At 32.5% G+C, this 120,949-nt stretch overlaps 10 protein-coding genes across 21 annotated transcripts; 4 read left to right on the top strand and 6 right to left on the bottom strand.

Annotated features, from left to right (window-relative positions):
* The first annotated feature begins 5,780 nt into the window (after positions 1-5,780).
* LOC8276061 lies at positions 5,781-10,433 on the top strand. 3 transcript variants are annotated; one of them, XM_048373931.1, is made up of 3 exons: positions 5,781-7,384; positions 8,611-8,869; positions 9,237-9,650. In XM_048373931.1, exons 1-3 carry the CDS (start codon positions 6,207-6,209, stop codon positions 9,291-9,293), a joined length of 1,494 nt encoding a protein of 497 aa, XP_048229888.1. In that variant the 5' UTR covers positions 5,781-6,206; the 3' UTR covers positions 9,294-9,650. The 3 variants fall into 3 exon arrangements, with proteins under 3 accessions (XP_048229888.1, XP_015573668.1, XP_015573667.1); XM_015718182.3 differs by having other exon boundaries at positions 5,787-7,384; positions 9,272-9,650; XM_015718181.3 differs by lacking the exon at positions 9,237-9,650 and adding an exon at positions 9,807-10,433 and having other exon boundaries at positions 5,815-7,384.
* Positions 10,434-10,643: 210 nt separating this feature from the next.
* On the bottom strand, positions 10,644-12,582 carry LOC8276062 (60S ribosomal protein L37a). The gene is made up of 5 exons (XM_015718184.2): positions 12,451-12,582; positions 11,741-11,780; positions 11,188-11,276; positions 11,016-11,098; positions 10,644-10,894 (listed from the first exon to the last, which is right to left on the bottom strand). The coding sequence occupies exons 1-5, from the start codon at positions 12,451-12,453 to the stop codon at positions 10,831-10,833; spliced, it is 279 nt and encodes a 92-aa protein (XP_015573670.1). The 5' UTR covers positions 12,454-12,582; the 3' UTR covers positions 10,644-10,830.
* Positions 12,583-13,388: 806 nt separating this feature from the next.
* LOC8276063 (SNF2 domain-containing protein CLASSY 3) lies at positions 13,389-18,437 on the bottom strand. Of its 3 annotated transcripts, XM_048373929.1 has the most exons (4): positions 18,188-18,437; positions 16,656-18,069; positions 15,982-16,143; positions 13,389-15,663 (listed from the first exon to the last, which is right to left on the bottom strand). In XM_048373929.1, exons 2-4 carry the CDS (start codon positions 17,979-17,981, stop codon positions 13,732-13,734), a joined length of 3,420 nt encoding a protein of 1,139 aa, XP_048229886.1. In that variant the 5' UTR covers positions 17,982-18,069; positions 18,188-18,437; the 3' UTR covers positions 13,389-13,731. The 3 variants fall into 3 exon arrangements, with proteins under 3 accessions (XP_048229886.1, XP_025012786.2, XP_048229887.1); XM_025157018.2 differs by having other exon boundaries at positions 15,982-16,140; positions 16,656-18,437; XM_048373930.1 differs by lacking the exon at positions 15,982-16,143 and having other exon boundaries at positions 16,656-18,437.
* A 2,611-nt stretch (positions 18,438-21,048) lies between these two features.
* Positions 21,049-29,091, top strand: LOC8276064 (novel plant SNARE 11). The gene is made up of 10 exons (XM_002517463.4): positions 21,049-21,672; positions 21,932-22,024; positions 22,942-23,035; positions 23,159-23,196; positions 24,192-24,283; positions 26,084-26,163; positions 26,405-26,461; positions 26,594-26,686; positions 26,781-26,855; positions 28,568-29,091. Exons 1-10 carry the CDS (start codon positions 21,596-21,598, stop codon positions 28,685-28,687), a joined length of 819 nt encoding a protein of 272 aa, XP_002517509.1. The 5' UTR covers positions 21,049-21,595; the 3' UTR covers positions 28,688-29,091.
* Positions 29,092-32,974: 3,883 nt separating this feature from the next.
* Positions 32,975-34,240, bottom strand: LOC8276065. Its single transcript, XM_048373621.1, has 2 exons — positions 33,764-34,240; positions 32,975-33,010 (listed from the first exon to the last, which is right to left on the bottom strand). The coding sequence occupies exons 1-2, from the start codon at positions 34,238-34,240 to the stop codon at positions 32,975-32,977; spliced, it is 513 nt and encodes a 170-aa protein (XP_048229578.1).
* A 3,470-nt stretch (positions 34,241-37,710) lies between these two features.
* On the top strand, positions 37,711-41,641 carry LOC8276066 (probable serine/threonine-protein kinase PBL19). The gene is made up of 5 exons (XM_048374981.1): positions 37,711-38,745; positions 39,692-39,952; positions 40,277-40,399; positions 40,792-41,211; positions 41,309-41,641. The coding sequence occupies exons 1-5, from the start codon at positions 38,398-38,400 to the stop codon at positions 41,312-41,314; spliced, it is 1,158 nt and encodes a 385-aa protein (XP_048230938.1). The 5' UTR covers positions 37,711-38,397; the 3' UTR covers positions 41,315-41,641.
* Positions 41,642-42,912: 1,271 nt separating this feature from the next.
* Positions 42,913-54,131, top strand: LOC8276067. 5 transcript variants are annotated; one of them, XM_025157032.2, is made up of 3 exons: positions 42,913-43,213; positions 43,293-43,406; positions 51,688-54,131. In XM_025157032.2, the coding sequence occupies exons 1-2, from the start codon at positions 43,146-43,148 to the stop codon at positions 43,399-43,401; spliced, it is 177 nt and encodes a 58-aa protein (XP_025012800.1). In that variant the 5' UTR covers positions 42,913-43,145; the 3' UTR covers positions 43,402-43,406; positions 51,688-54,131. The 5 variants fall into 5 exon arrangements, with proteins under 5 accessions (XP_025012800.1, XP_015573640.1, XP_048229872.1 ...); XM_015718154.3 differs by lacking the exon at positions 51,688-54,131 and adding an exon at positions 44,302-45,932; XM_048373915.1 differs by lacking the exon at positions 51,688-54,131 and adding an exon at positions 43,763-44,033.
* Positions 46,060-49,943, bottom strand: LOC8276068 (beta-amylase 3, chloroplastic). The gene is made up of 4 exons (XM_002517467.4): positions 49,298-49,943; positions 48,813-49,023; positions 47,245-47,355; positions 46,060-47,024 (listed from the first exon to the last, which is right to left on the bottom strand). The coding sequence occupies exons 1-4, from the start codon at positions 49,900-49,902 to the stop codon at positions 46,233-46,235; spliced, it is 1,719 nt and encodes a 572-aa protein (XP_002517513.3). The 5' UTR covers positions 49,903-49,943; the 3' UTR covers positions 46,060-46,232.
* Positions 54,132-54,503: 372 nt separating the features above from the next.
* LOC8271322 (uridylate-specific endoribonuclease B) lies at positions 54,504-58,862 on the bottom strand. Of its 2 annotated transcripts, none has more exons than XM_048373913.1 (8): positions 58,635-58,862; positions 58,473-58,547; positions 58,318-58,371; positions 57,499-57,573; positions 57,328-57,408; positions 56,494-57,102; positions 55,894-55,965; positions 54,504-54,971 (listed from the first exon to the last, which is right to left on the bottom strand). In XM_048373913.1, exons 1-8 carry the CDS (start codon positions 58,749-58,751, stop codon positions 54,738-54,740), a joined length of 1,317 nt encoding a protein of 438 aa, XP_048229870.1. In that variant the 5' UTR covers positions 58,752-58,862; the 3' UTR covers positions 54,504-54,737. The 2 variants fall into 2 exon arrangements, with proteins under 2 accessions (XP_048229870.1, XP_002517514.2); XM_002517468.4 differs by having other exon boundaries at positions 57,328-57,396; positions 58,635-58,859.
* Positions 58,863-61,521: 2,659 nt separating this feature from the next.
* LOC8271323 lies at positions 61,522-108,083 on the bottom strand. 3 transcript variants are annotated; one of them, XM_048373825.1, is made up of 65 exons: positions 107,926-108,082; positions 107,656-107,825; positions 107,080-107,183; positions 106,374-106,508; positions 106,235-106,285; positions 104,187-104,281; positions 103,996-104,113; positions 103,486-103,587; positions 103,196-103,384; positions 102,946-103,106; positions 101,382-101,552; positions 100,673-100,765; positions 99,304-99,628; positions 99,090-99,194; positions 98,918-99,013; positions 98,287-98,354; positions 97,592-97,712; positions 97,310-97,516; positions 96,946-97,149; positions 96,720-96,829; positions 95,777-95,873; positions 95,571-95,669; positions 94,606-94,770; positions 94,441-94,515; positions 93,913-94,359; positions 93,480-93,827; positions 93,241-93,372; positions 92,805-92,918; positions 92,543-92,727; positions 92,354-92,462; positions 91,937-92,080; positions 91,529-91,819; positions 89,746-90,393; positions 89,466-89,657; positions 87,643-87,746; positions 85,830-86,119; positions 85,645-85,729; positions 85,221-85,553; positions 84,450-84,809; positions 83,873-84,362; positions 82,605-82,768; positions 81,647-81,809; positions 81,271-81,540; positions 80,913-81,107; positions 79,676-79,718; positions 79,237-79,361; positions 78,663-79,136; positions 77,028-77,798; positions 76,835-76,908; positions 76,382-76,733; positions 76,164-76,262; positions 75,938-76,090; positions 72,946-73,127; positions 72,353-72,868; positions 71,329-71,506; positions 71,103-71,239; positions 65,256-65,382; positions 64,367-64,588; positions 63,931-64,290; positions 63,358-63,516; positions 62,971-63,255; positions 62,632-62,847; positions 62,478-62,530; positions 62,214-62,322; positions 61,522-62,096 (listed from the first exon to the last, which is right to left on the bottom strand). In XM_048373825.1, the coding sequence occupies exons 2-65, from the start codon at positions 107,750-107,752 to the stop codon at positions 61,749-61,751; spliced, it is 13,035 nt and encodes a 4,344-aa protein (XP_048229782.1). In that variant the 5' UTR covers positions 107,753-107,825; positions 107,926-108,082; the 3' UTR covers positions 61,522-61,748. The 3 variants fall into 3 exon arrangements, with proteins under 3 accessions (XP_048229782.1, XP_048229781.1, XP_048229783.1); XM_048373824.1 differs by having other exon boundaries at positions 107,656-108,083; XM_048373826.1 differs by lacking the exons at positions 102,946-103,106; positions 103,196-103,384; positions 103,486-103,587; ... (5 more) ...; positions 107,656-107,825; positions 107,926-108,082 and having other exon boundaries at positions 101,364-101,499.
* Positions 108,084-120,949: the final 12,866 nt, after the last annotated feature.

Here is a 120,949-nt window from a genome sequence, read left to right as displayed (position 1 = left end):
TTAAGGGCTCTCTATCCATTGGTGTTACTCATCAGGAAATTCTTCAAAATTTCATTGCATCACCAGTTACCTCTTTCTCTCTCTCTCTCTTTTAACATGTACACCAATATTTTCTCATTACTGTTGGTTTAGCAGCTAATAGCATCATGTAGAATAGAACCTCCAAATGATTAAGCGAGGATTGGAAACCATTATTGTTTTATCAGAAGTGAACTTAGCCAAGGGATGAGATAGAAGGGCCGCAATCAAACAAAGGATTCTTGATTGATCATGCATTTCTTGAATTCTTTGTCTGCTACCCTTATTATTTGGGCTAACATCCCGCATTACTGCTAATCCATATTTGCTGAGGTTTAGGCAGAAGCATTTGATTCAGAGTTCAGGGACCTCTTCATATCTTGTGAAATCTACTTATTGACGCAAGTTTATAGTTTGAAACAGATATATCAAATTGGGTTTGGTTTGTAATCTGGATTGTGTTTTACCTTGTTCAATTTAGTTTGCCCTGAAAAGATCATAACAAACCCTATTTAATTTCATTTTGATGATATATTTTGGATGAGCATGGCAAACATTTTGCATACCCACAGAACTACTTTTAAGCTTCAATGTGACTATATTGAATCAGTCGGGCGTGAGAAAACAGAGGACACTTCTAGGATTTCTTCTTCATAAGTAAAGTTTATTTGAAAAGCGAAGCACGACAATAAGAAAATTTTAGTTAATTTTTACATTTGAAAAACTCATAATTATCAAAATTATAATTTCAATTTCTTCGAAATAACATAAAAAAAAGACTCAACTCATCCAAAAAAAAAAAATGACTGATCATTCGAGTTGTTCCAATTCATTGATTTAAGCTTCTGTAAATTTTTAAAAAAAATATATAACATAATTTTACAATTATTTTATGAGTTCCACTATTAAAATTCCAAAAGTATTTTTCTTTTCTTACATACATATTGGTGAAATAGGAAAAATATTAATTATTGAAAATTCAAATTCAAATAAATCTCCTGCATTTCACAAAATTACTTAAACTCAACTCACTAATAAGCAGTTAAAGTTTTAGTTCTTGAAATTTATATGTCAAGATATATTTTTTTGTAAACTACAAAATTAACAATTTAGATTAGTCCGTAAAAAAGAAGATAAGTTCCTTTATACTTTCTGTAGTAAGAGCAACCAAAACTTTTCTATATATCAAATTTCTATAAATAGTAGGGACCTGCAAAATTTTCATTATATTTTCATGTTATGATATTTTATCACTTTAATCCTTCAACTTTTATGTTGTAGACCAATTTAACCTCTCAAAAGTTGAGATTGTATATTTTTTTATTGAGATAATAAGCATTTAAACTTCATTTTTACAATTTCTTAAATACTTTTAATTTTCGTAACCTAACAAGCACTTGAATTTTGTTAAATAATAAAATTAGAACGCCTACGTATATTGCACGTGAACATATTAAATGAAACCGCATATGAAAAAGTATTTTAATATTGTAAGAAATATAATTTGAAATGTCTATTAAGTTATATCAAAAGTTAAGATGTTAAAGTGACTAAATAGTCAAAATTTAAGTATTCATATATGCATTTGACTTAAAATAGCAAGGTCTAAAATGTATCTTATAACAATTCTCATAGGCATTAATATTTAACTCAAATATTCTTACAAAATTATGTTTCTTCATAAAATATTATTTGATAATTCTTACAATACATAATATATATCCTTTATTTAAATTTAAAGATAATAATTTAGCAGAGACATATTTATTAGGGAAAATAATTATTGAAAGGTTTGTTTGCATGTGGTGTTCACTGTATGGTTTCTGTTGGTACGTCTTTGATTTTGATCTTAGAACATTGATGTGCCCACACCAGCCAAACCAAGTAGGGCTTAAAGTGAAAAGGACTTGAGACCTTTAGAATAAAAAACATGTTTTAAACTCAATTTTTTCTTGGATAAACATTTGTTCCATAAAATTTAATATATTTGCTTTTCTCTTTTAATAAATATTTCCCATTACTTCCTATCCAATACCATAAAACCTGATAAGTACAAATTAGAAGGTTGCTTATTATTATTATCTTACTAATAATGTTAAACAATAATAAGGTTGCAAAATGAACATTATAACAATAAATGAGCAATAAAGGTAGCATCCCTTTTAGAATTCAACTAATAATTGGACATGAATCATGATATGTTGCCCCCATATGGGTCATACTTGATGTTGATAACTTGATATTGCACAAAAAGAAAAGCCTCCAATGAAAGCTTTATGGCTAGATAAAGGGATTGTAACTAAAATTCTAACAATTAATTTTTATTCTTATTGATCAGTAATATATTATCAATTTTCACTACATTCATCCTGATAGCAACTTTTATTTATTTATTTAGAACATTGTAATTTTAATTCACCTTATCATAATTTTTAGTTTTTTTTATTTATATTTTAAGTTTAATAGTTAAAAAATTAAATTTATAAGTTTCTGACTGTTTTTATTTATTTATATTACAGTGGTATGAAGTATAAAACATTAAAAATTGAAATATAATATATGAAATAGCAGAACATAAATAACTTATATCATCATTAAATTTATCCAATCTTGACTAAAATTATAAAATTAATTCGACTTTTACCAAAATCAAAAGAATTGATAACAATTGTCAAAATCAAATAAATTTAAATTTTCTTACCATTAAGCTTTGATTCTAACTTTTTAAAATGTATTTACTTTAGGACTAAGAAATGAAAGTTCCATTTTCGTCTTAAACGAACTCTGATTCTGTCTATTGAGATTATTCAAAATAATATATCCTTATTAACTATTAAATTGAAAGTGATTATGATAGAACACCTTTTGTTTTATATAAGTCCTCTTATCTTTTGAAATTCTTAATTAAAAAGTCACAATCTTGTTGAAAATGAAATTATCAAGAGAAGGTTGTATTAATTCATAGTATCAAGCAATAAAATCCCAAATTCTAAAAAAGAAAAAAGAAAAAAACAATAAATGCCAATTCCATCCCTTTCTCATGTTTCCAATTTCTACTTCTCCAATCTCATTATCAACACCCGTGTACACATGAGGAAAAGACCATGACACCTAGAGAAAGAGAAACTGTTCACTTTTTTATTTTTATTTTTTAATTTTGTTTGAACCCAAAGCAATAAGACATTGCAACTTGGACAGACACATGATGTAAGTAAGTGTCCTATTAAAAGATTGGGGGACACTGGGAAAAGAGTTGTATCATTTAAGACCATCAAAAGAAAGAGGCAAAGTTGGATAACTACAAACTAAAACTAAAGCCACCAAATTGCAAAATCATAAAAAATATTTATATGGTTTCTCATTGTCCTTTTCCCAGATGGATACTAACTACCACACATGACACATTAGCACTCAGCTCATCTCTCTATGCTAAATAGACTGTTTTCTTAGAAAAACTTAATCCATATCTTAGCCTTGAGTTTAAATTCTATCCACTGAGTGTCTATTTCTTCTTCTTCTCTTTTCCCCCCCTTTTCTTCTCTTCTTTAAGCAATGTCTTAGGTTTGTTCTTTGACCTTGAGAAATTAGAATGTGTTTATCATCAGTTTATTATCCAAATGTGCTTTGAATTGTTTGTATTAAGGTTGAAAATTAGAACAATTCTTTTAATTTCTTTTCAAGAATTCTATCAACCAGTCTTACTTCTCAAATTACAAACACTACCACCATCTCTTGGATTAATTAGAAAATTTAATCTCATAGCAGTGTATAAAAAGAGCCAAATTAGGGTTTGATAATACGAATTTGATTCATTAATTAATTAGTTGTCATTTAACATTTAAAGTTAATTGCAATCCTATTGCCTATTATTATTTTTTGAATAAATAATGTGATAGATTAACAAAAAAAAAAAATGTATGATTTTGAGTTTGGCTCATTGATTTTAATAAATGACAGTTGTTTGTTGACTAAAGTTCTTGCAATTTAGAATGAGAATTTGCGTACATATAATAGTAATAGGAACAAATCTTGATCCTTGCAAGGTATTAAGACTATTTAAATGAGTCTCAAGCTAATGAAAGACAAGTTTTATTCATTTTTCTAAGAATAAATAAAATATAAATTCAAACCTTTTGTTTCGCTATTAATATAAAATAAAAAAGACTCTAGCAAGCTAATCCACTAAATATGTTGTTAACTAAGGCTTAGAATCTTAAACAATTAGCAGACTATTAAGTGGCTTTTCTAAGAAATTAAGAATCATTTACACATGCTATCTATGTTTCTTGTTAATTTCTTGTAAATAATAAATGGATTATAATCCTTCTTAGTTATTATAATAATAATTAATTTAGTTCTTGTAGTGCATCTCTTGGAGACAATAGAAGAATTTGAAATATGAAATAGTTTCCAAGTTATTTTACTTATGTCAACATCCACCCACTCCAAAAAGAAAAAGAAAAAGAAAATGTCAAATTGGAAACACAATATTATTAGATTAGATTAGTGAATAACAAATTCTAACCAAGGTTTTAGGTATTATGCAATGGCTCATTGGGTGGTTTGAACTTTTCCATCTTAAATTATTAGATACCACATTCTAATAAAGGGTTGTTTGTTACTAATTTTTTAAATGTTTGAGATGGAAATTATATTTAATTTGAATTCTATATTGGTGGAGGTCCATATATATATATATATGAATTTTAAAAATTAATTATTTTTTATAGATTAAATTTTTTTATTAAACTTACATGTAAAAGTTTAAGGCAGGCATGGCTGAACTTAATTGAGCTTATGATTTAAATAGGTTGCTTGCGACTTAAATAGGTTTATGCTGAATTAAAATTGTAAGCTGAATTAATGATATAAGTTTCTTGATTTGAATCATTTATAAGAAAAAGAATCAGGTGACAATTACAATTAACAAATAACTCTTTAAATAATAGTATCCAAATTATAATATGCCTTTGGATTATTTAAATTCAAAATTTAATATTAGCTTATTCTTATTGATGGATCCCAGCACCCAACCAAATAAGTTTGGATTATTGCAATGTTCAACTTTTTAGATGATTGCCAATTTTACTTTTAACTGTAAAAGGCTTTATAGCTAAATTGCCCCCTTGAACTTATTTTTAATAGGCAATCAGCCCAAAACTTTAACTTGCCTAAATTAATTAATTAATTGTGGCTAATTTACACGTGTAATAAAATTAATAGTGTGAAATTCAAGCATATACTAAAATTATAAATATATTATTATTTTTAATTTGTCTCCTTTGATCAAGTATTATAGAATTAAAAAAAAAAAAGAATTTTCCCAAAATTGATTAAATTTGCAATTAGTGAACAAGGAATTTTTAATACTTGCCAGCTCCCTCTACTATTACTGTATGTATGTGTGTAATATGATATCATTTTCTGTTAAAATTTGGACCTAATCAGACACATCTGGCAACTTTCTTTCTTTCTTTTGTTGTTGTTGTTTCTTGGAAAGAGCTAGGAAGTGATTGCAGTGAAAGTGAGTTCAGGCGGCAATTTGCATTTTAAGCCACTTGTAAAATGGAGCTTTTTTCCTTAAAATTTGTTTTGTCTTTCTACTTTTTAAATTGAGCAAATATGATTTTATTTTATTTTTTTAAAAAACAGATATAATAAGATTAAATTGGAAAAGTTAATCAATAGAGTGGCTTATCTGTAATTACAATTAATTAGGGTTATTTTGGTAAGGAATTCACTGAATTACATAAAAGTCATCTCATTACATAAAATGTTTTCAGTACAAAGTAAATAATAAAACTTATATACTTCTCTCTTGTAAGGATAAATAATTTTTCATATAAATGTAAATTATATTATATAAAATAAAATGTCTAAAAAATCAGAAAAATATATTTTATATATAAAAAAAGAAAAGAAAAAAAGAAAAGAAAATTGCATATCACAAGAAGAGGTTTTCAATGATCAGGTCTACGTCCGAATAGTTAGTTTGATTGGCATCTTCATATTCCATTCCATTCGCTTCCAAAAACACACAGCAAAGAAACCAGACATCAAAACCATCAACACCAACTTGAACACTGTTTTCATTTAAACTACACCAACACAACTTCAATTCCATCCATTAAATCCATTGTTCCTTGACACAATAAGTTTACAAACCCAAACAAAAATAATAAAGGTTTATGCTTTCTTGTGCATTTATGAATGTAAATTCTTCCAAGAAATCATCAGTGCTAGAAACCCAGATCACGAACCAAATTGGAGGCAGCAGAAATAGAGGCAAAAACACACCCATCTCTCCAGTCCTTGATGACCATCATCTACAACAGCAGCATATTCATACCCAAACTCAATCATACTCTTACCCACAGAAAAACCAATTTCAAAACCTGACCCATCTCCCAATCCCATTCCCACCGCCACAACCAACCCACCAACCACCTCGCTTTCACTATCACCATGACCATGAACATGAACAACCTATTTCCAATCATCAATCAACAACTTCACAAAAACCATTTTTCTCAACACCCCACAAAAGAACTTCTTCAATTATGACTACTGCTCTTTCTCATTCTCCTTCGCTATCTTCTTTCCCTATTCACCGATCCGATTTTACTACAAAACCCAAGTGTTTCCACACTCCATTTTCAATAAGAGCTCTTGCTTATAAATTCATTTTCCATTTTAGCCATGCCCGTTTGCTTTGTGTGCATTTAAAAGTTTTAGTCTTTATTTCCTTGCCTTCTCTTTATTTCTTTTTATCCAATCCTCGCTCTTTTTTTATCTTAAATTTGCTCTCAATTCTTGCTTTTTTAACTACCCTTTTGATTTCTCTTAATCTTGCAATCCCTCGCTTGCCTTCTATTCGCTTACTTGTATCTCGTTGTTTGCCTAATAAGCTTAATTCAACTGGATTACCTTCAAAAGTATCAACACCTGTAATATGGTCAATTGGATCTAATCGAGAAACAGAAAAGATACCAAATTCAGGGTCTTGGGTTCAAATTTATAGCAATGGCGATGTCTATGAGGGTGAAATTCATAAAGGAAGGTGTTCAGGTAGTGGGGTTTATTACTATTATATGAGTGGGAGATATGAGGGTGATTGGATTGATGACAAGTATGATGGTTATGGGGTTGAAACTTGGGCTAAAGGGAGCCGATATAGAGGCCAATATAGGCAGGGCCTACGGCATGGAATTGGAGTTTATAGATTTTATGCTGGTGATGTTTATGCTGGGGAATGGTCTAATGGACAGTGTCATGGAAGTGGGATTCATACTTGTGAGGATGGGAGTCGGTATGTTGGGGAATTCAAATGGGGTGTCAAGCATGGGTTTGGTCATTACCATTTCAGGTAAAGTTCTGACCTTTTTTTTTTTTTCTTTTTTTGCATTCTATTTATTTTCTTTTCTTAATTTTAATTAATTGTTGGATTTTTTTTCTTATTTCTTTTCTGTTTAGGATGATGTCCTGCTTTAAGTTGCATTTTTCTTAATCATGCTTGACAATGCCTTATCTGTATTTGGATGGCCACATTAAGTTTCCGTATGTGATGGGATCTTATAAATCCATGAAGGAGTTTATATTTATCATTGTAATGTTTAGAGAGTCCTTTTCTTATTCCCAACAACAGTTGGCCTTCACTTAGCAAAGCCGAAATACTTCTTAGGATTTGAGGGTTTCTGATATTAGTCAATGATGAATATTCAGCCAGTAAGAATTTAGTTCGGATTTTCTTTGGATATCTTTATTCATCTTTGTAAGACCAAGTACTCTAATTGTTTTTTTATTGACTTATAATTCACACTTGGAAATGTCAGCAAGGATGTAATGGGTTCCTGTTGATTTACAAGTGAAGATGATTCTTCTTTGTTTGTTTACTCTGTCTCTCCTTCTAAGCCGTGCTTGTAGTCCTGCCAGAGAATAAATTGTCTCTTATCTGAATTGCTTTGGATATTCTCTCTGAGCTGTCCCCCCTCCCCCTGTCCTTTTGGGTTGAAGTTCATTATTTAGAGCCTAAAATAATGGGGTTTGGTTTTGGACGTTACAAGTGGCCATCAGCATCCATTCATGCAGTTTGAGAAGTGATCTTCTCAAAGTTCTGTAGTTGGATGCCACACATTATACCTAAAAGTTATGGCATTTGAGAATAGCATGTGGTTTTAAATACAACTAAATGTCAAGTATATATCTTTAACATAAACATCCTAAACTAACACTGAAACATCACATCAAGATATTTGACCCTAGATTTTCCATACTAAATTGACCCTATATTTTCCGTTTTAAATTGATTGATTTAATTATATCATACAATTCTGTAGAATCTAGGTTACATGGGTGCATGTATTCTATGTTAGAATTACTTTTCCCTAAACGGTTTTTAAATGGAGAATGAAGCATAACATAGTGACTAAGTTATACCTTTATGTGGAAATCGATTGTAAGTTTATAATGGAAGATAAGAGTTTCCAAACAGTTGTAGGGATGACTTAAAGTCCAGTAGCAATCTTCAAGTGATTCTATTTGTAATTTGCATTTGAAATTAGTGATCTGAATAATTTGTTGTCTGGTTTGCAGAAACGGGGACACATATGCTGGGGAATATTTTGCAGATAAGATGCATGGTTTTGGAGTTTATCAGTTTGGAAATGGGCATCAATATGAAGGAGCATGGCATGAGGGAAGGAGGCAAGGACTTGGTATGTACACTTTCAGAAATGGGGAAGCACAATCTGGTCACTGGCAAAATGGTGTTCTTGATGTCCCTGTCTTACAGGATAGCCTTTCCAAATCTCTGTATGCTGTTAGCCATTCCAAAGTTCTTAATGCTGTCCAGGTAACTGCATGTTCAGACTTGTAAATCCATGTTATCTTTAAAAAAAATTTAATTGAATGAAAAGTGGATTATATGAAAAATATAACTTTGAAAATGCTGCAGAAGCATCCACTTAGATTACAATTTTGTTCACTTTTCCTATTTCCGTTGGTTGAGGACTTTATGAGTTTAGGTTTCTTTTCCATCTTTATATAGAATTCTTCTTTAATTAGATGAATATTTAACTGGTAGGATCAGTTTCCAGTCCTGGATTAGGACTTATACTAGTATAGATAGGATTCCAGTGGAGAGTTTTAGGTTGTATTTTCTGATTTCAATTTAAATTTGAATTCAGAGGTTAAACCCTGATTATTTTTAATATTCCAAGGTTAATCATCCCATTCTAATCTTCCACTGCGTCAGGAAACATAGCAATATCACTTGAGCTTATTGTATACAAACAAGGTGTTGGATAAATCAAGCTCAGCTCGACTTCAAAAATTCTGCTCAAGATATGATAGGAATATATGAAAGGGTTGTTAAACTCTGTTTCTAGTGTAGACAAGGACCAGCCAAAATGCTGTATTATTTGTTGTGGGAAATCAAGGATTCCTCAAAGAGAAGTTTATGTATTTCAATTAAATTGTCAGCTGAGCTTCTGGCTTTCCTTTGTAACTGTCTTTAGAATGTACTGCACAGCTGTTATATGTTTGTGCGGTTAAGGACAATGGCTTTGCACAGCTGCTTGTTCAATGAGTTATAGCCAGATGCACATTAAGTTATAGGTGCCTTTCTTTTTTAATCTTATTCTACCTGATGCTCTGTTTATATTTATTGGAACTTTTCCAACTGAGTCTACTGATAGAATTGATTAGTCAAATGATGGAAGAGCATAAATGACATAAATTATGATGAAATATGAACTAATCCGATTAATTAATTACTGTGCTATGAGCAGGAAGCACGGCGTGCTGCTGAGAAAGCATATGGTGTTGCAAAGGTAGATGATAGGATAAACAAAACTGTGGCAGCAGCTAACAAAGCAGCTAATGCTTCCAGAGTTGCAGCAGTAAAGGCTGTCCAAGTACAAATGTATCATAACAGCAATGATGGTGCACCAACTCCCTTTGTTTAGTCTTGCATTCAGCAAGGAAAGCTATTGCAGACTTTGCAGTCATGTCTTATAAATTGACCAAGGTCCAAGGTGTTTAAACCTCTTTTCAGTGCTGTATTACTGTTTCTATATTGTTGCAAGGAATCACAAGTTACCCGCTTGGAACCACATTCAGCCACAGAGATGGCTGATTGAGGAGCAAGAAGGGTCCGAACCTTCTTTTTGCCAATTAATATGTACATAACATGAGTAAGAAGTTTTTAGAGTGAGGGTCGAGTGATGTGCAAATGTTTCTATTCGAGTGACAACATGGTGCACAAATTTAGATAAGGGTTTGCCAATCCAGTAGCCTCTTGTAAATGTACTTGGTTATTTGTATTCCCTCCACGAAATGATGCAGCAATTGTTGCTAGTATTCTAGGCTTTATGCAATGCAAGAGAAGACAGAAAGCATCCAATTCTGCCACTCCATTCCCTGTGTCAATTATGCATCTGGGCTTTATTTGAATTCTATCAATAACTCCATTGCCAATTCCTAAGAATATGATTAAACCACATCTAGATATCGTTTTTCCACTTAAATTAATTAACTTCCCTCGTAAATTACAGAAGAACATTCTAAAAACTCTATTCATTGTTGGCAAAAGCTAAGATTGCAACCTCCAATTGCTAAAATTGATATTTTGCACAGCAAATATGTCATTTTTTAAGAGGAAAAAAACATCACATAAACAACTAAATAGCAAATCATCAAAAGTTAAAACTGTATACTACTTGAAAAAAAAGTAGATGTAACATCCTCAAACATTTTGAAGTAGTCTAGCTAAAGCGACAGCACAGACAAGTAAAATGACCCCAATAATAATGCTCAGCTCTCGGTTTGTTCCCTCAGCCTTCTGATTGTGCTCCTCACAGTCACAGCACTGGCAGTGCTGTCAGAACAAAAACACCAGTAGTTAGTCTTAGCGTTAGACAGATTAAGATAACAAAGGCCAGCCATTGTCAAACAGAATTACTTAAAAAAAGAAAAGATAAACAGGAGAATGAAATTACTTCAAAGTGTAGGCACCGCCTGCTTTGACTTTCCCGCAGTCCTTGCAGCCCCAAATTCCAACAGCCTTCCTCTTCACAGCATACTGCAAGATCATAACAGCGTGTGGCACATTTAAAAGAGAGAAATGATATTAACCCAAATGATATTAATTAATATTTACATATGGCTTACCTTCCCACAAAATTCACAGAAAAATTTGCTGTGCTGACTAACCTCCATCTTCTTAATTTGCTTCCTCAAACTGGCACCATAACGGGTACCTAAATAGAATTATCCGAAAAATTTTCAATTCAAGAACCATGACAGGTAACTCCATTAACCATCAAATCAAAATATCAGAGAAGTTTTCCAGTCCAGGAATGATGAACTCCAAAGCAAACATCATATATGGAATTTTTATATGTTGCCAAATTTAATCATTCTACTGAATTAACTCAAAGTGAAGAATAGTTTAATGTTCAAGACATCAAAAGTCAACTAGCCTCCTATTGCAATTAAAGGCATATTATCACAGCACTAGTCAAGCTTTTGAAAGCACCCAATTAAAACCATTACCCAAATTTTATGCTATATCAGCTATACATGTCTACAGAAGATACGAATTCAGATTATTTAGTGCGCATGCAGTTGCTCATTTAGACAAGAATCTAAATGAATAATGAACCATTCATAAACATTCTGCAAAGTTGCAAGAAAAGACCTATTTAACAAGAAAGATACCTACCATATTTTCCAACAATACCAGCCTTCTTTGTACGCTTGGTCTGCATATGACAGCAAAAGAAATGAACATCAATATAAGAAGATCCACAAGTAGAATCAAAACCATAGAAATCACAATAGCACCACATATAAGATCCTAAAATTCACAAATTCTTAGATACAAAATAAAAAGAATGCAAATCTCCTAATTACAAGAGCAAGGAAGGACAATAAGAATTGACTGTTAAGGTCATTAAAGAACCTCGTATTTAAGTGAAAAATATACAAATCCAGTAAGAGGCAATAATGTGACGAAGGAAAATGAAAACCAAGTCTTATAATATTGTTGGTCATACAAATCCCAGGCTCGAATCGGATAATCCCATTATTTATACCCAATCATTCCTAGGACTCGTGGGTTTTCTTGAAACGAGACTCCAGCAAGACCTCATTTTTTGTTACTTTACCTTTTTCATACATTTTAGATAACCTGAACCGAATTCAATTTGTTCATTTAGACTCGCCTAATTTAAATTAGATAAGCATGCACAATCAAGAAAAATTAAAGTGACAAAATCTATCGAGCATCTCCATAAATATCAAAAATAATATGTTCCTTGAAGAATTAACATATAATCACAGAAAATAAAGAAAACCAATTACTATGTAAGAAACAAACTTTGATTAACAAAACCAAAAACCAAAACAACAAATTTAACAAATAAAGGTTACCATTGTTATTAGCTTGACGGATCTCTGGCAGTGGAGCGAGAAACAGCTGCAAACTGAAGGATTGAGCTAATGAGAAACCCTAGGGTTTCTTTAACCTGGCTTTTATAGGTAAATGGACTCAGAAAAAGGGTTAATGAAGCAAGGCCCGGATTCAAATGGGCCCTGGTCTATTCATCTACTTGAATATCTCTATTCATGGCCCAGGATTAGATCAATTCTTTTCCTTTTCTTTTTTTTTTTTTTTTTGTGTGTGTTTTGTAGTTTTATTATTTGATTCTTTTATGTGATGCCTATATTCATCAATTGGTAATATAAGTAATATAAATTTTTTAATTAAAGAAGAGATTCTTTCTAATTACTAGTATCGGAAAATAAGTGAAGATATATATTAATATGGCTGAATATGATTTGGATGTATAATCTTTCTTTACTAAGGTGCCTAAGATTTATGAACGTCATGCATCAGGCTAAATTCATGAAATTAAAAGGTAGACATTTTAAATTCTTTACTCATTTTGACATGCAAGATTTTTTCAGATGTATTTGTAATTTGAGCATATGAGATCGCACGTTCTATTTTTTTGATATATATCTTATTTAACAAGTAAAATATGAATTATTTGGTCAAATTGAAAATTACATGATTAGTAGCAATCTGTATATAGAGAAATTCTTATTTAGACTAGTGGCACGTTTATGTCTATATTTAGGGTTGTTTACGTTCGCAGTTCTAAACTGCTTCATTGTTCTACGTTGTAGCATTGTAGGGTTCCAAACTTTGCCAGCGTGAATTTTGCTAATAATAGGCATAATATCACTTTAATTCATTCACATCCAAATTGAGACTTATTTGAAATTGGAAAGGGTAGAAAAGGGAAAAGAAAAAGAAAGAATAGAAGTTGCAAGTTCAAGTATTTTTTAACACCAAGCAGCAGCAGTAACAAAAAAGAAAAAATATGTTATAAGGTAAAAAAGAAGTCGTCAATAACTGGTTCCACCAGATAGATGTATCTACATCTGCATGAGTTAATTGATATATTCCATTGATCAACAAAAAGAATGATATATTCCAAACTGTCGCCTAAGCCAAGAACTGGGATATCTCAGAAAATAAGAACAATGAAGCCTACCTTCTCGCACTATATCTGTAATGTACTGATTTACGTAATTTTGAGTATTGGCCAACACTTCCAATAGTCACTAGACTTTTGGACCAAAACAGATCAGTGTTTCAGCTTCAAAAGGATGAAAAATTACCAGCAGCAGCTCCCAGCATGTTACTTACAGATTGAGGAAGCCAAAGTCTTCCGCAATTACATCTTTGGGTTGGTAAACTATCTTCTTCAGAATGTCTCTCAAATTCTTGCGCTGAACTATCTCTTCCAAGATTCTATCCTCCTCACCATCTGATACCTTGGGTGATATTTTCTGTGGACTAGAGGCCCTGTCTGAAGAGTCGAACACCAACTCTGACAACCGCTCTTTTTCAGCTTGCCGACAGTATTTATCCTCTTCCAATGTTTCTGATGCGATGAGATGATAAATGTATACAACTTTCTCCTGCCCAAGCCTATATGCCCGGCTTATAGCTTGCCTTACGACTGATGGATTCCACACAACATCAAGTAGAACGACCCTTGAAGCACCAACAAGATTTATCCCTTCAGAACAAGCCTTTGTTGATGCAAGCATCACTTTTGCTTCACTCTTCCTGTCATTGAAATCCTTAATCAGTGATTGGCGCTCGCCCATGTCAAGTTTTCCATGCATATGTAATATTTCCTTCCCTTGGATCCAATGGAACCTAGATTCAAGCTGCATGGCTATCAATTTCAATGGATCAAGATACTGGCTGAAGACCAATACCCTTTCCTTCATGGCCTCACTAAGCAGGATAATTTCCATAAGAAATTTTGTCTTAGCTCCCATTTCTGGATTCAATTTATGCTTTTCTAGCACACTACGTTCAGCAAATTTTTCCAAATTAGAAATTTTTTTAAGCAGCAACAGAGAAGAAGGATGCAGAGAAACCAGAGATACCAAATATTCCGAATGGAAATTGCCTGTTCCTTGAACTTTATCAAGGAGACTCTTCTGCAATTGGACTGGTTGCAGAATAACCATAGCATCTCTCAAGCCAGGAAGTCTCTGCTGTAGTATATTGCCCCTATATACATGCACAAAGGGCTTGATCATTGCTCTTACCTCCTCCAACTTCTCAGCTTTAAATCTGTCATTGCCATCTTTGGCAATGGAACCTGTCAGAGATGCCCAAGTTCCTCTTGCTCCATTTGTCTTCCGCCCACGTCTTTTCTTGCCAAAAGATTCATTGCAGTTGTACAATAACGAATCTGCAAATTTTGGCCTCACCAACAAAAGCGTATTGAAAAGCTCAGTGAAGTTATTTTGGAAAGGGGTTCCCGAGAGAATAATGCGCTTATCTGTTCGAATTCTAGATAATGCCTTAAAGACAAGACTATTGTCATTGCGTGGGGTGTGTCCTTCATCAAGCACTAAAAGACCAGGAAGTTGAAGAAGGGCATTGCGCATGTCATCTTCCGACTTCTGCTGTGTCTTGCTTCTCTTCTTGTCTTCTCTGACAAGCTCTTCAAAAAGTTTATAGCTAATGCCAAGGACACTCTTATCCTTTTTCCAGGAATATAACTTCACCATACGGACAGAATTTATACTGTGCTGTCCAGATTTAATAAGCCTCAAAGCAGCTGCATTTTCCCTGCCACAGAACTTTTGTGTGTTCAAGTTGTGAAATGGAATGTCAAACTTCCACTTCTTGAATTCTGCTTCCCAGGAAAGCAGCAGTGTGCTGGGGGTAATAATCAATGGTCTACACTCTGGATACAATTTCATGTAGGACTGAAGAAAGACTATAGCCAGACGGGTTTTCCCTGTCCCAGGGGCATGTGATATTATGCATCCACTCCCACCATCAAAACGGGTCCGCTCTTTCAACTTATCCAGATAAATCCCTCCAGCTATGTTTTTCCATAGAAATTCAAAACCCTCACGTTGATGTTCATGGAGATCCCTTCCAATACCAGGAATGATGCCCCACACTGTGCCTTGCGCATGAGTGCAAGAATCATACCCATGCTTTGAGTCATCATCAGAATCTTGAATGTGAAGCTCCTCAAAGATGTCAAGTTTTTCTCCATTACCATCTCTCCTTTCTGAATTTCCCCATGGCTGTTTACCCTGCAACAGATAATACCAAGTCTTAGTCTTGAATTTCACACAAGACAATATAATTAAAATTCAGTTACTAAACTAGCTTATACTATACAATTGAATCTCAGGTAAGACAATTAGGTTACTAGAAGGCTGCCAATGGGATTTCTTCTTTTCTTTTTCCAGGTGACATGGCTCACCTTTGTTTGATTGAGAAATTCCATTACTATTGCAGACAATATTAATGCAATAAACAGCAAATAAAAACACTTGAATAAACAATTATGACAGGGTGAACTAATAAACATGAACTAAAGATGAGTAGTTTAAGATATTGAAGCTGACAAAGGGTGCAGTATAATATTTGATCTCCAGATCTACAAAAGAGCAAAATCTGCATTTGATTCCAATCTCTTCATCAAGAATAAATTGGTGATTCCCTCGGTGACAAAGGGCAGCAGTATCAAGTTCAACTTCAGGACAAACATCAGCTTCGCTTTTGCCCTGCTGATCAACATTGAAAAAACAATGCTTTCAATTTAATAGAGGTGCCAATTTGTAAAACGTAAAATACAAAATGACAGAAGAACTGGACTCTATAACACATATGTAAAGCTAACAGATAAAAAAATAGAACAAACCCCAGATGCAAATGAGTAAAGTGAGAACTAAAAGCACCCAAAAAGATGAATGGAACCTAGTTTCATAGATACAATTGCCTTTTATATTTCACACTAATTTCAAAATTTTATGCCAGAGTCTTATTAACAGGAATATTTCATTTATTGTAGAAGTTTAGTCGGTTGTGCAATCATCATGGTTGGAAATTACTTCAATTCTGACCATAAATATAAATACTTTTTCGAACTTAACGCAATCAAGCATGTATCCTTCAGAAATCATACTAAAATATGAAAACTATAGGGGTCTCAATGATTTTATCTTGTTTCTTCCACTAGAATTCTCTATATAGGCGTAATATCTATTATAAACAACCAAATAAGAAAACAAACGAGGACCTCTGTGACATCATTTGCACAAAGGGCAAGGGCCATTTCAGCCCAAAGATTGTCCAATTCCTTTTCTTCTTCTGATTTCTCTATTGGAGTTGATTCTTCAGTTCCAAATGTGTATTTCAATGGAAGACTCGGCTTGACCTGCTCATTAATCACTTCCAAAAGCACAGTTTCCTTGTCAAATATGGAATTTCCAAGAATCTTGACAACTTCATCATCATCATAGGCACGAATTCTCTTTTTAGTGTGCTGCCCCCCACAGATTTCCTGCACATGCTTATCACCTTTCTTTTTCTTAGATTTGAGTTTCCCTTTTCTTGACTTAGCTTTCTGATCAGGGCCGGACGTTTCATCATCACCACCATTATCACCACTGCCTTCAAAATCATTAAGATCATCCTCCTCAACACTCAAAGGACAGCTACTGGATCCAAAGTCAATTCTCTTATCATTAGATTTTGAAGGATATCGTGATCTTGTCCGTTTTGAAACGGAACAGAAATATTTATCATCATCAATAACATCAAATTTGCTATCATCAGAACCATTTAAATCCATTCCGGACCTCTTTTTCCTTTTCAATCCAAGCTCAACCTTTTCTCCTTTCCCCCTATAATCCGAAACCCCCTCGTTTTCTTCCTCCTCATCCCCACTACTCGACTCCTGAAAATCAAAAGAACAGTCAGAAGATGTTGCCTCTTCATCATACTCACCATCTGAATCATTATTATCCTCTTCACTCTCTTCGCTCTCAACAACCAGAATTTCCTCACTTTCACTATCTGAAATCTCCACAATCTCATCATCATCATTATCCTTCTCCCCATTAGATGATGATTTGCGCCCACTACAGCTTTCTTCCACCTCCATGCTCCCACTTTTCTTACAACCTTTCTTCTCAACATCCTCGCTCCCCAAACTTTCTACACCATCAGATTCAAAATTAGAACCACCCAAATCAATCTCGTCATTACTATCATCGTCCCAACCTAAATTCCCTCTCCCATTACCCTTTGAACAAGCAGTAGTAGCCGTCTTCTTCCTCTCCACTATCTTTTCCCCTTCTACTTTTCTATACCCACCAAAGCTAGCTGACACGGAAACCTCCTTCCCTTCACTATAATCACAGCCATACCCATCTCGATTATCTTTTCGACAAGATTCACTGGAACTCTTACCCTCATTAACTTGTCTAAACCCGCTAAAACTTGTCGAATAAGTGGCATTACTGCTAACTTCTTTTCCATTCCTTTCCTTTTTCCATCTCTCACGCCATTGTGCTGCTGTACAGCTACGAGTTCTTTTCGCTACTGGCAATGTATATTCCATCCTTCTCTTATCACTTCAACCAAAAAAAAAAAGCTCCAATCTTTTTCCTAACAAGACACAAGAGAACCCGCGAAAGAAAAGCTCCAACCTTTCCTTGCAAGAAACAAGAAAAACCAAGAATTGAGTAGTCGGCGAGGAATATAATCCATGCATTAATGGTGGACAGGTGATACTGATAAAAGAAACAGAGAAAAAGAGATGGGTACCTGTCCAGATAGGGCAGGTAAAAGGGCGCCAAGGAAGAGGAGGAAGTCTTGTCCTTTGGTATTTTTTTGACTTCTGAAGACTAAAGAGTTTCAGTTTACTTTAAACTGTACCACTGTACCCGGAGTACTGTACTAGTTTTTGTGCTTTTTTTTAATTTAGTTTATAAATAAAATAATAATATCAGAGTGTCCCTAGATGTACTTTTTCAATACCCAATTTGACCTGGCCTTCTTTAGAATTATTACTCTCGGGCACAATTATTTATTTCTTTTCCAACAGTTCCAAAAAAATTTATAAAAATATTTTCACTAATTAACAAAAGTATCTTTATTCATTGTTAAATTGCTATTCTATTAATTTTAATATTATAATTTTTATTAAATTTAAATAAAAATAAAAACATCATTAAATTAAAAAGATCTATTTTTTTTACATTAATCTTTACATAAATAAAACAAGCTACTCCATTAATGAATTAAAAGATGAAGATGCATTTTTGAAGAAATAGAAAATTTAGTTTTATTTTTCTATAATTTGAATATTTTAAGTTTTTGTTATAATTTTAAAATGGATCTTTTAAATGGATAAATATTGGAAAATAAATATTGTTTATAATTTTAAAATATATTAATCAGTTAGAGATGGAAAAGGGTTTTTATTTAAAAATATAATTCTATTTTAATTATTTTCTCAGTTTTATACCAGTTCTTGAGTTTTTCCGCTTTATTAATTAAAAAACATTGGAAAAGAAAAAAGAAAGGATCTTTTAAATGCTAGTAATAAATTGTGTCAAAAGAATTCAATGGCTAGCACGTTATTAACCAAGTGCTGCAGGGTATTTATTATTGGGATAAGGTCCAAATATGCCCTTAAAATTTCCCCCATTTGTTACGTCGAACCTTTATATTTATTTTAGCCACGTATAATCTAATTTTGTAAGATCTATATCACTTAAGTCCTTTGATTAACAACAACTATTAGAGATAATAACCGGGTGGATATTTTTCAGTACCCGATCCAATCTAATTCTAATAGGACGAATTCGAGTAATAATAGCAGGTTTGGAATTTAATTTTACTATCCGTACTGAGTTCGGATTTAATTTTACAGACATTATTTTATTTTTATTATTCATGACATTATTTTAAATTTTACTAAATTTATGTTTAAATTATATTAGTATATTTAATATTTAATGTTAATATATAAATTTAATTAATTTTTATAATTTCTTTTGCATTGATTTAATACATTTCAAATTTTAATTACTGGAAACGGTTTGATAAACAGATACTCGTTTAACTATTTAGATATTTATATAAATGGATAAATACCCACTACTCATTTAAATATTTATAAATATATTTAATAATTATTTAATTTAAACGAATTTTAATCGTGTTAGAATGGTATACAGGTATTTTTATTCGGGTTTGGAACGGATTCGGGTAACAAAGATAATCTTTTAAACGGGGTTAGGACGGATTTAGATATATGTATTTTAATCAAGTTCGGGTTTGGATATCCTTAAATGGGTGGGTACCCTACTTGTTGCCATTCTTAATATATATAACATAACTTAAAATCATTAAAATTAAAATTAATAGTATCATACTTGAAAATTTTAGTGAAAATACTGAAAAAATTAATTGACTATATAACTAACTAACTAATTATATATTTATATATATTATATTGAGTCATTTATTGAATATGTAAACATGATATATCTTTTTAAAATTTTTAAGCACTTATTAGTTTTGATGACGATAAATTATTTATAAATAAAAATTTATTTTCTTTTTTTATATGATTTAATAATCTTCTATAGTTTGAACTCTTAAATTTTTTTATATTCATAGCATTTATATAAAATTAAATAAATAAGAATATCTCATAAAATTAAATAAACTAAATATTTTAATAATATAAATCGAATCAAATTAAATTATTGTGTTATAACTTGATTCAATATTAGATTAATTCATTTATTTTTTAAATTTTTTGTTGATTTAGTATTTTATATATTTTAAGTATATAATTCAGTAACAACTTTTTACTTTATATATAAAAGTAAAAATATTTTATGCTATAGTTTAATTTACTAAATTATAGAAAATTTAACCTAAAAATTAATTTTCAATTAACTAAATTTTTTACTTGAAATGAAATCATATCAAAATAATTTTGTTGAAATATATTTAAGATGAAAGGTATAAATAAATATAAATATTATAATTAAAAAATAATTCTTTAATTGATAAGACAATCTATCTTTTTTCACATATTGTAATACAATATAAAACACCTTAATTATAAATTTTAAGTATTTAATAGTTCTATTTTTCTCTCCAAATTATTCTTTATAATCTTAATTTCTTATTAGATTTTTTAATATTTCTATTCTCATAATATTGGTTTCATAGGAATATAAAATAACTAAAAATTATAGTTAAAATGTTAAAAATTGTAACATAATACTCTTTAAAATAGTAGAAAAATATGTTAAAATATATTAATCGTTTGAACAAGCTTGCCTTCAAAAGTTTTTATTAGGAAATAGCTATATTTACCATCTGGAATAACATTATATATTCATAAATAAATAAATTGTCTAAATGTATTTCTTATTATATTCTACGGAAGCAATTGCAATGCTGATGAGACAAATTAGATTACACTATTTACTATTAACGAATTCAAATAGACATTATCCATTTTTCTTCTATTAAATGATATTAGTGGTGCCAGCTAATATCAATACGGGCAGAAGAGCAAAAATATTATAACAAAGTGAGCGGGTGGGTGGGCTCCACCGTCCCTAATTAGCGGTTTAAACGGCCAAAGAAATCGCTGCTCCTTTTTTAAACCTTCCAATTTCAGAGCCAAACCAAAACCCCCTTCCAAAAAAACTCCACAATGAAGAAACTTCTTTTTTTTTTTTCTTTCTTTCCTTAACTAAAAAGAAAAAATCGAACATTGTCTGTTTATCACGATGAACCATTGCTGTTGGTATTTAATATAAACATTTTTTTTTTTGTTTTTCTATATAAAAAATTCTTAAATAGATCGGGAGACATTGTAAATCCTTCGATTCTGGTCTCCTCGATCAGCAATATTTCAATCACCTCAGAACCTGCATTGCACGGATCTAATTAAGCATTTTTAATCCGTATCCATTGTATATAAAAAAATTTGGGATTTAATTCAAATCCCTCGCATTTTGGGGTAAAAATGCAAATCGATGTAACATTCGGTGTATGAATTCTCTACCTGTCCGGATTCAGATCGTGGAATCTGCATTTTATGTTCTTCTAGATCGCGTTGTTTTGACCTACATTTATCGTTGAATAGAATTGGTTCGTGCTCGGTTATATTTTTAGATATTTAGCGATTAAATTATAAAGATGGATCCCATATCAGCAGTAAGCGAAGAACTAGGTCAGATCGATGGCCAGATAGCTGACATTTTCCGAGCTTTATCGTAAGATTATGTTTTACTTTTACTCTTCTTTTCCTTTTTTGGTAATTTTGATGTTTGACGCGTTGCTTCATTTGTTCATAGTTTTATAGGTTTAGCTTATTGATGAATGTGTCTTTAAAGAACCATAATACTATTCCGAATTATGACTTGTTAAAATTTTAGATTCATTTAGGGTTTAAAAATTAAAATTTGACAGCTAATGTATTAGTAATTTTTTGGTAACTATGGTGAAATGTAATGTGTGGTTATATCTTTGCAGAAATGGGTTTCAGAAGTTGGAGAAGATTAAGGATGTTAATAGGCAGAGTCGGCAATTGGAAGAGCTTACTGGGAAGATGAAGGATTGTAAGAGGTATGTTATTTGGCGTTACTTTTCTTTTATCTTTATCTTTTAGTTGCACTTATTGTTCTTCTCCACACTTGAACATTACCTTGAGCTATATGGCTTAACCATACATGTATTCAATCATTCGGAACATGTCATCGTTTTGTGCTGGCTTATAGGAATCCTTGGCAAAGCATTTTAGACAGAATCAAAATAAGTAACAGAAATGAGGTTCTTACGTACATGTCTAGATTGAAAGACTAAGTTTCTAGTGGAAAAATAATTTTGGAGTCTCAATCTAAGAAGAGTGCTTACCCCTGTCTATGGTAGAACTGGAAAAGTTTCCGTGAAGTCTAAGGCAGCTGACCTTTACTTCAACTGTTTCTACCGTGTATTTCACACTCTAACCCATAAGGAAAAAAATTTAATGCGTGATACTTGTCATGTGACTTCTAGTGAGTTACTTAGAATTAGGTGCTGTGCTTTGATGGATCAGAGGCTGCTACTGAAGACATAAGCTATTTGTTAGCATTCCCTTATTATGGGTTCCTGTTTGTCAACTTTATAGTTAATTCATATGCATACAACTGTAAGTTCTTTAATAATCTTCCATATTTCGTACTAGGATTTTGGTTATGAATTAATGAGGCCGTATCAAACCCTAAGAACTCAGTTAATGTTTGCTAGATCAAGGGACTGTGGCATTGCACTTTTGCATCACATTCAAATGTTCTACCAAAATATGCTCTTAGTTTCTATTTTTAATATAAAGGTTTAGTTCTTAATTATTTGGTTTACTATATTTCAATATTGTTCTGCTACTCTAGTGTATATTCCATAAAAAAATTTCCATGCTGAATTGTTATATATCTTTTATCTATTCTATTTTCATCCCTTAATTATTAGTAATGCCTTTTGTCATCCCTTGCTGTCTTGTTCTCCAGGCTTATCAAAGATTTTGACAGAGAAGTGAAGGATTTGGAGAATAGAAATGACCCAAACACAAACAGAATGCTGAATGAAAAAAAGCAATCAATGGTGGGCACTGGGCTTTGATTTTCTTTTAGTTTTTATTTAGAGATAATTTTCTTGTTGCATAATTTGTTTTGTTGTTCCTTTATATGTTATAGTTTTCTGAAAGTTGTTCACTTCTTGATGCAGATTAAAGAGCTGAATTCATATGTTGCTCTTAAAAAGCAGTAAGTTTTTCTCTTCTCAGAAATTAGTACTTCTATTTCAGTATGGTACCAATAGATAGACTTATGCAGATAGAAGAATCTGATTGTTTATATTCAGTATTTGTTTTCCTCTTACTTTCTATTTTCTTGCTGGTTTTTTACTTGTAGTCTTAACTTTTTCTCGTTTTCTTTTCCTTGTGATGAACCAGGCAAAGGCAAGAACTTCTTGTTCTAAAATTTTATTTAGGATAGTTTTTCAGGCCTTTTTGACTACCTTGGTTCATATTTTCGATTCAATTGGATTCTAGAATCATTTTTTGAAACATTTACAAAAGAAAATTGTTTCCTCTTCTCTCACTTTATTTCTCATAGTGAAATCTTTGTGGAGGCATCACTTATGGCATTGCTTGCTTTCAATGAATTTTAAATAGCTTTGGGGCCTTTCTACCAAATTACTAATAGAATTTTCTTGTTTAATGCCGTTGTTGAAATGTTGGTCTGCCCTCAAGTCTATAAAAAATCTAATCCATTGTCACCTACAAAAGTTTGAATTGCCATTGATTAGCAATGAAAAATCGAGAGACAGAAACAGAGACTGGAAGAATCAAAAAGCCTGTACTGGAAGCTTAGGTTGGTTGCATTTATCCCAACATAAAATAACAATCAAGGAGAATGGTATAAAATTGTACTCAGTACCCAAATAGAACATGATTATCTGATTCTCAATTGATGATATTGATGTAAATGTTAGGCTCCTCTTAGTTTCCACTTAGACTGATTGATGAATATTGAAATTTATTTAAGTTATATTTCCTTCCTGAATTATTTTGATTTCCAGGTAAAGAAGCTTATTTCTTTAAGCTGAAGTTGTTATTATATTGCACTCAGTTGATATCCTGAGTAACATTTGACTTTTTCGAGCTAAATATAAGAGATTCTTTAATCACATATATAGCTTAATAATATTATATGTTGCTTATAAAATTGACTTTAGCATTATTATGATGCTGATACAGATATGCAGCCAATTTAGAAAACAACAAGAGAGTTGATCTTTTTGATGGGCCTGGTGAAGAGTTAAATGAAGAAAATGTGTTGCTAGCTTCATGTAAGTTATGGCCTTTTCCTAGACTTTTGTGCCTATGTCATTTGGGAGCAAACATGAGAATTGAGTTGACTGAGAGTACTAGTAGAGTTTTCATCATACTCCTCTTTTCTGTCCTATTTGCTTTCTCTAGTATTCTTCAGTTTCATTTTCCTTTTCTTTTTGGTCTCCTTTACGTGTTTCCCTTGTCCGCATCCTCTTTTCTATCTCTTTGCTTTACATCATCTTGTTTGTTGTGTGTCATCACCATGCAGTATCCTCTAATTGTTTAAATAATTTTAGAGCTAGAAGTATTTGTCAGTTTGATGTGCTTATGGGTTACAGTATATGCATATGAATGCACATTAGTAGCAAGTTGTGAACTAGAGTCAGGCAGGCAAATTCTTTCTCAGGAGTTCCTGAATTACTGATAGAACTGAGATGTCGTTTTCAAATTTTGAAATATTTTTGGCAAGCTAGTATTTTATTAGAATTCTTTCATTTCTTGATTTTGTCTGTTTGAAAAGAGTAATTATTTTGCTATGCCCATAGCCATCTGCTGTGGGAATTTAAGGCAGGATGCTGTTGTTTTCCTGCTTCACTAAGCAATGTGGATCCTTTATTTAATATGATATCTATTTGGAGTCGTATCATTATAAATGAAGGAGTTGTGACATGTTAGAGAGATTTTTTGTGCTGTCATGGTGCTCAAGGCATTTCTTCTACTAGATCAAACTAACTTGTACTAATGATTGCTGTGCTCCTACTTTGAAGGAACAAAGAAATTTTTATTTATCATTATAAAGAAGCACAAATTGATGAATCTGCTTTACTTCTGTTTCATTAAAGAAATAATATCTAGTTCTGAGTTCTTATGAAATGGGAGACCAAGGAAAAAACTTTATATGCATGACTAAATATTCACTAATATTAGCAGAAGCAATAGATTTCAAGGTACATGTAGACCTATTTCCTGAAACTACTCCTTTTTACAGCATGTTCGGATGCAAGTGCACAAGTGATTCATCATATTTGAAACAATTCTACTGTAGTTTTCAATTGCAAATCATTTCTTTTGTTTGATTTATTATATATGACTGCATTTAGAATTTCAATAGAATTGAGCTCACACTTTGTTGGAATAAGTGGGAGTTAGGGAGGTAACAGTTTCATTATTGATTTAAATGGAAAACAATTTCTTATTTTTGGTAAATGCCTAGAATTTCTACTGAATTGAGCTCAAGATAGGTTGAAATATAAGAGAGACAGCAGGGTTAACATGGATTTAGAGAGAGAAAAAGACAGAGAGACAAAACTAAGTAATTCAGTATTTGCTCGCATCAATTTTGTAAACTAAGTGGTGCAGAATTTATAATAAACATAAATTTTACCAGTTATGATATGATCCTAGTAATTCAATAAGTTAAAGCATTGTACTTTCTATTACACTTAGAATTCCTTTTGCTGTCAACCTTAATACTTAGGATTTATGAATAAATTTCTTCGAATTTTGATTTTCAAATGTGACAGTACTGAGGATAGAAATGGTGGCCTGAAAATCAGTATCATCCTGGCATGATGGAACCTGCGTCGTTTCTATAACTGTTATAAATTTGCTTCATATGCTCAACGCATTGTGTGATATGAGGCATTTCTTGCTTCTTTCAATGTTCTGATTACTTAATTCATTCTGTGGTTGGTTGCATAGTTCAGAATCTCACCCTGTATTTAATGAAATAAGCATTGGTATGATGGGAGTGAATAGGTACTAGGTGTCTTGATCTTCATTTGGAGTATTTCTAAGACAAGATAAATCTCTTGCAGCTATGACAAACCAGCAGTTAATGGATAATGGAAATCAGATGATGGACGAGACAGATCAAGCAATTGAGAGGGGTAAAAAGGTTTGTATTTGAAGAAGGCCAAAAAACTTTCATACTACCTAGATTTGGGACTTTTGTAGATACAAAGAGAAACCATTTAACTCATTCACTCTCAACTTAAATGCACAGAAAAAGGAAAAGAAAGAAAAGACAATGGTAAAGAAAATAAAAAAGAGCGAAGAAGAAGAAATCATAGAGCAACCTTTCCTGTTGCTAAATTTGGTTGTTAACTTTAGTAAATTTAACTTGCTGTTTATGCTAGATTGTTCAAGAGACCATCAACGTAGGAACAGACACTGCAGCAGCTCTTAAGGCTCAGGTACTTAAGCATCATACAAATTTGACATAGTGGCATATATAGTGTGAGAATTTGGAAGTCCTTCCATGGAAAGAAAGAGTAAAATTTTTGTTTATGGAATGGCCTGGAAGCTAAGAGCATTTTCATGTGCAGACTGAACAAATGAGTAGAATTGTTAATGAGCTTGACTCTATCCATTTTTCAATCAAGAAAGCTTCTCAACTGGTCAAGGAAATTGGTAGGCAGGTCAATTTCTAAAATATCCACTTCTTTTTCTCTCTCATATTCAACGTAGTTGTAGTTCTTACTTCTTGTTGCTTACTTGAATAATTGCCTTCAGGTTGCAACTGACAAATGCATCATGGCGATGCTGTTCCTTATTGTCGCAGGGGTCATAGCTATCATTATTGTGAAGGTATGACTGCATTTGCCTCTCTCTATAAATTATCGTGGTGCAACTAGCACTTTGAGACTATGTTTTAGTATTTTGAAAGCAATGCCTTTTGTGATGCTTAATAGAAATAGTAAAATAGGTAATTGTAATGTTTTTTATTTCGTGATTTATAATGGATGATTACATTCTTTTTAAACTATGGTGTACCTATGCTGTCCAAGGACAGCAGAGGCTTGTTTGAACATGCCAAGTCTAAGCAACCCTAACCTTCATTTTCCTGAACTCATGATTGTGATTCAGTTTGCATGAATTGCATTCTTGGACTTCTTTTATCGAGACAGATTAGAACTGCTGCTTCAAGTTAGTTTCCATGTCTGTCAATTTAAGAAACCATAAGGATTATAGAAACTGGGAATCCTTAGCATCAATGTAGGAGCACAAAGCACTGTATAACTCTTACTGCCATGTTATATCCGTGAAACCTACCATCTAGCCTTTACTGTAAAGCATACATCTGCAGATCTGGTTCTTATCTGTTAATTGAAATAGCAGCTTCTGATTCTGGTTTTCTTCGAATCCGCGGATTATGTTCCATGTTCTGTTGTATCACCTTATCAAATCAAATTCCAGAGCAGGAAACACCTATATCTTAGCTACCAGTGGTTAAATGTAGAAGTTGGTCCCAAGAACCCACATTTCAATGCGTGAGCTATAATCAATGGAGCATCACCTTATGAAATCAAATTTTGGTGGACGAAACACCTATTTCTTGGCTTCCAAAGTGTTGAAACGTGTAGAGATTGCTCCCCAGAAGCCCAAACTTCAAATCCATAGTGCTCTCGTACAAAGGGACAGCGAGAGCAAGGAAGATTTAAATCATAACACTAAAACATGAGTGAAGTGAAGATATGCCAGCAGCAGCTGTAAACTTCTAGCCAAGTTGAAGAGAGTTCCATAACGCTGCATTTTGGCAGCAATTATATATGTCATTGTGCTCTGGATGGTAAAGAAACATGTTTGCTATGACAGAGATAAGGATTGTTAAGATGGACCGGTGGAAATTGCAGGTATTGACAGTATACAACACAAGTGCATTTAATGTGGAAGAATTACCCCTAAAATAGGTTGAGAGAAGGGTGATTGAGATGGTTCAAACTTGTTTGCCACAGACTAGCTAGCAAGTTGGGGTGCCAGGGTGAACCACTGAAGAGTGATTGAGATGGTTCAAACTTGTTTGCCACAGACTAGATAGTAAGTTGGGGTGTCAGGTTGAACCACTGAAGAGTGATTTAGCAGCACCAGAACTTGGAATTTAGTTGAGGGTAATGATCCATATGAGCTGATTAGGTAGATTGATTTGGGGAATTATATTCTTTCAGACTGGTGCTCTGTTAAATCTTGTCTTTCATCTGCAAATCAAATGATCTGGATTAGCCCAAATGGTTCCGTCCTTTATAAATTGGTTCTTATCAAATTCTTTAATCTAGTAGTTGACAGGAGATAATCATCAAAAAGCCTTTGTCAAGCTCACCAATTCTAATGGATATCTTCATGCTCTAGAAAAATTATGTGTTCATGTTCAAGTAGGCATGTTGAGTTTTTTTATATCTTTAGTTCAAGCGCCATTTTGCCCAACACCTGATGAGAAGCTGGCTATGGCATACAAACAATTGCTGTTTGTATTATAGCTGGAAACACCTATTACTAATATTTGTTTTATATTAATTTTTCAGCTTGTGAACCCAAACAACAAAGACATTCGGGATATTCCAGGATTAGCCCCTCCAGCTCAGAATCGCAGATTACTTTGGCATCCTAATAAAGAAAGTAGCTATAACGGGGCTGCCTTGTGAGCACGTCAGGGTAATTTACAATCCAAGAAAACTTGACAGTGTGATGCTAGTTGCAGGATCTAGCATTTCAGTACCAGTTTGGTGCTTTTCTGAAAAGCTTCCTCAAATACTTGTCTCGAGATTTATTGTTGTAGTTCATTGAATAGCTTAATTTGGAAGAAGACTTCACGGCTATCCCAAAACGAAAGTGCTTAGGAATTACCTAATTTATCTATTGGTTCATAGCATGCATAATTACCCTTGTATGTTTTTCTTTTCTTTTCTTTTCCTTCAGCTTCATAACATGTTTGATATTTTTTATTTTTTTTATTTTTTGTTTGAGATTCATTCATTCAGCTTACTTACATTTGGATGTGCGTTTGTGGAGCTAAATTTTAATGAACTAAGTACAGGAGTTTTGCTTCTTTTTTCTTTTTCTTTTTTGTCTTTTCTTTTTCAAATAATTGTGATGAAGGGAAATTCTATACCGACGTCGTTTATAAATTAAAATTTTTATTAGTACTAATCAATCATTAATCACGAGGTCATAAAGGTTGGAAGGTAGAGACATGTGGGAGGCATATCTTAAATATCTTTCAGAAATAATAATAATAATAAACAGACTTTTGGTGTCCGCTCTTCTTCCTGAAACTCGTGGCAAAAAAAACTAATATCCCGAAAACTCATGGAAAACAAGAGGAATAATAGGGAAACATATGTGTCAAATCGGTGCCTTCCAATTCCATTCAGGGTCAATTTGGCCCCTGAATTTATATCCAAGACTAAATAATTTAATTTCTTTTAGCAAATAGTTTTTATATTTAAGAATTAAATGCATTCAATTTAAACTTTTCAAATTTAAAAGTTAAATACATCCAATTAAAATTTTTTAACAAATTAAACTTATGTGCAACGATCAATTATATCAATTTAAAAGTAATATTTATTTCATTAATTTATTGATATCTAATGACACGCTATTGAAAAGATTTAAAATTTAAATTTAATTGGTCCAAAAATAAAAAATGATAGGATTATTTGTTAAATAAAATAAATTTTAATTTATTTAATACTTGTAATTTTTGATTAATTAGATCTAAATTTTAAAATTTTCCAAATACACTCTTGTATACAGTGCGTCATTGATGTTATATAAGTAAATTAATGAATATTATTTTTAGTTTTTATAATTCATTAAAACCTTAAAGTCTAATATTATTTCACTTTTTTAATAGTTTAAATTGGATATATTTAATATTTAGACATAAAATTTAAAGATTATTTGTTGAAAAAATTTAAATTGAATATATTTGATCATTGAATATAAACTTAATTGACTATTTATTGAAAAAATTTAAATTTGATGTATTTGATCTTCGAACATAAATTTATTAGACTATTTGCTGAAAAATTTTAAATTTGATGTATTTAATAATTTAGCATAAGTTTAAAGAGACAAATTGACCCATTGTACATTCTTTGTCCATCTCTTTTCCGACTAAAGATTCAGAGTACAGGCAATTGTAGATTTTACACAGACTCAATCAGCTAAAGCATTCAACAACTAAAACAATCATATTGATGCTGTGTTGTTCTTCCCCATTGACAATCCGAGAGCTCTCTCTCTTCACAAATTACACATAAAGAATTTAAGGTGGAAGAAAAGTGAGTGCTATTTTGATTACTGACTTCTCATTCCAATGTGGTTTCTTTCTTATAAATAGAGTTTTGACTAATAAATATTATTATTATTATTATTTATAAATTTAAACCAATATAAAGTATCTAAAGTTACAATAAATTTTATGAATTTCAGTGTTTAAAGGGTTGAAGAAGAAGTGAAAAAGAAAAAAAAAAAAGGGTAGGTTTCTAAAGTACAAACATGACAATGTTTTGTATTTATAAGCCAAGGCAAAAAAGTCATAATTCAAATCTTTTTTATTTTATTATTAGAGCCCTTATCAAAAATCTCATCAATATTAAAAATCAAATAAATTAGAAATCATTATTGATAATTAATCATTTTTTGACTAGTTATCAATTAACTAAGTCTATATAAAGCTTGAATCGAAGGACATATATAGTACTGTTATGTTCCATATTTATTAAGAGTTAATATGATTTCAGCATTATAATATTTTAAAATTATAAAATTAAAAAGGGACAATACTTTAAGAGTAGGAGATGATCCATCCCTAATTGACATTGAATAGGAAAATAAGGTTCACAAAAATCAACTTGGTATAGGAAAGATGATGAAGAAAGAAAATAGAAAAAGCAGAGGTAAAAAAATAAAAAAGAAAATGGGTTAGTTGACTAGGATTTACTTGGGAAGATGGTGTTTCCTTTCAACAAGGCACATAAAAAAGTTGAATGTTGATTACTAGGCTTTAACAATAATTTTGAATGCTTAATTAATTATAATTAATTACAAAGTTGGGGTTTGGTAAACGGTAACAAACTTTTTCAGTAGGATGCTTATCAACAATTTGACTTCCATGGGCCACTATAAACTGGACTCACTTCCAGGCAACAGCTGTGAAAATCCCTCCTCCTACCAAAAGTCTTCCTACCTATACCATTTTCTATAACTCAAACATTTCAATTCATTAAAACAATGGGTGAAACTATTCCGGAACGCAAATCTTTAAATGCCTCTATTGATGTTTGTAAGTTACTATTTGTAATTACACAAGCCGTTTTTATAGTAAAAAAACTAAATTCACCACTTATTGTATAGATTAATTATCAGCACAAAATAATAAAAATAAATTTAAATATCCTAAACCCGAACTTTTGAGAGAATAGTATTCATAAAGTAAATTAAATAAATTATAAAGTAAATATGTAATGATATGATGTATGAAAACTATATGCTAAATATAGTATTTAGCGTAGTCATTTATTTAGTAATTTTCTTATTTTATTTTAAGTTTAGATCTAATGAATAAGATGGTAATATGCATTTTCCTTTAATTACTCAAACTAACTATGCAACTAAAGTTTCTTTCACCAACATAGATTGAAGCAAATATAGTGTTTCTAATACATTCAATTTAAATATTTTTATAATAATAATAATTATTAAATTAATATGATAATCAACTAATAATAATAACTGAAACTAATAAAAATATGAAGGTAAAGAAATCATTTATCAAATCAATAAATAACAAGGTTCATATAAGAGTAAAAATTAAATTAAAGACTTACGAAAACTAGTCTAACCCAATGATTATAATGTTAAATAGAAAGACATAAAATAATAAAGTAAAAGTTCCCTCTAGATTCATAATTTTTTCAAATAGAAAGATGATTGGTCCTTACCCTCCACTTATTAAAAAGCTCCTTAGAACTTAAAAAAAGTAACGAATACTAAACTAAAATGTTTATAGAATAACTGTAAAGAAAATAATGGTAAACAAATACAGAGAGTAGATAGGAGATACCTTTCCTCCTCCCTTTAGAAGAAATTTATATAAATATATGTAGAGTAGAGTCCTCCTCTAAATAAACTTTTTAAAAATAAGTATACCCAATATTAGTTTATCTAGTAGATAAAACTATAAGTATCTATCTCCACCAAATACTATCACATAAATACTCTTAATATAAATAATAATAATAATAATACAAAATGATTAAAATGTCTCTTAGATAAATAGTAAAATTAGCCTAACACAATAAATAGCAGTTTATGTGTCTTAATCTTGAGCATTGATATTAACATGTCCAATTAAACTCAGTTTCTAGTATTTTTTTTAACTAATATTACTTGAAAATAGACAATTAAATTTAAATGAGATAAAAATATATATTAAAATAATAAAACACCTCAATGCATCACTTTGATTTGCAGAATGATATAAATCAAAGCGATTTTATTATTTTGTAATTAAATATATTTTAAAAATATCAATCACCTTTTCAATATTTATTATTTTTTCAAAATTATTATTTCTCACCTAAAAGAGTTAAAAAATTTAAAATCTAACATTTTAAAAAAATAATAAATTATTTTAATATTTTTCATATCAATATTACGCTTAAAAAGTTTACATTAATTCAGAATTATCCATAACCTTAAATAAAAAAAAATATTATATTTTATATTTTAATCTAAACAGTGAGAATTCTAAAATTCATAACATTAAAATTTTAAAATCCCTGGATATATAATATAACTAAAAATCATATCATAACAACATTTTTCTTGTCTTCTTCAAAACAAAATTGATGTCGGGTGAATATGAATGAGAAATTAAAGCTTCAATTGGGTAATGTCTCTTCAATGGTTGAAAAAGGCAGTCATGTCAATCCTCCTGCCTTCTCCTCAAAGTCCACCTTCAACATCAAAACATTTTACCATTTCATGTTTTTGTCTCTTATGTAACGAAATGTTTTGTGTTTGAGATTAAATTAGGAAAGGAAAAGACGTGAAACAAGTCGTGTTACTCATTGCCTACTCGGATTCAATTGATAGATCATCCATTCTTTTATTTGATTTGAATTTAAATATTTATATATTTTACAGTTGTTATTATTATTTTAATTATAAAATATAATTTAATAAAAAATTAATATTTAATATTGATTTATAATGTTTAAAAATAATAATAATTTTTTTTAATATTTTTAATTCTTTTAAAAATTTATTGGTGCAAAAATATAAAAATAATTTTGAAACTGTTTATTAATTAACTTTATTATTAGATAAATTTAGAATTATCAATATAATTGATATTATTATTTTTTAAATTAATAGAAATTAATATTATTAATATAATATCTTAAATATAATATCAATATATTATTTTTAAAATTAAAATTATTACTTAATTAAAAATATCAAAATATAATTAATATGCTATTTCTTATAAACAATTAATATCTTATTTGATTAAAAATTATTTATTAGTTAATATAATTAATATACTATTTTTAAGATTATAGTAAATATTTAATTAGAAATATAATTTATTAACTAATAAATTAGTAAAAATATCTGAATTTTTATGTGTAAAAAATAAATCCAATGATTTCTATTTTCTTCTCTTTTCTCTCTTCGTCTTTTTCTTTATTAGATTTACAATCTACTCTAATATCCTCTGATTCTTCTCCTGCAGCATCATTTTGGCTTTGAGCATAAGATTGTCCCGTTCTAATCGGTTCAATTTCGCTGTTTTCTTTAGCCAAATTATTCTCTTCTTTTGGACCTTCTTGGATTGAATCTTGAGGCAATTCACTGCATTCAGTCTCAATTACTTCATCAACGTTAACTGGTTTTGATTCTCCACATAATTGATCCACCTTCCGGGAAACATCTTGAACGAATTCCACTTTCTTTTCACTTTCAAACCCCTTAACTTCCAATCTTTCACGATCACGATACGACAAGTCCTCCATGATAGTTTCATTTGTATTTTCCTGATCAGTATTTTGACTCTTTAATAACTGAGAATTCTGATTAGAATCAGCATCACCTGCACCACCTAAAGAAACAAGTTTAGCTGTAAGAAAAGAAAACAAAACAGCAACAATAACTGTGACGAAGAGTTCCTGAAGCAACTCCATTCCTTTTCTTTTCTTTGTTTCAAGAATCAAGAAACAAAAGAAAAGAAAATGAAGCTGTTTATAAATGAGCAAGTAGATATAGAGATGTAAAGAAAAAAAGTTGCAATATTTTAATCATTTAAATATTTAAAAAATTTAAATTTTAAAAATTAATTATATATATATATATATATATAGCGAGAGAGAATAATTGATTGAAGTAATTTAAAGTTTTAATTTTATTTAAATTTGTATATAATTTTAGTTAATCTACGTATTAAAATAGTATTGAGTATAAATATCATTTACCATCAAAAAATTTTTTTTTGAAAAAAATGCATCATGATAGAATATGTATTACATGTGCCTATTATTTTCTAGAATAATTATTTCCTAAGGAAGAATAGCATTAGGACCAACAAATTTGAATTGATATCCTGATACTATCATAAAATTATTTGAAATGTGAGTGTTAGAATTTTGAGTTTATCAAAAATTTTGGTCAGACATTTACTTTGGTGCTATTGAACAAGGTTTCACCAATTTTTTACTCCACACGAATCAAATTAATATTTAATTATATTAAGTATCATTAAAAACGAAATAATTTAATCTAATGCTGAAAAATGTCTAAATATTTTTAATCCTTTTTAGGAAAATTATGATTACCATTTAACATTATAATATTGTATTATTTTTAATGATATACTACATTTATATTGGTGAATTTTTAATAATAATTTTTTATTTATTTGTGGGAGGTCTAATGGTCCTAGACACGTAATAGAAGCGGTAATTCTTTTATATCTGTTATAAAGATAAAAATTCACCTAATATATAGGTAAGAGTTTAAACTCAATATTTTTATATTTTAAGAGTAAATATTTTTACCACTTTAATTAAATTTCAAATGAAATATATTGCTTTAGTATTGGTAATGTTCACACCAAATTTTATTAATAATATTTTTAGATATTAATTAATGTGAAGCAACATATTATAATAAAATTTGCTACATATATTACTTGTAGTAGAAAGTAAATAATTCTATACGGTAAATTAGATTTTATCCAAAACCATTTCATTTTTTTATAATCAATAATAAATTAAAAATTAATGCAAGTATTAGTTTTCAAAGCGTAGCTCTCAAATAAAAATGTATTACAACTTAGCCCATTTAACTAATATCTTGGGTCAACTAAGCCCTTATTCCGGGGGTTTTCTGGACAAAGTGAACAGTAGCAGAAGTTTACTTCTGTTAGCAATTATGGGATTCTGTTAATTTTTTAACCCAATTAAAATGAGAAATTCTTAAGCTATTAATGAAGTCACTGCCTCAACATTAGTCTATATAGGCATGGGTAATTGTTCATGGAATTCTAAATAAACAGTCATAGTTGATTATTTTTTTTTTAAAATACAATCGCATGACAATATTATGAAATTAATTTATCTGAGAGTTAGATTGTAAAGATCTGAAATTGTAAGTATGAAAATCGATTTTTCAGATTGTTTTATTAGTATTAGAGAATAATACTCAGGTGATCCTACAAAAATAATCCAACAATAGAAGAAAGATTGAAAAATATAGAACACAAAATAGAGAGTCAAACTGTGGAGTCCTGTCCACTGAAAATGTTACAAAATGACCAAATTTATGCCTACCTAAAATACTTTTCCTCAATATATATATATATATATATATATATATATATATATATATATATATATATATATATATATATATATATATATATATTTATATAAACACATTTAATTTAAAGAAGAAAACATATATAAATCAAGTTGGCCTTTATCCAACTTTAAAAATTAAAATATCTTAGTTGGCTAGTTCTGGTTTTCCATGTTCCCTACTCTTGACATTTACAGGACTCAATTATTTTATATTTCTTCAGTTCCTTCTACAAATGTGAAAAGTAAAGCAAGTTTGCTTCACCATAATATAGGAAAAGAATTACATTTTTCTTTTTATTAAGAAGAAAAACAACCTTTGACAATAAGAAACTTCATTTTAGTTACTTATTTTCCATATACAACCAAATTTAAAATCTTCACAGATGGGCCATTTCTTAAATTTAGTTTATTTAATTTTTAATTCGTGGGTTAATAACCAAATGATGAAAAGTGTGCATAGTCTTTTAAAATTGTTTCAAATACTTTAGATTGTTGATATGAATATTTGAGAACATTTTAGGTCTTCAAATTATGAAATTTCACATCAACATTTCTCATTTAGTTTAGTACTTTTCTTTTTAATAATAATGGGGAATTCTTTCAAACAAAGAGATTACACACAGCTTACAATGATTCAAAAAAAAACCCTAAAGTATTGAAGTGAACAAAAAGCAATAAAAATGAGGGTCTAGAAGGGGATGTTTGTGTGGAAGTATGAACAATTGACTGAAGAGTCATCAAGATTGAATAAAGAATGTGTGTAGTTGGCAGTTTGGGCATTGCCCCAAAAACCTTATCTGTCATAAACTTTGGCATTGGAAACCTCATCCTCTCCTCAATTTCAGTCTTTCTCTTGTCAATAAACCTTCTAGACAAAAGAAAGTATCATTTCTTTTGGAATTAATAACTACAAGTTTGACATATTATTTAAAGGAGTTTCTCTTTTGTCATTATAACTCACTACTACTACTATTTTTCTTATTCTTTTATTATGAATATAAAACCTATTTATTATAATAAATAGACAAGTAATATATATTCCAAACTTTATATTAAATAATTTGAGATATATCACTTTTTTTTTAATATTAATAATTATACGTTCTTCATTCATTTATTTGAGCAAACAATCCTTTACCTCAATGGTAAGAATTATGCCTAAGATCTTTAAAAGTAAGTGTGTTTCTATTGTGACATTAATCGTATTGTATTCTACTAATTTTAACAGTTCATAGTAATCTTTTATAAATAAATCTTTATATTTAGAGTGTAAATGATTCCTTTACTTATTCAATAATTGAGTACAATACTTTAGAAACCGTCAGAAATTCAAAAAAGCTATTAAAGTTAGTCCATTATTAACTAATAAATCTCATAAGTTTCTAATTATTCCCAACTTTTTCTCAAAGTTATATTTGAATGTGATTAAAGATAAAGTACTCTCGGAGAACTTCTCATTATTATGATGCATGAATACATTCTTTACCGACCAAAAATCACCTTCTAACCCTACCCTCTCGTAAAAATGTTATTAGTTCTTTTGTTTGAACCTTTTTCTTTCTTAATAGCTTTTGTTTGAGCTTAAGAAATGGGACATTACTCGGTCAGCCCAGAAAGTGAAAATTACATAAATGGATAAATTAGACTTTTAGAAAGTCAAGAACTCAGAAAAAGAATTTTTTTTTGAAAAGGAATAAACTGATTTACTCATTTACATTAGATTGCCTAAGACCCGAAAAGAATTGAAAAAAAAGGCAGTTTTTCTCATCATATCCTCATGAAATAAGGCTACTACATTTGAGTAGTATTATCATCAAAAATCTATTGTCTATTACAAAACCCATTATCAATAGATTATAGTTCATACAAATATATAACGAATCTTATGGTCTAAGCAAAAAAAAATACAACATTCAATACTGGAGAAATACCAAGAAATAGTCTTCTTCCTGGTCTTTGCTGATTTGATCATGTAGACCCTTCTCAAAAAAATAAAATAAAATCTAGTCATACTTCTGTCCCTGTCACTTCTTACATAGTTTGTTTTTCTTTAACGTTTCACATACGCCTTCTTTCTTTATTTTCTCTTCTTTTTGGTTTCTCTGTGTGATTGGTGGGCTGTGTTCAATGTTCTCTTTCCACATACCGGGCATTTTTTTTTTCTTTCTTTTCTCATTTTGGGTTTTTGCTATTTATACTTGTTCATTTATAGTTCTCTTCCTTTTCTTTCTCGTTCGTACTCACTTTTTCTTTTACCTCACGGCTTCTCCATTACTTTTTTCTTCCTTAGAATCATTTTTCTTTTGGGTCTCATTGTTTCCACACTATCTGATTCATTTCTCATCTGGGTTGTGCCCTTTTTCCTTTATCGCTATATAAAGCTTGCTTCTTTTTCATAAGTTTTGTTCTGGGTTTTCATTGCCAAGTGTCTGGATAGTGGAAGTTTTTGAATTTTTGATATTGAGAGCTAGAAAGCGAGAAATATGAAGTGCTTTTATATTTTCAAGGATAAGTCCAAGAAAAAGAAAGGAGATTCAAGATCAGCACCAGAATTAAGAAACAGAAGCGGACCAGATACTTCACCTTTGAACCGTACATCGAGATCTTTACCTTCTCCAAGAAGCATAACTGAATTGTACAAAGAAAAAGAACATAATTTAAGAGCTTTCTCTTTTGAAGAACTTAGAGAGGCAACACATGGTTTTAGTAGATTGCTCAAGATTGGAGAAGGTGGTTTTGGAAGTGTATATAAGGGAACTATTAGGCCTGTTGATGGTCAAGGTGAATCTTTACTTGTTGCTATTAAGAAGCTCAACAAGTATGGCTTGCAGGTATGACTTATAAGCTCTATTAGCTTCTTTCTTGTAGCCAATTTATGTTCTTTACATTAATCCTGAACGGGAATTTTGCGTGAAGTGTGAAGCAGGTGGGTTCTTTTCTTTCTGTGATTCAAGCAGTGTTGTAGTGTAGTGTCCATTCTTGTATTTTAATGATCATAAAATGCTAGGTCTAGGATTACTCAAAAACTGGTTTAGAACTTAATTTACAGAACCTATGAAATGTTAGGCAAATTAGTGTTGAAATCCAATTTTAACATGATAAAATAACCTCCTGCTGTGACTACATTATATGTGTTAATGATCTCATAATGTTAATAAATTTTTTTTCTCAGTGACGAGATAATTCCATTTGTGTGGGCTTCATTCTTGAGTTCCACTGGTAACAAAGTGTGAAACAGAGCGAAGAAATTTAGATTTTGGAGTTCATTGTGTATAAATTTTTCTAGATTGTATTGGTTAGTGTTAGCAGGGAAAAGAGGCAAGGAATTCGAGTACGAGATACATGGAGATTTAACTATTGACCTGAGTTTGAGTTCAGAAACCATGTGAGATAGTTATGATATCTGTCAATTTGCTGCAGTTCTTTTACTCTCCACCTTTCTTTAACCAGGTTTACTGTGTTAATTGTATTAGTTACCATAGTCTGTGACGGCTATTCCTGTATTGAATGTGAAGTTTGCTGAGAACTTGCTTCCACTATAAGGCAAAGGGAATGCCTTTTTATTTTCCTTCATTTTCTGCGCTTTGACTCCTTAATATCTTCTACTTTATCTTGAAGTACTTTTGATGATACATGCGTTACTTCATGGAACTTAAAATGAACTTTGGCCTTTTCTAGCTCTTAGTTGCTTTAAGTTCTATTTTGTATATGTTTGTTCTTCACTCGGATGAACAGTTTTCCTTTTTAGCTAATATCTGTTGCTTGCGGTGTCATCAGGGTCATAAACAATGGCTAGCTGAAGTTCAATTTCTTGGAGTTGTTAATCACCCAAACCTAGTAAAACTTCTAGGTTACTGCTCTGTCGACAATGAGAGAGGAATCCAACGGTTATTGGTGTATGAATATATGCCTAATAAGAGCTTAGAAGATCATCTTTTTAGTAGGGCTTTACCTACTTTGCCTTGGAAGACGAGATTGGAGATTATGCTTGGTGCAGCTGAAGGATTAGCTTACTTACATGGTGGACTGGAAGTTCAGGTATTGTTTTAGCTGGATTGAGTTGATGGCATCATAACCTTCACCTATGAATTTTTTAAGTTAAAAATATGTGGCGATATTTGAATCTAGAACTTCCTTATGAACTTGCTAATTGGAATGAGTAAGTAGAACTTTCGGTATTAAGTAATAGTCATGAGAAACATATTTCTCTAAACATCCATTGTGTAGTTCAAATTGCCACTCCTTTTGCCACTTCCTCCACCTCTGTCTTCCTCGTCAATTATGAAAGTTGACATTTAAGCTTTAAATTCCTTATTTTGATAGGCAGTTGCATCATTCCGTTTCTACATTCTGATTTTGCAGGTGATATACCGAGACTTCAAATCCTCGAATGTGCTATTGGATCAGAACTTTAAGCCGAAGCTTTCAGATTTTGGGCTTGCTAGAGAAGGACCAACAGGTGATCGTTCTCATGTATCCACTGGGGTAAGTACCATCAAATCTTTTTGCTTTTCTTTGTGTACACATTATATTGCGCATATGAAATTATATCCCATTGCATTTCCCCTTACACCAGCAAATGGGGTTATTTCGCAGATGCATCATCCTTGAGTCACCATAGTAGAGCTAAGTTCTAAGGCCATCAAATGTTTCTGTTTGAGACCTTCTTGCCTTTATTTATTCTTTTGGTTCTTATTGGATTAGGTTAGATGTAATTTTTTCAACCTTAGTCATGTCCTGCCTTGTATCCTAATTTTAGTGCAATCTACAAAAGGCATCATTGAATGTTTTCAACTATACTAATCCAATGCTTATGAGACAGAGAGATGTTTCATTACAATGCTTATGTTGACTTACAGATTATTTTTTGGTATCAGGTGGTTGGTACGTATGGATATGCTGCCCCAGAATATGTTGAGACAGGTCATCTTACAAGTCACAGTGATATATGGAGCTTCGGAGTGGTGCTCTATGAAATACTCACTGGCAGGCGAACACTGGAAAGAAATCGGCCAACGTCGGAGCAGAAACTTCTCGATTGGGTAAAACAGTTCCCAGCTGACAGTAAAAAGTTCAGCATGATAATGGATCCACGACTCAGAAATGATTACTCTATAGCAGCAGCAAAGAGAGTTGCTAAGTTGGCAGATAACTGTCTAAACAAGAATTCCAAAGAACGGCCATTTATGACTGAAGTGGTCGGGACCTTGAAGCTAGCAATACAAGATTCAGAAGGCACAAGCACATCTTCCAGTATACCATCTCAATCTAGATTGGCTGAGAGGAAAGCGAACAGGGTAAGTATGTGTGGCAATATAGTTGTATATCATTTTTCAGAGCCAAAACGTTAATGGTGATATTTTTTTTGATTCATTGATCTTTTGAGTTTGACAGGTATAAAGGCTTGGAATGAGTAGAAACATTTTACTGGTTTGCATCTCAAAAATCATTAGACAAAACATGGGAGTTAGCTTGTTGCGTAGGCTTCAAGAGGCTCGACTCAACTCGATTAAAAAGAGTGTTGATTTCAGATATTAGTAAACTATTCTTTTCTTCTTGTAAAAAAAAAAAAAATTATGAATAGAAATAGGCAATGCTGCAAAAAGGCATATGAACAAATGGGTGGATTCTGAACTTTGTTCCGATGAGATCTTGGGAATATTCTGATGAGCTTATACAGTACGGTTATCATCCTCCATGAGTTCAATGTTCAATGTTCGATTTTCATTCTTCTTCTTCTTCTTCTTTTAATTTTGATGATATCCATCTTTTGTAAGGTGATGCATATTATAACACTTGAATAACTTGTTGGTATTATTTCAATAAAATTTTTTGGCACTCTTGAAATTTGTAAAGAGAAAGAAAGGCGGTTGAATTTACTGTAATACGAGGAAACAATCCACTATTGAATTATATTATTACCCCCAGCATCGAACAATATTATTTTCATTAAGTAAGAGGATATATTTCAGGGTTTTCAAAGACATTAGGATGTGAAAATGAGGGATGCTATTTCCTGCGAAACCCTAAACCTTTATTATTGATAATTAAACATATTTATTGGTTTCAAAATTTGTCCGGCCTCTTCACACTCGTTCAAGTCTGAACCTCAAAAAAATTCAATTATTTTTTGGACGGATTTGAGAATATTATTTTTTCATAAAAAATATGATATTTTTTTATAAAAAATATGATATTTTTTTTTCATTTTTACCGTATTAAAATATCAAATATATAATTTTTTAATTTCTTTCTAAAAATACAGTTTTAGTTATTTTTTGATTTTTCTTTAAATGTTTTTGGTAAAACAACGAAATATCAACAAAAGAAAAACAACCACACATTATTTTTAAACAAAATCTACACAAAAAAAATGATTGTTGATTTTAGAATATTTTTAAAAAGTTGTTTTCTCTTAAAGCCGACCAATAAATTTGGCCTGACCCAAAAATTATAAAATAAAAATTTATATATTTTTAGTGATGGATCAGACTTTCCATATAGCCAGAACGTGCTGAACTCGAATATAAAATTAACTCCGACCAAGTTCAATTTGCCCCAAATTTGAACATATCTATTGATAGTTAAAAATATATATTAATTAGTTATAAAAAATTTTGAAATATTAAAAATTTCATTAACAAATAATTCAAAATATCGCAAGTGATTATACAATTATTATGCCGTGTATATATACATTAATTTTTTATTAGTTAAGTTCTATATTATTTAAATATAGAATATTTTGAATATATACATTATTTAAATATTTTGAATTAAAGAATCAAATGACTAATAGAAAAATTAACTTCTGAAATAAATAATTTTTCTATCAATAATATTTTTCCAACTCGTTATGGCTCATTTGAAAGTTATTTATTTAAATATTAACTAAAAGATTATCAATCTTAAACATCTTTTAGAGAAAAAAAACCATAAAATGAATGCTTAATCCAATAAACTTGAAAAGTAGAAATACGTAGCAAATGGCAACTCAAAAGAAAGAAGAAATGTGGAGCAATATCATGGAACAATTAAACTTTGAGTATGAAAAATATGAAATATAGAATTTCTTTTTATTTCTTTAATTTTTTTTAAATGAGAAAAGTTGTAAAGAAACAATAATAATGAGTAATACGAGGATTGAGACTTGGCGAAAGTTGAAATCCCTAAATCAAACGGTTACTTCAACTTTTATTTTGAGAAAGATCAAAAAATATAGTTAAAGAAAATGCAAAAGACGTTCAGTCTGCTACAAACAGTAGCTACAGCGGGAGTGTTCTCTGCTGTTTCCTTCTGGTAATTTCTGAATTCTTCTTTCTTTTTCTTTCACTATCTTGTAAATTTCATTTCCTTAATTGGAAAAATTGATTTACAGGTATGGTTTTATGTTTGGAAGAGAATCAGCTCGCAAAGAATTAGGTGACTTAATTGAAGATCTTCGCCGTGGAAATTCCTCTTCAAATCCTCCTCCTTCACATTCTTAATTTTGGTACTCTTTTTTTTTTTTTTTTTTCTTGTGATTACTTAATTACATTAGAGTGTATGATTCACTTCAGCTCTTTATTTCTATGCAATCAACTAGTTCAACAGAAGATATCTATCTTATGACTGTAACTTCTCACTTCCTTGTACTAATTTTTTTGCTTAAATTGAATGAATTGAAATCCAACAGTTGAATTGGATTCAATCCCTGCACTTCTATTATATTATGTTTGACTTATCTTCATTATTTTAGGTTCATGTTGAGTGCTTTTACTTGTTGAATAAGTTTTAAAGTCTTTTCATCTAAAAGACGTTATGGTTTTTCTTAGAACCCTGACGTTATTAATTATCATCTGGATAAAGTGCGCACTCAGGTGCTTTTGCGAGGTTGAGTAACAAAGAAAATGAGGTTGATCCCTATGACTTGGAACTGATACAGCAAAGGAACTTGCTTTTGCTTAAAAGGTGCTTGTATAAGCCACCTTTATCATTATGATTTTTATTTTTATTATTTTCCTACGTTATCCTAGTCTGCAAAATGTATGCTGCTGCAATGACAATCACTGAAGAGCTCCCAGATGCTCACTTTTATTTAATGGATAATTAGACACTAATCTTCCTTCTGCTCGTGTAATTTCTGAAGTTGTTTTGTTCACATGATTCAAGAAATTCTTAAAGATGTATGTCTGTCTTTACTCCTTCTCATTATTTCTTGAAATAGTTATGGTTTTGATTGTAGAGGCCAAAGATAAAAACATTGTTACTTAATCTTACTTTTTGAGTTTATGTTCTTCTGTCTTTTCAGCCTGATTATTGAATGAATAGTTAAATGTTTACTGGTTTCTGTTTACTATAAATGCAAGGCAAGCTATTGTGGTTGATACAATCAACTATTTATGCAGTCTCTAAACCTTCTAAGTCCTAGTAGGTGAGGCCCAAGTACTAATTATGACTCCAGCCATTTTGGACAGGGACCAGCTAGCAAGGCAGATTCTTTCTTTTGCTATCATAGTTTAGCCATTCAGGAAATTGATATGAGTAATATGTAATAAAGTTTTAATCATTGGCATGGTATCACTGTTCTGTAGTAGTTGTATCTTGTTATTAGAAGCTAGGTTTCCATTGTCACCTGCTCTTTTGTTAATGATCTTGCTTGTGATGATATTGATCCTTATTTTACGTCTTTGGCGCTAATCCAATTGTGTATATGCATTGAATTACTATTCATAACCAAGCTTTTGTAGAAGTATATATGTCTAGAAAACAATAAGAAAATGAAGCACGAAACCAATATTTACTTTGTCTGATGATTATGAATTCCACAACCTCATGAAGTTGGGTTGCTTTTTGTTCATAGTTGTTGGCATTGATTGTGGTAAAATAGCTGCATACATTCTGCCAACTTGATGATGTGATTGTTTTTCATGGGGACATTCTATTATACGATTGTTACAATAAGGCCCTCTGCTATTCTCCTACTGCCATGCAGTCAATTGTGTCCCATACTTTTGTTGTTGCAGTGATGGCCAAGCCACTTCAGTTCTCTGTCTCTATCTCTCGCTCCCTCTCTCTTCCTTTATTTTGTTTTTATAAACCATAGTAATTTGGCTATTGCGGAAGGATATGTCAACCAAGAGATCAAGTTATTGAAATGAGGTTGTTAAATTTATTAGTATGTTTAATTTCTAGATTATGTGTTAGTTTTACATGTAATTAAATGAACTTAGGTGGTCTGGTTAAGATTTCGTATTGAAAATTATAGCCTAAACTTTGAAAGTAGCCAATTGTAACGTCTACTATTCATTACTTTGTAGCCAAACCACCTATATTCTTTTAGTTACACATAAAATTAACACCTAAAAAACAAATTATATTAATAGGTTATTGTTTCATTTTTTTTTTCCTGTCTCTTCAACGCTCAACTCTTTTTGGCCCCTCCTTAGAGCCATAATATAGGTGCTTTTCATGATTGCTTTGGAATTATTTTTTTTTTCACATTTTAAGATTTGATTCCTTACCTATGAATTATAATGTAGTTTTAATGGTAAATGGTTTTAAACTTCTACTGACTCCAACAAGAAAGTTACATTTGTATTTTCATAATCTTTCCTAAGTTTGGTAATTGTTGGGGGCGTTAATACATTACATAGTTAAATTCTTGTAAAATATAAATGTAAATCATTTTCTTAGGTTGTTTTTCAGAAAATTTCAGTGGTACTGGCTGTTTTGGATCATTATGGGCCAGTTCGATCCAAATCTGTGGCACTGCACTGTGACCATACTACTTTTTAAAACCCTGGTCACATGCTTTTTGTCATATTGAATGCCTTAGCAGCTGTTCTGTGGGAGCTCTTTTTGACTATCTGATCTTGAAACTTGGAAGTTTTGTGATTGTTGTTTCTGATAAGCATATGAATTTTAGATATGAGACCGAGTGCATGAATTCCAATGCTAATTGTAATTGCTGAATAATATGGAAATTAGAATGTATTTATGAGTTTAAATTCTTTCTTTCATACAATTGTTGAGAGAAACACATAGGCTGACTGGATAGTGTCAACTTTGAAACAATGAAATTAATCTCTCAGCTTTCTTGAACAGGCCCTGAAAATATGACCAATCAAAAAATTTCATTAATTTGGACTACTGAACATTCAATATAATTATAAGCGCATACATTTATTCTTATTTTCAAGTCTCAATGATGCAGAGTATGGCATATCATGCCAAACTTATGGTGTATATGTATGACAATTTTTTCTCTAGTTATACTCCATCCTTGCCTATGATACACTGAGGTGTGCATCAATATGCATTAACATGTATTAGATTGTTACAAAAGGGCAACTTCCTTAGTCCTTATGGCATTCTTGTCTTTGATAAAGCCAATATAAAGGTTGGTTCCTTCTGAGTCACACTCCGGTAGTCTTTTGTTTTGACCATGTTCTGACATGCTTTTTACAAACTCCACAAGGTGCTGCCAATGATCCCCTTCAAACAACTTCTTGTTCATTCTTAAATATGTAAATGCTGTCAATCCATTGCCAGATTCTGATCTGCTTGTTGCCAAAACTTGTGCATATCCAGCTGCATCATACCTCTCCAGTGCATTCTCTCCAGCCAGTTCAACTCCCGCAGATCTTGTGGCCATCTTGACTTGCCGTACTAATCCTTCAGGTGAGCTATTTGCATGTCCCGGTTGTTCCCCATCTCGCATTTCCATGCAGGTGAAATTGAATACAACTCCATGTTTGCTGAACATTTGTGCCACTGTTAGGTAGCCATCATGGTGTCTAGTATTGTAGTATCCTGCTGTGAGTTCAGGTGCATGTGATCTTGTTCTGTAATGCCAATGAATTCCGGCTACTTTTCCAGATAGCTTTGCTCCAGTTCCTTGAAATATTCCTTTTGCAGCTGCTAGGATTCTGTCACCATGGTCAAGTAGCTTGCCTGAGTACCATTCTAAGAAGAACTGTCCATATTCAGTTTTCCATGTTCCATCTCTTCGGAAAAATCCAGTTTCTTCAGGAAATTGCTTATAGTGGCCAGCATCATGTGGTCCACCTCGTCCCCAGTCTTTGTTTCCAATCGCTTCGGCTGATGCTTCCAATGAAGCTTTCATATACTGTTTGACAAGAAATTCGCTCAGGAATTACTCTCTCCAGAACTAAGTAAATTACATTAAATATTGATTTTATTTGTTAACATGGTTCCACCTGGCCACTTTTGTAAGATACCTCAATCATGATAATTAAATGATGGGACACTCAATTTGTGGTCCATCCAGATTGGTGGATCACCACACTAGGAAGTACTGCATTTTGGGTGAAAAATTCAAAATTTACCTTGTCATAACATTGGAATTCTCCAATTCCAGGAAACTTCCATGTCCCATTGCTTTCTGGATAAGCTGGGTATCTCAGCTCTCCACAAGGACCCATGCCCACTTGAATTTCCTGCAAAATAAATGGGATCAACTTGCTAAGCTTCAAGATAACTTCCCCTCTAGGATAGATGAGAGTTTGTCGTATTATTATTCTTATCTAGTCTACTTCTGTCTTGCTTATTGCTCTGTTGGTATAGAATAGAATATGTTATCCTTCACATTCTAATACCTCCGCTTTCTTGATAGAAAGAAGAGGCAATTTCCTATAAGCAGTACACAGTGCTGAGATATGTATCCATTTATTTCTTTCTCTTTCTTCTTTACATTTTTATAGTTCACCCTGGTTTCTATAATCTTTATCTTTTGTCTTCTTGAACTTTTATTTATTTATTATTCTTTCCTTGGTTAAACACTGCGGAAACTTGGGAAAGGGCGGATAGATAAGACAAAGGCATTTCATCCACTTTAGAAGGAAATTGCTGACTGTTAAGGCATTAAAACAGAAAATTATATATTCTTAAAAGGGAATAATATTTGTCAATATTGACAAGTATAATCTGCACCCTTATCGTAGTTGAAGGATGGGGTCAGTTATGGATAGCTTGTGATTGGTAGAGTCATGGGTAGGAATAGATTTCAGGTTAAAAAGGAAAAATAAATCAAATGTAGCCCTAGAAAACTGTGTCTTTTTTTGGTGAAATTATAATGATACTGTACAGACGATGAACTCAAGTCTCAATGAAAACTATCGAATTTGGGATCCTAAATGTCTCTGTTTGTTGTTTCTCCTTAGTAGCATGCTGGATTTGTCGTCTTTAAGAGAGGAGTACATAGCTTCTTTTTTTTTTTCCTGCTTTGCTGAATTAGAAGATATGTTTCTCTGATGACTGAAAAATTATTATTCTTTTATTTTTTCCTATTTATCCTATCTTCTTCTTTACTTTCTCTTATCCCTATATACTTCAATCTCTCTGCATGCTGTCAAGTATTTCTCTAGTTTGATCTATGACTTTTGACCAGCATATGCCGTCAAGTATTTTAATTTGGAACTTGATACTTTTCCATTTTCTCCTATTAAATTGAATTTATTTGTGTGATTGACATCGGTGCTTGATGATGTATGAAAAACCCCTCTATTCATTGTTGTTTTTTTTATTTCCTCCTCTTGTCTCCTGCTTTTAAGTGTGTCTGTTTGAAGGCTTTCTTACCTTTTCCTCAGAGCTTGCAAAGTATGATTGGAGATTTTGTATGTTCAATATGATATATACTTTTTATCTCTCTGTTGATGCACTTTTAGCCGTCATTATGTTGCCAACGAATTTTCACATGTAAAAATAGCAGAATATTTTATGATGCTTTTGTATGAAACAGGTAGGCGATTAAGATTTTTTTTTAACCTATGTTAAAGACACTGATTTCAGCCAATTTTTGGTTTCTTTTTGTCACGCAATTTATTGTGCCTACTTTTCATGAATCATATCCTCACTCCTGAAATAACTTAAAAAGGCTTGAAACATAGAAGCTTACCACAACAACTTCTCCTAGATAATCTCTGAATCTGTTGCAGAAGCTCCTCATATAATCAGTGTAAACCTGTATGGGTGTTCTTCCTCTTAGCACTGGTAATGAGTCACATCCCAATGAGATGTATTCAGGATTCCTCCGACCTGATCTATCTGTGTAGACGAGATCAGGATTTTTGCTGATTTCTTCAAGCACCCATGGAGGAAGGGGGATGCTAAAATTTCAAACTCAAATTGATTAGTTAATGCTCAACCATTTTCTTAGAACACAATTCTGACAGAGAATACAAAAGAAACCAAGGATAGACAAGCAACTGACTGAAAAAGTAAATTACCTTGAGAAACTAAATCTGAAGAGCAAATTATTCCTAGGGAAACAATTGTTTTCATAATTTTGAAAGAAAAAAGACTCGAGCTAAAAGCTTTTGTATGTCCCAACTCTGAGTTAAAATCCTCTGTTAAACAGTAAAACATCAGATCCTAAATTACCTGCATGAGTCTCCAACATTTCCTCCGCATTGATGGAAGGACATAACAACTTGAAGTTTCAGACCATGCTTTTGCACCATGTGCACAAGATCAGCATAACCTTCCCAGTTATACTTTCGAGGTCCATCTTTCTCCACCAATCCCCACCAAGCATCAACCATCACTCCTTCCACTCCTGCACTCTTCAAGGCCATCAAGCTAGCGTTCATTGCTCGTGGCTTATTTAAATTTCCCCCTAGGGTTACTGTGTCAAGCGGCAGCATCACAAACACTGGAACCTTGGAGTCGTTGCTACTTTGAGAATTAGACATTGCATGTAGTTTCTCCCTATTGTCACTTCTCCTGCCTTCCATTGTAAAGATGTTATCTTGTGAGAGCTGTGCTTCTTGCATTGAATTCTTTGCTCCAAGACGGCATGATGGCTTGATTTGTGCAAAGCAAATTGTGCCTGAGAAGTCATCTGGTGTTTTGACGCTTTTGGTGTCCTTTATATTGATGAAAGAAGTTGAAGAATGTAATGTTAAACTCATATTTCTTTTTGATGTTTTAAGAAATGAAGAGAGAGAGAAGAGATGTAGGAACGAATGAAGGTTAGATGTGTTCATTTATAAAAGAAAATTCTGGTTCAGGGTTTGAAGGAGACAGTGTTGGTGGGCGCTAGCTTAAAAGAGAAAAAGTGCAAAAAATCAAAATTTGTCAGCTCACCTTTCCAAAGTCTTCTTTACCATACGCGTCAATACCTTCTCCATATTTAATAAAGTTGAAAAATTAAATGTTTCAATATTTATTGGTCATCCATTTAGTTGATAATTTTTCCTTTTCTTTTTTCCCTTTATTGTGGGATGTTGACATAAGGATATATTTGAGATCTTGCAGCTCTGAACTTATTTGTTGTGTAATTTTCCCCACACTCAGGTTGTGAGGTAAAGACCAATCTTTTCTGTGGCATGCTTTCCCAAATAGAATTTCAAAAATATCTATCACACTTTGATATTTTGAAACTGTTGCTGTGTCTGCAGTTCTAGTTGATGGTTTCAATTGGTTCCTTTGATCACCGTGAGTCATGAGGCTGTTTTAAATGGCTGTAACTTGCAGAAGGTTAACTATAATAATAAATCTATTTCTTGCAATGTTAATTAATTATTTGCTTCTCCCACTCTTTCTTCTTCTCCAAATTTTAGTTGGTGGATATTGTAGCAAGTTTGCTAGTGTCAAATCTGTTTAGAACATTAGACTTCATATCAAGGTTGAATCTTTATGACTGCAATATTATTATTACTACTGTTGTTATTGTCGATTGTCTCATCACATTTGGCAAAGGGAAAACCCTTAAAGAATTAGATTCTCTTTGGTTTTCTTGTCTACTATTTATATGGCTAGTAAATTCTTGGGAAATTTCAAATGTTCTTGGTTCTGCTTGGCTTTGGATAAGAAGTCGGGGGGTTGCTTTTTGATTGGGAAAGCCTGTGGCTGCAATTAAGTCCCTACTTTAATCATTCTTGGAATTTTGCTTTCGTATGCTCTCAACTAAGTTGAGCTGATCCACTGATTTACTATATGGTATTTGCTGACATTTGCTTAGTGGGCTCCATTAGAATTGTGAATTTGATCAATTCGATTCATTATTTGTCGATAAGATCAAAAGTAGTATAGTCTTGCATGTCGCTGCTTCATATTTTTCATTGTTGTGTTAAAAACAATGAGCTGCTTTCCGAAGCCATGCTTATGCAGTACACACATTAGGGCTTAACCGTGAATGAGCCTCTGTGTGATGCAAGCCTATTGCCTTGTTAAACAAAGATTCCAGCATTAGTGGCTTGTTATAGCAAGTTCTAAGCATGAGACAGATGCAGAGTATCTGAAATATAAACTCTCATTTTGATGTGTATTATTATTGGTACAACTTTGCCTGTGATATTTTATAGAGCTTCATTAGTTATTTGGTTTTTGGTGGAAAGTTAGTGGTGGCTTTAACAGGATCCTAGATAATGATTGTACCACTTGGTTATATGCACAGTAATAGCAATTATAGATCTAAATTTGTTTAATAAGTATACCTTATATGTTTTTTATTTCAAAACATGGCGGAGGTTGTGCCTGTTCTAAGAATGATCTTTTATGACAATCTATTGTCTAGCAATCAGAATGATTTTCATTCCATGTTTGTCAAATTTATATTAGAAAGATTGTACTATTTGCCTAAAGTTTTGTCATGTGAGAGTTAGCTACATTTTTAATTCTCTTGTGTCTTGAACATTGGATGATGGGATTACACATGCACAGTAGATCTTGCGTTCATGTCGCTTTGATACACTTCTAATAGTGAATTGGTATATATGAAGGGTTATTAGTAATTGCCATACATTTTCTGTTTTTGTTCCCCGTATCAGCTCTAATTAAAGAAATGAGGGTACTCAAGCTCAATTGTTGGTTAGTTATCTTTCTGGGTACAGAGGAAGTATACACTTTTGATTTAGCAAGTGGCTCCTTATTGATCAAAAGATTATTACGAATCTTCTGCCTGTTGATATTGATAGTTTGTTATTTTTTGAAATGAAGTCTGTTGAACTTAAATTTTCAGCTGCCAGAGTTTTCCTGCCTATTATTGCAAATTCTTGTGGATGTGAGACCTTATCTCTTCTATTTTACATCTTCTGCACACCCTCGCGCACACATGCGAACACGTTTAAATGCACATGAAATTTGCATCAAATTGACAAGAAGACTTGAAGAGTAGGAAGGGAAACTCCTATAGATTGAGATTGAGAAGGAGCTTAACCATGGGGTGAAACTGTATATAAATTGTGGTTTTCTTTGAGCTCATGATAATTTTCACTATAGCAGTTCAATCTCAGGCTAAATTAATGGGTCACATGTGTCGTGGCTATCAGAATACACCAAAAAAATCTGATGTGGATCACCTAGGGCTACATAACTCTGCTACCAGGAGAAAGCATCCTGCCATGCCCACCTGATATTGTCAGGACTTAGAATTACAGCATTTTTATTTTCCTTCTTTGTTTTGGTGGTATATTGGTATTTTTCTGAAAAGTAAGGCGTGCAGCGGTGATTTACATTATAAATCACCCGCGGAGAAGGTCCCACTTAATGTGTTTGCATGTGAAAATGTAGGATCAGACTTTCTTTGGTTGATATTAGTCTCTCTCCCCCTTCATCAGACACAGACATTTGAATTTGAAAGGTAAAAGGGGGAGGAACTTTTAGTGGTAGATATCAATATCCTCTTTTCTCTATCGTTTATGGAGAGTCTAGTTTCAAGATCAGGCTTTGGATTAACACGATTTCTTATGGGAAAGAAAGAACCCATTTGCTAACTGGTTTATACTGGGCATATTTTAGCAGCTATTGTCTTCTTGCATGTCAATTGGGGCAAAGGGTCGGTCACTCCCCTCCAAAAAAGAAAAAAGAATGAAACTTTCATGTTCACATGCCTTTTTGTCTTGATTTGTGGTTCTCCATTACTTGGACGTGTCCTCTCAATTTAACACGGAAAACCATTTTGCAGCCCCTCTTTCAATTTCAAATGGCAATTCTTGAGATATTTATATTTCTAATTTGTTGCTTATTTTGCTTTTACTATGATATTCATAATGTCTTTTCCTTGTATGTCAATATGATTACCGGTGAGCAAATAAAAATGGAAAACTAAGAAAATCAGAAGATTAATTTCGAAATTAAGAGGTTATTGGTACCTGTTAATTCAGTTTTGATTTTTTTTTTTCAAAACCATTTTCAATAATATGATTTGGTTGCAATTTTCCGTTTTTGTAAAGCTACAGTTAACCGATTCGACCGAAGAATATGTGAAAAGAAAACACATTGGTTCGATTCAGAAATATTGGTACAAGATTCGGCTGACTGAACATCCTCACGACTAATTGCGATGGTTAGACTACAATTTGTTTGTCTTGCTCACCGACTCGAGCCTAACACTGGAATCTAATTTTTTTTTTTTTTTTTTGTGAATCACAATGATAAGGGAAGCAATTTTTTCTTTAACAGTTCTCACTGTAAGTGTGTGGAGGTGACATCTTTCAAGCATGAACACCTTGTGAAAGACTTCATATACTATGAGGAACAAAAATATTATGCAACAAAAATTTGAAATAACTGAACTAGTTAAATCTCTAATACTTAAAAGAAAATGTCATTAAATCATTCTTGTTCTTTGAGTTTACTATTATTTAATGTATTTTGATTTTTATATAATGGAAAAAGAGTAAAGTAATTTAAATTCTTAAAGGACAAGAAGAATAATAAGGTAAGCAAATTATTATTTTAGTGGAGCAATCAAAACTATTCACAATGATTCTATATATTCTTAATTAAAAATTTTAAGATGGGCAATTGTCCTCCTGCTTCTACAAGTGCTGTCGACTAGGTGCGTGGGTTCCATAATTATTGGATGAGCATCTTTTAAATAGAATCAAGTACTGTGAGATTGTGCGAAAACACACGTGACCTCTTACAGTGTCCTGCAATACAAAAATGGTAAAACCACCACAAGGTACAAAAGAAAAAAAGGAAAAGAAAAGAAAAATATCTCCTGAATCCATATAAGATACTTGTATGAAATATGATAATGGAAACCACTTCTCATTCCGGGACCTTTTGAACTCTGATATTTTGGTGATACATAATCATCTGTCATTTTCACAGACGTCTACATCCCAACTCAAAAGCTTATGAATAGTTGACTGGTTCAAACTTAAACTAAGGACATGCTAACTCAAAAGAATCAACTGGAAGCAAAACATTGGAATCTTCTTACTTGAAGTAGAAATTGCTACACATACTCCTCCTTAATTCATCACTACTGATGCAACATCAGGCATTATTCATGGGTTGTTATAAACTATGATGAATAAGATGATGCTATAGTATGAATTCAGAAAGACAAAATCAGGAGATAAGTAGAATATTTTGAGAGTAAAAGTGCCTTATCCCATAAGATTGTTAAAAGTTGAAAATGTAATGTTCAGGAAATTTCTTTCAAAATAATGATTCAGTAAATCAACCATCGTGAAGGAAACATCCAGGCTCGAGCATCTACTCAAGTTAGATTAAACTCGACTTCTTATACAAGATGCACAAGCCAAAACCTGTAAATTCGAAACAGGATAAAAGCTCTTGTTTTGGATTAACAAAAACTAGAACCTGAAAGATAGCCATAGAGCAAGAGAACTGCAAAAATAATCCGATATAGCTGCATTGCTGGTACTCTACAGCATCAGGTAGATAATACCAACATCATAAATAAAATGTAGATGACAGTTTATTTTATGTTTCATTACATCATAGTAGCCAGTGCTGACTTTTATAAAGAGGATATAAATCATAAATTTGCTATAAGTTCTCAAGAACATTTGCAGTCTTCCATATCTATCAAGAAAGCTGCTAAAAAAAAAAAATGTAAAACTCAACACTCTGCTATAGGGAACACAGACCCAATGCAATCTCGAAGACGGTAGCACTTGATGTTAACAGGGTATGGACCTAGCTCCACATGGTTGTCCTCTCCGCCCATATAGAAACAGAGGGTGTATAGTGCAACTTCAAACTCTGGGCTCACGCCAACTAAAATGCTTGATACAGATTTGAGAATTCCATTCCATTCAAACTGAACAGTAAGCAACTGGGTTTCAGAGTCGGGCTGCAAAACAGAAATGATCAAGGTAAGATTAGGGTGTAAAAGCAATTAAATAAGGAATAAACACTCAATCTTTACATCTGGGTCTTTAAATACCCACATAAAGTATGAATTCGCATATGTTGGTGATGGAATTAGGGTATTCATCATCAGCAATACTGAAAAGCAAATATATTCATAGATATCTTAATTTTTGTCCTGGAAAAATCCTGTGCAAGTAACACAAGGTCTTAAGTGAACCTATTTTATTAAAATAACATCTCAAACAGTCATGGCCATTATTTTCTTTTTAACCGAAGAATAAATAACCAATGCTTGTGATAGACCATTTTAGTATTCCAGAGAAAAGCTGTAAGGTCGTTCAACAACATCTTCCAAATATTTAGCTTAATCTTTTCCAGAAAACTATTACTGCTCTCTACCTTTTTTCTTTGAGAGATTCTCAGGGACAATAGCATACAAGAGATACTGGCCCAAACAAGTTAATACTCGGTCCAACACCAAATACTCTCTTATTGAGCACACCTGCACCTTTGGGCCCAAAACCACACCTTGAACTTCAGTATCTAATGCATTATTTTTTATCTCTTGAAATTCAGTTTAACTAGAACTCGAACTAGTCAAATCAGCATCAGCAATCTTTCTTCCTTCCTACTTTTTTTTAACTAAAAAATGTACTGTCATTACTACTAAATAGCATGGCCAAAAGTGAGATTTTATCAATTGTCGATGAGATGATACATCCTTGAAGCAAAGCATCATTTATTCTTTAATTATTGGAAAAGGACAAATAAAACCGTGATGCAATGGATATGACTTCTTATCACCGAAGGGCATTATTGCTGCAAAGGAGATTTTGTCCTTTGAAATTGAAGTCCAGTTATTCTATTTTAATGGGAAAAATTATGAATCAAAAGCCACTTACTGTCTGCCCATGTCGCCGGGGGAAAATATAACCTTGGTAATCAACTGTCCCTTTTGCTTCTTCAAGGTAAAACTGAGCAAGTAAAATGGAAAGTATAAGATGAATGTATATTGCTTAACAATCACCAAAATAGTTTCAAATTCACAAAGATATGAACTACTGATATTTGCAGAAAATTCTAGATCAGTTGATTTCAGGAAAAAGTACTGACAATCAACAAGTTTAAGGAGGATATGGGAAAAGCATGCCTAAGGAACTCTAACAATAATAGCTATAGTAGATTAATATACTGCATCATATGTGGCCTCATCATTTCTTTCACAGTTAAGTTATATGATGCATGCTGTACTTTACATCACAAACTGTCTGTTCTTCCCTGAATTTAAATGTCAAAGGAATAATCATTAACTAATAATGAGTTCACTTATATTTCCATGAAGAATTTTATAAGATTGAAGTGACTGGTTAATAAAAAAGTGTTTATAACCATTAACTATAAAGAGTTGTCAGAAATGGACCACATAGGCCATCTTGGATCAGAAGAACCAAAAGTGAAAGTAAACTAGAAATAAAGCATATCCGTAATCTAGGAAGACACACCTGGAGCCAATTGTGGAAGCCAGAAACTTCTTGTTCCCCACGTTTCTTAATTTCCCCAACAAAGACATGTTCAAAAGCAGAAGAGGAACCAGAAGTACCACCTCGACCATATAGATCAAACCAGAGACTTGTCAATGTTCTTTTAAAATCCTGATAATTGTCGGACACAATGGCTCTGGAAGCAAGATATTTATGAAGATATTTAATTGGTGCAGTTCTGCTGATTTCTTCTATAAAAGCAGCTTGCTCTTGCCTTTCTTCAGAAGTGATAACTTCTTTGCATCCTTCGTTTGGGTTATAATTATCAAGCAGAGAACAAAAGCGAGAAAAAGTAGGCTTCCTAAAAATTTCTTCATTTAGCCAGCTAAATAGGCTTCCTTGTGCCATATCTTCCTTTTCATAGACTTTCTTGCCATCACCACAATCAATCTGATAGTCCTTGCCAGGCACCAGCCGGTTTATGTCAAGTTGCCAGAGCCTGTTGCAAGCTTGGGACAAGTCAGAAAGCTCCTCTTGTGATGGTACTAAATCTATACCATCTTCAACGTCATCTGAGTATTCTTGTTCACTAGGAGGTCTTTTGTATCCATGCCATTGTTCCTTTTGAATCTATCAATATGATATCTTAAAATCATTAGTATTAAGTGCACATATATCTCAGAACCTTTTGATTCTTATCAACCCAACAAGCACATTTACAGAGGAAAAACTGACCCTCCCTTTCGAGAAGCTGGACAGTTTCAGATAGAGATAATTGTTGTAGTCATATGATTCGAAACCTTAAAAATCACATGAAATTATATCATTTAGGCAAGGAGCAAGATGGTCATATACCTTATGTGGCCGCTTGCGATGCTTTTTGCCAACAGTCTCCCAACCATCATTACTATTTTCCCCTTCATCCTTGATGAAAATATGAAAAACAAGGAACAATACTTCAAAATAGGCCAATGAACCTCATGAGAAAGAGTAAACAGAAATATTACAGAACCTCCAGTAACTAACCTTTCTAACGCACTGGTTTGGGTCATAATCATGTTGCTCATGACCTTCATTTCTTTCATAGCCTTCATGAACTTCCTAGCATTTGATATTGGAAGTGAATCGACTTTTATTTTTAAGGCATAACTCGTCTACAACCATAAATGTCCCGCACATGCATACTTCAACAGTTTATGTGGTCATACTATTACCGTGAGAAATGAAAAGCTATTGATCCATCTAAATATAAATAACAAAAAAGAAGTCTCAGAAAAACAAGGAGGGAAGAAAAATGCAAATGTCCTTATCCAATCTTATTTGATTGCATTCACTTGCATGGTGTTTCAAAAGTCTAAAAATGCAAGTATCCGTTTCAATTGACTTCCATATAGTCAATTCTCATGTTCTTGATAAGTGTCATAGTTGCTATAATTCAACTCCTTGAACTTGAAAAGAAAATATAAAAAAACAAAAAGGCACTTTAAAGGAAGTGAAATCATTCCACAAATAACATAATTCTGCAAAAATTGAATTGAAATGAATTCTAGCATGTGATTTATTTCAAACAAGGCTGAGTTTTGGCGGTTGATTACATGGTTTGAATTGATATCTAGCACATGATTTTTCTTTCTATTTAATTACATCACCAAGCAGCGTAACGATATTCTAGTAAAGGATAACTATCTCAATATTCTTTTTCTTTGTTCTTTTTTCTTTTGAGGAAACTATGTCGACATTCATCTTCACAACTAGTGTAGCTGTGAGATTCAAATAATAGAACAACAAGGCTCAAAGCAGAGTTAAAAGTAAAATAGAATAGCAAATAAATTATAGAGAAGAAACCTTCGTGGATCGCCTTGAAGGTTTTAAATTCCATTCCTCTTGGATTCCATCACTCTGTTACTTAAATTTTGTTTAGAAAAAAGAAAGCACCATTTGAATAATTAGGATGCAACCCAATTACCTAACTCCAAATTAAAGCCAAGAAAAAAGAACACCTGATTTTCCCACCGATTTGTGGGACGAGAACCAAGCCGCACTAGATCATCGTTATCCTGATCCCCGGATACCACCTGCTCATTCCAGCAAAAAATAAAGAAAATGGAAGCAAACTGATGAAATCATCGAAAAGAGGAGTGTGATCCGAGGCAGATACTGACTTGAGCCCAGCTGGATCTGGACCGTTCATCTCGAGATTGTGAGTTGGAAGCATCATCGTCTTTGTCGTCGTGGCCGCCAAGAGCCACGTCCATTAAGCCCTTGATCAGGCCGTCCATCTCCGTAGTTCTGAGAGAATTGGATAATATTTGACTTTTTGTTTTTGTTTTAATAAAGTGAAAGGAGAGAGAGTGTTGGTTGAGTGAGTAGTTGCGTGAATTAAAAGTGAAAGAACGCAGAGAAGATGGCGGGTAATGGCAATCTCTGTAATTATTTGAGTTATTGCCGACAGTTTATATTTGCCATGTCGACATATCCGATCTCACAGACAAAGGCTTAATTGCGAAATAAGACTTGTAATTTGAACTTGTTTTCACATCTAACACTAATTTTTAATCCTTTCATTTTTTATAATATATTTTGATATTAGTTTCAACGACCAAAATTTACTAATGCTCCTATAATTTCAATATAATAATAAAAAAAATCAGTTTATGGCTAAAAGTGGTATTGTCCAAATAAATAATCTAACCATATATGTTATGTTCTAGGGTTTTACTCATTTTTATCAGAAATTCAAAAAAAAAAATCTAATAATCTAATCTCTTATTCATTTATTTTTTCTAATTATTTGTTACAATAATTAAAGCATTTTAAATTTTAAATTTTCAAATTCTGAACAAAAATAATAAGAGATTTTTTTTTTCTAAAGTGTCTATTAATAAATTAGCAATTAGATCCAATCTGTCTTTGAATCATTGAAATTGTATCATTGTTAGTAAATCTTAATTAATAATTGCAATCAACATCGTTAATATATATGTATATATATATATATATATATATATATGAACTTGTTTTTCTTTCTCGTGAACTAATTTATTACTAAGGATTTTAAAAATAAAAAGATTACATAACTTTTCATTAATTATCATTTAATAACCATCATCTTAATAATATATTTTAATTTATTTTATTATTAAAAATTTCAATAATATAAAAAATATTTACATTATTGATTATACAACTTTTTATTTAGAATATTTTTAGAAAAATAAATAATCTTTTATATATATTTTTATTAATACTCATAAAAGTCTTTTTTTTTTCTTATTATGTTTTCGACTTAATTTTTTTATAAATTTTTTTTGTACTTTAATGAATTTAGTCTATTACTATAAATATTTAAAATCATACTATATATTTTATGATTTTTAACTGGCTTCTCTCTTTTTTTTTTTACAAATTTCTATGAATTTTCTTGTATTTTGGTGGATTATTCTATTATTAAAATAAATGAAAGCAAGATTTTTAACTTGCTTTTCTCTTTCTTCTTGACAATTTTTTTATAAATTTTTTTATATTTTAGTGAATTAATCTATTATTAAGAATATCTAAATAAAAAAGACTACATAACTCTTCATTAACTATCATTTAATAAGAATTATCTTAATAGTCTATTTTGATTTATTTTATTATTAAATACGTCAAAAATAATGGAAAAGATATTTACGTTATTTGGAATATTTTTTCTTGTAAAAGATGAATAGTTTTTTTTTATATATATTTCTTTAATACTCATAAAAGTCTTTTTTTTTTCTTATTATATTTTCTACTTAATCTTTTTATGAATTTTATTGTATTTTGATAAATTTAGTCTATTACTATAAATATTAGATAAATAAATTAAATATTTTTATTAATTATCAATTAATAACTATCATTTTTTAATTTATTTTAATTTATTTTATTATTAAATACTCCAATAGTAATAAAAAAAATACTTACACTGTGAATTATATATTTCTTATTTGAAGTTGTCTTTTACAAGATAAATGAATTTTTTTATATTATTCTTAATGCTTATAAAAACTTTGTATATATAAACACGTATTCACATTCATTCTAAATTTTTATTTTTATTTATTCAAAATGAAAAGAATTATAATATAATTTCTATATGATATATTTATTGTATGTTTTTATCAAGTCAAATCAAATAATGTAATTATTATTATTATATTATTATTATTAATCGAGTTAAATTATGATTATTTATGCTAATACTCTATAAATTTTAAACTATTTATTATTTAAAGTATTTGAATAATATTAACTAATTAAAATTATTTTAGTTAATATATATTTATAATTATATTTAAATTAATGATTAGTAAAAAAATTTAAATCTAATATATATCTTTTCATTTGATATCTTAAAATTATACTAAATTTATTGAACGTGAAAAATTATTTATATTATCACATCGTTTATAATATATATAAATTAATATTTACATATCATATATAAAATATTTTAAATATAAAAAATATATGCGTAATATATATAGATTCATTATAAAATATATATTCTTATTTAAAAATTAATTACGAAATCATTTTTATATATTTATATATTTTATTAAAATCTAATAATATAAAATCATTCAATTTATAATTTTATAATTTTTATCTTATTAAAATAAACTGCTCTTTTAAGTTTATAGCTAGTGTTGGAAAAGAAAACACATGCTAAATTTGGAAAACAAATACAAATACAATTAATTAAGCCTTATTTTATTTTACAAAATAAATTCTTTATTTTATATATTTTATAATTTTGTCATAAAATAGTTTCTTACTTTTTAACTTACAAAGTTACTTTTATACATATAAAAACCAATTAAATCAAATTATGTGCTTCTGATTCTTATAAACTTTTATGAAAACAATCTTAATTATATTATGTGCCTATAATTCTTATAAATTCTTTTAAAAGAAGATGCATTTTTACTTTATTAAATCTTTTAAATTTTTATTTAGTTTTCGGTCACTTGTACATTTATTTTTATTTTTACTAGAAAAATAAAAGTAAAATAGAAAACCCAATAGAATAAATAAGTTTATTGGCCTTATTTTCTTTAATATTTGTTCAGAATTCAATCATTAAGTTTATTACAAATGATTTTTATTGAGCTTTACAAAGAAAGCATTACACGGAAATCCTGTATATAAATATACTATTCTATTTTGTACGAAGTCTATTCGGCCTACTTGCTCTATCATGTGATCTTGCTTACAAAATCCGACTTCAACAAAAACATACAGCGGTTTTCCTATTGAGCTTCCATGGACTGTAACAGGGGCTGAGAATCATCAAGAACCCTCACCGGCTTCCAGTTAGATTCTTCTTTCACTTGCCTTAGAGCAGCAAAGTGAAGAGCATCACTTTTCACTTGATAAATATGACAAGCCCACGGGTACGAATCTGGCGCTGACCAAATCTTTTGCTCTTCGAATTCTGTTTGCTCCACCTGTGATTCTGCTACACACCGTACTAAGCTGGGTTCTGGCTCCTCGAAACCAGCCACAGCTACACATCCAGGAGACACGAATCCCTCAGGAGCCCTTGGATGCCAAATTGACACTGGAGCTTTGTAGTCATCCGAGCAATTCCTCCATACCTGCATAACTCCAAAATTTTATGCTCCATATTGTGTCATTGCAAATATTTGCAATCAAGCCTGAATAAAGTGAGATCTTACGGTTTCTATAAATAAAAAAAACTGAAGGTTTCTTACCAAATCATAGCCCATTGGAAGTGCAAACAACCCATCAATTTTACGATAAAGAGCAGCAACATTCGGAGGATGGCTACCGACATGAGCTATATCCCCAATGGAAATGTACCTGGACAAAGACATATACATAAACTTCAGTATTGGTAGCTTATTGAGCATAAGCTGCTGAGTAGAACATTATATGGGTGAAAAGGAAAAAGATGTCGCTAGATACTAAATTGATAAGCTTCCACAACAATCAGTAGTGTTACAATCAGCAATTACCCGTTTGGACAAATGGGTCTCCATATGCTACATATGCTATCATCCTCCACAACCTGAAAAGAGAACCATGTCTCACATTAGCATGCATATGACAAGCTACACAGTTCAAAAGAAATAAAATAACATTGACCATAGCTCAGTATATGGAAGGTACCTGGTTCTTGCACAATTTGCATCGACCTTTAGATTCTCGTTCACTGCTCCAAATCTTCAAAAAATTCATACCATGTTTAACGAATTTCTCTTCGGCTGATGTACTACTTGATGAAGAGAGATCTCTTGACTCGATAATTGCTTTACTAGGAATACGTGGTTCTCCCCCATCAGCTTCACTTGAAGAAAAGTAGACATGTCTCTGACTTGAAGGAACCTAAGCAAGTAAAAATGGAGAAACCCATCAGAATTATATACTCAACCAACTCAACTCAGATTCAATTCCATTGAAATACATATTTCTGTCTAAAAATATCACAGATTTACATCCAATAACAACCTTTAGCATTATGCTTTTCATATCAGACTGGTACTCTTTCCACACCCTACGAACCACAAAACATATCCTAACTGCTAGAGGTTCGCTGTCCTCTGACTCTTCCGCAACATTGCATTTTATCACCCGAATAAAATTTTCTGATCTTTTAAAATTCTTGAGATGGAGAAGTAAGTGGGAAGGTTGGCGGCAGCCTGCTTTTGCCAGCTCCAGGGCCATGAGCTCTTCCCATGGCACATCCCACATGATCTTAGAAGGTTTCTTGTCCACCTTGTCTAAGTCCGGGCACTAGAAACAAGCAGAGCGTAGAAAAGAATTCATTTGCCTCAGATATTATATTTAGGAAGGACTAAACATCAAGAGTGAAAGGTCATGTAGTTTTTATTTAACCTGCAGCAGCATGACCCGTTTGTTGCTTATTAACACAGTCCTTTGATAAGGCACAACAAAAAATTCTTCAAAATTATCAGAGCATGCAAATTTTGAGGGCTCTTTAAATATCTCGGTGCAGCCAAAACGTCGACTTGCTTCTGCAAGATAAAGTGTCATCTGGAAACAAACAGAAGAAAAAATCAGACATATAACAAGAGGAAATGTGCTTACAACCTAATTTTGTTCATATTGACTGCAAAATGTTTACTAGAAACAATTTCTGATTGTGATATTCCATCATTCGCCTGTTTTTGGTCCAAAGATGAAATAATTAATAATAGTTGGCTGTATTCACCTATTTTTGTAGTAATAGTTTGTTTCACAGCGGGAAATTTTGAAATCAAGATTTTCCAACAAAATCTTACAGTTTCCATTAATGCCATAGTTAACTGTTGGTTATTAAGGCATATTCTAAAAATAATTGACAGTTTTCTTCCTAAAAAAAATTGTATTTTTGTTACCTAGAATGGATTGCACGTACAATACCTATTCAATAATCTATAGCTAATACAGAAGCAATAGCAACAATACCTGTCCAACAGCTTCTCTCTCAGAATATTCCCTGAGTATACAATCAGCATGAATAGCCCGAGGGTTTCTAATTCTCTGGGAGGATGACTTGTTATTGAGAACCTCTAAGCATTTGGAACAACTTGCACCAATCCCGTCAACCGTTAAAGAGAAAAAATCTAAAGCCCCACTAACTGGTTGTACAATAAATCCTAAGAATGCACGCCCAAGCCCATGAGCAAGGCCTAAGAGACCATTTTGTCTGGCACTCTCCACAGGCTTTGTCACAACTCCAGAGAACCCAAAGGCAACACCCTGTGCCAAAGCTTCTGTTCCTTGAATAATTCCATCGCCTACTCCAGTGATTCTCCTTGATCGCACCTATTCTCATGTCAAAATTTTGTTCACTCTAGATTGCACAAATGACACTACTGAAGAAAGAAATTTAAGAAATTACCTGCTTAGAGCGTAATTGCAGAAACTGTCCATCAGTTGAAAGTTCAGCAAACCCTTTACTAAGAGAAGCCAGTGTTGAACTTGTCATTCCAAGTACATCTACTGAGAACAATAGATGCAAAGGATTATGGATCAGATCTCTCCAAATTCGGTTTCCAATGGCAGGGACGATGGAGCTCTTTCGCATGAATCTGTCTGCGTGCATCACCCTCCTCAGATGAACCTAAATCAGAGGTTCCAAAATGTTACATCTCAACTCTGAAATCACCAGTCTTTGTTAATACCATATGAGGTAAAATGTAGCAAACATTTGATGAGAAACCACTGAATCACAATATTCTAAACATGCCTCCCTTTGCCCTCCACCACAATAAATAAGAAGAAAAAGAAAAACCATTTGTAATATGCCTTAGTCCGAAGGGATGACAGAAATGACAATGTGGTCCGCAGAACTATTGTTAGTGGGTAAGGTGAAAGAGAATTTTTCTGAATGAGACAACAATTATGGATTATAATTTTGAATTTATCATACAGAAGGTGATATACTATACATATGATTTTCAACAAAATAATTAAGATTTGAAGGCTGGATCCGATGTCATTAACATTTTCTTTTTCAATTGCTTCAAAAGATGGACCTGAAATTCTAAAAAGTTTTTATTTTTTCCTCCACTTAATCCGCAAAGCATTTACCCCACATCAGGGTAAGCCATGCCACAGTTAGTGGTGCTTCAGTATCTAATGTGGGGAATTTTAGCAGCCATCATTAGTAACAATCATAGACCACAAAAAGGTGAATCATACATGGCAAGGATCTAATTTCTCAAGAGCATTAAAACAAGATCTAGGTTTCTTTGCAATTACTTTCCATTTGAAGCAACTGAACCAACCTGAATTTTAAATGCATTGCCAACAGCAGACAGAACGGGACTCCATACACCTAGGACCCCATGTGGTCTCTGAGCTGGGGCTGTCTCTAATGACAACTTCAGTCTTATTTCTGAAACATCTATTAGCCTGGAAAGGGGAAAATTTTTTTCTGTAAATACAAATATTACAAGATATATTTACACTTTTAGATTCAATATTCCATGAGCACAATGAATTATCTTCCTAATAAGAAATATAAATATACTAATTAATAATGCACCAACAAGTAAGAAATGACATGGTATCTTCCTCTCAAAATCTCTATTTTTTCCATAATGATATCTTTGCAAACAACTTATAAGGAGATGATCCCGAATTCCTGATAATGACTTCATGAGCCATGCAGTCATCGGTTCAATTATAACAAGGTGAAATAACAACTGAAATAGACAGCTCCATCAAATGTATTAAGCTATGATCTAATATTGAGGCACAAAGACCAAATCATTTTATAAATAAAGAGGTAATAATAACAGATTAACAGTTTATTTTTGTTATATTCCAGTAACATCTATGCATGTTAAAGTTCCTATCATAAGATACTGCAATAGATTTAGTTCAGTAAAATTCGTTTAAGGAATTAACTCGCATTTTAATAATTTCTGTGCATGAAAAACAGTCTGAGAACAAGAGAATGTGAGGGATGTACTACTCATCATTTTTACTCAATTTAACAAGTGAAGTCCTTCCTCAACCCTGATGTTAGTAGACAAAATGGTTTAACATATCTGTTCTTTTGCAAGCCTAGAATAGGTAACAACTTCATAAGATGCAATAGCATTTAAGAAGATAAAGATGCGGAAGTTGAAAAGTGCACCGAGGCAAACAGACTCCTAATTAATACTTGGTGTTGATAAGTTAGAATAACTAATTAGTTTTTGTTTGTCAGAGGTATGGATAAACATTCTAAGGTTTAGGAATGAGATAAATAAGTTCTTGATCTAAGGTCTTTTATTCTTTAGTTAGTCTATATAAGTTGTGTTTTTCCTATGTTTGATATATGAAAAAAATTAAGAGAATATTTCTCTTTTTTCCTTTCTCTATAAAATTCTACATGGTATCAGAGTCTAGGGCTTGATCATGAATTTTAAGGCTGCCATGGTTGGCTCTAGTTCAGCCACTTCAGAAGCTAGCAGTGGTGTGACACCATCAGGGAGAGTTTCTCAATTACTTCCACCTGTTCCTCTTGAAAATTCGCTTCAAATCATCATTCACAAGCTGAATGGCAAGAATTATCTTGAATGGTATCAGTCCATGAGGTTGGTGATTGATGGAAAAAGGAAACTTGGATACTTGCATGATGAGATAAAACCACCAGCAACCGATGATTCGAAATACAGCAGTGGCGCTCAGAAAATTCAATGGTTACTGCCTGGTTGATTAACTCAATGGATCCGGTTGTTGGAAAACCATTCATGTTTTTGCAGACTGCTCGGGATGTTTGGGAAGTAGTTCGAGAAACCTATTCAGATTTGGACAACCATTCGTAGTTATTTGAATTAAACACCCATATGTGGAAAATGCAACAAGGTAATCGAAAGGTAACAAGTTACTATAATGATATGATGGCTGTTTGGCAGGAATTGGACATGTTTGAAGATGAACAATGGGAGAATCCTAATGACAGTGCTCGGTACAAAAAGAAAATTGAAAGAGGACGAGTATTTGTTTTCTTGGCTAGTTTAAACAAAGATCTTGATGAGGTTCGTGGACGTATATTAGGAAAAAATCCTTTACCAACTATTAAAAAAGTTTTTTCAGAAGTGCGTAGAGAAGAAGCACGACGAAAAGTGATGCTGAAAAATGATGAACAAAAAATAGATGTTGACGGATCTGCTCTTGTAACTCGAGGTACAGACTCAGGGGGAAAGCAGAAACCCTGGTGTGATCATTGTTGAAAGCCATGGCATACTTGAAATACTTGCTGGAAATTGCATGGGAAACCGAAGAAGAAAATAGGCAGCGACAACACCAAGTTAGAGGGAGATCTACACGCTTTTCAAGCTAGCAATACTAATCCGGGGCAGCAGTCTTCTTCTGAATCTCTTCCTTTTACCAAGGAACAGATAGAGCACCTGTATAAAATGTTTAAATCCCAAAATTTAGAAAAATCTAACCTGTCTTTTTCTTTTGCACAATTAGGTAATTCTTTCATTGCAGCCATAGCTTGTTCCAAACCCCATAGCACTTGGATATTAGATTCAGGTGCTACTGATCACATGTCTGGCAATTTGCAAATTTTTTCCTCTTATATACCTTGTGCAGGAAATCAAAAGGTTAAAATTGCAGATGGTTCCTTAGCCACTATTGTTGGGAAAGGAACAATTCCTATTTCGTCTTCTCTAGTTCTTAAGAATGTCTTACATGTTCCACATTTGTCATATAATCTTTTGTCTGTCAGTAAATTAACCTCTGATCAATAATTGTCAAGGGATTTTTAAGTCTTCCTATTGTAAATTTCAGAATTTAACCTCGGGGAAAATGATTAGGGGTGCTAAATTGGATGGTGGACTCTACTTCTTCAATGATGAGTCAACTTTTGGAAGGCAAGACCTGCAAACTTGTTTCAATTCTATTTCTGTTTGAAGTGGCACTAAGATTATGTTATGGCATTATCGGTTAGGATATCCAAATGTTCAATATTTAAAGTATTTGTTCCCAAAGTTATTCATGAATAAAAATCCTTTGTTTTTCCGATGTGAATTTTGTGAATTAGCTAAACATCACCGAACTGTTTACCAATCGCAACCTTATAAACAGTCGAAGCCATTTACCATGATTCACAGTGATGTTTGGAGTCCTTCTAGAGTGCCAACATTTTCTGGAAAACGCTGGTTTATCCATTTTATTGATGATCATACTAGAGTCACTTGGGTCTTTCTTTTAAAAGAGAAATCTGATGCTAAAAGTGTATTCAGAAATTTTTAAAATATGGTTCAAACACAATTTTAGACTCAATTTAAAATTTTTCAAAGTGATAATGAGAATGAGTTCTTTAACAATGTGTTGGGATAATTTTTTGCTAAAAAAGGGATTATTCACCAAAGTTCTTGTAGTAACACGCCTCAGCAAAACGGGGTGGCTAAGAGAAAAAATAAACATATCCTAGAAGTTGTTAGAGCTCTTAGTTTTACAACTAAAATTCCAAAGTATCTTTAGGGAGAAGCAATTTTAACAGCAATTTATTTGATTAATAGATTGCCTACAAGAATTTTAAACTTTAAAACACCAATTAAAGTTTTTAGTGAATGTTTTCTCATAACTCGGCTAACTAGCAACATTCCTTTAAATTTTTTTTGGAAGTGCGACTTTTGTCCGTAATCATGATCCTAAACATTCAAAACTTTATCCAAAAGTACATAAATGTAATTTTGTAGACTATCCTGCAAATCAAAAAAGTTATAAATGTTTTGATCCAGTTTTGAAAAAAATGTTTATTTCTATGGATGTCACTTTTTTTTAAGGACAATCATACTTTGACAAATTTCATCGTCAGGGGGGAGAACACTAGTGAAGATGTCTCAACTGATTCTGGTTCTGATTTAAATTCTGATTATGATTTAACTTTTGAGTTTTTTTCAAATAATGGTATTCTTGGGGGTCTAATAATGTTTTAAAAGAAAATGGGTCGAAAAATAAAGAAAGTGTGGAAACAAATGATGTAAATATTGAAAATACTGAACAGCCTTTGATAAGGTCATCTCAAAAACAAAATATTGAAACAACTGATATCTATGTGAAAAAGTTTAAAGGTCTTAAGGAACATCAAACACAAAAAAGAGCCACTATCCCACAGCACCATCAAGAATCTAATCAGAAATTGGATCATGAAATTTATGGCAAGTCTCCAAAACTTCCTACAAATAATTCATCTAGTCAACTTGATCTTCCCATTGCTCTTAGGAAAGGTGTCAGGTCATGTACTAAACATTCTTTGTCAAATTTTGTATCTTACAAAAATATTTCATCACCATATTGTGTTTTTATCTCACAATTGTCTAGTATGGTTATTCCAAATAGTGTTCAGGAAGCTTTAAATATTCCTGAGTGGAAAGAAGCTATTTTGGAAGAGATGGGAGCCTTGGAGAAGAATGCTACTTAGGAAGAAGTGGATCTGCCAGATGGGAAGACAGTTGTAGGATGTATGGGTGTTTACTATGAAGTACAATTCAGATGGATCCTTGGAAAGGTATAAAGCTCGTCTAGTAGCCAAAGGATTCACTCAAACATATGGAGTGCGCTACTATGAAACTTTTTCTCCTCTGGCTAAACTCAATACTATTCCAGTGCTCGTCTGTTGCAGCTAATCTAGATTGGCCTTTGAATTATCTAGATGTGAAGAATGCCTTTTTGAATGGTGACTTAGAGGAGGAAGTATACATGGAACCTCCACCTGGTTTTGCTCAGAAATTTGGAACCAAGGTATGTAAGCTAAAACGGTCTTTCTATGGCTTTAAACAATCTCCTAGAGCATAGTTCGAGAGATTCACAAAGTTTGTTGAAGGTCAAGGTTATAATCAAAGTCAATTTGATCATACTCTTTTTATAAAGAGTTCTATTAAAGACAAAATTTCTGTTTTAATTGTCTATGTAGATGATATAATTTTGACTGAAGATGATATAATTGAAATAAGCAGATTGAAACAAAACCTAGCCAAAGAGTTTGAAATTAAAGATTTAGGCCAGCTAAGATACTTTCTTGGAATGAAAGTGGCAAGGTCAAAGAAAGGCATTGTTGTCTCACAACGGAAGTATATTCTAGATCTTTTGAAAGAAACTGAAATGAGTGGTTGTAAACCTTCTGAAACTCCAATTGAAGCTAATTCTAGACTTGGAGAGGTAAAGAATGGTGTTCCAGTAGACACAGGAAGATATTAGAGGTTGGTTGGAAAACTGATTTACTTATCACATACTTGTCCGGACATTGCTTTCACTGTAAGCTTGGTAAGTCAGTTTATGCATTCTCCATATGAAGAACATCTTGAAGCTGTATATCGAATTCTTCGTTATTTGAAAAGTACACCAGGAAAAGGACTTTTTTTCAAGAAAAATAAAAAAAGAGGAGTTGAGGTGTACACGGATGCTAATTGGGCAGGTTCAATCACTGATAGAAGGTCAACTTTTGGATACTACACATTTGTTTGGGGTAATTTAGTCACATGGCGAAGTAAAAAGCAGAATGTAGTTGCTAGAAGTAGTGCTGAGGCAGAATTCAAATCAATAGCACAAGGAGTGTGTGAGATTCTTTGGCTGAAAAGGGTTCTACAAGAGCTTAAAAGATCTGTAAGTTTACCTATGAAGCCGTATTGTGACAATAAGGCAGCTATCAGTATCGCTCATAATCATGTTTTACATGACAGGACAAAACAAGTTGAAATTGACAGGCACTTCATAAAAGAAAAACTTAAAAAATGAATTATCTGTACTCCATTTGTACCAACCACGCAGCAGGTGACAAATATTTTAACTAAAAGGTTCTTTAGACAACAATTTGAGCTTCAAGTTAGCAAGTTAGGCATGAAAGATATATTTGCTCCAACTTGAGGGAGAGTGTTGATAAGTTAGAATAACTAATTAGTTTTTGGTTGTTAGAGATATAAATAAACATTCTAAGGTTTAGGGATAAGATAAATCAGTTCATGATCTAAGATATTTTTATTCTTTAGCTAGTCTATATAAGTTGTGTTTTTTCTATGTTTGATATATGAAAAAAATAAGAGAATATTTCTCTTTTTTCCTTTCTCTATAAAATTCTACACTTGGTAAAACTTTATAATCACATATAAATAAGAAAATGAGAATCTTACTCTACACGTATCTCTGGATCAACTTGTGTGACACTAGAGCTTTGGGGGAGACGATCAAGCTGGAGATTGTTGTAGAAATCAACAAATGACCAGATGATAGGTTCATGGATATTAAGCCTCCAAACCTTTTCAGTCACCTAGGCAGTAAAAATAGATTTCCATGAATGTACATGTTTTCGTAAATGAAAGGTGTATGAATTTGAAGCATTACACTAGTGACTATTACCCGCACATATACATATGGATAAACTAGGATGCCATCAGCGTTCTCATTGTGTTGTGTTATAGTCATCTTAAAAACTGGATTATGCATATCAGTGATCTGCTCAGGCGCCAACAGCACTGGCATCAAGGTTAGAGGAAGCTGATTGTCAAGTTGCAGATAACCCAGTATGAGCTTGAACCTGGCACAAAACAAGCAAACACTCAAACTCCTAACCTTGAAACATTAGTTTCAATAATGTAGGGTTCATATAATTGCCGTGATTGTAAAGAAAAAGATATTAATACGATACTATTAAGGGATCTACTGGATAGTAGATAAGTTATTATCATCATGTAAATAAGACAGATAGCTGCAGGAATCAAAAGCAAGGTTTTAAAATATGTCAGCTGTGTGGATGTATTAGGGTGTTGTGATCAAAGTTTATGGCTGCGGTCAACAATATCTTGATCAGTTTTTTTAAAGAAAAGTTGACTTAAATTCATAATTTAACAATTATTTTGGTCAAATATAATAGTATACCAAGTCTCCAATCTAACAAAACCATTTAAAAAAATGATTTTTTAGTAATTCTAACATGTGAAATTATTAGATAGAAATCCAGCAATAATATTTCTTTTGCATTACTAATTAGCTGGAATCAGGCTAAATGGCTATTACAAGCCAATTCCTACGTGATTATCTGAGATGTGCAATACAAGGGAAAATCAAAATGGAAACCCATTTTTCCGTGGCAAATCGACTGATTTCATCATGGATAAACCATATATGGAAATGTAATTGAAAGCAACGTCAAAATTTTTTCTATACATTCTACCAAGTTGATTCCTGTGTATTTGAAATTAGACAAGCTAAAATAGGGTAATTAAATTAAATTCCCATATATTCAACTGACATAAATGCTCAAATATCTCTATCTTTTCCCCTATATGACATGCAAAACTTCATTTACTAAAAGGACTTCCATAAACATAGCACCTTGTGGTTAAATGATATTATAAACCAATTTGAACATAAGGACCCATACCTGCTTGTTTTCCCACCATCATAGCCAGTCGAGAACGATATGAACACTCTTTCCAAGTACAAGTAAGAGAGCTCTTTTGGTCTATGATCCACAACAGAAATCCCAACCACTCCCAGTTCGACTATAAGCTCTATAGGTGTGATGTTATTATCCCTTTCAGTATGCCCCCTAGAATTTTCCAAATAGCCTGAAGGTCTTAGAGATGTGCTTTCTCCATGTGATGTTAAACTGCTATTATCTCTAAACCTAGCTACTTTTATATCTCCCAAATCCACAACATGAAACTGCAATCCTGTTTCTTCATTCTCTATAGAAGAAATCCCAGGCCTTTCCAAATCAAATTTCCAAACACCAATACTACCATCAAAATCTATTTTGGCATCAATGAATTTTTGGCCATATGGATCATCCCAAGAAAAGTTCGTTGTTGATAGTGGTTCCAAAATAATCCATGCACCATCACCAAATCCTGTTTGGCGAATGCTTATCATCTTGCTAGGTATCCTGTTCTCAATCCTGTTCAGAAAAGCTTGCAGGATTGTCACACTGGCAGAGGTAATGCAATAACATTTACTGATATGCAAAATAAGTACCTGATAGGACCATCAGTCGATCCAAGGCGAAACACAACTATAAACCGTGATCCTTCCTCATAGCCCCTTATTTCTGTCCTCAAAATATTTCGAGTACCATTCAATCTCCTCAAAACCAGAAAGATGGTGTCCTCTTTTGTAATTTGAACAGGGTACGACCATTCTGTGTCTTCTAGCCGAACCTAAAAAAAATGAGAAAGTTAAAAATTTTACTCAAGCGGGGAAAAATAAAGAAAAAGAAAAGCTAAGTTATACGACCATTTTATCCAAGTTCATTGAATTATTATTTTCATGGAACTTATCTGGTAATTATGCATTCTTGGTGGAGAGGAAAATTAAATGATATGAGTCCCATCCCATCAATTATTTGCAGCATTCTGTTTGGTCCTTTCTCTTTTCTAAATAAGTTGGAATGTCTAAAATATGGTATATTCAAGTTGCCATGAATTTTCCTGACAATATATCTACCCTTGAATTTTTTGTCCCTACACAATAACCATTCTTCTCCTCCTACTTTGAATCATTTGTTTCCTTTTGGTAATAGATGTTTGTCAGAGCAAGCAAACTAACATTGGACTTGAAGATACAATGTAACATATAAATGTTTTTAGAGAAATATGCAATTAAGAAATGATTTGCCAACCCATAATATCAAACTTAATCAGCTAAAAGTATGCATTGTATTACTTTCAATTGCAATATCTAGATCACTCTTAATTATATTTCAGTTTGTAGTTAACTGTTATCATACCAGTTAGTCAGACCTAGGTTCTTAAGAGGTAAGACTTTCCAATTTTCCAATTCAATCATTTTCTTGCTTCTACAAATCGACATGGACCAGAGTAATACCATTTCTAGAGCATATTCTATCCTTTAGTGATTGAAGTTGCGCCATAAGGCATATCCTCTCTATCTTTATGTTTAATGAATGGGACCTAACAAATCAAATTGATTTGAATCTAACCATCAGCATGACTTAGACTAATGGGTAAAATGCTTTTTAGGTTATAAACTCTTTTTTATTCTTATATCTACCCAACATGGGACAATCCACAAATCCTTCAAAACTTCCTCTCAAGCACAACTACACTTGAGGACTGGGCTATCAAAAAGGCCAATATAAAGACACGAACCTCAGCTAACACAATTTAGTATGCTATTACATGCTCTAGTATCATGATAAGATCCATGAGGTCAAGAAAACAGTGCAGAACTAATCTTGGCCTAACCATTAACATGAGTTAAATCAACTTAAATTTTATATTTTTATATATGCCAAATTTTTTATTAATGGGCTCTATATACTATCTATGTTATCAATCAACTTCCACCTTCACTAATTCTAATATGGTATAGAGCTGGTTCAACAAAATTTAATTCTCCAGTTGATTCGATCTAGGATCTAGTGCATTTCAATGGAGACATATTATTAAGTGACAATTGGGTCCAAGTTCCAGTTGCCTTCGAAGGAGAGTGTTAGAAAATTCCATATTGCTAAAGTTTAAAAAAGTTGAAAGCTTCTAAGTTCTAACCACACAAAATGGCTAATTCCAAACTCGTTCCAATTATTTTAGTAATTTTTATCCAAGCCAAATTATTATTGATGAAGTTCACATTCTATCTAATCCATCAATCACCTCCCACCTTAACCAATTTTAATATGGTTTAAGAGTATATCTAGCCTAATTTGATTTTTTTTTTTTCACTTGATTCAATCCAATTGCGTTTCATGGGGAGGACATATATTTCAAGTGACATGGGTCTTCAATTTGCAATTGCCCATGAGAGGGAGCACTAAAGAATCCTGCATTACTAAAGTACAGAGGTCCAACCGGATTACTCTAACATTAGCCAATGTACCAAGGTTTTCAAAGAAGTAATAGATCTGAACATATTTTTAACATGCAGTTGGTGCAAAAATTATATTTTGCAATCCATTTGGATTCTTTTGTCAATTTTTTATAAGAAAAGTAATTTTATTATTGAACAAGAAATAAAAGGACATCGCCACTGAAATCAGGGAATCAATGTTGATGATTACTATAAAAAATTTAGTTACAAATGACCATCTTTTAAGACCTAAAGGCGATCTTCAATATTAAGAAAAGTCGTTCATACGCATGCAGCAAAAGGTTAAGACTTGATGACAATTGACCAAAACGTTGGGAAAATTAATTTGAATAATTTTAATGAAAATCTTTTGGAAGGAGAAGATGAGTTAGAGAAGAGCTATTTCACTAGAAAGCTAGTTGAAGGTTTAATCATGCCCATGAAAGCCCACTTCTTTTGTATAGGAAGGGAAGACTATTGAAGATGTGTAAATTCTAAAAAGTAGGCGAGTGATTGGATTGTGCATATTTCAATTGCTAGAAATTTGATAATAGAGAACTATTTGCTTCTATATTATAAGTGGGTAAAAACTATTTTCTTCTCCCTTCAATCTATTCTTGAGATTAAATAATATCGTGCAGAAAACTTAGGGTTGGATTTAACACTTTGTTCACATTGCGGCCAAATATACAAAGAAGTGGGGCACATATCTGTAGATAAATTGAAGAGCATAGCCTATGGAGTTTTTCAATGTGTCCAGATACTACTGATATAGAATTAAGAGTTTTGCTATGCTTTCTTTCAAAATCAAGATCTTCAGTGAAAACAAATTATGAAATAGGACAGTATGGTTTCAAGATATCATATTAGAAGACGGTGATATGCAGCAGTATTGCCCATGTCCCTCCAATGTCAGAATGGTAGATCAATAGTTAGATATTTAAATCCCGAAGCCAAATTAAATTTAAGTTGTGCAAACTTGCAAACCCTAGGTTCCTATGAAGCTTCCATAAACAATCCAAGTTAACCCCAATCAGGTTGTCAAAGAATACAGAAAAAATAAAATGAAATGGGCAAAAATTGACCATAAAAGAGGTAAGAATCTGGCAAGAGTGATAAAATAAACATGGTAAAAGAATGCAGATTCATTCAGTACACTCACCTGGAGTTTATCAGTTTCACCTTCGTGATATACAAAGGAGGTTCTCGAATCATATGCATGAAGAATTTTTGGTTCATCACCACTGTGTAACTTGATAAATATATCTTGACCGAGTCTGTTTGTAAAAGTCATGTATGGTCGCACAGAAATTACCTAAGAAAAGAACAATGAGTTGAGCACCTTTCATCTTGAATGATGTTGAAAGTTCTTTAAATCCTATTAGTACCTTAGTAGGGACAGATTGGTAGGGACATGGTTTTGCAGAAACAAATAGCCTTATGCAGTTACCATCAGCATCATGAGCATAGAGATCCAGTGACCCATCCTGAAACCAAAAAACAAATGGAGATTAAAAAGGACATCCACCTTTTTTTTTTTTTTGAGGAATATCTACTTAATTTAAAAAATGATGGCTTGTTAAATCTGCTAAAATTACTGTCTTACCATGTCACCAAGGGGAGAAAGATCTGTAACAGGCCCAAATTGCTGGTCCACGCCACTTTGAGCAATTGACACTGAAAGGCCTAACATATTGAAATTCAAAGCAGAAGCAATTGTATAGCCTTCAAATATTTCCTCTTCTGTAATTTCCTCAAGAATTACTTCATTGCTATTTTTGGATTCAAATGAAGGAGCTATCCTCCGAGCATGTTTTTTCCTTGCCAGATCTACAAGTCTATATGAAAGTGGAGGGCATCTGGCTACTGACAACCAATAAGGGGCATAGACTCTAATAATCTTTGTCAGCAGCGGTCGTTCATTATCATAATTTTGTTCAAGAATGAGTTGAACAATCCTGCACATTTATTATTTGGGAGCAAATCAGACTACAAACGGTCTCCATTTCCACCAATTGACAAAACTAGAAAAATAAAAAAACACATTGAATGTCAAAACCTTCCGGAAATTGAACTTCTTAAGCTTATTGTTTTAGATGGTAGTCCACTAGGATGAGATATAAGAACAGCTTCCTGTATTTGGAAAAAAAAATATATATATACATATATATATATATATATTAGAAGTCGCTAAAAACTGATGCCAACATATAGTGCCACGAAATATTATTATAATATCTTTATGATCTCACCTGTATTGGCAGCCACCCACTCTGTGGTAGCAGAGAAAGGAACAAAGGCTTTCCTATGTCGGCAGTATGAATCTTCAGAGTCTTTCCTGGAGAAAATATTCCCCTAGCACATGCAACAAAATGACCAGTAGCTTGCATTTCAAGAACAGAGTATTCAGCAGCAAGGGGAAGATAATTGCTGAGAGATAATGGGGATTTGACCACAAGACTCCAATCCTGAATAGGATCAGAATGCATGTCTTTTGCAATCTCTGTAGCTTGTATGCTTACACAAAACCACGTTCTGTGAGAACAATTTGAAGAGGTACCACTTATCTGGGTGCAGCATAAAAGTTCCTCGCGCTCTGTGAGATTCGATATGCATATTCCAGAACCTTTTGAGTTGCCATTTTCCACAGTTTGACCAGGCCTCTCTACCACAGAACTCCAGGAATGTCCATCAGAAGTATTATGACTAGAAGGTCTTAATTGCAAGATATACATTCCAAATTGTGTTATGCCTGATAAAGGAAGAGGTAAAGTATCTCCAGGTTTAACTGATCCAACAGATATTTCTTGCTTTACTTCCCCGGAAATTTGCTTTCGGTTCCTGATCCATCTCCTTTGCCTAGCATGATTCACAAACTTCATAGGATCAAATGACTCGGGCCACTTCAGCCTTTCAGCATCCGGAGAATGAACCCAACCTTCAGAAGTATTGACAGATGAAGTATCCAAATGCCAATCATCAATCCATTCCCAGCCTGAAGGCAACTCCACTCCAAAAACAGCCTGAATCATCGACAGATAAGGGATAAAAAATGGTGCATCAATATCAGTAACTTAAATATTAAATACGATAAACTTGGTAAAATCAGTCCAAAATCTCATAGTATTTATTAAAAATTGAACTTCCAAAGCACATGAATGAAAATTCTTTTATTTCATTCATCTGTAAGTTTTGACCCACAAGTCACTTGAAAGGCAATGGTCGAGGTGTTGAACATATGTTATGATAAGCTGACAGAAGAGACGGATAAAGAAGACAATAAATAAAGTAACTGAGCATAATCAGTTAATTTAATCCATGATATGCTTGTGTCAATCGCATGATCAGGACTTGTTTCATACAGGAGGGAAATTTATTGAAGGTAAAGTGAGATAGCAGTGGATCTAGTCCAAAGCTATAGATATCAAACCGGAGAATTTTTGGTTGTATAAAAGATGTTGACATGTAAAGGACCTGTGCCTCTTTTATTGTGCTTTGGAGTATATATTGAATGGAAGAAGTGTCCATATCAAAAATTCAGGCCTCATCTTTCAATCACTTGTTATACAAGGTGTTTCTCTTGGTCCTTTCTTGGCCTCTTCAGCAGCTTCTAGAGTAGCATGTTAGCTTATTAATCATGATGAAACGCCATTGTACAGGCATCGCAACAACTATGTACAAAATTAGAGCAAAACAAGCAAATAATGTTCCAATACTAAAATTCTTTTTACTAGTTGAAATACATTGTCATATATAGTTTTTTTTCCCTAGACATGTGTGATCCGACACATGTAGCCAATATTTCATTTTGGGGTTGGGAGGGAACCCATGCATGCTTTATGGAAGTCGGTATAAATACACAAAAAAAATTTATATAGTGCAATCACCTCATGGCAACCGCTAGCATCTGAGAGATTTGAGCAGCCAACCCAACCAGCATTTGGTTTGTAGATTTCAGTTTCAAAGAACTCATCCGTCTGAGTTCTACCATCACTGTGTAATTCTCCAGATTTACTTGCATCACTGGAAGCCTTGGATACAAGGTGCAAATCAAGTATAAAATCTGTACTGTTACGTACTGAAACCAGAGACCTTATTGTCACATTTCTATTTCCATCCTTTACACCTACTTCACTGGCAACAACATCATTGCCCAGTCGCCAGCAAGCAGCAGGTGCAGCATAATTTAGTCTCACAGTAGTCCAGGGCCCTTCCATGCCAGGACTAATCTGAATAAATCCAGGTTTTCTGTCACCAACAAAATACTCATATCTGTCCTCAGCTTCAGATCCAGGTGATAAGAATACAGAACATCTTATTCTTCCAGATGCCTTACTATGTTCCTCTCCTAGATTCGCAGTCTGCATGGGCAATATTTAAGATTACAATTATGTGTCTGGATGATGCTGTGATAAGTATTCAGATCCAGTATCATTTTACTGAGACAGAAAGATACATTACCCTAGATTTTGCAGGGGCTAAGTCTATCCAAGTCAAATAGTTCAGATAATCAGACTGAGTAAAGCTATCTTGGATTTTTACTGCAATCTGATTCAAAGGAGCTGAAGAAAATCCAACCGGACCACCTGTTGAACCAAGAATGAAATTTACAATCAAGAAGTTTGTGGTAATTAGAACATCTTTAGTAAAAGCACTTCATTGCTCCAAGTAATTTCCCCACCCCAATAAATATAACACCAGCTGAAAAGGCCATACACATGTGTCAACAAAAGTAATTCATGGGGATATTTTACAAAAGAATTCTATCCTCCAGCATTTTGCATAAAATAATGTAACTAAAACTCAGACCCCTGTGTTGGTATCTCAAGAGTTTTCCCAAGCAATGAGCCGAATGAAATATATCACTACCTAGTACCTACAACAAAATGCAAACAAATACCTTTTCCCATGTCAGTGACAATAAGTTCCAACAAGTAATTATCCTGCAAAATTTTGACAATTAGAAAGAACAAGACATAAAGCATAAAAGCAACAAATTGTCATATTAGGAAAAAAATAACTGTCAAACATTTATGTAGTAAGATATGCAGCGAAAACACAATAATAACAATATTGTTAAGTTTCACTAAACCATTTGCATATTGAGATCTTTTAACAAAAACAGAAATGTCTGTCCATGAAAAGGAGGATTGACACATATTATGCCCAATTCAGATCAAATACAGGAAACCTTCAATTATCGAACAATGGGAATCAAATAGAACGAGATATGTACTTATTGTGAAAATCAACAATAAGCGTTTGGATATCCAACACATGAATGTCTTGAAATTATCAAAACTACAACAAAAAGATGCACCCGCGAGTAATACAGGGAAGAATAAAAAGAAAAGAAATGAGAATATAATGAAATAGCTGATTCTGCTATATGATTGATCATTAATGATAAGGAGGATTCTAGAGATCAACATGATATAAGAACACAAATTAAAAGATACAATTAGTGCCAACTATGCTTTATAGCTCTATTCTAATAAGCTTGTCAAAATAATGGCATTGAATTGAATGAAGAATCTTACAATTCCGCATAAACACCAAATCTGAAAAAGAAAAGAAACATTTATGTACTTGTAATGAGGAAGAGATACCAAGATGGAAATAGCATGATGGTCGGTCCATTAACTGTAAAAATTATAATAATTTGAATTATGTATTATTATTATTATTATTATTATTATTATTATTATTATTATTATTTCCCATTTGAAGTAATTATGCTGAGCAAGATTTGCCAAACTGACAAAACAAGTGGCCACATGCCAACTAATATTTTCTGGACTCAAATTCAATTATTTTGCAATAATAGTTGCTGATCTTACTTCATCCTTGTGGTAATATGATCTAAATCTCTTCTAAACTCTAAAAGGCATAAAATAACATAAAAATATAACTATCAAGAATGGAAAAGGGGACATTAAAGTTCGTAATACTGGTCAGAAGTGGATTTCAGGATTCACTTTTCAAATTCCATAAGATGGTCAAGGATAATAGATGAATAGAGTCTAAAGGTACCGCAACGTTTCCTTCAAGCAGATCATCAGATTCTAAAGTAGAACTAGATAGAAAGAGAGACTTAAAACATTGGCATTGAGAAAAGATGAAATATTCTTCCATACCGGGCAGTCAACTTTAAAAAAAAATATTTCATTCCAGTTGACCAATTCAAGCTCGGAAGAAGAAGAGTTTGAGATGCTTCCACTTGTGCGTGCACTTTGTTGATGATACAGTGATTCACCACCCACAACCTGATTTGGAGTTAGACGGATTGCTACAGTGTAGAAATTAGAAGTCAACCCTCCGTCTCTTGGGAACTACATCACGATTCACAAATATAAACAAATGATTGAAATAAGGAAGTCATTCACAAAACAAAAGGGATAAAAGAGAAAAATCTTTTAATCATCTAGAACAACTAAATACCTACAAATATATAGATGTACAGATATTCAGATCCACAAGCACAAATGTTCATACCTGTGCATCCACTATGATAACAGTCACCATTTTTCTAACTTTAGCACAAAGTTTTCCTTTCAAGTGAGACTCCAACATATTTTTTGAAACAGGAACTTTCAAAGGCAATATATCCCCAGAGGGCATCCTTATTATATTTGACCGGCCCAACATTTCAGTTGCCCGAATAAAAATGTCCTGACCAAGCTTATTTTGTGGGACAATAAAATAATTTCTCTTCTGATGCACATCAATCACAGATCTTGCACCGTAAATTGAAGGAAACTCGTCCTATTTGATCATAGAGATTGTTAGCTAACATGGAGTTGTAAACCAAAAAATGCATAACTGTATAAGGAATAGCATTGTAGTGAGAAATGGAAGAGCAGAAGCTTACTCTATTTTTGTAATATTCATGCACATGACTAAGATTATTCCAGCTTGCATAAGCTTGAATAATCATATTAGCGTTAGATACAGTAACATTTAAGTTCAACTCCCTTGTTGAGGTCAGTCGTAGCTGTGAAGCTGCCCCTGGTGCGTTAAGATCATATTGGTATCTGCAAATGATGTTAAAGCAATAACAAACTACTTATATCCCAAAATACATCTCATACATAACATCCAAGGATATCTCAATCCTTTTCTGCAATGATAAATTCACTTTATGAAGACTGCATAGTAAGGAAAAGTTCTTATCATTATTCTAGAGCAAATTGGAAGTTTGGACTCTTAATAATTCCTGTTTCTCACAAGTCTTTTATACTCATCTTACTTCCAAGGCGTCTCATTCTAAACTTGGAATATCAACTTTTGCAAACACAAAGTTCATTTATGCTCTGTTGGCAGAAATTCTATTCTGTCACCAAAAAGAAAAATTTACTTGATAAAATCTAATGAACAAGTAGGAGGATTCAATAAAATACCGGTCTCAGTTAACTGCTAAATAGCAAGAAAGTAATAATTTAAAGGGCTTCTAATGGTGTTGGAGAATGTTGAATGTGGGAAAAGAATCCCACATGGAAAAGATAAAGTAACAGGACAACATGGCCTTAGCAAAAGCCAATTGGCCTTTTTCAAGTTAGTTTCCTAACCCACTTACATGTTCACTGATGTGAGTATCTCAGGTGCACAAAGCTTATATGCGGTTTTTTCCTTTTCCTTTTTCTTTTTGCTTTTTCCTTTTCATGTCCAGATGTGCAGTGTGGTTTGCAATTCTTTAAGCAAAGTATCATCCCTTTGCACTAGCAAGACAAGGCCTAGGGATCTCCAATATACATAACCCGTTCTTCATGAAAAAAAAGAAAAGAAAAAAAAAACATCCAGAGATATCTGAAGCTAAAAGAACATCATACCTTACAAATCCATCGACTGGCTCAACAAGTGGCTCCCATGATTCATACTTATCATTATATGATCTTGCAGCCAATGAGAAGCTGACAGTAGAGTTTAAGTAACCAGTTCTTCCATGCAAATTGAACCCTATTCCACTTAGAGATATGTTGAACAATGGAACCATCTGCAAATTTAAGGAAATTAATAAATTTATTAACAACTGCATACATGTGGTTACCTGGTTTCTAAACTTTTTTCACATTTACCACCTCAAATGAGTTATCAAGGCATTTAAGGTGCCATATTACATGTATATATAAACAACTTAAACATCCTGACAAAATCAGAATGATTAAATAATCATGATTTTCAAGTCAAAACAGATATCATTAGGTTCTAAACCTGAGAAGAAGATGCTCTTACAGGTCTTTGCATTAGTAACTAGAATTGAACATACCAAAGAGACCTCATTGTATATAGTCAACAATAAGTATTTCAGTCAGTTATTCAGTGTTTACAGAGGAAATGAAGTCTGAAAAGATAGCTAAAATAATTAAATTATTGAATTCCTAATTATCCATACATTACACTGCTACTCTCACAATAAGTGGTAGGGAATCTGAACCATATGCTCAGTGAGCGTCATGATGTCCAATAAGGGAACATTCCATGTATGAGCAACTACCTTATCTTTCTCCGCCAACAGTATGAAATCCCTAAGAGCTTAAAAATGGAATTGTCCTTTTACTTTATGCAAATTCTTGGATGAACCTTTTTGTTTGCTTTTAAATTTGCTGGAACTCTTTGTTATCAGAAGAAAAAAATGTATTACGCAGAAATTTAAAAAAAAAAAAGGATGTTCAGCCAACACAGAAATGCACGAGCAACCAAATTAATCTTAACCTAAGCCACACCTTCCAAAATAATTCAAACTTATTGAACTTTTCCTTCAATTATTATAAAGGATGAAAAGCACAAATAAATCATTTTCTATGAAATCTTTCCCTGCTTAAAGGAAATTCAGAGGTGCCAACTATATATAGCTTCATTAGTTAATAAAAAAAATTTCAGGACCAAAATGATGCACATATTTTGATTGAGAGCTGGAAATAATTCCAAATCAGGCTCCTCTATATTCAACTAACATGAGTACCAAGTCATGGGGAGTCTTGGACCTGAAAATCGAGTTCAGTCCACTACTTAGACTAACATTCAAAGTACAACAGGTATTTGTACATATCTAAAAATAGTCTTAAACAAAACTAAAAGAAAAATACAAAGTCCTTACCAAGCCACCATAATCGTCAAAAATGGCTGTGGAAAAGGTTCCAATCTCCGCATCAATGACAGTATCATCTGAACCACTAGGTAAGCTAGGATCTGCTAAGTTTAGAGCAAATCTTCTTGGAGGTCTTTTAAAACCACTGCGAACAATAAATGTCCCTAATTCGTTGCCAGCTGTCCATATGCTAAATTGTTCCCTCGTAGACTTGGCCTCAGATGTATCCCATACACTTTCCTCTAAGAACTGATCCCCAGCAACCATGTCACTGCGCATGCATCTTAATTTGCTGAAATCATATAGTTTTGGAGATCCCTTACATGCAACGCAGCCCAATGAAACAAAGCCCGGGGGGGCTTGTGGCATCCAGAAAGAAATGCTATCCATTCCCCTTTGTTTCTTAATCTGCCCAACAAGTTGATAATCCAAAGGCGCTTTGAAGAGATCTTGATCTCCAGTATCATGAAGGACAATACATGTATTAGGAGGCTCATACCTAATTTTCAAGAAACAAACAAAAGCTGAAATTATTTATTCCAAATAGGGAAACAGATGTATAAGATACTTGGTCAAAATTTCATACCCTTTAACAGCAATATCACCAAAATACACCATGCCATGAGCGACTACTGGACGCCATATGGATAGTTTCTTCCTTGAGCTTGAAGCCCGATTCCACCATATCAACTGAAAACTAGCGACAGCTTCAAAATGCCGACCAGAGTTTAGAGAAGTTGAGTTTTTTGATTGCAGTTCATCCACATCACCAGATAAAGTTTGTAAATCTGAAATTTCAGATGTCCTGGAAGAAAATTCTGGAAGCCCATATTTTATATGGCGCAATTCATAAGCTCCACCTATTAAGCTAAGAGTTTTTGGGTCTGCTGGCAAGAAAGTACCAAAAGAGTTTTCCACACGCCAGAAGGCCAAAGTCGACGGATAACTGAAATTTAGAAACAAAAGAGAATTCAACACGTAATCCAATCAAAAGAAACAGCAGATGGAGCACAACGGCTGCATATTTACTAATGGCATGACAGACTTAGCTCTGATCAAGCATCTATTTGGACATTTCTGATTATGAGAAGCTTAGTAGGGAGCTCAACTAGCCTTTGTAATCTTGTTTAATATTCTTTAGGTCAACACTTTACCGTTTTCTCATGAGTTGTTGATGCAGTTCTACCCTACAAGTTATGCCTATGGAACCTTGGCTGTAATGCCTAAAGATTTTAAGTGTGAAACACAAATTCTTTCATACTAACGTCTAGAACTTCCTTTCAGATTAATGTTAATAGATTATAGTCCACGAGTAATGTTCACAGGCACAGTTCATAGTGCTTAATCTGCAACTTACTGATTAGTAGAGATTATGGTGATACAATCCCTCAAGGGACAAGGAGAAACTAGAGAGGCTAGGATGCAAAAGGCAGAGGACAGATGTGGCTGTGTTCTTCCTGTGGACACCACACAGCCCAATGCAACATAGCCTTTGGGTGCTTCAGGAAACCAAAGGGAACAGCTAACATCCAATTTGGGGCCATTTTGTAGAAAGCTAGAGCTGGTTACAGCTTGATCAGACATTTCCTCAGAATCTAATGGGGGCCAAATTCGTTTGAAGGACATAGGTCTCTTGATTCTTGCAAAGTTCATATTCACAGCAAGAACTCCTTTTGTAGGTGGCTTGTCCCTGTAATGTGAAAAATAATTACAGGATAGCCAAAGTAAAACAATGAAAAAAATTAGACCATAAATTGAGGATTGTAAAAACTTTTACTTACAGTGGAGTCAGATAGTCACCAAGAACCGCAAAGCCAGGTGGTGCACGAGGTCTCCAAAATGCATATATTTGGTCATTGCATGGATCTACAAAACACAAAAAAGAGGCAATAAATCAACTTCTAAAGACAACACATGCTCTTCTTTTAGTGATGTACAAGACAGGAAAACTGAACATATCACATACTTCTTATTATTCCAACTTTGTCAAACTCAGAACAGGCAACTGTTATCTGCTTTGAGGTCATCCTCAGAAAAGCCAAAATGTCTTCTTCAATGGCTATAAACAGTCTCAAGATGCTGAATGTAAAATTCATAAATATATTTGAAACAGATAAATGAATGTTAGTCTTCCCAGAAGCATTTGAAAAGGTCACGGAGGTGTCAAAAGGCTCCAAAATCCTGATTCCATTACTCTCCATCATTAAACCAAGTGCATTTGCAGTCATTTCCATAGTATCGCCCTTCAAAACAAGCCTGAAAGAACAATAAGCACATCATAATATCACTTACATTTTTCTGTACTTCTAGAATGGCATCTTCATACTTGAAATCATATTGGTCAATTTTTCATATCAAATGCACTTCTCAAAGGTTGGACGACGATTAAGGCAGAACCAAACAACAATTTTTTTTCTTGACCAACCGATCATCTGACAAAAACATCTGTACTCAAAAATAGATACACTAATTATGCCATTACTAAAGGAAAATGCTATTTCCACAACTTAAATTGCAAGGGCTACTACTTTTCTTCATGAAAATACCTCTTATGTAAGGAATGTGGAAATAGGCTCACCCGTACCAAAAATAAAATATTAGAAATTAAAAGATACAATATATATATATATATATATATATATATATATATATATATATATATATATATATATATATATGAAGAAAATAAAATGTTAATAGAAATGGTACTAAAATTTTGTTCAGGAGATGACTAGAAATAGGGTCAAACAACATGTTTGCTTTGATTCAACTCTTTTCAAGATAAATAGGCACATCTGTGACACTAAACCATTAACAAAAGATAAATCAATAAATCTAAGAAGAGGTAATGAATCAGAAACTTATCCAAGTTTCTCCTAAATATTTCAAGAAGGGCAAAACTTTTTTCAGGTTTTTCAGGTGATGAGTTTGACTTTCTTTAGAAAATTAAAGAGAGGAACATAGAAATCAGTTAGCAGAAAAGCTGTCGGCATTCATTCAAGTTAACCATTGGTAGTCTTATAGTTCTGCAAGGAGGGATTGAGAAGAAACGAAGAGAGAGATAGAGAGTTGTTTGATCAAAAGCAATTTCATAAACTGTGAGTAGAAAATATTATCATTAGGCTGCAGGAACAAAAAGAGAGAAGAAGAAACACAGGAGAGAGGAAAAAGTACAGTATGCACCTTCCAGAAATCCTGAAATCCAGGACTTGTCCTCTCTCTTTTCTACTATCTGTTTCCAAGACTATAATGAATATGGGTAAAAGGGAAAAATATAATGCTTTTGTGAAGTGCTGCCTGCCTTCCATAAAAAAGAAACAGAAGAAAAAAGAAAGCATAGACAGCACTAGACGTTCTCTAGATTGTATCACAAATGATCAAATTAGTAGGTCAAAATATCCGCCAAAACTTTCTAATAAATCTTATCTAATTTAAAGTAAGGATCTGAGTGGAATCAAGAATATAAATTACATTGGATGCATTCTTTTGGTCATTTGAAATGAAAAAGAAAAAAATATTATTATGACTATAACATGAAGGACAATGTCATGCAAGAACTACTCAAATCCATGGAAAAGTAAATACTATAATATTAGTAGACAAAATCACAGGTTCAAGATGCAATTCATATCTCATATGTTGACACAATGTGCTAGCTCATTGATTTTGTGTGGCTTCAGTACATCGTTTAGTAACAGCATAAAGAAACAACAATCAGCGAGCAGATAAATGAATTATACATGGAAAATCAGAATTAGAAGGAAAAGAAAAAGCCAAACCTGGCAAACGCATCCAACTGTGCATGTAAGAGTTTGTTGGAGATGATCGGTGACATTCCCACATCTTGGCATGTACTATAGAAAGTTAGCTCTGGACCAATAGCCTGCCAAGCAGCACATCAGTTAGGCCTCACAACAAAGTGAAAGAAAAATTCTCAATTCCTTGTATTCTAAACTTCCTTTTCCCCTTAAGAATTTCATTGTCTGTTTCACATGCCTGACATCAATTTATACTAAAATGTTTAGCAAGAAATAAAGTACAGATAAGAAAATATTGACAAGAATATATGAAGTAAGAACATCACATTCATGTACACCAAGACCAATACACAATACTGCCTTCATTGTCCGAATATCCAATGCTAGCCAAACTTCATTGTCCGAATATCCAATGCTAGCCAAACTTCATTGTCCCAATATGCTTCCCACCCTTTCTAGTAAAATCTCTACCTACTTCTAATCACCAAATACAAAAGGGAGTCTGCTTCTAAAGGAAAATTACATTACCATTTCTGCAGTAAAACAATCAAATTGCAAAGTTTCCTCTAAACTTGGATTTATCACATTTTACCTGATTGAGAAGATGACCCCCCACTATTCTCCTCACACCAGAGAAAAGAAAGCCTGTGATATTCTCAACTCTCCACAACATTCCGACAAAAATCCAATAAATATTAAAAAGAAACCTCAAGAAAAGAAGGAAATGAAATAGTAAATAAACAGACAAGCATGTCCCAATTGGTAGCTACACTACAAGAACTCTTGGTGCCATCACACAAACAAAGGAGACCCAGAGTGTTGTAGGAGATGGAAGAGCAGAGAGCATACACCCATTTAAAAACACAAAGAACAGAACCAACTTCTAGAAAATGGAATGCACTAAAACTAATTCTCATTGATAGATTTCAGGTTTTTATAGACTACAAGTTAGTGGTCTTCCAGTACAATTAGCAACTTCTACACCTATATACCATACTTTACCTTACTTCACAAGCCATACTCTCAAGCTAATCCCATTAATTAAATTACAGCCTATCATATCTTATCAAAATATATTTTTTCATGAACTGTAATTAGCTACCTAAGTTCCTAGGAAAATCTGAACAACAAACAGTAACATAATGTCAAACAAAAGAAATCACTTCTTCACCACAAATCTAAAGGGAGACAAAATGTGGAAAGGCCCAAATAAGTTAAAAGCTACTCTTGGACCATAACCAGCCAAAGTAGCAAGTACAGAAAGATAAACTGAATCCAATTCAGATTTTCATGGGGAAAGCTTAACCTTTAGCTAATTTTCAAAAAGATATCAGTTAAAGACCAAGAAGTAGAAGCTACCCATGTTATCGTTATACATTATCGTCCACTTTAGACAATATTATGTCAATCAATAAGAATAAAAGAACAAGGACAAGACATTAAACAGCCTAAAAGTTACCTGTTTGCCTTCGTAAAACTATCGACAAATAACATGAAACTAAAGATCAAACCAAAAAATGGACAAGTCTAATTTGACAAGCTTGCTAAACTATAAACAAGTTTTTTTATTCCTCACTTGCATCAAAATTCAAAAAACAGGCTCAAGATTTGACTTGTTAAACTTAATAAACAATTAAGAGTGAGCCTTTTAAGTTGGACTACAAATAGCAGCAAATGGCTTGTCTTATTTGCAACCCTACATAATCAAATGGGCATCTACTTCTGAGGAAATCTCCATAATCATCCAAGCGAAGAATAATTTTTTCATGCCAAATTATCATAGCCCAAACAGATTCATACTCGATGCTTCAGAAATTATTTGATAAATAGAAGTAATTCTTGACCTGAAACTCAATGATGAATTCTGTGGATCTGTCAACTGCAGTATTTTCAGTATGTACATCACTTTTTCTTTCTCCAGAGGAATCCAAATATGAGAGTTCGTCATCTTCCTCCAGATGGACCTGATCAATCCTTGAAGCAAGGTAGCTACTATTGCTTCCCAATGAAATACAAGAATCCAACAATTTCCCATTCTACATCAAAAAAATTTTGATCAATATTTGTACTGGATAAATTTTCTAAGGTCCTACTAAATAGAAGTACGAAAAAAGAAGGTAATACCTTGATGATAACATTTTTGAATTGCAATTTTTTCCCACTTCCCACATATATAATAGCTTCCTTGCTGGGTGCAAAGAGATTATGTCCCTGTCTGTCTTTTAAATGTAATATTCCACCTTGGCCATCATAAATGAAATGGTTAAATCTCTCACTGTCAACAATTAATGGTCTCAGTGGAGAGAGTGAGATTTCAGCAGAGGTTTGCCTATGGATTGAGTTATCCAAAGTAATTGCATCAACCACATGTATGGGGTTATCTTCTTCATTTGACATTGTACTACCCAGAGTAGGAACAAAAAACTCAACAACAGGCAGAAGAAAATCAAGTGCAACAAGTAGTTGCGGCCGTTGAGCACAGAGAGAAATAAAAGTTGAGTGTTCACCAAATTTAGCATCCAGTATAAGCATTGTAGGAGTTGGTTCGATCTTGCTATCATTTTTTAAATGTTCATTAAATAAATGCGGGTTTTCATAATCAGTTAGGGAGGGAAGGGGGCCATAACCAATATTCTCAGGCTTCCCTATTGCCAATCTAAATTCCTCTTCTGTTCCCTCCCGATCATCAATCACAGTGAAGCCCTTAAGTGTTGCTGAGAGAAAACCGTCCCCAAGGTTATTAGACTTGTACAGAAGCCATGCACCAGCAATCTGTATGACAACATGATAAAATATTTAAGCAAAAAGTTCAAAAGTACAACAAAACAATTTCTTTTTTTGGAAAACGAAAAAAACATGAAACTTGATCATGACATAAACACATTTTGGAACTGATGTTAAAAGAAATATATAAATTATTTTATTAAAAAAAAACCTTACAGAACGACATGAGAATGGTTCAAACAGAGAACACTTCATGAGCAGTCCAAATAGAAGTCTTAACCAATGAGATTCAACAGTTCTTCCTCCCACTTTCATCCCTCCAAGAATATTTAAGGAGGTGAGGCATGAAGGATGCAGAAGATAGGAATTAAGCTAATACGTGATAGAAAGTTTAATGCCATAGGACTGCAGGTATAGAGGAATATGAACAAACGATTAACAAAGGTCATTGAGATTGAAGCTTCAAAGGCCACTAACAGGGAAACCTGCAACAGTATGAGAATAAAATTTTACTTTTGGCTGCTTGAAGGACTAGTGGGCTGTAGACTGCAAAATGGGAGGTAACTTCCTGTATATAATAAGCTGCCATTTATTGGTTATTATTGAGACCCAAGATGATACAATAGAAAGGGAACTTGAAAGGGACAAGAATGATGTGAGGTGATAAAGTGAGAAAAGAGAAACAAAAACGAAAATACTGGAAACCACAAAAGCAGATTCGCATTTATCTGCTTTACGTTTTACAAATGCATTGAGAAAACTGGATGAAAACAAAACAAGGCACTCAACCAAATGAAATCTTGGTTTTATTATAAAAGAAGAAAAAGGCAAAACTTAAACAGTAGCATGCTCATAAAATGGAAATACAGGTATCATAGAAGGTCAAAAAAGAAGCTTTAGAAAAGGCACTAAGCAAATAACATATTGCACTCTTCCATCTTAAGAGATAGCACAGAGAAAGAACAGAATTGAAATGAATGATAGAGAGAGTGACTGGGCGGATGGAAAAGACTCATCCTGATACTTTTTAGAAAATAAGGATCAAGACAATGGATACACACGCATGAAAAATAAAGAGAACAAAAAGGTTATAGTGGCTGAACTTAATTATGCCAAAACATTATCATATCAAAGATTTGATAATACTAGACAGACTAACTATTGTGAATAACTGAAATGCTACCTGTAATGTGGCCAGAGATGCATCTCTGGCTAATCCAGTATGTAGGCTCAACTCAACTAGACTAATAAGAACAGAAACTTTCATTAAAATCCATGACTCCCCATTCTCGGCCTCAGATTCAACAGAAACTGCATCCTGAGAATCAACAGGTTCTATCATATCAGCAGAAGATGCCTCAGAATCATGATTCACTGGGGGAACAGCATGTGGAGTCTCAGACATATTAGATAGTGTGCATTCAGTAACAATCTGGTACTCCCTATTCGACAGAGCCGCTCTTAATTCTTCTATCTGAAGAAGCACGAAGTCAGACTCAAGTAAGCAATTATGTCTTCTCATAAATTTCAAATAAATGACTAAAGGATAAAGAAGAAAATGGGAAAGATAAATTTATTAAACATTGTAAACCTTAATTGAAGCTTCTATACTTGGTACTTGATGCAACAAGTCTCGGAGTGACCTTTGAATGCCAATAGAAACCCCCTTAACATCTTTAATTATGCTTTCACCCAATTCTGTTCCAGAACCAACATTCAAATTGATGTCCTCAACCTAGAACGCCCAGGAAATAAATTAATATGCAGGTCCATAGGATAAAATACTGTTGCTGACTGTGAATTGACAGCAATCTATGACTTGTATCACAAGAAACTAAATGCACATGGGTAAAACAAGCTTTTGATGATTAGAAGAAGAGCTTCCTATTATATATTAGGAGCACAAAAAAGAAAATGGGTCAAGCTCCCTATATAAACTTTTTTGGATCCACTAATTAGAAATGACCACATAGCAAAGCTTATCCAGTTGTCCTGCTATAATTCTCACCTGAATCGTTAATGTTTCCAAGTGGACAGCATTCACCTCATTTTTACCACCACAAAACCAATGAAAGGTATTCTGTACGGTTATGTGAACCACATCAAGTTTCAAGTAACTGTTTGAAAAAAGAGTTCAATTATATATGTCAGTACTGTGAGTAAAGCATTACTTTTTTAAGCCTCTATGTAAACTTACTCGGGACTGTCGGTTCTCCTAGGCATCAAAATTATTGGCTTCCTGAGTGAAAGATTCAACTTCAGAGCAGGAGATCCCTCAATCTCACTGGTAGTAAATGACTTCTCAGAATTTGTAATTTGATCTTTCAACTTAACTACACCCTTTGAGTTATTGGGAGCAAGACCCATAAAGTAACTAACAACCTGCATATCAACTATGGAAATCACTTGAGAAATGATATAATAAGAAAAAATGTTTTAAACACTTCAAGTTAACTTACCTCCTGCACAAAACGGTTCAAATAGACAATCCGGACTTCTGAAAGCTGCCCAAAAAGGCTATATTCATAACCCTCATAGTCTTCATCGTCAACACTGAATGAAGTAAAAACCAGCTGCATAATTTTAAGTTGAAATTTGTAAAACACCCAACTTAAAAATATAATTATGAAGACACTTTAGAAAATAGAACAGATTGGAAAATATTAAGAAGCAGCTGCAAAAATACAGGAAAATGGAAAACCACAGAGAAATGTCAAAGATAAGAAGCAAAAGCTCGTCAATGTTAATCTGAAAGAACCCTACTTCCAACAATTACATCATTTTCTAAACTAAAGAAACTAGTTATCTAACAAAAACTGAATGATAAATTTTTTTTGCTTGAGAGAAGGAAACCTTTTAAAGGGGAAAAAAAGGGGAGGAAAAAACAGTAAATACCTCGACAAATGAGCTGCCCCCAGGATCTCTCATATCACAGATCCAAAAATATGCATGGTTAACAGGAAGACTTTCATCACTTATTCTGAGATTCCCAAGAGCTGCCTTTATACTAAAAGAGCTTGGAAAGACCTTATCACAAAAAGAGAATCTATTTTTAAGAAAATCATAAACAGATGGTGATTATAACAAAAGCGGAGCATGGAGACTGCAAGGGGGTGAGGAAAAATGAAGCAAACCTTGATATCTGTAAGTAAATTATCCTGGGATAATGAAGCTAGCTTCGTTTCATTTTCATTCATTAACAAAATCTGAGCACGAGCCATATTCAATATCAGATTGAATATAATTCTGGATTTTCCCTTCCCCAGCAAACCCTTAACAACAGACTCCTCACTCGTTGTCAGATATTGACCACCAACCACGTTTTCTGTACAATTGCCATGTTTAACAACTGTTGCTGAATTACTATCACTGAGAGATCCACTATTTCCATCATCCAAATTGATAGTATTCACAAATTTCATGATGGCAAGAATTGTGGGTCTGCGGCAGTAAAATGACAATGTAGCCAGTGTCACTGAGACCTGAAATATTTGTTTAAAAATTAGTCAGTTTATTATCCACACAAGTGAAGACATAGCAGAAACTCTAGCAGGGAAGAGTATCCACCTGCATATCAATGTTACTGTACAGAGAAGAGTTGTGATCATAGATAACTATCTGAGCTTTCACAAAACTATCCAAATCATTAGTTAGTTCAATGTCCTCCATCTTGTTTTGAACAGTGTCACCAGGTAGTAAACCAGCAATTCGACCAAAATTAGGAGGCTTCAATAATGCAGTTTCAAATGGAAGTGGATTTTGAAAAGCCAGATCAGGGTCAACCAAATTTTCTGATGCCTCGTAGAACTTATCCTCGCCTTCACTAGGAGTTAAATTATTGTTGTCAGAGCTCTGAGTATCATCAAGGGATGAATTCCCATCTTCAATTCGGATGAATGATCTTGCCAGGAAAGAAGGCTGAGAAATGTTTCTGGCACAAACTAAATCTTCAATCTCCAAAGATTTTAGAACAGTACCGATGAACATGTCATTTGCTCTAATTGATAATTGAACCTGAGGTCAAAAATGTAAACCTCTTAGGAGTTCATCACAAATATATACATCAACATATTGATTATTCAGTACTAATTATACCTGGCCACCTATTGCTCGGAACTCAAACAAAGGATTTTCTTCAGCAAGAAGCATCTTTACAAAACTCAGGTCATGCTAGAAAAAGCAGCATATTTATCAGATTTCAAGCAGTTTCACAAGGAATGTCATGGTACCTTTCAATTTTCAAGAAGTTTCAAAGTTTACCCGACCACTGTAATTGAAGCAGATCTTTAATTCATCAAGAACTCCAGTAAGAAACACACGCTCCATTGTCGAAATATTACTTGCCTCGAGTTTGTCATTAAGTTCCATTTCAGAGTCATCAGCATCTGATGAAGTTTCTGAAAGACTAATAATAGGTGCAGAATCCTGTGCAGATATCAAGGTTAAGATCTGTGTTTATACCTTGAAGTATTTTTCCACAAATAACAGGATGGCAACTTGAAAGGGCAAAAGCAAATATATTGCTGTCGCTCCCCACTGCTCAGAGCATGTTTGATTTAAATAATTTTAAGCGTTTATGGTTAAGAATAAATGTATAATTGAACAGTTAAATATTAAACAAACAAAACGACACACAATCATCATTGTCATCTTCAGTTGTATCTTGCAACTCTTTTCACGTAAATTACCTAAAATTGCTATCGTTTAGAAGACATTCAGTTATGGATTGAACTACTTTTATGGTTAAAAAGATTATTAAATTAATTTGAGCATTCAAATTGATGATATCATTCTAAATTAAGAGGCACGCATCAAGAAGAGGGAACAATAACAAAAAGAAAAAAAAAATTACCATAAAGCACATCAACCACAATTGAGAGCAGATCACCTCAAGAGTAAAATAAAAACAACTATTCTAGTTCTTAACATAGGTTACATGCTGCAGCCACTAGAAAGAATAAAAATAAATTTTAAGAAACAAATTGTCAAACAAAAAAAAAAACTTCAAGCTTTTGGCATATTTTACATGATACAGCCACTAGAAAAGATACATTAAAAATATAGGGGAAACTGCAAACTGATATTAGAAGAGATTAGATCTTTCTCAATCTTTTACCACTATATTGCTTAATAGTAGTCAAATATTGCACAATTGTTTTACAAGTATATGGATGGTGTCGAATAAAAGATCAAGTATGATAGATTGAGTAAAATGGATAACTTACTGAAGCACGATATATGGCCCCTTGCAAGCGGCTTTGCCAATTTTTCAGCAAATCATCTGAATCACATCGTAGTATTAATGCATTCACATCTTCTACAACCTACGAGCGAAACAATAATGAAAATGAGGTACTGCTCAGGAAAATAATTCAATTATGAACAATGTAGCTCAAACCAGGTATTAATTTATAGAAACCACAATCACAACCTTATTAATTTGATGACCAGCATCACAGATAGACAATACAAGCTGCACACCACCAACCAATTCTTCTGGAACTTGATATATTTGTTTTCCTCGTAAGCTACAGCAAGTGCATAATTATGTGCAATTAGTAACATTAAAAAAGATAAAAAGAAACCAGCCATACCACATGGAACACCACTCAAAAAATAAAATATATATCGGAAATACGGGCTTCTGGCATAAACTTCTGATTTTCAATGCAGCTGCTCCAATTGTAAATAAAACAAAATTCTAGCCTAGTTTCTTTTTTCAGAATTTACTAATGTAGATTTGCAAATATATCTGCTTTCTCTCTGTCTCAAGAGTCAACAAAAGAAGAGTTATGAACACCTTATTCTATGCTGTACAGCTAGTGTTAATTTTGACAACTTTCTCTTCAAACAAAACATAGCCCAGATATCAGAATTTTGTTCTAACTAGGAACTATCTATGAATTTGAACTGTAAAAACTTCAGATAATTTACCAAAATTTACCACAAGTAAATATGTACGCGGAAGAGTGGACTTTTTTTAATCTTTTATTACCATGTTCCATGTTCAAATAATAAGCCCATAACCTTCCCAGTGCTCATTTTTAATTATTCCTATCCTGTTGTTTTTGGCAATTACATAACTGTACAGAGTAGAAGTTTCCAAAAAAAATCCAGCGCTGGTATTGGAGCAGCAACAGCAACACGAAAGCAATCAGAAACTCAACATAATAATTCAGACTTAAAAGAGAAATATTTATATTTGTTTCAATAACATAAAAATTTTAGGACAAATCATTGACCAAATTCGTCTAACAATAGCTTCTTGCATTTCATGTTATGACTTCAACTACTATATCCATGTTAAGTTACATCTTTATACCAGGCCCATTAAAGAAAATGGAATTGAAATTATAAGAAGTTGGTTTCTGAACCTGAGATACTGCTTGTAAGATTTAGAACCAGGATTTTCCAGTATATAAAGAAAAGGCCCAACTAAACAAAGATAACGCCGCTGCCATACAGCTTCCCTATTTCCCATTCCCTGTCACATAGAAGTAATGAAGCAAAATCAAAAGCAGAAAGAAAAAGTAACTCAATTGTCAAAATGTCACCCAGTTTGACATTAAACCACTAGAATAGAAGGATAAAGAGAGTGACCTTTCGGACAAGAAGATATAACCACCCCTCAAAATCTGCTTGATCCCAAGGTCGAATAAGATTGAAATTCTCAGCATCATCATCCTGAAAGATCTTTGCTACTTGCATCAATCGATGATATCGCGCAGGAGAAAAGTGAAACCCTAATGATGGCAACCGCACAGAGAGTCTTGTTGAAGGATAGGATGGGTTTTCTAGCCGAATCTGAATATGACATGGCAGATATGAACTTCATGTCTTGAAATATAAAATATCACAACACGTGCATATGTACATCACAAACATACAGCAGCTATAGGTGCATGTGCACATGCAGATACCAATTACATGTCAAACTTAAGGTGAAAGTATCCAATATCTTTACCTGCTGGAGCCTTAAGATTACCCCACACTTGTCAACAACAGGCAAGAAACTAATCCCACTTGATCGGCCAGATTCAAGAGACTGGTGCAAAGAGGTTTGACTCCAGTGATAGTCGCCATCAACCAAAAAAGCACACATATCACTTAACACCAAATCAAACTGCAAATACAAATCGAGCTCCTCAGATGCTCTGCTTCCATAGTCATCCTGCACACAATTGACAAATTCATATGAACTTGAGCCCTTTATCCTAAATTTTTAAGATTAAGTTTGTGGTTTAACCTGCGAGCGTATCACCAAATTTCCCAAGTCTAGCATAAGTTTTGTTGAATGAATGTTGTTAGGACGAAATTCGGTTGGAATTGTAATCTTTGGAGCCGCAATATCCAAATCCAACAGAAACCTATCAGCATATAATTATAAATGTTAATTTCTAGCAGTTAATATGCTAATTAAGATAATTTTTAGTGCAGTTAAGCAAATGTATCTAGATTTAGATCCCAAAAGCATATGACTATAGTTATTAATGAAATGCAAAAAGAAATCGCATAGATACAACTGTAACTCTAAAACATTTGTTGAGAAGCTTTGCAAATCTACCATTAATGCTTGGCAACCTTCCACCAAATTATTACAGGAATATGCATCAACCTAGTAAAATGACTTTTCAGACCCCCTCATACAGCAAGGAGCAAAAAATCATTTTTTTTCTCTAGATAAAAGAAGATTAAGAATGAAGTAAAAGCGAAATACAAATTGGAAGAGAAGATATCATACTTTTAAAGAAAAAAGAAGGGTACACCAGAAAACATAACCTAAAATGTAAAGCCTTTCAATTGCATAGGTTATCAGCTAAAGACACTCCTCCAAGATACAAAGCAAAATCATAAAAAAACCTAGAAGAGGGAATCCTACAATTTTACAGGAAGATTAAATGCTTTGATCTAAACATAGCACAAAAACAGAGAGTAACAAACCTTGATTGATCCTTCAATGCTCTGTTCACTTGCTGCTGAGCAGTGCGCTTGACTCCATCAATTGTCATCTAGTTACCAGCAGAAGTGTAAAGAAATTAATTATTGATGGAAGGAAAACCCCAACCTGCTAACCCATTACAAAATCTTACCAAGATATCTTAGCATAAGATATGGCATGCAGATGCATGTATCTACCCCAACACATGAATGCAGTATTTTACACACCATCACATATGTTATTTAACCCATGTTCCAGAAATGAAAAACATAACACAACAAAATAAACACGAAACAACACATATGAAAAGCAACCACAATTTGATCAACAAGATTCCTGAGGTTATTCATACGTCCATTTATCAAAAGCATGCTACAGCGATTGCAACTCGCGAACACATTCCTCTAGACGATCATATTTCTGTCTTGAAGTTAAGCCTGTTTGCTTGAGCATGTAGACCAACATGGCCATCCTAGTTACTGACTATTTTAATGCACATATAAAATGATGGCTAACCATGAAGAATAGTCCCTCAAGTTCAAACCGATTTGCAGAATTCTACCAAGCTTTCCTAGATCTAAAAACTAATCCTAAACATATAGTCCAAAAGGTCATGCATGAATAGAAGAATACCTGCACAGCAGCTGCTGTTTCCAGAGCAATAGTCTGACTAACAGCATGGTTGCTTTCAAAAAATTTGATGATCTCATCAATGGAATCCTTCAAATACTGGCCAATAATGTTAATCAGTACAAAAGCACAGGTGCAAGCTAATCACCTAAAAAATTGGAGAGCAGCGACATACAGTCATGTAACATGGAGAAGCTTTGACAACCATGCTCCAATCCACCTTAGCATCAAAAGGTTTATAGCAGAAGACACCGGTCAAAGAGTCCAAAGCACTTGCACTCTGCACGGAGTAAGGGACTGATATATGATACCATACTAATGAGAAGGAATAAATAACCAACTTCTAGGGATTAGTTAAAAATATGTCCCTCACACAAGGGAATTCCAACCTCAGCAAGAAGACCATTTGGTGATGATAACCGATATGACCCTAATTTCATGTCAAAAACCTTTGTTTCGGGAAAAAGCTTAATGGAGCAATCAAGGCCATCACATGATAATTCAGCAAGAGACTCATGGGATCCATCAACGAGCTTTGAAGCATTATGTTGCATGTGAACCTCTAAATGAGTATGAAGAGCATCCATACTCTGGTTGAACAATATTGATTGCTCATCATCACTTTCCCTATAGCCTATCAATTTGTTCAATTGCTCCCAGTCCTCATCATTAAAATGAAATTCTTCACTTTCACCTTTAAGAGATTGACTGTTCCTGAAATATTAGATATAGATTACAGATGCAAAACAACAGCGATATGAATCCAAAACTCCTTATTTAGTATTCCTTGGTATTACCACTCTATTCAAGATCTTAGTCCAGATGGCAAATAAGATCCTTAAATGGTTGAGAATTTTGCTTTGAAATAAGTGTGCTTTGGTTTGACATAAATAGAGATGAGCATGATCATTTTGCTAGTTGAAAACAGGTTTGTGGGACCATATCTCAAGAATGTTTACGTATAGGATACTAACATAGAGCTCTAGTAAGTAAATGGCTTGGATTTTTTTCTTTAGATGTCAGCTCCATTCGGTATAAGGTTATTAAGATTCAAATGCTTAATAGCATAACGAGTGGAATGTTAAGTCAAATTTGTCCAGCATTTTATTGAAATAGATATTTCTAGATGTCAAATATAGCAGTAATCAAATTTTGAATGGAAGAAATAGATTTTACTAATGACAAACATTGAAATTTATATGTGCTAGAATCTTGTTCTGTTACATAAATAGTTCGTGAAGGGTCTCGTATTTATTTTTGGGAAAATTTCATAATGGTAATAATCTTTGACAGAAAACAAGACCTAAAGAGGCACTTTCTCCTAACTGTTTATTATATGATGTGCTAGAAGCATACTGAAAACTCTCTTGCTTGTTTCTAAATATTAGAAATCTTTGGCAATTTTGGACCACCTTGCTAGCATCATTAAGGAGCATTGTGCCATTTACCTGCATTATGGAGACCTTGGTCGGAGATGGACGTGCTTTAAAATAGAATATGTCCTTTAGATTGTTGGACAAGGTCTTTTGGCATCTATGTGGACACATCTAGACTTTTAGGGGGTTTTCGGTCGAAGGGCATTACCCTTTACCTACTGTAGTTATGTGCTGACTTATATAGGAGATTTACTTCCCTCCACTTTTTTCTCATAAGATTTCTTACCGTATAAAAAAAACACATGCATACACAGACATTTTCTGTATAGAATGAGTTCAGACAATCATCAAATGTTTATTCTCAAGAAAAGAAATGCTTTACCATCCAAATGACCACCATGATTTCTGAGCTTTCTGTTTCCTCGAGTAAAGCTCTGATTCTATTGATCGCTCCACAAACTTGTGAGCCAACATCCTACAGAGTAATATGATGTGGTAAAATACTTCCAACAAAAAAGTTAGCAAATCAAAGCTCGGCAACATATCATACTATCATGAATTATTCATTATTAAATCATCCCTATAACCATGAGCAAGAATATACTACTGCAAGCACACAGGCATTCACAGAGAGAGATTTATGGGTGAGGGATTCAAGAACTAAAAATTCTTCGGAAGCATATACAAGAGATGCATGTATTTCACTTTCCATCATTTGTTGTAAAACTACATGTAGTAACTTCATAAATTTACATGCACAGCCACCTCTAACAGATTAGTACCATCGGAATCATACAAGTTTTGGAGCAAATTTTTCTTGAAACAGAAATGATTGATGTGGGAAAAAGCACTAGCTCGAGTGTATGTATATGTGTTTGTAAATATGCAAGAGATAGAAAGTAGAAAGAGCAACTTTATAATGCTATCTCCAAAGAAAAAGTAGTGCATGCATCACTTTCTTCTTCTTTTTTTAATTTACATTATCTATATTGGAAAGAATACAACTGAAACTATGATTAACTAGTTTATCCATCCAGTTCAACATAGACTGAGCATACATCATAAATTAATACCTATAAGCTTGTCAATACCTCCACTGTAGTATGAGTTCAATATCAAGTTCACAATCCAGCTCCTCAATTTCATTGTTGTCATCAATTATCGCCCGGCTAGGGTCAGACTTCAGCAAAGAGGCATACAATGATATATATTTCTTGCGTAACCTTGCATATCTTAGTACTTGCTCCCAGGACAATTTCCCACTGTCACAAAAATCATCTCCTTAGAAATAACAGCTATATCAAACCTAAAACAATTTGAATTACAAAAAAGAATAAAGGAATCGAGAAATATTCCACTCCCTTAACCTCCTCCAACCACCCTAGGTCCCACCTCACATCAAGAAATGGCCTTGACAAACAAGATGTGCAGCACTTCCATTAAGACTACGAAGCAAAACGTTACAAAGCAGCCTTAGCATACCTAAATATTCAAGGATAATACTCACTAATTGTCCTCCATTTTTTGTACAGGCAAAGCACACTTGTACCTGAACATGCTATTTTTTTAGATTTCATAGATTTAGAACTGATCTTAGGTTTTAGGTTTTTGGTATTCCGGTTTACCTTTATTGGCTCTTTAATGACATTTCTATATTCATCATACATACATAGGCATATTAACCAAATAATCCAAGACCTAACAAACTATACTCATTGAAATGAGCGATATCCATGACTATGGATGCATCACTACATCCTTTAAAAAATAAGAGCAAAACATACTTATTGCAACTAGCCCTAAGAAAGATGATTGATAGCTATTGGCTTCAACACTTAAGCAAGGAACCATATTAACCATGAGAACTCTTTATTTTATTCAGTTTCAGGGGGGATGGGTTCGGCGGTGGGTTCGGTTGGAAGCTTCCCCATGGAAGGCACAGAAAGGGGAACCCCTCGAGTGATTTCCAGGACATCTCATCCCAATAGCATTCAACCTTGAGAAAACAAAAAGCTGGTCTTTTTTTCCCTGACCAAATCATCTTGCAAAAGTAATCTGAGTAGGCATGAGGACAACAAAATTTTATTTTCAGTACTTAAGTTTCATTACCATGCAGAGATTTAGGTCCAAAAAGTAACTAGAATAACATAAATCTTATATATCATTATAGCGCATCAAAAACAAGATTAAACACAACATAATACCTAACATACATCCATATATTTAGTGCAAACAGCCATTGCTCCAGCAGTAGTGAAGCTAAAACATGGAACAAATAAGTTGGGAGCGCAATATGGTCTGAACCCAGCATTTCCTGATATGATGCCATGCTAACTAGCTATCTGTTCAAGAAGTTTCGAGTTTCCAAAATTGTGGCCCAACATTGTACTTAACAATTTAAGTATGGATAAGCAAAAATAAGATGTTCTGATAATTCAAGGAATGCAGTTAGCCCTAAACAGGCCACACCCTGCTCTAAAACAAGCAAGCAGGAGAAGTTTGCACCAACTAAAATCATAGGCAAGTACCTCAGTCAGTCTTTATCAAGAGCAAGATAACCTGATTTATGACACTTATAAACTCACACATCTACAGTAATAACTTGTAAGGATTACAATACCTTTGGTTAGAAAGACAAAGGAACTGATTATTTACCTTGCCTTCTTCATCTGGTCAGAAACAGCTTTGAAGGCATACTTCCACCACGACCGTGGATTAGATGTCACCGACACAACTGGGCGATAATGTGCATATTTTAAGCGTTGATTAAATGCAGCAAAGTTATCAGCTAATTTTAAAATATCCCTGTATCCATCCTGTAATGACAGAGACAACTTGGTGAAGAGCACAAGAACCTAGTATTCTTAGTATTAACGCAAAATGGACCTGAAACACCAGTGAGAACCTTTGACAAACAGAGTGTCACATCATCCAAGTTCACTGCTGCTTTCTGTAGAGGTTGACCACCATTATCAGAGTCATTTGACCGCAACTTTGAATATTTTGCATTCCCAGTCACTGGCTGAAGAATGTACGAGTGCTTTTTCATTATACGATTGGCTGGTTTACCATTGTTTGTACCAAACCTGAAAACCTGAAGTTTCATGTAAGTCGTACAAATCATTAGTAGATACAAGAAAAACATAAAGAAAACCCAATAACAGAAACAATAGAGTGACAAGCACTGATATGTACCTGAACCCACTCTGAAGGAAGCAAGTCCTCCCATGGTTTGTCAACATACCATGGTGATATATCAGAATCCAGATAAAGAGCAAGTTGATCAAGTTCGACAGACTGAAAAAGCAATGGAGAATAATAAAATAGCCAAAATAATAGTAACACAGAATCACAAAATAAATATGTTGCTCAAAGAAAAGCAGAGATTGGCGCAGAAAACAGCTTTTCCTCCACTAATTGTTTACTTGACCTGCCTCACTAAGTGCTACATGCAGGAAGAGATTCATCTCAGGTGCAACACAAATCTAAGCCACTAAAAGTTTGATATTAAGAGTAAAGAATTTTACACGAACAGAAAACATGCTCTTCTTAATAACTTAGCAATATTATGAATTAACTATTACTCTACTGCTTGGGATGAAGTGATTATTTAGACCTACAAACAGAAAAGGAAAATGAAACATGCAAAAGAATTCCAATGCTTCCCCATAATTAACAATTTTAAGTATAAAATAGGATCCAAACCTTCTGAATGCGATCTAGTGTACCACCGGTTACAAAAGTTTCCATCCCATTATCATCAACCGTAATAGCTGAGAGTTTCCCCAAAGTTATACCCGTTGCAAAGGGGTGGCCAGGGTTGCTAAAACATGCAATGAAGTTTCAGTTAAAGTCTAAGATGACCAATTAATTGGCACTCAAAGGAGAAAGCTTACCTCTCTGCATCTTCATATCTAATATGGATATTTGAAATTGAAAGCCTCAAGTTCCCAATTATAGTGTTGATAAGTGACCCCAACCACGATTTATTCTTCAATAATCAGATATGCAAAAGCCAATTACAGTTAAGTTTAACCAAGATTCAGGAGATAGGATTTTGAGCAATTAAATAGCAAGAGATCAGAAGATTACTGATGGAACTGTGGAAGGCCCACAAAAAATTTTCTTCCACCAATTCTTGATGGTATATTTTAGTAATTTTATACCATAAATATGAAGCCAGATGCAAGAAGTAGCAAAAATAAAATAAATTCAAATTAAAATTGGAAAGAAATGCACCATCCCTTTTTTGTCTATTTCATTGCCATAAAGCTAAAAGAAAAACATTCAAAAACATAGCACATGATGGCAGAAGTTGCTGAAGGTAAAAACATTAACACATGAGTAATATTAGATCAAATAACATCTCTAACTACAAAATACACAACATGTAGAGCAACCACTTGGATATTTTGGCACAATCCCACAGTAATTTTCTTTTTTCTTTCTAATGCAATTGAAAAGACAAATACAAGAAAACAATCATGGTAATATCAAAGTTAGAAACCCAAATACTAGTAAGAACAACAAGAAACAACAGAGGTTCAATTTAATAAATCAATTACTCACCAATAAACAGCAAATTAAACAATTCAAACATGGGTAGTAAATAGAAAAAGGGACAAGTCTAAAATGCATGAGCCTTAGCTATGGTAGATTTTAGACACTAAGATAAACAAGGTGCTAATTTGCAGCTTTGGGTTCCAGTGATTGTTTAATGAATCACAATAGAGCTTCATCAAATGTTAACAGTCCATCTTATAATACCCCACAGGCCAGAGCGAGACATTGATGAGTAGTTGATAACTAAAGAAAGTCACTGCATAAATACAGAAACAAATGCTAATCGCTTACAACCATACTTGCACCAAAGAAAATATTTCAACCTTGCGCAATCCAGCTAAAGATTTTATGGTGACTCCAAACCTCAACAATTCCAACTAATCTTATGGGTTTGAATGAAAAGCGCAAAGGTTGCTATACAACTTTCAAAGTTGAAGTTTCAATGCTTGAAGCAAGGGAATACAAATACCTTGACAAAATTGAAAATTTTCCAAAATGCAAAAACAAGCATCAGAAGACAGTCATCATTAAGGGTCTCTTTGGGATTGCTTTTGGTTGTTAAACAAGATGTTTAAGAATTCTTTTTATTTAATATTATGATTTTTTAAAAGTTTTACATAAACTGCTTTTGTCAAACATGCTCTTTAAAAAAAATCAATTTACCTTCTTTTTTCCAAAAGAAGGTTTTCAAAATTTTTTTATAAAAAAGAAAAAAAGAAATTTTGGAAAGTGCTTTTATCCAGCACAATGCCAAACAGGCACTAATTTGGAGTTTGAGAATGTTTATTATCGTATTAGTTTCTCAAACAAGGTGAATAATTTTGGAGGCAGATGTAAGAAAAATAAATAAAATAAATAAACAACAAAAGAAAGTATCAACTAAACTAAAATGAAACCATAGTACTTAAAGATACCCCTATAAAAGGCCACAACGTAGAAACTCACAAGGAAAAAAGAAAAAAGGCACCTTCTTCTACAAGTCAAAGATAAAACTTGGGCCAAGAGAATTTGGTTATTCCTTTCCCGGCAAATACCCCATACCATGGGGAGGAAGAAAAGGCAAAATTCTAAAGGATTTTGGCACGCCTAGTACTATCGACCTCATTTTAAGCCAATGGCTTCAAAGAACCTAGAAAATACCCAATCTTCCTCAAAAAATTCCAAAAATAATAACCAAAGGTCCAAGCTACATCACAAGGTGGAAACAAGTGAAAATAAGACTCAGTATGATGTCAACATATAATGCACATCAATTAGGAGATAAAGCATTAGTAGGCCTTATCAAGAATTTATGTAATTGTTATAACATTTATGTGCACAATTCATTATAACTATCATAATTAGCCGGAATATATATAACTTTGCTTAATAAATATCATACCATTTCTGACTTCAGTCGTTGTGCCCTCTCCAACAACTTCATTTCCATTTCCTAGTTCCAAAATAGATAATTTCCTCCATGAATCAAATATCTCCATGCAGAAATATAATCTACTTAATCATCGCTCAGCATGTCTTACCCGCACTCGGCTTTTCTTTGCTTCCTGGACTGCATCTTCACTATGCCCCTCAACTTCAGTCGCTGGTTCTGCTAATAAAAAAATTCGATCCAGGTAAACCAAAACTGGATCTTGGCCAAGCCTACTCCATGGAACCTGAAATAGAAAATTGTTGTTACTTAAACAAGCAAAAAATTGTTTCCGTTGTTAGAAATTTCCAGATGGCAGCATAGAGAATTGTTTCTCTTTTACATGAGAAGTATTAGAAAATAGGAAGGATAGATCTTTGAGGACAACTGATCCTCCTAAGAAAACTGAACAGAACTACAAACAAAGACATAAACACAATCTAAGAGAATAAAGGTACACTGCCATCAAGAAGCCAAAACATCACCTTGTCCCATAATGACTCAAAGAAAGACATGTGCATCTTCAACGACTTAATAACACATGGAAAAATAAAGCCTAATATCAGAGAACTTCGGTATCCTTCCTACCATCAAAACCTTCCATATCAAATAAATAAATATCCTAGAGTGGACTGCATAATCTAAAGGTTAAATAGACAAAAGCCTTTCAAGTCCTCTGCAATGAACTTCAATGGGAAAATTTATTTGTATACTTCATATTCTTTCAGTTTCACAGAGCCAATACGCCTGTGCAGACATAGTTATGAAATTACATTTCATGAAATATAAGTTACTTCAGCAAAAATGCTATAACAAACCTTAAGCTTTACTGATCCAAGAAACCCTGCTTTAACCTTCACAGGCAACTGTAACGCATTTAGTGCCTCTGGCTTCAGTTGCATATTTGTTAGCTCTACATCACCTGTTTTAAGTTTTAAACAATAGGTAAGAACAAGAGCATACCAAGAATGAAGTAATATCATACATTCAAACTCAGCAGAATGTCTGTTTAAAGACAAATTCACTTAAAGTTATCGCTCAATCACTCAACTTACAAATCATAACTGTTCTGGTTACAATTCATTCGGAACTGCAGACTTACTTAAATTATGAAAAATCACAATTAAAATGACACTTAAACTTGCCAACTACAATTACAGACTTTAGCTAGATAACAATGATGCTAGTATCAACTCCAAAAAACACTAATAGCAAGAACTAAACTGTTACTCAAACATCAGCAAATGCTCCGAGCGCAATTTGACCAGTTTAAGAACCTGAAAACTTGAATAATACATGAAATTCTTCTAAAGAGAAAGCAACTAGCCATACTTTTCAACTAGAGAATACTGCAAGCTTTTAAAAAAAGTTACATAAATAATAATAGCACAAACCTTGCCAAACACTGATCTTGAGAGCTTCTTTATTAAGTCCCCTGACATAATTCCCTAAGTACCTCTGCAGCAGATACGCCACCTGATCCTCCAACATCTTGCCGCCGATAATTCGATTATCGTATCACCGTTTTCTATCCAGTTATTATATAAATTCCTAGTAGCATCTCCTGAAATGTAAAAGAGAGGAATTCAATTGAAGGCTTGTGTTACTTTTATTTTTTATTTTTTTGGGGATTAGTAATAGAAAGAAAGATTCGCGGTTTATACGAGCACGTTTCGTTCTTTCGTCTTAAAATTTGTTGTTTCTTTAATATTATTTTGCAGTGCCAGTCTCTTGATGGAACATGCTAGGCTTTACTCCTGGCTTGGAAGTTACGACGGTGGGCAGTTATAGTCTGCGGTGACCTAAAGCTGGAATCGAACACGTCCACAATGGCTTCATTTCATTTATTCTTTTTATTTACTCGATAGTATTTTTGAGCTTATATTTAAAAGAACTATATTTAAAAAAATTAATAATAATCATCATTTTCTTACCCTTTTTTCAAGTTGTATATAATCATTTCAATATGAACACTCTTACTACAACTCTCTTCCTATATAGTAAAGCTCACCCTAATTTTTAACAATAGTGCCACAAGTTTTTACTGTTAATGGTCGCCTTGTTGATGAAGTGATCATTTTGCATTGTGGTAGGTGGTGTTGTCGTTGATATTTTTTTTTTCTTACAATAAAAAATATAAATTGGTATTAATGGACTAAAAATTCCAAATCAGTACAAATGATATAAGAAAAAGAAAAGGGGGATTTTATAAATATACAAAAGATATGGCGTAAAATTTTATTTTTATAGCTCGCTAGAACCTAAAATCTCAAAGAAAAATATTTATACGGTTTTGTGAACTGTTTTATGGTATTTTTTTAATTATTATTATTATTATTATTTTATTATTTTATTATTTTAATAAAATGAATAGCGATATTATTTTCATTTTCTGCCTCTAGTTGCTATAAATATAAGACTATTATATTTATTGACATTCTTAAATAATTTGTTTAGTTTTATTTTAATAACATTTTCATCTATTTTTAATTAGATTTTAGCATATTTTGATTTTTTTAAACATATATCTACACTTTATTAAAAAAAACACTAGTTACTATAAAAAATATATATATAATATCATCAAACCATGAATATCAAATATAATAATATAAAATAAAAATAATAAATTTATTTACAGATCTAGCTCTGTACCAAATATAATAATATAAAATAAAAATAATAAATTTATTTAAAAGAAGAGAAAAGAGAAGAAGTAATAGAGAAGAAGTAAGTAAATAATTTAAACTTTTATTGAGTAAAGAAGATTTTACAAAGAGATAGTAGGGAAGATAGTTCAAGCATTCAAGTGATGTCTTGCTACATCTAATTTACATCTATATATAATAAGAAGTAGGACACTATTCGGACTTCAAACAAGCTTGAGTCCGTTACATTATTACAAATAATTAAACTACTCTTAAAAAGAAAAGATTCTTGTCTGCCATTTTGTCTAATAATTACACCATTTTGTCAAAAAGAAAAGATTCTTGTCTGCCACTTTGTCCATTCTTATCATCTTCTTTTGTCCGTTTTCTTCCATTTGTAAAAAGGAAAAGATTCTTTGTCCATTTAGTCAAAAATAATGTCATAATTGTCGAGTCCATAGCAATCATCTTCATTTTGAGGAGTAAGACTTGGTCCACTAGTGCTTCCAGAGTCTTCATTGTCACTATCTCCAGAGACTTGTGACAAAGCTTGTTCCAAGGCTGCTTTGAATTCCTTCTTTGTTGTATTTCCAGATAATTTTGCTAAAATTTTACTTTTGTCCGATAAAAAGTTAAATTGTTCCATAGATTGGCTTGTGCCGGCTATCATGGGATTTTTTCCCGCAAAATGTTTCAAAACAGTTTCTTTATTGGCTTGAATGTCTTTGCAGTTTGTCCACCATTTGACACTATATTCTCGAACTAAGCAGTGCAATAGAATTTACATTCGGAGAGGGTTTATAAGGTTTCACCTTGAATTGCCAAGAAAATATCCAAGGTAGGTTAAAAGTTTCAGAAAAAATAATCAATTTGTCATGTTTAAGAATGGGTAATTTTTCTTTAAAGATAGTAAATCCTTCCATAATTTTGGTAGGTAAAATTTCCGGGCATAGTCCAAAATATGTCCACCAATCGGAAAACCAATTGGGAAAGGTTTTGAGTTGGTTTTGTGAAACATAAAGAACCAAGAATGGTTCCAATTTGAAGATAAAAAGTATAGTACCGAGGCTTTCATAATCAAAATAATTGAAACAAGGAGGTGTAAAGGCAATGTGAAAATTTTTGGCAGTATAAGGATTTTGGTTCCGGTCAGTTAGGGTAAGGACTTTCAAAATTCGCATTTTGAATAGGAGATCTTTCAGAACGTCTTTATCAAAGGAATGTTCAATTTCTATTGAGTGAGTGTCCGAAAGGATAAGTTCGTAAAAGTTTTTTAATTTGTACGAACTTTCAGGAATGAAGAATTGTCCAGAGGGAAAAATGTGTTGGAATAATTGTTGGTAATTAGGATTTTCTAAATTTCCATTGAATATTTCGCCTTCAAGAATAGTTACAATTTGGTGTTGAGGTTTTGTGAAATATTTGGGTGGTTCGGTTTTGAAGAACCCGGTTTTGTAATGAGTTGTAAAAAGTTGGATGGTTTAGGTGGGGTAGAAGGAGTTTTGTCAAGTATTTCAAATCTGTTGGTAGAAATCAACGAAGATTGTCCAGACTTTTTGGCCGCAAAATCGGCTGGAGATAATTTTTTCTTTATGGGAGTGCCCATAAGAATTAGTTTGATTTATTTCCCTGCAAAAATTCTCTTGTCAAAAAATCAGGCAAAGAATTTGAAGAACCTTTAATATATTCAATATCAAAATCAAATATTCCTAATAGTGCTTGCCATCTGGCAAAAACTTGTTTTGAAATAAAATTTTTAACATCCTTTTCCAAAATATTTTTGCAAGACTACAATCAATACGTAGTAAAAAATGTTTTCCAACTAAATCATCTTCAAATTTTGTAATACATAAAACAATTGATAAAAGCTCTTTTTAATAGTAGAGTATTTGGATTGGGTTTCATTCCATGCTCCAGAGTGAAATCTAACCAAAGACTCTGTATTTTGATCAGGTAACCTCTGTTTGAGAATACCTCCAAAACCTAAATCAGAGGCATCTGTTTCTACTATGAGAAAGGCATTGGGATGTGGTATGGATAGACAAGGTAAATGACGAATTTTCTGTTTAATAGTTTGTACGACTCGAGTGTGTTCATGGGTCCAGGGTTTTGGATTTTTTCTAAGACGATTGAACAAAGGTTTACAGAGGATTCTAATATCCTTAAAGAAATCAGATACATAATTAAGGCATCCCAAAAATCTTTGAAGTTGATTTTTGTCCTTAATTTCATCAGGAAATTTGGAAGTAAATTCCAAAACTCTTGAAATAGGTGAAACATTATTTTCAAAAATTTCATGTCCAAGAAATCTAATTTTTGTTTGACATAGTTTCATTTTAGGTGCAGAAACTACTAAACCATTTTGTTTAATTATATTGTAAAACTTATGCAAATGAGAAAAATGTTGTGCTAATGAATTTGAAAAGACTAACACATCATTAATGTAAACAATGGTAAATGATTGATGATCATGAAAAATGTCATTCATAATTCTCTGGAATTCAGATGGTGCATTTTTTAATCCAAATGGCATGACATTCCATTCATAATGACCGAAAGGAACATTAAAACCAGTTTTATAACGATCCTTTTCATCTATTTGGATTTGCCAAAAACCAGATTTCATGTCAAACTTAGAATAAATTTTTGAATCATAAAGTTTTTTCAACAAATCTCTTTTGTTAGGTAAAGGGTATCTAATCCATTCTAAAACTTTATTTAAAGGTTTATAATTTATGACAAGTCTGGGTACACCACGTTCCTTCTCAGCTGCATTATAGACATAGAAAGCAGAGCAGCTCCAAGGAGAACTAGAATTACGAATTAACCCCTTTTGTAATAATTCATCTATTTCTTTCTTACAATGATTTTCAAGTTCTGTGTTCATATGTATAGCATGTGATTTTGTTGGTATGTTATTTTCAGAAAAATCTTTAATATAAGGTAAAGATATCACATGTTTTTTCCTATTCCAAAAAGCATTTGGGACAGGTGCACATAAGTCTTTAGTAAAGAGATTCTCGATATCTTTTATTTTGGCTTTTGTCACATCAAGGTCTAACTCTTCTTTAATCTTTAAAGATAAGATTTCTTTGTTTAAAAAAGCGATTTGTTTTTTCTTTTGACTAATAAGATCATTAAAAATGCAATTTTTCTTCAAAACATTTATGTCCTTTTCTTGCTCAGAGAAGATGAATTTAAAACAAATTTCTTTTCCTAATAATCTAGTTTTGATACCATGTGTGTCAACTGTGAAAGGATAAAGTAATGCTAAAAATGGAGTTCCAAGAATAACGGTAGCAGATAGATTTTTTATTAGAATAAAAGAAGTGTAAAAACACAATCCATCATTACAAATTTTAACTTTAGAAAGTTTATAATTTATTTGCATTCTTGAACCATCAGCAGTATGTAATTTTTCAGTTGTTTTTTCAAAAAACTGTGTAGGTACAATTCCTTCTTGTATACAATTTTGGTCCGCCTTAGGAATCAACTAAAGCAATTGTCTCAATTTTAAAATCATTTATAAGAATTCTAACAAAAATAAACCATTTATGAAAATTTACTCTGGTAATATGAGCTAAAAATTCATTAATATGAGAATCATTCGTATTTTCAGAGGACTCAGCAATATCTTTATTTTTCCTATTTAGTTCCAATTTTAAAATTCTTTCTTTGAAATCTAAATTTTCATTTTTTAAATTATTAATTTCTTGTTTTATATTTTTAATTTCTTCTCAGAATCTTGAATATTAGGTGTAGAATTTCTAGAAGATTTTGAGTCAAATCTTTGAAAAATTTCTTTTAAGTTATAAGGAATAGGTTCGGATTTTTGAATTTCGTTATGCAAAACAATATCTCTTAATTTTAAAAAGTATTTTTCTCTATCGGAAGGGTCATTAATTTTGTCTACTAATTCAAAAAGATCGGAAGGGTTTCTTTTGTTAAAACATTTAAAGTTGAATTACAACAAGGACTGTACAAATTCCAGGACCTTCACATGTTTCAAAATCGATTTGTAGAAGATGAATCACTTAGAATATTTAAATCATTTTCTTCAAAATCACTTAAATCAGAATTTTCGGATCCGACGATAGTAAAAGATTAAGCATTTGATCTTTAAGTTTATCAGAGATGTCTAATTTATTAATTTTTTCTTTCATCCTACATCGGGATTTAAAATGACCAACACGACCACATTTGTAATGTGACAGGAGGACCTTTCTTTTTATTATTTTTATTTTTATTTTGAGAAATATTTTTGGATGAAGAAGGTTTTTGAAAATTCAAGTATTTTTCTATAATTTTTATTAGAAGATTTTCTTTTCGGATATTTTTTAGTTTTTGAGGAAGGGGCTTGAATACGCTCATAGCCATATTGAAAATGTAAATCTCCTAACTCCTTTCTAGATTGTGAAAATTCATTTTTAATTTTGGCTTTTAATTTCAAATCAGTACACAAAGCTAAGCCTTCATTATTAATAAAATTAATAATTTCTCCATAGGTTAAAGTGTCATAAGGAATAGTATTTCCATAAAAATCTCTAATCTTTGTTCTAACTTTTTCAGCAAATAATTTAGGTAGACCAGCAATAAATCTTTCTTTCCAAAAACTATGGTTACAATCAGTTCTAGAGAAAACTTTTGTTAAAAAGACATCTTTGTACCAACGAAAATCTTGAAGTTTAGGACAAGTTAGATTTGAAAGAATTTCAGAAGATCGAATTTGATATTGATTAGGTTCACCAACAAAACATTTTGTAATAGCAAAAAGTAAAGTTGCAACAGCATCTTCTTCTTCAGTTTGAATAGATGTTTGATTTTCAGTTTTTATAACTATTTTCCTAGCATTTAAAATCCTTGATTTATCTTCTAAGGAGGTGTAATTATCCCACCATCCTTTTAATTGACCAGTGAAGCGGGATATTAACATCCGAGCTATTTTTTTATCGATATTTACAGATCCGGCTCGACGAAGTACGAGCCATGGTCATTTCCCTGTAACATATTTAAAATCGATATTCGGACGGACCATCTAAGTTCCATTCATAAATGTGAATCTCCATCATATTTTGCTTGAGTAAAGCTAACTCTTTCCTCAAACAAGACATCCTGGAGGAGTAGGTCTAGGATAATAATGTCTAGTCCTAGGTTTGTCAAAACCTTTATTATGGTATATTTTATTTATTTCAATTTTATCGTTAATAAATTGACTCTCTAAATTTTTAACTTCATTTTGTTTAAGATTATCAGAATTAAGTACACTAACAGAAGGTTTATCTTTTAAGGACAGACTAGCTAATTTTAAATTTATTTGGTTCAAAATATCATCTTTATCATTTAATTTAATTAATTGTTGTTCGGGGAATCTCATGGGGTTGAAAAATAGGTTTCATAGGTATACCACCCGGCCTAGGTGCATGATTATTTAGGCTAGATGTCTCTATCCTATCAAGTTGTGAAGCAATTGTAAAAAGAATTTGATTTGTATAATTATTTTGATTTTGAACATTTCTAATATCTTTTAGTAAAGGGAGTTTGTCGTCATTCTCGGAGCTTATCTTTTTAAAGGGTGAAGCAATTATTTCCCGATTATGAACATTTATTTTAACTTCTTCTAAAGGTGGATGAAATGTAAATAATTTGTTTATTTCCTACGGTTGTATTCCAAGTTTTAGAAACTCTATCATTTGTAAAAATATTTTTAAAAGGAAATTCTATATCATTATTGTTACAATAAATTTCAAACCGGATAAAAAACGGAACATTTACCTTAATGTAATTCAAATATTCATAAAATTTCTCTTGAATAGTCTCTCTCCCCCTTTGAAAAATGATTTTGAAACCATAAAACTTTTTCACGATTTCTTATATGGTAATAATCGGATCGTAAAAAAGGTTTATCTATTTCAAAAGGTGTAAAAATCATATTTAAAGTTGAAAAATTTTCCATAGTTGATCTAGAAGGTGACAAAACAGGTTCATCAGAATTTTTATCTTGTTCTATATTAATGTAATCATGTAAAAAGGTTGAGGAATCCTATTTTCAAAATCAACTCCTTGTAAATTTGTATTAGAATTTGGAAAACGTGTTGTGTGTGTGGAAGGTCTAGAATTTTCAAAAGTAGACAATCTAGATGAAGGTACAAAAGTAGGTGAAAAACTTATTTGAACAGAACCATTTGATTGCTCTAAAATTTGTGAAACTCTAGAATTATTTTCTATAGACTGAGGCTTATTAATTTCTTGTAAATCCCAAGTTCCGGCCTGCGATAATTCATTCCATTTTAGTCTTTTGGGGACTTGTATTTTAGAATGTAAAGGATTAGCTTCAAATAAAACCGTTTCATTTCTTGTTAAAGAATGTCTTGCTCTAGGATCTATAGTTGTTGTCATTACTTTATAGTAGATCCTATAAATGACAAAGTATAGATCTAGAATTTTCAAAGAAATCCATATTTTTGTTTTAACAGTTAAAATTAAAGTGTCTAAAATATTTGAATCAAATAATGAAATTGAAAAATTTGGATAACAATTAAAATAGATGAGGACCATTGGCTAAATTTGATTCAAATGTATAGCCAAAAGTGAATTTGAAAAATTCAAATGTCTTGCATCTCTTAAACAAAGGAAAATAGGTATGTCCAATCCAATTCTAAATAAAGGTTTAACAAAGAATTTGAACCATGCCTATATGTAAAAATTTAAATTTCTTTTTAATATGTTCATGCAATGCGGAAGACGAAAGTAAATGTAAATTTTCATGAGATTTATTTAAAGCAATAGTTTGTTCAGTTTGTTTAATAGAATAATTTTGTGCAAAATCAAAAGTTCCAATTCGATAAATGCTATTAACATTTTGTTTAGGGATGGACCAATTATGTAACTGATTTTCTATTTCTGAGATATTAGACCCTTGAATAGTAAATTCTTCAGAATTTAAATCAGAAAGAGTAGAAGAAGAAGAAGGAGAAACTATTTCTCGACTACTAAAACTGCGAAACAACGATGTCATTACCAAAGACAATAAACAAGTAAATAATGTTTAGGATAGATGGGACTACCCAAGGACCACCAATCGATAATTGGGAAGACGGGCTGACCAACGGAAAATCAGGCTGACCAACGCTACCTTAAACAATATCACGAGTTTAATAACTAGGCTCTGATACCATATGCGGAGCAGGATCGAATAATAGAGAAATAGTTTATAATAAAAGAAGAGAAAAGAGAAGAAGTAAAAGAGAAGAAGTAAGTAAATAATTTAAACTTTTATTGAGTAAAGAAGATTTTACAAAGAGATAGTAGGGAAGATAGTTCAAGCATTCAAGTGATGCCTTGCTACATCTAATTTACATCTATATATAATAAGAAGTAGGACACTATTCGGACTTCAAACAAGCTTGAGTCCGTTACATTATTACAAATAATTAAACTACTCTTAAAAAGAAAAGATTCTTGTCTGCCACTTTGTCTAATAATTACACCATTTTGTCAAAAAGAAAAGATTCTTGTCTGCCACTTTGTCCATTCTTATCATCTTCTTTTGTCCGTTTTCTTCCATTTGTAAAAAGGAAAAGATTCTTTGTCCATTTAGTCAAAAATAATGTCATAATTGTCGAGTCCATAGCAATCATCTTCATTTTGAGGAGTAAGACTTGGTCCACTAGTGCTTCCAGAGTCTTCATTGTCACTATCTCCAGAGACTTGTGACAAAGCTTGTTCCAAGGCTGCTTTGAATTCCTTCTTTGTTGTATTTCCAGATAATTTTGCTAAAATTTTACTTTTGTCCGATAAAAAGTTAAATTGTTCCATAGATTGGCTTCAGGCTTATCATGGGATTTTTTCCCGCAAAATGTTTCAAAACAGTTTCTTTATTGGCTTGAATGTCTTTGCAGTTTGTCCACCATTCGACACTATATTCTCGAACTAAGCAGTAATAGAATTTACATTTGGAGAGGGTTTATAAGGTTTCACCTTGAATTGCCAAGAAAATATCCAAGGTAGGTTAAAAGTTTCAGAAAAAATAATCAATTTGTCATGTTTAAGAATGGGTAATTTTTCTTTAAAGATAGTAAATCCTTCCATAATTTTGGTAGGTAAAATTTCTGGGCATAGTCCAAAATATGTCCACCAATCGGAAAACCAATTGGGAAAGGTTTTGAGTTGGTTTTGTGAAACATAAAGAACCAAGAATGGTTCCAATTTCGAAGATAAAAAGTATAGTACGGGGCTTTCTCAGAATCAAAATAATTGAAACAAGGAGGTGTAAAGGCAATGAAAATTTTTGGCGATATAAGGATTTTGGTTCCAGTCGGTTAGGGTAAGGACTTTCAAAATTCGCATTTTGAATAGGAGATCTTTTCAGAACGTCTTTATCAAAGGAATGTTCAATTTCTATTGAGTGAGTGTCCGAAAAGGATAAGTTCGTAAAAGTTTTTTAATTTGTACGAACTTTCAGGAATGAAGAATTGTCCAGAGGGAAAAATGTGTTGGAATAATTGTTGGTAATTAGGATTTTCTAAATTTCCATTGAATATTTCGCCTTCAAGAATAGTTACAATTTGGTGTTGAGGTTTTGTGAAATATTTGGGTGGTTCGGTTTTAGAAGAACCTGGTTTTGTAACAGTTTGTAAAAAGTTGGATGGTTTAGGTGGGGTAGAAGGAGTTTTGTCAAGTATTTCAAATCTGTTGGTAGAAATCAACGAAGATTGTCCAGACTTTTTGGCCGCAAAATCGGCTGGAGATAATTTTTTCTTTATGGGAGTGCCCATAAGAATTAGTTTGATTTATTTCCCTGCAAAAATTCTCTTGTCAAAAAATCAGGCAAAGAATTTGAAGAACCTTTAATATATTCAATATCAAAATCAAATATTCCTAATAGTGCTTGCCATCTGGCAAAAACTTGTTTTGAAATAAAATTTTTAACATCCTTTTCCAAAATATTTTTGCGACTACAATCAATACGTAGTAAAAAATGTTTTCCAACTAAATCATCTTCAAATTTTGTAATACATAAAACAATTGATAAAAGCTCTTTTTTAATAGTAGAGTATTTGGATTGGGTTTCATTCCATGCTCCAGAGTGAAATCTAACCAAAGACTCTGTATTTTGATCAGGTAACCTCTGTTTGAGAATACCTCCAAAACCTAAATCAGAGGCATCCGCTTCTACCATGAGAAAGGCATTGGGATGTGGTATGGATAGACAAGGTAAATGACGAATTTTCCTGTTTAATAGTTTGTACGACTCGAGTGTGTTCATGGGTCCAGGGTTTTGGATTTTTTCTAAGACGATTGAACAAAGGTTTACAGAGGATTCTAATATCCTTAAAGAAATCAGATACATAATTAAGGCATCCCAAAAATCTTTGAAGTTGATTTTTGTCCTTAATTTCATCAGGAAATTTGGAAGTAAATTCCAAAACTCTTGAAATAGGTGAAACATTATTTTCAAAAATTTCATGTCCAAGAAATCTAATTTTTGTTTGACATAGTTTCATTTTAGGTGCAGAAACTACTAAACCATTTTGTTTAATTATATTGTAAAACTTATGCAAATGAGAAAAATGTTGTGCTAATGAATTTGAAAAGACTAACACATCATTAATGTAAACAATGGTAAATGATTGATGATCATGAAAAATGTCATTCATAATTCTCTGGAATTCAGATGGTGCATTTTTTAATCCAAATGGCATGACATTCCATTCATAATGACCGAAAGGAACATTAAAACCAGTTTTATAACGATCCTTTTCATCTATTTGGATTTGCCAAAAACCAGATTTCATGTCAAACTTAGAATAAATTTTTGAATCATAAAGTTTTTCAACAAATCTCTTTTGTTAGGTAAAGGGTATCTAATCCATTCTAAAACTTTATTTAAAGGTTTATAATTTATGACAAGTCTGGGTACACCACGTCCTTCTCAAATGCATTATAGTATATAGAAAGCAGAAAGGTACGACTCCAAGGAGAACTAGAATTACGAATTAACCCCTTTTGTAATAATTCATCTATTTCTTTCTTACAATGATTTTCAAGTTCTGTGTTCATATGTATAGCATGTGATTTTGTTGGTATGTTATTTTCAGAAAAATCTTTAATATAAGGTAAAGATATCACATGTTTTTTCCTATTCCAAAAAGCATTTGGGACAGGTGCACATAAGTCTTTAGTAAAGAGATTCTCGATATCTTTTATTTTGGCTTTTGTCACATCAAGGTCTAACTCTTCTTTAATCTTTAAAGATAAGATTTCTTTGTTTAAAAAAGCGATTTGTTTTTTCTTTTGACTAATAAGATCATTAAAAATGCAATTTTTCTTCAAAACATTTATGTCCTTTTCTTGCTCAGAGAAGATGAATTTAAAACAAATTTCTTTTCCTAATAATCTAGTTTTGATACCATGTGTGTCAACTGTGAAAGGATAAAGTAATGCTAAAAATGGAGTTCCAAGAATAACGGTAGCAGATAGATTTTTTATTAGAATAAAAGAAGTGTAAAAACACAATCCATCATTACAAATTTTAACTTTAGAAAGTTTATAATTTATTTGCATTCTTGAACCATCGCTAGTGATGTAATTTTTCAGTTTGTTTTTCAAAAACCGTAGGTACAATTCCTTCTTGTATACAATTTTGGTCCGCTCCGAGAATCAACTAAAGCAATTGTCTCAATTTTAAAATCATTTATAAGAATTCTAACAAAAATAAACCATTTATGAAAATTTACTCCGGTAATATGAGCTAAAAATTCATTAATATGAGAATCATTCGTATTTTCGGAGGACTCAAAGTAATATCTTTATTTTTCCTATTTAGTTCCAATTTTAAAATTCTTTCTTTGAAATCTAAATTTTCATTTTTTAAATTATTAATTTCTTGTTTTATATTTTTAATTTCTTCTCATAAATCTTGAATATTAGGTGTAGAATTTCTAGAAGATTTTGAGTCAAATCTTTGAAAAATTTCTTTTAAGTTATAAGGAATAGGTTCGGATTTTTGAATTTCGTTATGCAAAACAATATCTCTTAATTTTAAAAAGTATTTTTCTCTATCGGAAGGGTCATTAATTTTGTCTACTAATTCAAAAAGATCGGAAGGGTTTCTTTTGTTAAAACATTTAAAGTTGAATTACAACAAGGACTGTACAAATTCCGTGACCTTCACATGTTTCAAAATCGATTTGTAGAAGATGAATCACTTAGAATATTTAAATCATTTTCTTCAAAATCACTTAAATCGAATTTTCGGATCTCAGACGATAGTAAAAGATTAAGCATTTGATCTTTAAGTTTATCGGAGATGTCTAATTTATTAATTTTTTCTTTCATCCTACATTGGGATTTAAAATGACCAACACGACCACATTTGTAGAATGTATGTGAGGACCTTTCTTTTTATTATTTTTATTTTTATTTTGAGAAATATTTTTGGATGAAGAAGGTTTTTGAAAATTCAAGTATTTTTTCTATAATTTTTATTAGAAGATTTTCTTTCGGATATTTTTTAGTTTTTGAGGAAGGGGCTTGAATACGCTCATAGCCATATTGAAAATGTAAATCTCCTAACTCCTTTCTAGATTGTGAAAATTCATTTTTAATTTTGGCTTTTAATTTCAAATCGTTACACAAAGCTAAGCCTTCATTATTAATAAAATTAATAATTTCTCCATAGGTTAAAGTGTCATAAGGAATAGTATTTCCATAAAAATCTCTAATCTTTGTTCTAACTTTTCAAATGAATAATTTAGGTAGACCAAAGAATAAATCTTTCTTTCCAAAACTATGGTTACAATCAGTTCTAGAGAAAACTTTTGTTAAAAAGACATCTTTGTACCAACGAAAATCTTGAAGTTTAGGACAAGTTAGATTTGAAAGAATTTCGGAAGATCGAATTTGATATTGATTAGGTTCACCAACAAAACATTTTGTAATAGCAAAAGTAAAGTTGCAACAAAGATCTTCTTCTTCAGTTTGAATAGATGTTTGATTTTCAGTTTTTATAACTATTTTCCTAGCATTTAAAATCCTTGAT

This window comes from Ricinus communis, chromosome 5 (assembly GCF_019578655.1).
Source record: "Ricinus communis isolate WT05 ecotype wild-type chromosome 5, ASM1957865v1, whole genome shotgun sequence".
Classification (NCBI taxonomy): Eukaryota; Viridiplantae; Streptophyta; class Magnoliopsida; order Malpighiales; family Euphorbiaceae; genus Ricinus; species Ricinus communis.
This window is presented reverse-complemented; position numbering and strand designations above follow the sequence as displayed.

Excerpts from the sequence above, each read along its gene's own strand:
- LOC8276066 (XM_048374981.1), top strand. The coding sequence starts at position 38,398 with ATGAAGTGCTTTTATATTTTCAAGGATAAGTCCAAGAAAAAGAAAGGA. Across the intron at positions 39,953-40,276 it reads ATGGTGGACTGGAAGTTCAG|GTGATATACCGAGACTTCAA; the intron begins GTATTGTTTTAG and ends CTGATTTTGCAG. Across the intron at positions 40,400-40,791 it reads GTTCTCATGTATCCACTGGG|GTGGTTGGTACGTATGGATA; the intron begins GTAAGTACCATC and ends TTTTGGTATCAG.
- LOC8271323 (XM_048373824.1), bottom strand. The coding sequence starts at position 107,752 with ATGTTGGAGGATCAGGTGGCGTATCTGCTGCAGAGGTACTTAGGGAAT. Across the intron at positions 100,766-101,381 it reads GAACTCATACTACAGTGGAG|GATGTTGGCTCACAAGTTTG; the intron begins GTATTGACAAGC and ends ATTACTCTGTAG. Across the intron at positions 99,014-99,089 it reads CTTCTCCATGTTACATGACT|TATTTGAAGGATTCCATTGA; the intron begins GTATGTCGCTGC and ends ATTATTGGCCAG.
- LOC8276061 (XM_015718181.3), top strand. The coding sequence starts at position 6,207 with ATGCTTTCTTGTGCATTTATGAATGTAAATTCTTCCAAGAAATCATCA. Across the intron at positions 7,385-8,610 it reads TTTGGTCATTACCATTTCAG|AAACGGGGACACATATGCTG; the intron begins GTAAAGTTCTGA and ends TCTGGTTTGCAG. Across the intron at positions 8,870-9,806 it reads AAGTTCTTAATGCTGTCCAG|GAAGCACGGCGTGCTGCTGA; the intron begins GTAACTGCATGT and ends TGCTATGAGCAG.
- LOC8276067 (XM_025157032.2), top strand. The coding sequence starts at position 43,146 with ATGCAAAAGACGTTCAGTCTGCTACAAACAGTAGCTACAGCGGGAGTG. Across the intron at positions 43,214-43,292 it reads TTCTCTGCTGTTTCCTTCTG|GTATGGTTTTATGTTTGGAA; the intron begins GTAATTTCTGAA and ends ATTGATTTACAG.
- LOC8276064 (XM_002517463.4), top strand. The coding sequence starts at position 21,596 with ATGGATCCCATATCAGCAGTAAGCGAAGAACTAGGTCAGATCGATGGC. Across the intron at positions 26,164-26,404 it reads CAATTGAGAGGGGTAAAAAG|ATTGTTCAAGAGACCATCAA; the intron begins GTTTGTATTTGA and ends TGTTTATGCTAG. Across the intron at positions 26,687-26,780 it reads TCAAGGAAATTGGTAGGCAG|GTTGCAACTGACAAATGCAT; the intron begins GTCAATTTCTAA and ends AATTGCCTTCAG.
- LOC8276063 (XM_048373929.1), bottom strand. The coding sequence starts at position 17,981 with ATGGAATATACATTGCCAGTAGCGAAAAGAACTCGTAGCTGTACAGCA. Across the intron at positions 16,144-16,655 it reads GTGCAAATGATGTCACAGAG|CAGGGCAAAAGCGAAGCTGA; the intron begins GTCCTCGTTTGT and ends AATGTTGATCAG. Across the intron at positions 15,664-15,981 it reads AATATTATACTGCACCCTTT|GGTAAACAGCCATGGGGAAA; the intron begins GTCAGCTTCAAT and ends TATCTGTTGCAG.
- LOC8271322 (XM_048373913.1), bottom strand. The coding sequence starts at position 58,751 with ATGGACGGCCTGATCAAGGGCTTAATGGACGTGGCTCTTGGCGGCCAC. Across the intron at positions 57,103-57,327 it reads ATCGCAAGCGGCCACATAAG|ATTCAAAAGGAACAATGGCA; the intron begins GTATATGACCAT and ends TCATATTGATAG. Across the intron at positions 54,972-55,893 it reads CCCGGCGACATGGGCAGACA|CCCGACTCTGAAACCCAGTT; the intron begins GTAAGTGGCTTT and ends TCTGTTTTGCAG.
- LOC8276068 (XM_002517467.4), bottom strand. The coding sequence starts at position 49,902 with ATGAACACATCTAACCTTCATTCGTTCCTACATCTCTTCTCTCTCTCT. Across the intron at positions 49,024-49,297 it reads AATGTTGGAGACTCATGCAG|CATCCCCCTTCCTCCATGGG; the intron begins GTAATTTAGGAT and ends TTGAAATTTTAG. Across the intron at positions 47,025-47,244 it reads AATTCCAATGTTATGACAAG|TATATGAAAGCTTCATTGGA; the intron begins GTAAATTTTGAA and ends CTTGTCAAACAG.
- LOC8276065 (XM_048373621.1), bottom strand. The coding sequence starts at position 34,240 with ATGGAGTTGCTTCAGGAACTCTTCGTCACAGTTATTGTTGCTGTTTTG. Across the intron at positions 33,011-33,763 it reads AAGAATCAGAGGATATTAGA|GTGGACTTTGAGGAGAAGGC; the intron begins GTAGATTGTAAA and ends TTGATGTTGAAG.
- LOC8276062 (XM_015718184.2), bottom strand. Across the intron at positions 11,099-11,187 it reads TCTGTGAATTTTGTGGGAAG|TATGCTGTGAAGAGGAAGGC; the intron begins GTAAGCCATATG and ends ATGATCTTGCAG. Across the intron at positions 10,895-11,015 it reads GGCGGTGCCTACACTTTGAA|CACTGCCAGTGCTGTGACTG; the intron begins GTAATTTCATTC and ends TTGTTCTGACAG.